Below are 132128 nucleotides of genomic sequence, written 5' to 3'. Positions count from 1 at the left end.
CTGTTTTGAGGCATGTACCAAAGAAACAAAGAAGAAACCACTCTTGGGAAACATCATACACAATGTTACAAGTTGGAAAGTTCCCTTTGAGATGGGCACTAAACCAGGACGCCTCTACACCCTCATTCAGCGCTCCCAGGAGCCCCAGCCAGCTCCACAAGAAAGGCCGCCTAACTGAGAAAAGCTGGCACACAGCAGTGTAACAACAGAGCACCTGGGAGCAGGTCCAAGACCCGAAACACCTTGGACACAACTCTGAGGGGTAAAAATACAGCCCTACATCCATAGAGCAGGCTGAGCGCCGAAGAATTGATGCTTTTGAACTGTGGTGTTGGAGAAGACTCTTGAGAGTGCCTTGGACTGCAAGGAGATCCAACCAGTCCTGAATATTCATTGGAAGGACTGATGCTGAAGCTGAAACTGCAATACTTTGGCCACCTGACGCGAAGAGCTGACTCATTTGAAAAGACCCTGATGACTTCCTGGTGGCTCAGACGGTTAAGCATCTGTCTACAATGTGGGAGACAATGTGAGTTCAATCCCTGGGTCAGGAAGGTCCCCGGAGAAGGAAATGGCAATCCACTCCAGTACTATTGCCTGGAGAATCCCATGGACAGAGGAGCCTGGTAGGCTACAGTCCATGGGGTCGCGAAGAGTCGGACATGACCGAGCGACCTCACTTTCTATCTTTGATGCTGGGAAAGACTGAATGCGGGAGGAGAAGGGGACGACCGAGGATGAGATGGCTGGATGGCATCACCGACTCGATGGGCATGAGTCTGAGTGAGCTCCGGGAGTTGGTGATGGACAGAGAGGCCTGGCGTGCTGCAGTCCATGGGGTCACAGAGTCGGACACGACTGCGCGGCTGAGCTGGGCATCCATGGGGAGCCACACCGTGACCAGGACTGGAGATACCGTGAGTACGACTCTTCCCCAAAGTCACTGTGGAACACAGTTCCAGCCACAGCATAGGAAGCCCTGCACACACAGCACAGCGCAACTGGGCAGGGAGCCAGCGGGACAGAGAGGCCGGGCCCGGGAGGGTCTGCGGGGGACCTAGGCTTTCCTCGACCCTCTCAGCGTCCCTGGCGGGGTCTGCAAAGGAAGCAGTAACCGGAGTGGGAAGCATTTACACCTTTCAGACCAGGACTCGGTCAGTTTGAGAAGAACTAACAGGGCGGGAAGGGTTTGGGCTGGGGTGGTCCAGGAGGAGGACGACCCCCAGCGGCCGCCCGCTCGGGCTCGGGCTCTCCACACCTCCTGCTGTCTCTCAGACTCCTCCAGCTCGCGGTGCCCAGGAAGCCCCGGGCTGCACCGGGCGGTGTGTCCTGGGGGCGGGGAGGCCGGCTGGTGGCAGCCAGGAAGAAAGTCCTCGCTGCCTGCAGGCTCTGAATCCGTCTGCGTGTCTTCACTTGAGTCTTCTATCTAAGAGCCTTAAATGGGGTGCCTTCGCTTTTAGCCCTGGTGGCTCAACTTCAGAGCCCTGGGCCCCTTTCGAGGCAGAGGCACTGGTGACCTGGGCAGAGACCGCCGGACAGCCTTCACCAAGGCCCGCCTTTAACAGGTGACTGCACGGCAGCCCACCCGTCTCCTTGCCTGGAGAATCCCAAGGACAGAGGGGCCTGGCGGGCGGCAGTCCATGGGATCGCAGAGAGTCGGACACGACTGAGCGATTTTCACTTTTCACTTAGAACGGGGACAGCCCTCATTTCCAACTCCGAGGGACCTCTAACGGGGCAGGGCCGTTTAAGTGGCATCCTGGGGATTTCCCTGGTGTCCCAGGGGTTAGGACTCGGCGCCTCCACTGCAGGGGCGGGGGTTCCGTCCCTGGAGGGGTAATGGAGCCGCTACACGCAGCACAGCCAGGCAGACAGGGCGAAGGCTCGCCCAGGCTTTTCTGCTTCTTTGAGTTCCTCTGGGCGTAGCTCGCCTCCCGCAAACTGCCAGCCACCTGGAGGCCCCTTCCCCTGGAGCGCCAGGCCCCGTCCATCCTCAGTGCCCACGGTCACCCTTCAAAGGCTGGCGAGCCTCCAGCCCTCGCGTTCGGCCATCTGCCCTGCCCTCCCCCCTCGCTGACCCCTGGGGGGCCCAGCAGAGCAGGGGCCCTGCCTGCATCTTGGTCACAGAGAAGCGTGTTGTGATTTAACTGGGCTTTCAGGCTGTACGTCCGCGAGGCCAACTTCTCCAGCCACCGGTACCGTGCGCTCTTCCAGGACCTGCTGACAGGCCAGGGCCCATCTTAGCACCCGAAGGGCAAGCGCACCTCACTGCTGTGGCCACCGTGTCCCTGGGTTTGGGGAGCAGCCACCATCCTCCCAAGATGCTAGTGTGGGTAAGTTTTTAGAGCAAAAACAACATTCTGGATTCCAGAAGTTTTCCTCCTAAAATAAGCATGGATATTTATTTTGAGAACATGAATCAGGCCCATGTCCACATGGTGCTTCACCATTCGGAAGACAAACCTGAGAACCAGAGCCCCAGGCAAGCAGCTGATTCCCGGGAGGGCGTGGGCTCCGGCCCCTCCTGCGGGTCTGTGAGTCCTCCCGGGTTCCTGAGTCCTCCCGGCCCTGTCCCGCCCACCTGCCTGCTGAGCACTGCTCTGGCACTGAGCCTTTCTTTTCTAAGAGCCTCTGATACACTGTTTTAGTTTCTCCCCCTAGTAGCTAAGAGTCCTTGGGTGCCTCCTAGCAGAAGCCGCCCGCCCACTTCCTGCTCAGAAGGGAAGCAGGCAGGGCTGCCTCTCTTCAGTTCCAAGAGGAAGGAAAGACGCTGGGACCCTTGGCCATTTTAGGAACCTCATGCTCATTGAAACATCAAGCACCCCTGTTGCCGAGGAAGGGATGGGAAAAACCAGAGACGCGGAGAGGAGCCAGAACGGGGCTGGTGCTCAGCAGAGGGTGTGCAGCTGAGGGCTGGGGGTGGGGGGACTCAGACGGACCAAGACGGAACAAAGCCACGTGAGGGGAGGCTGGGGGCCTCAAGCCAAATTGCTACCTGACCTGTAAAATGGGCCCAGGCGCCCCGAGAATTGCTCCGGGCGTCAGGCAGGCTGCGCGGTGGCCAAGGGCTGTGTCCAAGCCTAACAGCGCCCACGGGGAACCCTGGTCCCGAGGCCTCCTGGGTGTGGACACGGCCTGACTCCAGGGCCAGCGACAGGCCCTCAGCAGAGCCAGTGCTGCAGTCGCCGCAGGGTGTCACCCAGCGCCCAACCGGACCAAACCCTCCCCACAGTCCTCCCTGGAGCCTCAGCCTCCAGGGACCCCGAGTCCAGAGCTTGCTCCGTCCCCCCTCTCTCCACGCTCTCCCCACTCCTGCAGGTTTGGTTGATCAGCCAATCCAACCCCTCTCTAAAAAGTTAAAACCAAATGATGCTGGAGTAAAGCGTCAGAGATGAGGAGGACTTCGCTGCTTCTTCACATCTGAGTCTACCTTCCACTCATCACCTTTCCAGGGAGGAAGAGACACTCCCACTCGGCAAGCCCTTGCCGGCATCCACCTCGCCTCCCCACCCGGAGGATCCTGGCGGGCCCTGACAAAGGTGGGGAGGGATCAAAGGCTCTCCACATAAAGAGCTTTATAAAGGCACGCACTTTTACCAGTTTTTAATCTTGGCAGGCACACCGCGCCACACTGGGTGATGGTGTGGGCACACTGGGCAGAGTGCAGGTGGGACGGATGGGACTACCTTTCCAACTCTTGTGTAAACACATAGTTGTTCCAAAGGAAGCCGATTTCAACTCAAACAGACCCAAACAGATGGGTAATCAAGATCACTCAGTGCCCAGTGCTAGGTTGTTACAGCCCTGCTAAGACGGGGCTACCCTGGGCCTGGCCAAGGCTCCCCCGACGGAGAAGACACCTGGCCCCTAAGATACAAGGGGGAGGCGGCGGGAGGGGCCCAAGCTGGCCTACGTCAGACTAGAGGCCGGGGCAGGGTCGCAAAGCTCAACACCGGGAATGGGCCAGCTGCTGCCCGGGGCGCGGCTCGGCCGGCGTGACCACCTCCGGGGAGCAGAGGCCGCGGGGACCGGACAGCGGAGGGGCCGCCTGCTCGGGGCCGCACCTGAGAGCCATCCCCGGAGGGGGAAACAACATTCTCGGCGCAGAACCACAGGTTGAGGTGTGTGTACGCTTCCACAGAAAGAAGGCACGCAGCGGCTCAGTAAAAGCCGGGGCTGGGGCCGTGGTCCACCTGCCACGGACCCGGGCCCAGTCCCACCCAAAACGGGCCAGACTTGGACTCGGCGCCGCCCGGGGGTCGGGGCTCGGGCAGTGAGCCCCGAAGCCCGGCGGGCGCCGCACGGGCGCGATTCGTTTCGGCCTCGCCCTGCACAAGGGCCCTTCGCTGCAAACGCGGGGCCCTCTTTTGTCCCCACTGCCCCCCGCCCCAGCCGCGACCCTGCCTCGGGGGAAGAAGCCTGTTTACCCTCGGGCGGGCGGCTGCGCCCGCACCTTCTCCGCGGCGGGGCGGGGTCGGAGGCGGCGCGCCCGCCCCGAGTCCCGGGCCGCGCCGAGCCCGGCGGCCCCCGCCCGCGGCCGACGCCGCTGGTCCCCCGGGCCCGCCCTACTCACGGCCGCCCACCGCTCCGCGCCCCGGCCCGCAGCGCCCATCGGCCCGGCCTCGCTCAGCGCGGGCGCGGGTCTCCGGCGGCCCCGGCGCGGCCCGGGACGCGCTGCGGCCGTTGGCGCCCCGGCCGCGCGCGAGGAATCCCCGCCGCCGCCCTCGGGCCGCCTGCCCTTTGTTTTGGAGCCGCGGCCCCGCCGCGCCGCCGTTAACGGCCTCGGAGCGCGGCGCCCGCCAATCAGCGTGCGCCCCTGCCCCGGGCCCGCCCCGCGCCCCGCCCCTCGCGCCCCGCCCAGAGCACCGCCCGCTCCCCGTCGGTCGGGCAGGGCGGGGCGCACGTGCCGCGGCGCGCGCCGCACGCCTATTGGCCGGCCCAGCCAGCTCGGTCTCGGAGCCAGCCAGTGAGGACCGAGGAGCGCGGGGCGGGGGCGGGGCGGGGCGGGGGCGGGGCGGGGCGGGGCGGGGCGGGGCGGGGCGGGGCGGGGCGGGGCGGGGCGGGGCGGGGCGGGGCGGGGCGGGGCCGGCTCCAGGAGGAGCGCGGCGCGCAGGCGCAGGTTCTTCGGGGCTGGGCGCTGGCCCCGAAGGGTCTCTGCTCCGGCCGCTGGGCGTGCTGCGTCCTCCCTTTCTCCCCGGGATGCATGCGCAGGTCGGCCCAGGGCACATCGGCTCACAGGGCAGGGGGCCGGCGGACGGGGCGCGAGCCGGGCGACCTGGCCGGACCTCCTCGGAGACCTCGTCCCCCGGTGGGTCCTCAGCGTCGCCTTCCTGCCCCTCTCCAGGCATCCTGGGAACTGCTGACCTGAGCGCCTCTGATGCAGACGTGACCCGAAGGGGAGCCCCGCAGCCCGCCGCCGACCCGCAGCCGCACTCCGTCCTCCAAGCTTGCCCAGAGGTGACTGTGTGGATCGCAGGGCCCTTCTTCCGAGACTGGTGTTGAAATCCCATCAGCATCACCCGCATGGTTGAGCTCACAGCATAGAATCCCTTTCTGTACAAAGTATTATGAAATCAACTGGGCCTTAAAAATCATCACTACGAACAAAGCTAGTGGAGGTGATGGAAGTCCAGTGGCGCTGTTTCAAATCCTGAAAGATGATGCTGTGAAAGTGCTGCACTCAATATGCCAGCAAATTTGGAAAACTCAGCTGTGGCCACAGGACTGGAAAAGGTCAATTTTCATTCCAATCCCAAAGAAAGGCAAGGCCAAAGAACGCTCAAACTACCGCACAATTGCACTCATCTCACAAGTTAGTAAAGTACTGCTCAAAATGCTCCAAGCCAGGCTTCAGCAGTAGATGAACCAAGAACTTCCAGATGTTTAAGCTGGATTTAGAAGAGGCAGAGGAACCAGAGATCAAATTGCCAACATCTGCTGGATCACCGAAAAAGTAAGGGAATTCCAGAAAAACATCTATTTCTGCTTTATTGACTATGCCAAACCCTTTGACTGTGTGGATCACAATAAACTGTGGACAGTTCTTCAAGAAAAAGGAATACCAGACCACCTGACCTGTCTCCTCAGAAATCTGTATGCAGGTCAGGAAGCAACAGTTAGAACTGGACATGGAACAACAGACTGGTTCCAAATCAGGAATGGGGTAAGTCAAGGCTGTATATTGTCACCCTGCTTATTTAACTTATATGCAGAGTACATCATGTGAAATGCTAGGCTGGATAAAGCACAAGCTAGAATCAAGATTGCCGGGAGAAATATCAATAACCTCAGACATCCAGATGACACCACCCTTATGGCAGAAAGTGAAGAGGAACTCAAAAGCCTCTTGATGAAAGTGAAAGAGGAGCGTGAAAAAGCTGACTTTAAACTCAACATAAAAAAAAAAACAAGGATCCTGGCATCCGGTCCCATCACTTCATGGCAAATAGATGAGGAAACAGCAGAGACAGTGTCAGACTATTTTCTTGGGCTCCCAAATTGCTGCAGATGGTAGCTGCAGCCATGAAATCTAAAGATGCTTGCTTTTTGGAAGAAAAACTATGACAAATCTAAAAGCATATTAAAATGCACAGATGTTACTTTGCTGACAAAGGTCCATATAGTCAAAGCTCTGGTCTTTCCAGTAGTCATGTACGGATGTGAGAGCTGGACCTTAAAGAAGGCTGAGTGCCGAAGAATTGATGCTTTCCAGTTGTGCTGGAGAAGGCTCTTGAGAGGCCTTTGGACAGCAAAGAGATCAAACCAGTCCATCCTAAAGGAAATCAACCCTGAATATCCATTGGAAGGACTGATGCTGAAGCTGAAGCTCCAGTACTTTGTGAAGAGGTTGATCAAAGGAATCTTGAAAATTCACAAGAAACCCCGTTGGAAATGGAAGGAGACCTGAAAAGCTTCAGTTCAGTTCAGTTCAGTTCAGTCGCTCAGTCGTGTCCGACTCTTTGCAGGCCCCACGCCTGGCCTCCCTGTCCATCACCATCTCCCGGAGTTCACTCAGACTCACGTCCATCGAGTCCGGGATGCCATCCAGCCATCTCATCCTCGGTCGTCCTCTTCTCCTCCTGCCCCCAATCCCTCCCAGCATCAGAGTCTTTTCCAATGAGTCAGCTGTTCGTATGAGGTGGCCTAAGTACTGGAGTTTCAGCTTTAGCATCATTCCTTCCAAAGAAATCCCAGGGCTGATCTCCTTCAGAATGGACTGGTTGGATCTCCTTGCAGTCCAAGGGACTCTCAAGAGTCTTCTCCAAAACCAGAGTTCAAAAGCATCAATTCTTCGGCGGTCAGCCTTCTTCACAGTCCAACTCTCACATCCATACATGACCACTGGAAAAACCACAGCCTTGGCTAGACAGACCTAAGTCGGCAAAGTAATGTCTCTGCTTTTGAATATGCTATCTAGGTTGGTCATAGCTTTCCATCCAAGGAGTAAGCGTCTTTTAATTTCATGGCTGCAGTCACCATCTGGAGTGATTTTGGAGCCCCCAAAATAAAGTCTGACACTGTTTCCACTGTTTCCCCATCTATTTCCCACGAAGTGATGGGACTGGATGCCATGATCTTCGTTTTCTGAATGTTGAGCTTTAGGCCAACTTTTTCACTCTCCTCTTTCACTTTCATCAAGAGGCTTTTGAGTTCCTCTTCACTTTCTGCCATAAGGGTGGTGTCATCTGGATGTCTGAGGTTATTGATATTTCTCCCGGCAATCTTGATTCTAGCTTGTGCTTCCAGCCCAGCGTTTCTCATGATGTACTCTGCATAGAAGTTCAATAAGCAGGGTGACAATATACAGCCCTGACATACTCCTTTTCCTATTTGGAACCAGTCTGTTGTTCCATGTCCAGTTCTGTTTCTTCCTGACCTGCATATAGGTTTCACAAGAGGCAGGTTAGGTGGTCCGGTATTCCCATCTTTTTCAGAATTTTCTGAAAGTTTGTGATCCACACAGTCAAAGGGTTTGGCATAGTCAATAAAGCAGAAATAGATGTTTTTCTGGAACTCTCTTGCTTTTTTGATGATCCAGCAGATGTTGGCAATTTGATCTCTGGTTCCTCTGCCTTTTCTAAAACCAGCTTGACCATCTGGAAGTTCATGATTCACACATTGCTGAAGCCTGGCTTGGAGAATTTTGAGCATTACTTTACTAGCATGTGAGATGAGTGCAATCGTGCGGTAGTTTGAGCATTCTTTGGCATTGCCTTTCTTTGGGATTGGAATGACCTTTTCCAGTCCTGTGGCCACTGCTGAGTTTTCCAAATTTGCTGGCATATTGAGTGCAGCACTTTCACAGCATCATCTTTCAGGATTTGAAACAGCGCCACTGGACTTCCATCACCTCCACTAGCTTTGTTCGTAGTGATGCTTTCTAAGGCCCACTTGACTTCACATCCAGGATGTCTGGCTCTAGGTGAGTGATCACACCATTGTGATTATCTGGGTCGTGAAGCTCTTTTTTGTACAGTTCTTCTGTGTATTCTTGCCACCTCTTCTTAATATCTTCTGCTTCTGTTAGGTCCAGACCATTTCTGTCCTTTATCGAGCCCATCTTTGCATGAAATGTTCCCTTGGTATCTCTAATTTCCTTGAAGAGATCTCTAGTCTTTCCCATTCTGTTGTTTTCCTCTATTTCTTTGCTTTGATCGCTGAGGAAGCCTTTCTTATCTCTCCTTGCTCTTCTTTGGAACTCTGCATTCAGATGCTTGTATCTTTCCTTTTCTCCTTTGCTTTTTGCTTCTCTTCTTCTCACAGCTATTTGTGAGGCCTCCCCAGACAGCCATTTTGCTTTTTTGTGTTTCTTTTCCATGGGGATGGTCTTGATCCCTGTCTCCTGTACAATATCACAAACCTCCATCCATAGTTCATCAGGCACTCTATCTATCAATCAGATCTGGTCCCTTAAATCTATTTCTCACTTCCACTGTATAATCATAAGGGATTTAATGAAAAGCTTACTATCTCACAAAAAGATGCAAGAACTGTCTTCAGAACACTTCGCGCTGGGGTCTGTGAAAAGCCGGGGGCAGGGCTTCCTGATGGGAAGAGCCGACTCAGTGGAAAAGACCCTGATGCGGGAAGGATTGGGGGCGGGAGGAGGAGGGGACGACAGGCAGAGGAGGAGGTGGCTGGATGCATCACCGACTCGATAGACATGAGTGTGAGTGAACTCCGGGAGTGGTGATGGACAGGGAGGCCTGGCGTGCTGCAGTCCCTGGGGCTGCAAAGAGTCGGCCACTGAGCGACTGAAGGGCAGCATAGCGCGCCTGGCTGTACAGCTGGGGGCGGCCTGGCTCTTGTTTTCCTCGCTGAGATACAATGTGTCTACTGCCGTGCTCCGTGCTTCCACAGACCCCAGTGCAGAAGTGTCCTGAAGACAGTTCTTGCATCTTTTCGTGAGCTCTAAGATGTTTGAGGTTTCTTGTGAATTTTCAAGATTCTGTGTCTTCAGTATTAAGCTATGGGCATTTTCACCATTGCCAGTCCTCTGTTGAAACAAAAAATCCTAATTTTGATCTGAGCCAAAGTTAATATAATTTCGTATCCTTTTTATTTTAGGTCACTGCAGTTGTTTGTTTTTTCCCATTGCAGGTTTTTTTAAATAGGTATTTTCACTGGCTTCTCCATGTTAAGCTTAACAGACATGCAGCTGTGCGTGGGGGTTGGGCCCCTCGAGTTGTTCTGCTGTTTCTTCAGCCCTTTCCATCCCTTGGAAAATTTTGGCACCAGATCCGGTGTTGGTCTCTGCACTTTACTTCCTGGCTTCCTCCGTGAGACACACCTTTTCCTTAGAATGGAAGTGAGAGCTGCGTGCGCGTGAATCACGGCAGGTCCACGGCGCCCTGGCCCTTCTCCTGCAAGGTCTTGCCCTCTGTGTAACCCGAGACACGGACCCCCTTGCGCCACGGACCCAGCGGCTTTCCCGTGCTTTTACCTAGGACCACAGGACAGTTCGCACTTTATGGCGCAGAGTTCCTGCTCGGATGAAAGCCAAGGGGAGGGTGCACAGCCCAGAACCGCAACACCGACGTCGTGAACGGCAGGTGCTGCCTCACCGTCGCGGCGATAGAGACGCTGAGGAGACAGGGTCCGCCGCGGCCCAGCGCCCCCACACCGGCGGCTCTCGGGGCGCAGTCTGCACTGCTGGGCAAGGCCCTGATATTTTCCACCCGCACTTTCCGTAACCACAGCGCCCACGTGGCCACGTGGGTTCCTGAGCCTGCCGTCTGCCACAGCCTGCGGACCGCACCCCTGCCTGGACGGTGGGCAGCCGCCCCCCCGCCCCCGGCACCGCCTTTTGTCCCCACCACGCCCGCTGCCACCGCCCCTGTGGTCCCCGCACCTACCCGCCCTCAGGCCCCTCCCCACGCCGCACCGTGGGTGCACGGGCCGCGGGGCTGCGGGGCAGTGGAGCCTCCTGGTGCCCTGGCCCTGCCGCCCCCCCGCCTGTGCCCGTCCATGCCCCCTTCCCGACGGCGCTCCTCCTCGCCCCTGTCCCGCCCTGCTCTCAGCCCACTCCCCGCCCGCCCCCACCGCCTGCCCACCCACGTGTGCCTGCCTGTGCCCACGTCCTGCCTGCCGCGTCTTCGCCTCGTCGCTGGGTGGGCCCACGGTTATCCCCCCATAACTACCGGCACGTGTCCCAACCCTGCAGAGCGAGCGGCTCCTCCCATTCCGAGGTTCCCATCGCCCCGCGCCCCTTGCCAAACCTGGCTCGGGGTTCAGCCTTGTCTGAATGGACGGTCACCTTCCTGAACACGTTCTCACTTGGTCCCAGGCTCCAGCCTCCCCATCTCTGGCCCAGTGTCCCCGGCTCCCCTACCCTCCTGAGGCTGAGACGACTTCCGCCCCCCACAGCCTCGCAGTCCAGGCTCACGTCCAGCTGCTCCCCTGGCCACGTGTCCTGCCCCCGGGAAGTTCATGAGGCCTCCAGCTCCACAGCCCCTCCATCAAGCCTCTCCCCACCTCAACAGAAGGTGCCGTCTGTCCCAGCGCCGCCGCGGGCCCCTGAGCCCCACACCTCCTCGCTCCCTGCCACACGGGCCCAGGGCTCCCCTCTCTCGCCTGCATCACCGCCCCGACCCCCGTGGCCTCGGGCTCAGGCTCTGCCTCCTCACTACTGTTCTCTGCAGACCGATGCTCTGAGAACCTCCCCCAGATCAGCTGCCTCTGGAAGCCGCCAGGAGCGTTCTGCCTCGCGCCGGCCGAAAGCCAGAGTCTGCAGTGGCTGACCCCTGGCTCCCCAAACTTCCTGCTTCCGCCCCCGAGAGCTCGGAACCAGCCGGGCCTCGGGTCAGGATTCCTGACGCTGACTGCAGGCTTGGGGTCTGCAGGACGGGTGACCCTCAGGTTTGCCAGTCTCCTGGGAGTGGTCGCGGTGCAACCAGGGGCTCCATCAGGCAGGTGTTTACAGGCTGAGCTCTGTCCCAAATGTGGGTGCGTGGAGGGGGTTCTTTAGCAGAGAGTAGGTTAAAAGGGGACTTTAGTGGGTGGTTCTCACGCAGGCTGACCAGCGTCCTTCACAAGGACATGAAGACACAAGAGGTGATCACAGGGACACGGAGGACGGTGGCCACCCACAAGCCAAGGAGAGGCCTCAGGAGCAACCGAACCAGCTGACACCTTGACTTTGCACTCCCAGCCTCCAGACTGTGAGGCTGGCCTCCGGGCCTCCGCACAGGAACCTACTGCTGAAGCCGCCTGGTCTGCAGGGCTTTGTTTGGCGAGCGCGGCAAGCAAACAGCCTGGGCTTTAGGGACAGAGACCAAGAGCTGTCCTCCAAAAGGCCCCCCTGGTGCCTAAGACCCCCGGCTGGCCTGACCCAGCAGCCTGCAGGGGTCTTGGAGGCTGGCTCTCTCGGCCAGGCGAGGGATGAAGGCCCGCTGTGGTGCCTTGAGGTCTATCATCTGAGCGGCTGATGGCTTCCTGGGTGACAGTCAAGCCCGTTAGAAGTAGCTGCTGTTGGCATAGCAACCAGGAGCCATCTTGCGTGCTTTCCAGATTGAAAAAGCTCCCTGCTTCAGAACTGAGGGGAGAAAGAGGCAAAAGCAGAGATGAAATTGAGTTACCGACGGGAGCGGTTGCCATGGCGCCCCGCTGGCCTTGGAGGGGGTCCCTCCCTTCTCCGGGCAGATGAGGGTTTGAGAGGTGGTGAAGGCCAGCCCGCCACAGTGCGGGAGGGAAAGAGAAGCTGTGCTTTAACTAGAGAGGGGAGTGAATAATGGTAACTCATATTTTGAGAATAACTGTACGGCCAATAGACAGAGCTGCTCAAAATCTAAACTCTCAGGCTGAGAACTTGTTTGAAATGTTTGCTGACATGCAGTGTGTCTGCGGTCCCGCACCTGAATGTTGGACTGTGGGGAAAGATGCCACCCCGCCTGCCATCTCATCCCGGAGACGCCGCATTTGAACCGGCTCCGGGGGACGGCGGTGCGGCTGTTCCAGGGTCTGTATGCTGTGCATCAGGCCTTATCAGAGCCTTTCTTTGTGCCAGAGTCTGAGACAGGAGGCAGCTGGGCCTGAATGAGCAAGGCATGCCGCTGCCGTGCGGGAACATCCTGGCAACGGGCCGAGAGAAGAGGCGGCGTGGCCCCAGGGCACTGGACAGGGCCTCCCGGAGTCCCAAGTGCAGCTGGGCGTCACCTGTCCCGGGGGTGGGGGCCTGGGGGCGGGCAGGGTGCTCAGAGCGTGGGGGAGGTGGGGGAGGACATGCCACCACTTGCTGAGTTGCTGAGGTCATTCCCTACTGACCGTCTGTTCTTACAGATTGTGCCGACAGGGGACGTCCCTGGTGGTCCCGTGGTTAGCAGTCTGCGCTGCACTGGGGCGGGTTCGACCCCTGGTCAGGGGACTAAGATCCCATGCGCCGTGCACTACGTTCGGCCAGACATTAAAAAAGGTAAACGAACCGACAAACCGTAACGCTGGGCAGATGCCTCTGTCCACGCGGCTCTTCTCCCAGAATTACTGTCTGGAGCGAGAAACCCAGTCATGGAATTCCGGAGGTAAAGCCCAGCTTCTGACTGGCCCTGTCTCCCTGCCAGGGGTGTTCACCAACAGCCCACCAGCATGGCCTCACAGCTTTGCACATTTGGCGTTTATCACTGCTTTTGCTAAAACGAACCAAACCCAAACAACAAAAGCCCTAGGAAGGAGGGCTTGTGCACAGCAGCCCTCCAGCTTCGCTTTAATTCGCATCTCCCTAACGGCACGGGATACTTCCCCTCGTTTAGCAAAGTTCTTGGACTGCCTGTCGGTCGAGAGTGAGGCAAGGTGTTTGTGTTTGTGAGGGTCTTTTGATGCGCTGGAAGTTTTCTTCTTGGGCCCTTATGGCAGCTGTGCCCCGAGCTCCTGTGAGGTCACCTGCATGGTGGTCCTTATGAGTCGGTGTTCACATCGGATGTGGAGATGTTTCTCTCTAACCCGCTAGTCTGTCCAAAGTACTGGACTGGATGGTTTTTTGCAGTCATTTTTCGAGTAGTCATGTACAAATGTGAGAGCTGGATCATAAAAATGGCTGAGCGCCGAAGAATTTTGACACTTTTGAACTGTGGTGTTGGAGGAGACTCTTGAGAGTCCCTTGGACTGCAAGGAGATCCAACCAGTCCATCCTAAAGGAGATCAGTCCGGGGTGTTCAGTGGAGGGACTGATGCCGAAGCAGAAATGCCAATACTTTGGCCACCTGATGCGAAGAGCTGACTCATTGGAAAAAACCCTGATGCTGGGAGGGATTGGGGGCAGAAGGGGACGACAGAGGGTGAAATGGCTGGATGGCATCACCGACGCAATGGATGTGAGTTTGAGTGAACGACACAGCAGGGGGGCGTGTGTGTCCCCAAGGGCTCGAGCGCCTCTGCCCCAGGGACAGGGGCTCAGACCTCATCTCTCTCCCCCACCTCACTGCCCGCAGACCCTGCTCGCTGGCTCCGGCCAGGCGGGCTCCCACCCTCCAGGAAGCAGTTCTTAAACCAGGCCGAGCTGGGGGTGGGCAGAACCCCTCCTGCATGGCAAGCCGGGGAAGGTGGGGAACCCACGCGCCACCACCTGCAGGCCGCCCCGAGGGATGGGGCCCCTGACGTCACCCAGCAGGTGTCTCCGCCCTATGGGGGTCTGCTCGACTCCCCCCAGGCTCAGGGACGTTTCAGGACCTCACCTTCCTTTGCAGCAGCTGTGCGGCCCCCAGCAGGCGGGGAGTCCTGGAAGGGGCCCGGCCCCATCTAGAGGGGCAGACGGGGGGCCCCTCACAGCATCAGCCGCCTTGTCCTCACCTCACCCCGTGCCGTGTGCGCTGCAGTCATCGGCTGCTCGTTGCAGGGAGTGAACCGGGACCCGTCCGGAGCCCTCTGCGCCTCCTGGCCAGGGCGGGCCAGCACCGATGGGTCACTTGCTCTCCTCAGACACCTGCCTGGCCCAGTGCATAACTGCAGACACATGTCCACGGATGAGGCAGCTGCCCCCGCGGGCCCTCACCAGCCGCAGACCCTCACCAGCCGGCGCCAAGGCTGGATGCTCCGTTCTTCCTGATGAGCTCATCCCAGCCGCCTCCAGACCTCCCCGAGGTCTCGACGACATTCCTGGGACAGGAGGGCGACCGCAGTGAACCCACCCGGGGGCCCCCGGGGCGGTGGGTGTCCTGGGGGCCATTTCTTCGCTCTTTCTGCGGCATCTGCTCTTCCCCTGGCCCCGAGGACCATCTCGGTTCCTCTGGGGAAGGAGCGGCAGGCTCTGCAGGAGGGAGACGGGTGGCATCCCGGGCTGCCCACCCACTTTCCTCTGCGGGCGAGCCGAGCTCAGTGAACAGGAGGAAGGGCGCTGGTGACAGACGCCTGAAAACCCCCGCAGCGTGGGCGCGTGCGTGCGTGTGTGCAGCGCAGGCTTTCACAAGAACCCAGCCCCCAGCTCTTCAGCCAAGGTCAACACGGCCTCCCTGGCCCGCGACCAGGAGTCCCCGTGGCGGGTGCCCCCTGTGGTTGTCACCTGAGTCCTCCTGCTCCCTGGGGACCCCCTGTGGCCCGGCCCCCAGCCAGCCAGCCCCCCATGCTCACGGTCCGGGAACACTCCAGTGGGGAGGTTAAGTGTTCTCTGCTTTGAGAAAGTAACGAACCTCGCTGAGGGTGGGCGGCCAGCTTGCGTGTGCCTGAGCAGCCGGTCAGCCGGTCTACAGACTGCCCCCACCCCCAGCTCGGTCCACACAGACCCCCACCTGCCCCCAGCACCGGGGCCTGAAAGCTGTGCCCTGGGCCACGCCCCAGCCCAGCGTGTGCCCTCTGCGGTCCCCCAGCGTTCCCGCGGCTCACACATGGCTGGCCACCCTTGGGATCAGTGGAAAGGGGGTGCTGGCTCTTTCCAAGCCAGCGGTCACAGCAGGGAAGGGCGGGAAGCCATCCTCAGATGCAGCCCAGCCCCAGCTGAGTCGGGACAAAGCCCCCGCTTCTGGCCGGTTGGTGGGAAAGCACCTCAACGCTGGCCGTGAGCACAGTGCTGTGTTCAGAGCTCCTCAAGCCTGCGCGTTAAAAGAAATCAGGAAACGAGATGGAAAGGAGAGGAAACAGAAATCACTCGCCCAGAAGTCAGTGACTGAAGATGCTTTAATGTTTAAAAACTATTTGGCTACGCTGGGTTTTCGTTGCGGCACGCGGGATCCAGTTTCCTGACCTAGGCGCCTCCACTGGGAGCGCAGTCTTAGCCACTGGACCACAGGGATGTCCCCCGACACCTTCACTCCTGCAGCGAGGGGCTCCTGCCTATTTCCTGCATCCACAGCACAGGGTGGCTCTCCCCATCCATCAAGAGACAGAGACCTGCTCTCAGGGGAGACTCAATTTTCTCACCGCTCGGCTCTCACATCCACGAGTTTGTGGCCCCACGCAGACTCGGAAAGCACCACGGAGCTGCCGGACGCAGGTCCTCTTGGCTTTTTCCACCTGGAAGCCCCCTCCCTCTGCAGCCAGCAGGGTCTGGCTCCGACCACGCCCTCGGCCTCTGCGAGCAGACGTGCCCATCAGCTTCAGGGCTGGGAGCCGGAGGGCCGCTGGCCCAGACTCTTCCAGGGCGGTCTGTGCTCAGGGGACGGGCCTCCCCGGCTACCGCGGGTGAGCCAGCCAGGCCCCAGACCGCACGTGCCTCCCCGCACCCCACACCCTGCTGGCTCGGCCGCGGTTGCACCTGGCTGCCTTGGGGGCCGTCGGCCGCCGTCCCTCCCGGCCCTGACCTGCCCGGGTCAGGGGCGCCCACTGATGGCCCGGCCCTGCAGGCCGGCTCCGGCACAGGCCCCCGGGACTGCCCCTCCTCAGCAGGCGGGCGCCTCAGTGGGACAGACATTGCGGGAGCCACCACCCCGTCCAGAAGATGACAGTGTCCTCAGCCGCCCCTGGTGCTGAGCTCTGCCCCCATGGCGCCGGTCTGGACACGGCCCCCCTGACTGGCCCCGACTGCCCCTCCACCCGAGACCCTCCGTGGTCACGGTCAGCCCTGGACGCGCCAGTTCTGACTCAACAGAGGGGCCTGGGCCGGCCAAGCAGCCGCGCACACTGCTGGCCAGACGGGCCGTGACGCTGCTGACACGGGGGCTCGTTGGGACAACGGTCGGGAGGGGAGAGTGGTCAGGCTCCCGTGTCCACTCAGAGCAGGGCCACCTGACCGCCTTCTGAAGGACGAGGACGGCAGCGAAGCGCGTCCACCTCTGCAGGCACAGTGGTGCCTCACATGCCCGCCAGACACGCCCCACTGGGGCAGAGTCCGCTCACTTCCTCAGAGGCCGTGGTTTCCTCCCAGACGGACGAAAGGCAGGTCTGCTCAGCAGACACCACGGTGAGGTTCACAGCACAGAGGAAGGCCTGCCTCTTGCTCGGAGGCCCCCTCGAGCGGGCGAGGCGCCGTCCTAGGCCCCCTGGCCCACCGCTGTCCACAGGCCGCTGCGCGACACCCTGCAGGGCCCAGAGCCGCACGGCCCACAGTCCCGCCCAGGCTCTGCTCTGGTCTAGAGAGAGGCGGCCGCTGACGCTGAAGCACACGCGGGGAGAGGCGGGGCCGGGCGACGTCCCCCACGGCCAGAGGTCCGCAGGACGCTAAGCCCTGGGGCCTTCGGGGCTCCAGCCGGATGGGCAGGGGCCGGGCGGTGCCCCAGCTTCCCGTGGGGGTTCCAGGAACCAAACGTGCGAATGCTACTTCTGCTAACACGGACACGATTTAATGATTCTGATTTTTTTGTTTTGTTTTTAAAGTCAGGTGCCATAAACATTCAAATAACCCATCTTTTAGAAAGTACGTTTACAGCATCGAAAGAATTAAGATGAAATATAAACCTTTCTACTTACAATTTTTATACAGATTAACCAAATCACAAATACCACAAATAAAGGTTAAGTTGTAACAATATAATGAATAAACACTCAGATTCTTAATAAAATCTTCCTTTACCATTTGTTTTTAACTTACCATTATACTAAGTAATCTATGCAGAATTTTGGGGTACAATACCAAGAAGGCACCAACAGTACGAAGCAGATAGGAAGCAGGCTTGGACCTTTCTTGACTGCTCTACGCGGAGAATGCGCTCCAGGGGGGCCGGTGCAGGCCCGGAGCAGCCCTGGTTTCCCGTCTCTGACCTGCGATGCCACGCGGCCGCCGTGCGGGAGGCCCTGGGTTCCCGCTGCTGGACAAGCCTCTCGTCTGCGCTAAGAGGGTCACTTCAAACACCAGCACAATTTTAAAGCACAAATGCTTTAAAACGTATAAGCAGAAGGACTGCTCAGATTTTCAAAACCACCACATCTACAAAAATATTTCCCTTAAAAACTTGGGATTGTCCAAAACATTGACTTACAAATATAAAAGTATCATGGAAGGGCCTAAAGCATGTGTGCATACGTACGTGTGTTAACATACCATCACGTACTGTAGAAAAGTTACCAATTTAAAACCATATTAACACGCAAGCAACCGAAGGTCCGTCTCCGCCGCACCATCTGCACGTCACTGGCACACGCACGTCGCAGGCCATGCCCCCGCCTGGCTCGGGGACAGACCGGCCCCGGGGCCCCCACACGTGGTCGCAGTAGCAATCACGTGGACACGCCGCCCTCGCCCTCACCCACGCGGCCGTCTCGAGCCCTGGCAGGGCCCCCGGCTGCCTCCTCCGGTGTTCTCTCTCGTGCTCACTGAAGGGACTGGAATGTTTCAACAGGAAGTTCTTGCTTGCGTTTTAGACACCGAGAAAGCCATCGGCCCCAAGCTGATGTGCAGGGGGCAGTCACGGCGGCAGTCGGGGTCACCGGCGTGAATCCACGCGCCCCGACGCGCACGCTTCGAGAGACGCAGGCAGACCCACAGGGGGAGCCTCGCGCACCACAGCCAGCGCTCTTCGAAGGCGCCTTGTGTAGACAGCTGCCTGGCCCGCTGAGCCAAGCGTGCGTGAGTGAAAGGCTACAGGGACTCCGGCACAGGGTTAGTCCTGCCCACCAGACCCGCAGACGGCAAGGGGCGGGGGTGCCCCAAGCCCCCAGGGGTTAGTGACCAAAGCTGCAGCTTTCTGTCTGGTTAACGAGCTGCAGGCTCTCCTCCTAACACTACTTTGGAATGTTAGTAGTAAGCAGAGAAATAAGCGCGATAACCCGCCAGCGCTCCTTTTAAAATGTACCCGGGACAGCAACGCTCCACCTCTCACCGCCCCGTAGGCCTCCACCGGACAGCTCTGTGCACGGCGGCGAAGCCACGACCCTCAGGGACGACACCCAGATGTGGTTCTGGTCTGAGGGGGGAGTCCAGCACCCGCTCTGGCCTGAGGGGGCGAGCCCTTCCTGGCGCTTGACTGGGACACAGGCCAACCTCTAGAAAGAACCAGAGAACCCAACTCACGACTTCTGGGAGTCGTCGGGGTCTGAGAGGACACCGCAGGCCTGTGGTCTGGGGAGAGGAGCATGTCGGAACTGATGCGCTGCTCTGTGGAGGGAAAACCCCTGCACAACGCTGCCTACATGGCCTTACACAAACCCGGGTGTTCAGGCAGCGCCCAGCAGGGAGAGGGCCCGCCAGGCTTCCTGGTCTAAGCACAGCCTGAACCTGACTGTTGGTTCAGACCCCATGATCCAGACGAAATCGACACTGAATCTTAACGTGAGCGCAGAGATAGAGGACGCCCGTTTATTTTCAGGACTGTTCGTGTTAGCAGGCAGTCTTTATATAACCCACTCTCCACTGCTGTCAAAAACCAAACAAGAAGGAAAGGACCGCTGAGAAATGGGAAGCTGAGAACTGAGGGACTTCTCCTAAGTGATCTGTGGAGAGCATTTTCCGTGGAGCACAACTCAGAGGTAACAACAGAGTTTCGTTTTGACCACAGGCGCGTGGCACTTGGACTCATCTCCGCACAGAAGCTGTAACAGTCATGCGAGGGGACAGTGACGGCTGGACAGGCAGAGTGCTGCGCACAGAGCTCGGGGGCAGCCGGCGCGAGGGCCGGGGGCACGGGCGGGCTTCTGCGGGCGCCCCACGCGTGAGCGGGCCCTGGCACAGGGCAGCGCTCGGCCAAGGCGCGCCAGGCTTTAGCACACACTGTCACACCGGAGGTGGAGGGCGGACTTGAGATGCTGGCATGCTGCAGGAGGGAAGGAAATGCGCGGCAGCTGCTCCCGAGACGCGGTGTGCCCCGGCCCGGCCCTCGGGCGTCGGGCGGGCGCCCCGCGGCCTGCGCCCTTTACCCGATCCCGGGGAGCTGCCTCTGCTGGCGGGAGTCCCACAAGCAGGCAGAGCCGCGTGTGACGCGTCCCCCAAGTGCTGTGCCCCCGACGGGGCAGGTGAGCTGCCCGACGCGGGCCTCCTCCTCCCATTTAGAGAAGAGGCGGTGCCCTACACGCCAGACATGCAGTGCACACCTGGCACCCGCGAGGGACCAGCGTGACGTGAGGCGGCGGGAGTGCAAAGGGGGCTGTCGCTGCCGTGACGCGCCCAGGAGACGTGATCGGCAGGGCAGCGGCGCAGGACTCGGGAGGGGAGGGGCCACTGCTTCTCTCGGAGCAGAAGGTGGCTAGTGACTGAAGCAAGGTGGGCGGGAGGGGCCCTGAGGGACACACAGCCGCAGGTCGCCGGAGGCGGCGCACACGGGGCCAGGACAGCGCCCTGGCCGGGGGAGTTCTTTGAAAGCACAGAAGCCACAACTACCGGGAGCCGCCCCTCCGACGGCTCAGAGGAGTCAGGTGGACACGCAGACGGGCTGGGGACAGGCGGGTCAGGAGCTGCAGGAGAGCCGCGGGGTCTGCGTGCCGTCCTCGGGCCCATGTCCTGTGGGGAGACAGACAGACAGATCCTCCGTGAGCCACGGACGCGCTGCGGGGAAACGGCAGTGACGGGAGGACAGAAAAGCGGGAAAGCAGAGAAACTGCTGCAGCGAAGGCCACCTTCCCAGAACCGCCCACGGGACGGGGCTCACCTCCAGCCCCGGGGCACCCGCCCTCAGCCGCCCCAAAGACCTGCCCAGGACCCCACCCCACAGTCGGGCCAGCACCACGCTCCCGGACACCCTTCTTTGGCCACAACTGACAGTACGTGGTGGGATCTGCTTCGCAACCAGCGGTCAAAGCAGCGCCCCTACCTCTGAGGTGTGGCCCACAGGGAAGCCTCCCAGAGGCCTCTCATTTCTCCCTTTGGTCTCTGTCTATTTCTGGTCGTGCTGGTCTCTGCTGTGCACACAGGCTTCTGCAGCTGCGGTGTGCAGGCGGGGTGCCGTTTGCTAACTGGCGGTCCACCCTGGGACGCACGCGTCTTGTAAACGCCCATTCAAGTGGACGCTGTTGCCCCTCTTCTCAGCACGCCCGCCCCGACTCTGGATGGGCAGGTGGGCCAGAATCACCACCCAGAATCATCACCTCCCAACCAGCGCTGCCTTAAATGCCCCAGTTTTCTCTGCCCAAGTGTGATCAGCACAGCCATGGGCTGGCCGGAAGGTGAGGCTGGCAGGCTGGACTGGGAAGGGCAGGAAGGGACCCCTGCCACCCCGAGCCCTGAGAGGCGGCCCTGAGGGCTCACCAGGCCTCTGGGAGGCCCCAGCACCCCTCTAACGTCCTGTCTCACTTGAGGAAATCACATTCCAGGTCAAACCCGCGATCCCTGCCGACAGACCCGCAGTCTCACTGGGAGCAGAAGGACCTGCGGTTCACCACCCTCCCCCAGGACCATCCTAGGGGAGGGGCACGAAGAACTTGTGCCGAAGTCCCTGCCCGGCCCTCCGACGTCCAAGCTGGCCTGTCCCAGGCCTGTCCCAGGAGAGGCCTCAACCTAGTCCTAATCCTCCGCGACACACTCACTTCTAGAGTTCTGAGAAAAGCCGCATGCTCTCCCCTTCCATAGATTCTCTAAAATTGAGATCAGTTTCCTCTTTGGAGCGCTTTAAAAAACCCAACCATCACTGCTTACGGCTCCCCACACCTCGGGCTGCAAAGCTTCCATACGAAATCCCCCTTTAATGACATCTGATAACTCCCTGTCTTCTTCGCCAGGACTCATTTATGGTTAAAGCTCCAGGTACCTGACAAATTTAAGATCGGTATCCCGGCTGGAATCTAGCAGTCTCTTCAAAAATGAGTTCTTTGAGCTTTTCCTTGGGCAAGTCATCCAATTCCATGTCAAACTTGAAAGGTGCTTCGGCGACGGGCTTGAAGATAAAGCGGAACTTTGAGATGAGGGTGCCCATGGCGGGGCCGCTGCCCAGGCTCTGGGCTCCCGCCCGCAGCACCAGCCCCCCAGGGTGGGAGGTGTGCCCCGCACGCCCAGGACCGACAGCAGGCAGCGCCCCCGCACTGCGCTGGGTGGGGAGGGCTGCGGCTGGCTGCCCGGTGCGTCCACAGCCAAAGCCCGGAAGCTCACACACTAGCTCAGCACATCCCAGGGACGGGGGAGCCTGGTGGGCTGCCGTCTATGGGGTCGCACAGAGTCGGACATGACTGAAGTGACTTAGCTTAGCTCAGCACACGCCAGCGCCTGTCTGTGAAGAAGCCTCACAGTGAACAGAAGCCTCACGGCCAATGGAAACTGTGGCGAACGGCCATATTTACGTTAAACAGAACGAACCCTGCTTTTTCTAAATTTAGATACAAAAACCTAAGAATGAGATGGAAAATACTCCAAAATTTTAATAACAGTATCTGTGTAACCGGACTACAAAGTGATGTTTCTTGTATTTTCTGGTGTTTTTTAAGTATCCCCTCTATATAAATAACCAGAAAGTCAGCACTGTCTCTGTGCGTCAGAGATTCTCCTCACACGCTCAGTGCTGTTGTTACCAGGCACCCCAGACCTCATCCCTGCCGTCCTCACACCAGGTCTTAAGGGGTAGGAAAACACACACCCCAAACTCAGCTCTGGCCCCTGAAAAAGGGGAAAGGAGGACACTCGCGGTTGCTCTCCCTGCGGGAGGGCTCGCCCTGTGGGGCCCTAGGCACGCCGTCCTTCTGACGCCCTGGCGCCCAGGGCAGAGAGAGCCTGGGTCTCTCCTCCGCTGCCGCCCTGTCACCACAGGGAGCCGGCCGCCACTGCGCCTGGGGCAGCTGACGGATCCGTGCGCGCTCCCCCTCCAGGCAGGCAGCCCCTGCCGGACTCTCACCTCGTCGCTTGGATCGTAGTACTGCTCCAGGTATGGATGGGCCAGAGCCTGCTCCACCTCGATCCTCTTGTGAGGGTTGAACGTCAACATTTTGTCCAGTAAATCCAGAGCTACAGAGAGAAAGGTTTTGCAGAGGTGAGAAGCCAAAGGGGCAGTCACCGCACCGACCAGGCACTTCCTGTTTAAGTCACGACCCACGAGACAGGGGCGCTGAGGGGGCCGGGCGCGCAGGGGGCCTGCTCCACCTGAGCGTCTGACGGCAGAGATCACACTCAGGAAGGCGGTACGCTCTGCAGAGGCTCCACAGGGAGCCAGGATTCAGGCCCAAGGCTGCCCACAAAACCCGGCCTGGTCCGAAAGCACGGCCCCACCCTGCAGGGTCGCGAGCACAGGCTATGCGTATTACTGCGCTCAGGTCAGCTCCAAGGTCACTTTGGCTGTGGTCACTTCCTGCCCCGTGGCTTCAGCCCCCTCCTTCCAGTTCCGGCTGACAGGCCTGTGTGAAGCGCAGGCCGCTGGAAACACGTTCCCTGCTGGAGACAGCGGGTACGCAGTGTGCCCACGTGCGCTGGGCTCTGCCCCCATGAGTCGCCTCTGAGGCCTGCCACCCCTACCCACCTTCAATGAGGAGTCCATCCAAGTAGTAAACTGCGCTGGATGAGATGAGAAACTCCACACGACACAGGACGGGTTTCACGTCCATAAAGTGGAGTGTGAGAAACAGCAGGATCTTTTTAAAGTCCACATAATGCATTTCTACCTACAGCACATTTTCCAACTAGCGACAGGGAGACACGGGACGCCTGCTGGGCCCCAGTGGCCCCAGGGCCTGCCCCCCGCCCCTGCCCAGAGGGGCCGTCTGCCTCAGGACTCGCGACCCTTGTCTGCAGTGGTCAGAGCCCCCAGCACTGCCTTTAACCCCCACCTCCTGCTGTTGCTAAGAGGGACGCACCCCAGGCGACGGGCATTCCTAAATCAGACCTCGCGTTCCTTCAAGTTCAATCCTAGGCAACAACTTCAAAGGAAAAGAGCTCTTCTCTTTTCTTTGCTACTGGAGAAAGGCCTGGCCTCCAGCCTGCTCCACCTGAGCCACGCGCAGGGACAGGAGGCTGGGGGAGGCGAGCCGCAGGCAGGTGCAGGCCAGGCGCCACGCCGCAGCGAGTCACGCTGTCTGTGCACACGCGTCGCTGGGTGCAGAGGCCACCAGCCCTCAAAGGCCGGATGGCATCCCGCCGCGACCCTGCCTCTCCAGGATCCCACGCTGTCCCCTAACTCTGGGGAGCACAGCTCTGTGGCTCCACCGTCTGCCCCATGGGTCACTCCCCTGCCAGGCCCCAGGGCAGCGTGCCCGGCTGGCGCTCACTCTGAGCCTCCTTACCCACCAGGCGGGACTCTGACTCAGAACAGGGCTGCCGCCTGTCCCGTCCACCCTCCACCCTCAGCTCCAAGTCCCGAGCGGGGCCAGAGGAGGCCGCTGCCTGTGCAGGCTGCGCCACCACAGCCGCGCTTCTCAGACTCTGGGCTCAGAGCCCTGCTGCCAAGGCACCCAGGAGTCAGCTGCCACCAAGGGCTTCACCCCGCAGGCCCCGGGAAGGGTCGTGGGGCCTCAGGGCTGAGGAGCACACGGCTGAGACCCGCGGGGCCCCGGCCAGTCCTGCTCTGCCCCGAGCACGCCGCCTCCCGCTCACGAAGGCAGGTCAAGCCCTCCCCGCAGCTGGCACACATGCCTCAGCATATCCTACAGGGAAACCAGGTTCCCCAGGTGGCCTCCCTGGACATCCCTCCAGCGGGCCCACACGCATCCTTCTGGGAAAACGGGACCCTCTTCCCTTCCAAGGCTGACTCTGCCTGCTGCGTCCTGGCCCCCACTCCCCGGGGTCCTTTCTGAATCCCTCAGCCCTGAGCGGCCACCGGGACCTGAACCGGAGGCCTCCTCTTCCACAGGCTCCAAGGCCCTGCCCCCCGTGCTGCCCAGGGAGGACTCCCATCCACCCCCAGAGAGTCCCCGTCTTCACCCCCTGGCCTCCTCCAGGACCTCAGCTGCCGTCTGCTGAACTCTCCTGACCCCGGAGTCAGCTCAGCACCCACCGCACAAGAGACAGGACGCTGCTTACGGCCCCACTGAGAATGTGCGTGCACGCGTGTTTACAGGGCAGCGAGGAAGTCTGCAGGCTGTTTAAACAGCGGGCTATCCGACAAATGGAGATAAGATTTCTCACAAGAACTGCAGTTTTTTAAAGTTCAAAAAACAGGGGACTTCGCTGCTGGTGAAGACTTCGAGCTCCCACTGCAGGAGCATGTCTGACTCCCAGCTGGGGGACAAAGATCCCGTGGGCAACTCTTGCCCGGGGAAGCAGGGACAGAGGCTTGGCCGCAGCGGCCGCCAGGGACGGGCGCTCTCAGGACACAGGCCAGTGTGAGCTTGGAGCTGCTGGAGGCCACCGTGTCACGATGAGAAACGAGGTTGGCCAACAGGAGAAGCGGGAGGAGAAGGCCCTGCTCATCGCAAGGCCAGACTTGGTCACAGCAGCTGTGCCCGGAGCCCATGGCCTGCTGGTCCCCGGGCTGGTGAAGCCCTCTGGGCTGAGGCCGGTCAGGGGCTCCCGTGAAGGGCAGAGGAGGGCTCAGAGCCGGCCCTCCAGTCTGAGGACTCCCCGCACCCACAGGCCGTCCCACCGCTCGTCCCTGACACGTCTGTAGAACCGTCCTGTGCGTCTTCTTCCACGCAGCTGAGACCACGCTATGCGTGGCAAACGCTGTTACCTCCTCAGTGAGCGCCACTCATTCGTGTTTCCCCTTGCTACGAACACTTTGTAAAAATCACGCTTAGGGGCTGTATTCCCGACTCTCCCGTGAGGTGGGTGAAACGTGCCCCATTCTGAGTTAAGGAAAACGCGCAATGGTGAGGTCAGTGACTGCCCCAAGGCACAGGCCCGGGCGCCCAGCCTGCCCCCGGAGCCAGCCCCAGAGTGCAGGGCCGGGCAGGAGTGTGCAGCGGTCAGCCCAGAGCGCAGGGGCGCTGGAAACGCCACTCGGCCTGGCGCAGTCTATACACCGGCCAGGCCGGGCCCTCTACACTCTTCTGTGATCAAACCTACCGGCCTTTCCTTTACTTTTGTCTTCTTGATGTGTTTGTTTTGAAAGCTCAGGAAGATATTTCTCCCCCATGTAGACATCAGAAAAGCACTGAGTACTCTAAATCTTGTTGATTTCTAACAGCATGACTTTTAGAAACGTATTTGATCATCAGTTGTTTTACAATTCACTCTGATGTGTGGATAGTGATTTAATCTGATTTTCTTTCACACAGCTATTCAACCAGCCCCGTACCATCTGCTGAAGAATCATCTCTTCCCCTTCACCACAGCAGCTCTGGAGAGAATCCCAAGCTAGGTTCCTCTGACGGAAAATCTAACTACTACTGGTTCAAGGCACTCAGCAGCCAGAAATTGTTGACAAATGTGAAAAAAAAGTCAACCTCACCCTTAAAAGAAAAACAAATTAAGATGCCATTTTCCTATTTGGTTGGCGAACCCACAAGTTCAATATCCAGAGCTGTTGGAACAAATGTGACAAAGCTGCCGACCTGCCCCTCAGCCTCCCGGGCGTCCCCCGCGCCAGCCGTGCTGACTCCAGAGTGTCAGCTGTGTGGAGAGGATGACCCTCCCACGGCAGTGACCACACAGGCATCACCAAATTGCGATGACCTTTCAAGGTCCACACCTCATATAAAAAATCATATCAAAGTCGGTTTCCTGTATTTAAGAGGCTTTACCTTCCCTTCTCTGTGAATCACTATTAACGAGACAAACCCAGACGACGAGCTCCCTGCAAGCAGGCTCTTGCTCTGTCTTACCGCTGCTGCACGCCCAGCGCCTTAGAACAGACGCCCGTCTGCTTCCTAAGCGGACACACTCATCTCGGCATGCCGCAGTGGGAGAGCAGACGCGAGCTGCTGGCAGGTCAACCGGCCCCCGACCCCTGCAGCTTCTCCGACTGCAGGGAGCAGGGCTGACCGGGAGCTGCGCTCTGACCAGCAGGCTGTGGCAGAGGCGCCCTGCTCTCAGCCCCTGCAGCCCCTGCTCTGGTGCTTTCGGGGCTCTGCTGCAGGTACGGAGCGCCCCGTCTGGCCCACTGCAGGACGAGGGCCAGCAGACCCGCCTGACCCGTGGGCTCAGCAGCCCCCGGCTGTCAGGCCTGGGCGGGGCGGCCGGGGGAGGGGGTGGTGACTGGCCATGCACAGGCATGGTGCAGCTTTGGGGACGATGGAAACGCTCTGCACCCTGACTGGCGGTGAAGCTACAGGACTGCACACATTCGTTAAAAGTCAAAGGCTTGCACAACTGAAAAGGGGAAGTTTTATTCTATGTAAATAATTCTATGGTAAACCTGACTTTAAAAATTATCCAATGACAAGATGATTCTAAAGACATGAACTTAATCCAAGTTAAGAAGTACCAAAAAAACCAACACGTGGAAAGCTAGACATCACCTCCAGACCCCTCAGCCCACGGCCGCGCGGCTCCGTAAGAGGGGAGAGCAGTGAAGAGCAAGCACCCACCAGGGCCGTGTTAGAGCGCAGCAGCCGCAGCCCCCGGACCCAGAGCGCTCAGGACACAGGCGGAAGCACACCTACCTTTGGAGTCAGCATTCGGGAACAGCCTGTTCCACGGCACCTTATTTTTGTGTGGAAGAGAGAGCAGATAGTTTCTAGCTTTTAAATTTATTATACAATTCAGGTCTTCCTGCGACGGGGATCCAAGAATACCTATTGGATAAGATAATGTGCTGTCAGTTATCAAGAGCAAGGAAACCCAACCACGTGGCCAGCAGTCAGGGAATGGGCCCTGGTGCTCACCGTCTTCTCACCACCTCCCAGCGCTGGACTTTCTTACCGAGTTTTCAATCAAGGACGAATAGGAACAGCTCATGCCTACGGCAGGTCCCAGAGCTGCAGGAACTCGTCTCCACCCCACCTCATGAAGGCCTCTGATGTGAACATGGGCCCCAGACACTGAGGACCTTACCCAGAATGTGGTTCAGCTGGTCGAGGTAATGCTTCCCGGGGAAGATGGGCCTGTTGGAGAGCATCTCTGCTAGGATGCAGCCCACGGACCAGATGTCGATGGACTTGGTGTAGCCCTGCAGTAGAAGAAGGGCAGAGTGACCCCTGCCGCCCCAGGACAGCGAGCGCGGCCTGCTCTGTAACTCAGAGGTGAGTGGCAGCAGCGGGCAGAGACAGACACAGCCGGCTTTCTTATAAGACACCAAAACCAAGACGGCTTGATTTCATCCCCCTCTTCAAAGCAGATTCACTTATTAAGTTAGAATTCCTATAGTAGACCTCATTTCTTTCATCAAACGATTTGTGAGAAAGAATTAGAATCCCTACAAGCTGAAGCCGGGAAAATGAGAAAGCAGTGAGCAGCCACTGACTACTCTCAGTGTGGGCCAATCACTCATTTTGGAAACTTGGAAGTCACTCAAAAGGGGCATTGCTCCATTTCCAGAATATCTTTCTTCATTCTGAAAATCATTAAAACAAAACAGTAACCACCTGTGATCTCAGGAAACAACCACCAGTGTGCTGGCCCCATCCCGCTTCTCGCCTTCTTTTCCTATTCATTTTTCAGCCCCGGCCCGTTTCTCGCCTTCTTTTCCTATTCATTTTTCAGGAATAGCTTTTCTTTGAAAGGAATTTGATGAAAAGACATGGGAGAATTACCATACAACAGTGACAAAAAGATGTTACTGTACTAAGCAGAGTTCTATGGAGAAGGCTTAAGTGTCGTGATAAGTAAAAGAAGAAATGTGCAGAACAGCTACAGGGAAAGAAGATTCAGTCAAATATTAAAGGCCACGGAAATATAGCAAAGTATTTTTTGAAAATCAAAGACTTAATGATCAGAGCTATACCTCTGATAAAGTGGGCTGAATTTCAAAATAAATCTTTCCAATAAGAATTGGAGGCTTAGGAGTATCTCCCTAGAATGTCCTAGTAGTTATTAACATGCTGCCTACCGATACTGCTACTCTAACTAACAGCACTATACCCACAATTAGGTGGAGACCAACTGCCCTCAGGCAGCGCCTGAACCGCTGCTAGGGACGTGCAGACTGAAGCAGTCAGTGGCGGCTCATCCTCCAGTGACTCAGAGAAACTCGCACACCGAGAGAGAACGAGGAAGCAGAGGCCAAGGGCGCAAGCAGCGAGGGGGCGCCCACGGCGACGTGGGGGGCCCTGTGGGCTGCCCGCCTCTCACACAGCCGCGGCGTCCTGTCCCCTTGCCACTCACTCTCACACGCGCAGGAGGCTCTCCCGGCATGCCACACGTGCAATGAGACAGGAGTGAGCTCTGCTCTCCCGATGTCGGGCGTGACAGACCTCACACGGCTGTGGGTGTCAGCAAGAGCCACCAGGCCGTGGTTTCACGTTGACGGGGCAGACCCCCGTCCCCCGCCGGGTTCCCAGCTTCAGGCCAAGACTCTTCTTCACTAACTCAAACCAAAACCGCAGAGTTGAGACTGAAGGCAGCGCCAGGTGAGGAGCCAGCATGCTCAAATTGAGCCAAATGCTGGAGAGGCTGGCAAAAACGAGGCCACCACTCTCCTCACTAAGATGCCTTTGTGGTGGTAGACAGCAGTTAAAAACGAGAAATACCTAATTCATGTTAACTTTTATTTTAAAATACATTTAAAAATTCACACACTAAAAATTTCTCCGTTCTAACTTTTGTATAGTAAATACTGTCGGATAAAACCCACGTAAAACAAAACCCGCTTAGGCTGTTGGATAAACACTTAAAGACGCTGAAGGGGTCTGGGGCACAGGGCGTTTGAGAACCCTTGCCTTTCCCATCCCTGCCCTATTTCCGCGAGTTAAAAATGCTATCAGGTGAAATGTCACAAATACACAGAGCACTCGAGATGGCCAAAGCTGGGACGGTGAGTACTTAAAAAAAACGAGGAAGATAATGGACAGCAAACAAACAGAAACCCCACGGCCGTCACGAGTCCACAAAAATGTTTCAAAACGAAGATGGGGTCAGAGGAGGAGAAAGAGAAAAACCGACGATCACTCCTTCACAGACGGATGCCAGCTCATCACTGTGATTTAGGGAACCGGGCTCTGCAACCCCAGCAGGAGCGCTGACAGACACAGCGGTGTTCACGGGCACCCCGGGGAGAGGCTTCCGGGAAGAGGGGCCCCAGATCCCGCCTCTGAGGGGCCTGTGCAGCCGAGACTGACCCGGGGCCCTCGGGAGGAGCCTGCCCCGAGAAGCAGGGAGAGCTCGGGCGGGCGTGAGGCCACCTCTGCGCCCCACAACCGACCCGGGCTACGGAGGAGCGGAGGGCGGCCCTACAGGGGCACAGCACAGGAGCCGCACACACCGCTGTGAAGACACGACGAGGCCGCCGTCCAGGCGCGCGGAGGGCTCAGGATGCCTGCAGGGAGAGGGCTCAGGATGCCTGCAGGGAGAGGGCTCAGGATGCCTGCAGGGAGAGGGCTCCAGGAAGGCCGGGAGAGGCACAGCTCCTTAAGTCTGTCTGACAGGGGTCCCAGAGCTCGGTGCGGGGAAGTGAGAGCAGAGCGGGGAGCCTGCAGGCAGAAGACGCTACGCCGGTGAGGCCAGGAGTGCACAGGGCTTCCCCCGACCCAACCTCCCGTGGGTGCACTGGAGAAGAGGACGCCAGACACACTGCTGGGAGGGGCCTCTCGGGCTGGAGAAGCCACAACTAAGAGGGCCCAAACCCAGTTTCTGCGACAATCAACTCGAGAGAGCGGAGGCCGCCCTCCTGGGGGGCCCCTGGAGACGGCGAGGGGCCCCGCCGAGCCTGCGGGCGCTCCGGCACGGAGCGACTCTCACGTGGCCATCCACAGGAGCCTGCCCTGCGGCGCCGTCTGCCGCCTGGAATTATCAGAGAATCAACACAGCAGAAGAGCCTGGAATTATCAGAGAATCAACACAGCGTTTTCTTCTGCGAGACATGTGTTATGCTGAATTCTTCTTTACGACGGAATTTACTCGAATGGAATTTTACTTCTACAGCTGACTAAACACACGTATGACACCAAGAGTAACTACCTGCTTTAAACAAATTCCATTTCCTCCCCAAAGCAACCTAATTCGAGGCCCTAGTCCTTCACGTGTCAAGGCTGGAGGAAGAGAACCTGGCCCACGGGCCGTGCACTTCACTCACTGCCCCCAAGCCTCTCGGGACGACTTCTGGCTCCGACACCTGAACGCGGCGACCACTCTCCAGCTGTCCTCACACACGTCACGTCACGGCAGACGGGACGGAGCTCTGGACTCGAGGCCTTGGGACGCGAGACTCAGGATGAGTGAGGGGTTTCAGGCGCGCCGGCCGCAGGCCAGACACCGTCTGCGCGGGCCGTGCTGAGACTCGCAAGGCCCCATGGCCGCCCCCGCTGCAGCCGCCGTGCGCGCCCGGCCACTCTCGGCTCTGCCCCGCTCCACAGGCTCTCTGGTGGTTTCCTGTGAGCAAAGGCCCTGCTGGCAGTGCGCTTTCCACCCGGATGCAGGACCCCCATGTCATTTTGAAAGAGTTACAGCAGCTCCTATTTTTTCCTCACCAATGTTTTCTTCCGATTTTATTGCAATTTTGCTGAAGAGGCTTCTTCATTACCAGGTAGGTATGACTTTTACAGGAGAGCCCCGGTCCGCGTTCACAGACGACAGTGTGAGCACAGAGCCCAGCGGACAGGAGGAAGCTGCCCGGGTCGAGGAGGGCTGCCCGGGGGGCGGGACGCAGGCGGCTGATGGCAGGAGCACGCCCCGCAGCTCTGTAAGCCAGCACGAGCCCAGCCGAGGGCTGGGACGTCAGTGCTGAACGGAGACGAGACGGTACCTTGGGGCTGGCCAGACAGGCCCAGCCTCAGCCCACGCTGACTGCCACTCACGCCCTAAGTCCTCTGGTCTCCTGGATTTCTTCTGATGCAAACCTGGCCCTTACCTTGGAGTTCAGCATGATCTCTGGAGCCCGGTACCAGCGCGTGGCCACGTACTCGGTCAGGAACCCTGTGTGGTCGTGGTCCGGATCTGCAACACGGGCCAGGCCAAAGTCACAGATCTAGGGGAAAGCAGACAGGGCAGCTTCTGAGTCGGGGTCGCCAGCAGCAGAGCCGCAGACACTGGCGGGACACCAGCAGTGGCACACACCCACCCTTACCGACTCCTCACAGCAACGGGAAGGCAGCCACGTCGCGTCAGGGAGGGACAGGCTGGAGGGTCTTGCCCAGAACACATTTTCAGCAGTATGCGGCCTCTACTTCTCTGCTCACCCACAGCAACTGCTTAGGCCACTTGATAAACAGTCCTGCCCGCAGAATAAGGGCGCTCAAACCAGCCCCCAGTGAGCGCTGGAACGGTCACCGCTGGGACCAACTTCTCTGGCAGGGCCTCTCTCCACACGTGACCTCCCCCGCCTGTCCTGCCCACCTCCTTCCCCTCCTGTAGTCAAACCCACTCCCAAAGCTGTACAAGACGTTCCACATACTGAAGATGGATCCTTACCAAAAAAAAAAATCCAGCTTCTAATTTCTCCTGACTCACGCAAGCTGGCCTTGACCACGCAATGGTTGGGGCTACTCCAGATTACAACGTGCAAGGAGAGTAACCGGAACCTATTTGGTCCCCAACAACTGCAGGGCCTTTTAATTCCTAGCTCCTGGGGAACTAATCCGAGAGACAGAGAGAAAGAAAGAGGGAGAGAGATGCTAACACAGACTGGAATCCAGCAGAAGGCAGCCTGGAAGACAGAGGTCACTTTGGAGGCTGACGGCTTTAATTCGGTTGAAAAGTGACAAGGGTCTGAGCTCAGTCCATAAAAACAGAGATACGGAGGCAGGGATATTCAGAAGACTTAATGGACACCAGCCTCTGCAGAGACCCCACAGCTGGAGGTCGCGACAACTTGAAATGACTCTGAAGGCTCCGCCCCCCTCCTCAGGGCTCGTGGCTGTGGAGGCTGGCACCCGCCGCGGCACCTCTGACCCCTGGCCCTGCCGCTTCCTCGATGCAGCCCTCAGAAGTTCTGCATCCATGCTGCCCAGTTCCGTCCTCTGAGCCCGTCAGCGCGTCTTCAGGAGGAGCAAACGCCACGCCTGCTCCGCAGCTCTTCCAGGGCCGTGCTCTGGGCACTCCGGACAGGGCTGCACAGTCGCTGCGGCGTCTTGAGGCCCCCTTGGCCTCCAGCACCAGCCTCACCTCCACAGCCAGACGGCTTGCTGAGGCCACCACACCCTGGACAGCCGCAGGCTGACGGACTGTCTGAAAGTCTGCAACGCACCCGCGCCACACACCACCCCTTGGGCACCCGCGGCGTGGCCGGGTCCAGACATGAGTCACAGCTCTCTGTGGTCAGCAGAACCCCAGGTGAAAAGCCTGCATACAGGCCCCCAGATCAGCGGGCTCAGTCCTGGGGCTGACGTCTCCACCTCCTCCGGGAGCGGAACGGAAGCAGGAGCCGAACTCGGGAGGCGGACAGGACCTCCCGCCTCTACAGAGACGGCCCACGTGGTGAGAGCAAGCTAAAGACAGCCGGCAGAGGGCTCCGCAGAAGAAAGCCACACCAATGTAACCCTGACCCCCATGCTGGCCACAGCTCTGGGGCCGAGCTTGTATCAAGAGGGCAGGATTTATCTTCCCTCCTCTGGAAGCTGGGCAAGCCTTTCTAACTGCCTGAACCAAGAGAACATACTGGAAGTGATGCCGTGTGACTTCCGAGGTGAGATCATAAAAAGCAACGTGGCTTCCACCTGGGGAACTGGGAGCCTCTGGCCGTGTCGTGGGGATACCAGGTCACATGGGCGGCGTGTGGCCATGCCGTGGCACTAACCACCAGGCCTGTGGGCGATGGTCTGAGCCTCCAGGGCGTCTCTCAGCTGCGGTCCAGAGGCTGAGCCCAGAGCAGTCACCCCCCGACCCCCCCGCTGCCTGACCAAACTTCTGACCTCAGAAACTACGCATTCAAACATGACTACTGCTGTTTCAGGCCATGACATCTTGGGGGGCTTGAGAGAGGCTCCAGCCTGGGTGGAGGGGGGAGGTAAACAGGCATCCACGTGGGGAGGCGGCAAGAGCCCCCAAGGGAGCAGGAGTCTTGAGTAGAGGGCCCAGGAACGCACTGCACCAACCAGCTACGTTGCTGGGAGCTGCGAAACGGTGACTTCTCTAACTTCATTATCCCTTGTGCGTTTATCAGCTGGCATTTACTTTTACCGTCATTCATCAACCGGGGCTTTGTGCCTACCTTGAAGTCCAGACCCTACTGGGAAGACAAGGGAAGCGTTTCCTCCTTCCCTGTGAGTTACCAGTTTTCAGAAGAGTGAGCTGGCTTAAGGAGGACCATGTTTTTCTATTGGTATCCTGCACTGGTAGTTGATAAAAATTATTGGCTATAATTCAACGAATCAAGAGGTACGTGTAGGGAAACTCTGTTCACGGCCATCCACAGGAACTCATGGGACGCTCACTGCAACACTGAAAGCTAGTACAGCATTGACCCAAAACCTGCCAAGGCTACGAAAAAACTGACTACAGTTCTATACAGAGGAAGGCAGACAACCAGGATACGGTACGAAAGATAGAGAATGACGTGGTCAAATGTCCTACCCCTCCTACCTGGCGACCTTTGGGCTGAGTAAATTCAGATTCTCCTAGAACAAAAGCCCCAAAGATATTTCATTTCGTATCTTTTGAACCCTCCTTTCTAGGCCCACCCAGAAGCATACACGCTGCGACCCCAGCAGCCGGGGCTCCCCTGGGGCTGCTGGATGGAGGCTCAGCAAGCAAATACCCGGGACAAACACTGCTGGAGACGACATACCCCTGGAAGTTTCACTAAAAACATGCTGCCAGCACAGTCTCCAGATAGGGTCCACAACCCTCGCTTTTCTGCGGCCCTGAGAAATAAACAGGGTGCCCGCAGGAAGAGGGCCCGGGAGGGCCGGGAGAGGCCAGTGTGTACTGGGTCTCAAGGCTGGGTACCAAGCACGAAGCATGTTATGGAAGCCAAAACCGGAAGCTGACTGCTGTTGGCCTTGATTGTACAGAGTCAAAAGCTAAAGGTCTAAGACACTTGAAAGAGCTGACACCCTGGGGGCTCAACAGTGAGAAATACCAACACGGAGTCAATGGAAACAGGGAGAAGTGACCTAATTACCTGCCTGAAAATTCAAAAAAAACCCTGAATAACAAGACATCAGTAAGGCCACCGGTTACAAACTTTCTAGGCCTGGGGCTGTGGGACGGCATCAGGGCCATCCCAAGGTCTGAGGAGGGGACAGGCGTCCGCTGAGCTCAGAGCCCGCCCCACTCCCCAGGTCCCTGCCTTGCCTGTGGGACACGCTCCCACGGCAAGCCCGTGACTGGGTGACATGCGCGCCACACTGCTAACCGGAGTGAGACTCTGCGTACACGTGCCCATGGGGATGGTGCATACCCCATACGGACATTTTCCAACAGGGGTCGACTGCCCTGTTCTAAGCGTCTGAAACATCCTACTGTGTTTCTGAGTCTGTGTTAAACTGGGCTTCGAAAACAAAGCCTGGACGGCGCAGATGGCCGATAACACAGATCAGCATGGGCACACATCCCGGTGAGCAGGGAACGAAATTGCCTGAGGCACAGACAAGCCCACCAGCAGGGACAAGACAGCAGAGCAGTATGCTTCTGTGCTTCCTCTTCTCAAGGATGGGCATTTTCAAGCAAAAGTCAACTGCTCCCAGAAATATTACATACTCAAAATATGAAGAATAGCCCTCCAAAACCAAACAAAAGCAATCTGCCGTAACAGGACTGTGGTGGTAAGAAAGAGAAAGAAAACAAAGAAAGCTGTAGGAGACGTCAGAACAATCACTGTAATTTCCAAGAAAACCACTGAGAACTGGCCAGGTCTGCTGCTCCTGAGAGCACCCTCACCCTTCAGGCCACCCTGGCTCACGTGCCCAGACCCACGGACAGTGACCTGGTGGGAAGGGCATGAGGTTGACTGAGAAGGGCGTTAAGAGGTGACAGAGCCCACCCCAGCCGTGTCTGATGCAGGAAGCTGTCCCCGCCACGTCTCACAGGCTGTCTGCTACACAGCTGTAAACACCCGAGACGGCAGATAAGCTACCCATCTGAAGACAAGGCCACTGGCAGTGCCGGAAGATCCTCCAGGCAGGGCAGGCCTCGGAGCTGGTGCACTGGCCCCTCACTCCTTCGTCTGCTGCCCCTTCTGTCTGCAGCCCCCTGCGCCCGGCACGGCCACTCACCCACTGCAGGGCTGGCATGCTGGGAGGGACGGCACGAGGCCACCTCCTTCCTGGCGTGTCGTGGCCCCGGCCAGAGCTGGTGGCCTCCTCCTCTGGGCCTGGAAGAGCCCCTTTCAGAGCCTCCGCCACCACGGACGGCGCCACAAACACCCACTCAACCTGTGGCGCGCGAGCGACCCGCCTCTCCTGCCAGGGCCACCCCGTCCCGGCAAGCACAGCTCGTCAGAGGGTCTGGAACCCAGGAAGAGTGACGCCTCTAGAGCAGCTCCTTCTTAACACCGTTCTGGGTCTCCTGAATTTCTACACGCATTTCAGGATCAGCCTGTTTCTGCAAAAACAGGCACCTGGGGCTTTGACAGGGACTGCATGGAGTCTGCGGATCACACTGGGAACACTGCCATCTTACAGACACGGAGTCTTCCGACCCGTGAACATGAGGTGTCCTCTCAGGCTCACGCGCATTTCCACTGGACTCTGCGTTCCTGTCATCGTATCTGAGCCACCTGCGGACCTCCCTCCTTGTTTATTTCTGCCACGTATTAAAAGCCTAGCCTCTTTACATGCATTTCTTTTTGCCATAAAAATGCTTCCAAGTATTTCTGGTGTTAATGCGAATAACAATAGATACAAACATGCCCCAGGAAAGCGAGTTTTTTCAACTGCTACACCCTAAGTGAGAGCAACCACGGGCTGACCTTGAGATCGCAGGTGGTGTTGAGCAGCAGGTTGGAAGGCTTGAGGTCCCGGTGCAGCACGTTGGCTGAATGGATATACTTCAGCCCTCTGAGGATCTGGTAAAGAAAGTAGCAGATGTGGTCATTGCTGAGGTGTTGCGTCTTCAAGAGCTTGTAGAGATCTGTTTCCATGAGGTCCTGTACTATGTATCTGTTTGGAAACGTTAAGGTAACTCCCAAATAGCTGCTTACACTCAGCAAAGCACTGGAAACAAAAGGAACACGGACAGCCTACTATTCACCCCGAGGCCCAGGAGGGGCAGGAGAAGCTGATGGAGGGCCAGCGCCCTCAGTGGAGCAGGGCCTGGAGCTGTGGCCTCCTCCTCAGCTCCTGTGAGAGGGCAGGTCACACACCCGCCTGGTGCGCGCACCGATGCCCCAGCGGAGACCTGGCCTCAGGCAGGACGTGGGCGTGAGTCTGCTCCGAGCGGCCCACCACCAACAGGAGCCTCTGGCGTCGCTGAGGGGCGGGCGGCATCGGGCACCTTCTCCTCTGGCCTGGCACCAACTCCTCTTTGCATTAGTCTCTGACCTGCCGTCCGGTGCCTCTCCTTCCCCACAACAAGCAACCGTGAAACTTCCGGAAGCACAGGCTGAGAACACACTCGCTCCTAAATTCAGCCCTCAGCCTACCTGTCTGGCTCTGCAGCTCAGGCTGAGACTGAATAAGTCAGACAGGTGAAGCTGCGCCCTCCGGCTGTCCGGACCACCCGCCGCCCTCAGTTCCCACGGAAAATAAACCATAAAAGCTGCCCGCGTCTAACCTCGCCACTGCGTGCTTTCATTAGTGTTTGCGGTTTTTTTAAACTCATGTCTCTGCACATATTACACACCTTCTACAGACTCACACCCGCGGGGACAGAGTTTGGGATGTAAAGGAAACGCGACTGGAAAACGTGCCATATGAGACGTGATTTTTGAGGCAACAGGTAGAGCAGGACAGCAGGCAGCTGGGGGGCACTGCACTGAGAGGGTCACAAGAGCAGCAGGCAGCGGCAGGGGCGGGGCACCAGGAGGCGGGGCGCCCGGAGGCAGGGGCGGGGCGCCCGGAGGCGGGGCGCCCGGTGGCAGGGGCGGGCCCCTCGGCACAGCCACGCCTCCAGTCCTGGGGCCTCGTCCAGAGTTCTAAACGCCAGCCACAGTCCCCACACAGCCTGAGCTCAGCTGGCCCTGAAGATCAGAAGGGCTAGCCGCTCAGTTTTAAAGATGAGATCACTGGACCCAGATGTAAAATGCTGCTCAGATCAGGACAGTTTGGACCTGAGCAGTGCCGGGCCGGGCCCCCTCTTCCACAGTCCACGGCTCTTTCCTTTTCACCATCATAACCAACCATACCTTAAGTGGGAAAAACATGACTGGAAAAGGTGTTCACCAAAATTCTCCACAATTGCACTTACTGAAAGGAAATCTTTACTGAAAGGGACAGAGAAAAATTGGATTTGCCAAAGATGCTGAGAGTAACTACCGACCACTGGAAAACTGAAGTGGAGAAATGTCGACGATGCACGCGATAGAGTGACTGGCAAGCAGAGCACAGCTTCCCCTTCCACGAGCTGCACTCCCCTCCCTCCCCATCAGCAGGGCGCGACTCCAGCAGGGGACGGAGCAGCTGCCTAGGAAGGATACACGTCTTTCATCTGCTCGATGGTCGGCGCCCGAATGATGTCGTTGATTCCAATGATGTTCTCGTGTCTGAAGCGCAGCAAGATCTTTATCTCTCTCAGCGTCCTCTGGCAGTACGTCTGGTGCTCAAAAGGGCTGATTTTCTTGATGGCGACTCGGACTTTGTTGACATTATCATAAGCAGAGCTAAGAAAAGAAAGAGGGGGTGAGGGGAGACAGCATTAACAACAGGCCCCAGGACACTCTGGCAGAAAGAATGAGGTGGTAAAGGAGTAAAGCGCCCGTCACTCTGGGCAGAGGCCTGCTCCGCACACAGAAGACAGCGTGCTGTCCACAGAGAGGCCCTCACCGGGGCAAGTGCACACGAGGCCTCAGGACGAGCAGAGAGCCCGGCCTGCCAACCGTGCGGATGCCCGCCCATGTGACGGCCCAGGAGCACGGGCACGCCTGACCCCACCGTCCCTGACAGCAACTGCACCTGGGGAGAGCCATCACGGCTGCCTTCCCACAGTCGCACCAGACTCCACCGACTCAGCAGCAACGCTCCAGTGACCCTCAACCACGTCTTCATCCCAAGCAAAATGGACCCAAGAGGGCGACACGGATACACTGCAGGGCACGGGGACTGCAGTCACGCTCTTGCAGTAACTTGTGATGGAGCTTAATCTGAGCAAACGCCGAGTCACTCTCCTCTACACCCCAAACTACAGCTGTGCTCCAATGGGGGGCGGGGGGCAGGAGGGTGCAGTGACTGGGAGCAACAGCAGCATCTTACTTGCAAAACGACACTATTGTCTTCTCCCCACCCCCCAAGAAACTTGATCAAGACGCTTGGCTGTGCTGAGCTCAGTCGTGTCTGACTCTCTGCGACCCCATGGACTGTAGCCCACCAGGCTCCGCTGTCCATGGGATTCTCCAGGCAGGAAGACTGGAGTGGGTTGCCATGCCCTCCTCCAGGGGATCTTCCTGACCCAGGGGTCAAACCCAGGTCTCCCATGTCGCAGACAGATTCCATACCGTTTGGGTCATCTTATAACAAAACCTAAAAAGTATTGTTCAAAACATACTCTCACATACACAAAGAGGCCAAAAAAGGAAAAAAAAGAAAAAGAAAAACACCTCTCACAGTCTGAACACAGGGCCCAGTTCTTTCCAAGGTGTCCTGAATGACTCAGCAGAATTCCAAGCAGAAGCAGCAATGACCACACCTTCAAGCCCCTTGCTGCACGCCTTTCACATTGTTTTGACTGAAGAACCATGTGAAACTTTTAAAAATATATTTCAAAAATTATTCTTAAGTGGGAAAAAAATCACAGGAGAAATCCTAGAAAACTGCTGGCGTATCCTTTAAAGAAGAAAGCACAATTATTTTGGAATTCCTCACCAATACAAAAATATTTGAGAAATAAAGAGTACTTCTTAGAAAGAGGTGCAAAAATACCTTTAACCTCACGCCCACCTGAGAGAACAGCCCTAAAATTGGAACCAGGTATGCTACTTAAAACAGACACACACTCCCCCGAATAACAGAGAACGCCTTTCTCCAGCATTCGTTACACTAACAGGGCATGCAGAGACCACAACCACTCCTGTGCCCTGAGGAGCTCAAGCCCCTGTGAGCACCCAGGCGTCTTACACGAATGTGGCCTCAGGCCCCAGATGAATTCTCTCCTGAGATCCAAAGTGGTGGGGAGGCAGAGGTCACAGCCAGAGGTGAGCACATTCAATTCCTAAAGCGGTAGCTTCCTACTACTCAGCAGTAAAAAGGAAACCACTGGTAACAGAATGCAGAGGAAGCGCAAAATACTTATGATGAGTAAAGCCAGACCAAAAGAAAAGTGCCCCCCTCACATAAAATGCAAACTCACCAGAGGACAGAGAGCGGGGCTGCTGGAGGAGGAGGGATGACACGACGGACATGGAAGCCAGGTAACTCTTGGAGGTCCTCAATATTCATGATCGAAATGTTCTGATAGCTTAAGGGGAGTATAGTATGTCAAAACTTAAAGTGTACACTTTAAAAGTACACACTGACATACTGATTACCAACGACTTCTTAAAGACATTAATTAAAAAAAAAAGCCAGGGGTCCCCGAATGCAGGACCAACCCCAGGGCCAGGGTGCAATTCCAGAGCTGTGTCTGGCGGTGAATGCGGAAGCAGAAGCCCACAGGACTCGAGAGGAGACTGTTCACCAGACGGGAGAAACGGGAACCAGCGTGAGTCAAGGACGAGCAAGGCATGCTGCAGCAACCTCATCTCCGGTTGTGACGGGGCCACAACCGCAACAGGAGGCGCCCCAGAGCGCGGTGGGGCCCAGCCACACTCGCCAAGCACTTCCCACTTCTGAGGCTCCAAGTCAGCACCGGGGCAGAGCCAAACAGTGGTCCTCCTCTTGAGACGGTGGCAGATCCGGGAGGGAAGAGGCAGGGACAGACGGCACGCACGCCTTCATCAAGTCTCAAGCCCGAGAAGCCGCCGCGTAGATGACACCCAACCTGAGGGCGCCAAAGGGAGGCCAAAGACGAGGCCTGTGGACCATGCGCTGAAGGGTGAGCAGGCGTTCCAAGGGGGCAAGGCCCAGAGAAGCCGAGGGACACTACATGCAGGGGAAGCACGCAGGCTGCCCGTGGGGAGGCCGGCCCTCCCCCACCCGGCCCCTCAGCTGGCGGTGCGCACAAAGTGCGGGGAACACGCCGCCAGGAGCCCCCAGAACCCCCGGGGCCCCTGAAGCAGCGAGCGGACGCCCTCTGGGGTGTTTGCCACAAGGGTGGGCAGCGGCAGCAGCAGCTCACAGCAGGGGCTGGGCGCAGAGCTCTAGCCGGGAGAGAAGAGGGCTCCACGGGCCCGTTCTCAGGGGCTGCTGATGCCCAACTCGGAAAAGCCCGAGAGTCGGCAATTTGAATCTGGTCTAGGTCTTCATGAAGGCCTACCTGTCTCAGGAAGAAGGGACAGTGTGTTTCATGTTTCATGCGTGCCAAGGCGCTTAAGTTGTGTCCAACTCTGCGACCCTGTGGACCAGAGCCCGCCAGGTTCCTCCAGGCAAGAATACTGGAGTGGGCTGCCATGCTCTGTTTTCTTGACCCAGGCCTTGGAAAGAAAACAAGAGGATGGGGGGGGGAGACACTAGTCTCGTACTTTCTGACATAAGGTCTGAGGAGGCCTGCAGGGGATTCGGACGGAGGAAAGAGAGGGCCTGCTCCCAGCAGCAGTGAGGAGGTGGAGGCTGGGAGTAAGATACGGGCGCGTTTAACAAGCCACAGAGGGGAGCACTGCTGGAGAGAAGCGAGGTCTGAGGACAAAGCTCAAGAGCAGACAGAGCACCAGGAACTGGCCAGAGCGTGAGGGAGCACCTGTGAGCACCAGGAGAGAGCGCCATGTTGGAAGCCCGGAGTCCCAAGCAGAAGTGCGTGAGGAAGATGAGAACTGGAAGCCATCTGCCGACTCTGCGATCGGGGGACGGGTGGGCCCTGGGTGGCGGCTGGTGGGTGGGAGTGGGGACAGCATGCAAACACGCAGGTGACCATCTTTCAGAAGGCGAGGAGGAGCGGAGTGGCCGGCAAGTCAAGGCAACCACCAGAAGGCTCGGGCGGTCGGGGAGCAGTGGAGGGCCAGAGGCTGGGGGACCCGGCGAGGTGGAGAGGAGGCTCCCCAAACTGGGCAGCGCTGAGGAGGCAGCGTGCATTCAGGCAAAGCTGCAGGGCCCTCCCTGCAGGAACCTGGGGCTACAGAGCGGGGCGCGTGTGCGACTTCCACCACAGGAAGTCACAGGGATTTTAAGGGAGGCAACACTGATGTCTGCTGTGAAGCTCCCTCAGGAGGCAGACTGCTGAAAGGACAGATGCGCGGGCAGGGCAGCGGGCAGTAGCCCTCTCCGCCAACCTGAACCGTGATGAGGCCACCGCTCTGCAGAAAGCAGGGCCTATGCCACCAACCCCATGTCACCTAGCTTGGTGAAGCGTCAGCCGCACCTGACTCTGTGACCCCATGGCTGCGGCCTGCCAGGCCCCTCTGTCCACGGGATTCTCCAGGGAGAACCGGGGTGGCCACCCCCTCCTCCAGCGGATCTTCCCGACCCAGGGATCTAACCGGGGGCTCCCCCACTCAGGTGGGCCTGTACTCCGAGTCCCTGGGAAGCCCTAGCTTGGTTCTGGTTCAAATGCTCTCCATTTAAGCAGACTCAACTCCTCAAGGGCAGAAGCACACATCCTAAATTGCTTATGCCGTCTTCCGAGGAGCTAGAACCAAATTCTCGGGGAGAAACCAACAGTGGAGGAGCAGAGACGAAGCTCCGCAACACAAGAGCTTGGAGTGTATGTCCATACCCTGTCCCCGCCCCTGCACCTGCGGGCGGGCAGGCTGCACCTAGTCACTTGCTCCAAAGCACAGATGGTGGCACGGGAGGGACCGTCATTCTGCAGTGGAGCAGCCTGGCAGGTCCCACCCCCACCGAGGGGTCAGTGACTCCACCAGTGACACCCCGTGGATGCCTCCGGTAGGATGAGAAAGGCGGCTCATCTCTGTGGTGCTCTTTCCCAAGCCTGTCACCCCAGTCTAACAGTGAGAAAAACGTCCGCAAACCCAACGTGAGGGCTAGTCCACAAAATGACTCGACAAGTTCTCCCAAGTCGTTAAAAAAAAAAAAAAAGTCACAGAGACAGGAGGCAGACATACAACCAAATCCATGTCGTATCCTGGATTGCATCTTGGAACAGAACAAGGATATCAGTGGAAAAGCAAATTCCAAATAAAACCCGGAATTCCACTATACCAGCGTTGGCTTTGATAAGCACATTACAGTCACATACGACGCTGATATGAGCGGAAACTGAGCAGGGGCTTTCGGGAGCCCCCAGCACTATCTGCAACTTTTCTGTAAAGCTAAAATTATCCCCACATAAAAGTTTGTCTGCAAAAGGTCTTCCACTTAATAATACTTCCAAAATTGATGAAACAATTAGCATATAGAAAATATGGGCTTAATTTAATAAGTAGAAGGAAACAATCATTTCACAGTTAGCTACTTTAACCTCTCATAAAAATAAATGCCCAATCGAACAAAAATATTCCTAAAAAGGTAACTGAAAATTTTACCTAATTGAACTGTAAGCTATATTCTAACTTCAGTCACTGGACACACATTTACTAAATACCCCAAGTAGCCTAATTATTCATGCAGGTTGAAACAACAGAACATCATCCCTCCTGCCTTCCTCCCTTTGCGCATCCTTAAGAACAGGCATGATATCTGAAGACATTCACTGCAAAACTGCCTAAAAGAACAAACCGTACTGCCAAACATAAGCTTTAATACATTGTGGAATGTTACTAGGTCCCTGAGCAGCCACTAAACTAAGTATGAAGACTGTACTAACTATAAGTGAGATTCAAAATAAAACCACAGACTGCAGCTTAAAAATATTTATCTAGAGGAGCCGAATTGCAGAACAAGCTCGGATGGTGGCCTGTGAGTGACTTAAGACGTGACTTGAACTGTCTCTTGTCTTACTGCCTCTATTCTACGGGGAGGAGAAGAACAATCGCTGCGGTGAGGGTAACGTCAGATGAGGCAGCCTGACAGGAAAGCCGAGTTCATTCAGATGCGTCCCAACATTCCAGACACCGTCACAGGGCTTGCTTCTAGCCCCGATCAAAGAACAGAGGCTGATCTGCTCTCTTAACTGAAATGGAGAAGAGACAGGGCTCATGGAACAACGGTCTGCAGACACCCAGCAGCAGGAGGCACAGGGCAGCGAGGCGAGCGCTGCGACGGCCCCACTTTACAGCCCGGCGCGTCCAGGCTGCAGCACAGAGAAGGGCCGTCTCCTCAAGAGGAAACGGGACTCGAGACCTGGAGCGCCCGCGCTGGCCAGAATTCGTGAACCAGAGCACAGGGGAGGAGGATGTCAGAAGGCTGAGGAGGCTTCCCCCGACCGTCCAGCTCAGGACCGATCCGAGCTCATGCGCACTCCAATTCCAAGGCCAGGGAAGGAGCCACCAGAAGGGGCAGATGGGCTAAGCCACACGGAACGAGAGTGGGAACGGCTCCCGTCCTACCGCCGCGCAACAAGCCCAGTCCTCAGAAGGGTGGTGACTCAGTCCAGGGGCTAGATTAGCCTTTGACTGAGGGCTATTCTGGACCTGCCGTTAAAAACACTGAAAAGAGAGCTCTGAAAGGAACAAACTTTCCAGGAACTTAACTGCATCCCAGGGAAAAAACTCCCAAATATTCAAAGGAATTTAAAAAAAAAAGAAAAAAAATCTAGCACTCAGTATAAAACCCACAATGCCGTGCATCCAGCCAACACTACAAAGGACCAAAACGTGGGGCTTCCCTGGGTGTCCCGGGCTAGGATCCACCTTCCAAGGCAGGGCACATGTGTTCAAACCAGGAACTAAAATCCCACATGCCGTGGGGCAACTGAGTCCATCCACTTCAACAAAGACCCAGTACAACCTAAAACTCCCCCCAAACCCAAACAAACCGAAAAAGAAACCAGGAAATGTATTCAGTATCTTGTAATAACCTATAATAGAAAAGAAATTGAAAATACATATTTTGAATCTACTGAATGACTTCACTGTCCACCTGAAATATTACAAATCAATGAAAACAACAACAAAAAGGCAAGGAAATACCACAATGAAGAGAAAAGAAAAGAAAAGAGACCCAGAAAACAGAGATGATAGAACCAGTAGACAATAATGTTAGCGGCTATCGTAGACACACTCCACACACTCATGAAGGTAGGACATGACCTCAAGGAGAAACGTGCAAGATGCCAGAAATACTCGAGGTGAACTTCTAGAGATGCAAAGAGTACAGTGCCTGGAACCAGCGGCAGAGCACACTCTGAAGGAAAGCTGGTGGCCTGGAGGACGGAGTGGACACCAGCCAGAACGCCACGCGACGGGGAAAGGTCTGGGTACAGGGGCAGACCTTCAGGGAGCTGTGGGACAAGGCCAAGGGGCTGAGCATATACTTAACTGGAATCTAACAACTTCATAGGTACAGAATCCGAGGGAAAGTGAGTATTTCTAGAAATGCGCTAAATGCCAAGGAGAGACGCATACAGATGCTCTTGCTACACTGGTTTCAACTCAGCAATAGGCTCCACTTAGCTGAGACTGTCCTTAAACAGAGGGAAACCTTATTCTGATGCCCACGTACTAGCTGAGAGATGCTGCATAAGATACTTCTGGTATCAAGCTGAGATTATAGAATTATTTCTGGATTCCCACTTGGACATATAAGGATAATCTGGTATATTCCAGATTCTGAGTCATTCCAAATCTGTGTTTGCCAGCTAGGCCTGACAGCAGCAGTCTTGCTTGGGGAAAAAGTATGTAAAGGGAAAAAACGGCCTGCTTCAAATTGCTCCAAGAAAACTGCACCCTCATTCTTCAAAAAAGCATTATTTCAAAATTTCAGTGTTTCTCTCTTGTGGTGGCGAAGAAGGCAATGGCACCCCACTCCAGTACTCTTGCCTAGAAAATCCCATGGACGGAGGAGCCTGGAAGGCTGCAGTCCACGGGGTCGCAAAGAGTCGGACATGACTGAGCGACTTCACTTTCACGCACTGGAGAAGGAAATGGCAACCCACTCCAGTGTTCTTGCCTGGAGAATCCCAGGGACGGGGAGCCTGGTGGGCTGCCGCCTGTGGGGTCGCACAGGGTCGGACACGACTGAGGCGACGCAGCAGCAACGGCTCCTGGGGTGGAGCTCCTCTCACTGCCAGTGTTCCTTTGATCGCATCCCATGACATTGATCTTGAACTTTCCTGCTTTTTTCCAGGTACATCTGGGTCTGTCTGGGGCCCCGAGGGCAGAGCGCTCAGCACAGTCACTGCTCTCCAGGGCTGGAAGTGCCCACACCAGTTCCACTTTCAACGTGGATACTGCCTTCTCACACACACTCTGGGGCTGTAGACGTGAGGAGCTGCCCACAGGGCTGGCTTGCCAGCTCTCCACGCTCCAGAGCCTCCTCCTCTCAAGGTCATGTTTACTACAGGGCAAAAGGGGCTCAGCCAACACTCTTCCACCTTGAGGTAGTGGCCTTTAAAACAGACGCCCGAGGACAGGCTGGAAGCAGCCAGGGGAAGCTGAGAAGGCAAGTGTGGTGCTGAGAAGGGATGGGGTAGACCGGTGAGTCAGCAGACCCCAAAGAACGCCACAGGGGGCTGGACCATACCACACCAAGAGCTGCACTATTCCAAACGGGCAGAAGGTAAGAACAGACGCTCGGCGTGACAACACACGCGCGGAAAAATGACGGGTAAGTCATACGGGAAATGCAGATCAAAGCCCCACAGCACGCCCGCTAGAATGGCTGAAATGGAACAGCGGCCATACCCAGTGCTGATGGTGATGTGGGAAAGCCGGGACTCTCGCAGCCTGCAGGTGGAGCTACAAAACGGCACAACTGCCACGCTAAGGCTCAGTGGCTGCTGAAAAAGTCAAACGCACGTTTAGCACACAACCCAGAAGTTCCATTCCTCGTCATTTACTCAAGAGACATGAAATCAGATGCCTGTGACAATCGCCGAGATACAGACACAACCCAAGTGTCCACTGTGGGGGGGTGGGCAAGGGAGAGGCCGTCTGCAGCTCACGAGGGAGCCCCCGTCGGCCACGAGGGAAAAAGAAGCCATGTTCTCTGGCACAGAGCAGATGGGCCGCAAGGGGCTCTGCTAAGCGAGGCAGGCCAGACAGAGAAAGACAGACAGCACGAGACGCCACTTATACGTGGACTCTGAAACACAGAAACGAAACCACCCAGGCTCACAGATACAGAGAACAGGCCGGTGGCTGGCGGAGGGCAGCGGGGGGGGGGGCGGGGGGGGGGGGGAGGAGGAACCAGGGGACGGCGGCCACGAGGTGCACACGTAGAGGCTGACGTGAACCAGCCCCGGGCGCGACACACAGCACAGGGAAGACGGCCAGCGCCGCCGCATGCAACGGTGCATGCCGAATGTACTTCAGTTACAAAAGAAAGAAAACATATGCCCGTGGAGACCTGCCTGTAGGAGCTCTGTTCGTAACACTCACGACCTCGGAGGACGCCACAGTTGCCAGCAAGGAAAGGGTAAATGATGTGTCACCACGCAACGGGAGAGCGCTGAGCAGCAAAAAGGGAAAGACAAGGACAGGCCGGGAAATCCACGCCAAGGGAGAAGCCAGGTAGCGAGCACCCACCCACAGCTCTAGGCAGGCTGAGGCTGGCACGTGCGACAGACAGCTGGACCGCGGCTGCCTGAGCGCGACACTGACCGCACAGGGCACAGAGGCCTTTCACGGGGACACAGCGTGCCCTGCGTCCTCTGCAGCGGGGGTTACACAGTGCAGGCACTTGCCAGGGCTCACTCAACTGCACGAAGGAAAGGTGCATTGTGCTACGTGTAAATCATTCCCCCAAAGGTGATTTTTAAAAATTGAGCCATGCTACAAAATGGTGGGGCTAATTTTCTTTCACGGTTCATATTGAAGACAATTTCAAGACAAACGTTCAAGACAGGCTCTGAGCAACAGCAGCATCCTTAGAATAAACACCCAGGCTTCCACAGTCATTCCCAAGGCTCTGACGGAGACACAACCTTTCTGGGCCATTCAGATCCTCCCCCATCCTCCCTGGCCCCCTGCCATTTCAGTTACTTCACAGCAGAGGGTCAGTTAATATTTGTGGATAATAAAGTTTGTCTAATAAAGGAGGTAACTCATCATGCATTAGGCTCACATACTGTACACGTTGTTAAGCAACTAAAATGCTACTTATCAGCTGTGAATGGGTTATTTTTAGAGAAAGCTATTAAGCTGTTCTCTAAGCTACCCATTTTGGTGAACTTTAATTATTTGAACACAAAACTACAGTACTTTGTTTCACAGATAAAAATTAACTTGTCTTCAGATGCTAAGTCAGACTGATCCAAATTGATGTTCCAAAAATAAGGAGGTAGGTAATGCAAACGGCTGCTCTGAAAGGAAACGCATTACTTTAGCCTGACTCTCTCCTAAGTTACTAACCAAGCATGCCGGCGCAAAGGTTTCTCTAGAGGGTGTGAACCATTAAGTGAGCAAATAAAAGCTAAAGTCATTTTAGGTGTAAAACCACCATAATGTAACACATGACTCAGTGCTCCATAAACTACAGATGCGGCAGCTTAGAATCCGATGTCGTGAACACGTGTGCAGCCTCTCTAGGAAAGGTGCTCTGGACAACCCAGAGCTTGAGCACAGCTGGCTGTCTACATACACATGTTTAAACCTCTCCAGCAACAGTCAGATGAGTCCCACGTCTACCTATCCCCTTACTAGCCCAGACGCCACTGAACTACTCAACACCTCTGAACAACCATTTGCTTGACTCAAAAACGAAGACAGTCTCCCTGGAGAAGGTAATGACACCCACTGAAGTGCTCTCGCCCGGAAAACCCCATGGACGGAGCAGCTGGCAGTTCATCGGATTGCAAAGAGAAAACAAGAAAGTCTAAGGGCTACAAAGATCGCAAGAGCAGCAGATGAAAAGCCCTAAGATAGTCGACCCCTCCCCAAAGTGGAACAGGGAAGCCTGGCGTGCTGCAGTCCATGGGGTCACAGAGAGTCGAACACGACTGAGCGACTGAACTGAACTGATGCTCTGTATGTCTGCCCTGATAGTGTTGACCAAGTCACAAAAGATTTCATTAATCTGTGTTTAGGCTTCTTTCAAACATAACTACAAAATTTCTTTAAAAAAATTTTATATGTATACAAGAGAATGGAAAAAACCCCACACCCAGTTACGTGGCTGAATGGATTAGCGCACAAGTACACACAGATATAACCAGAGAGGTACAGAGCTGCAGTGACTTACACTTAGTAAAGGGTCCACGAATTTTGGTGAACTCAGCCAAGTACACCAATTACTGAAGAAAAAAGTATGAAAAACATTTCTCTCCACAGGAATAGCTAACCTGAGAAACCCCACCAGGATTTAGCACAATCATCGTCCTACAAGCCCACAGCCGTGAACTGGTACCTGGAGCACGCCTGCAGTCAGCAGTGCAGCCAGCACTCTCTGTACCGGATCCTCTGCGCACTCTGACCCGAGCAGCACTCTGGAGAAACGGCCTTTGGAGCTCACTGATGCTCTGAGCCTGTCATGAGGCCTTAAGGAAGCAGAGGGGCTCCTCACGGGGGAGCATCCCCTACACGCCCTTCCTCCTCAGCGCTCCCCTCACCTTCACTGGGCAAGGATCCCAGGACGGTCCAGGTGGGCTGGCTCGCAATGAGCTCTGAACACCTTGAAGTGGTGAACCAAGGGCATCACGTCTATCCCAGATCTCCGCACTCTGGGTAGCCACCCGGGCAGACTGAACAGAACTGGGATTCAAACCAAGGGACCTCCAAAACCCATGTTCTCAGCCACGACACCACACGAGGGCAAGTAGCCCCCACTGGCCATGCCCTCTTGCTGGTGATGAACCAAGGTTTGGTTCTTAACTGGACCAGAGTCTCACAAGGTCAACTGAAAAGAAGCTGAGGACAAACATTTAAACCATCATATTGACCATGATACAGAAAGCATTCTGCTTCCCAAAGTAGCCTATGAGTTCTGAAGGTCTTGGCTATTTACATCATCTTCCTCAGAATGCGCAAAATCCTCCGAAACAAGCGGCAAACACGGACTGTAAATGAGCAGAGCTGAAGGCCGGAGACACACCAGCAAATCAAACACAAGAGGCGGGACATGGAAACGAGGGGAGAAGTCCGCAGACAGACCCAGGCCCAGGCCGGACAGGCCCGGAGACCAGAAACTCATGCAGGTGAGGGTCTTCAGTGGGGGCATAGGGGAGACAGGGCAGGAGGACCGGGAGCTGCACTCCAAAGAGAGGACGGTCCACTTCAAACGGTCATCCCTGCTCGCCATCTAACATGTGCCCCAGGGAGTCAGCAGGGACAAACAGAGGCTTGGAGGACCATCCCCAGCACAGCCAGTTTAGAGGAAAAACCCAAGTTTCTCATGAACTGAACAATGTCAGAAATATTAACACCCACCCAGACACGAGAAGGACTAACAGAAAAATGTTGAAACTGGAAGCTCACAGCATTTTTATCTAAACTGAAAAGAGCTGCCTGCACAACGAAGCAGGTGGCGAGAGGTTACGTAACAGATGCTAAACTAGGTGAAGAAGAAAACTGTAACGTATAATTATAACTCTGAAATGCCAGTAAGGAGCTCTCCAGTCAGAGCTGCAGAACTAATTTTACTTCTTTCCATTAAAACCTTTCTGCAGCTGAAGCTGTTGTTCTTTCTTTCCCCAACCCATCACGGCAGAAGCAGCAGGCAAGGAGAGGAAGGCCCTGAACCAAGTCTGCGATCGCTCACGCTCGCGTTACACAACAGGAGCCCATCGACTCTCATACACTCCTGGAGGGGAGGTGAGTTAGAGACCCTCCGGAACAGGCTGGTAGGACAATCCCTACCAAAATCATACATCTGCACCCAAAACGGAACACCAATGGTAACAAATGGACCTAGCTGTATCTCAAATGACTGACTTGAGCACAGTGAAGGGCGTGAGGGACTAGAAACCAGCCTGAGTAGCGTCAGGAAACGGCATCTTTTCTTTTTTGGCCCATGGCATGCCCCTGCAGTGAAAGGGCGGCCGAGCCTCAACCACGGGGCCGGGGCAGGCCCAGGAGACAGGGTCGTAACTGGGTGCTGAAAAGCTAAAGCAGCAAAGGGTTGAACACGAGTCCTGTGACCTAGTCAGTGACCCTGTTTCTCACAAGGATAAGGGTGAGCAATTCTCAATCTACTTTATGTGTAAATAGAATGGGACTGGACAAATGAGCAAACGAACGGAAGATAATGAGAGCCAAGCCGGCAGAAGAATCGCAAACCAGAGGGAAGGCTAAAACCGGCCACAGGGTGCTTGCTGCAGTAGAAGCTGAGACACCAGGCAGAACTCACAGATGCGTGCGCGCGCAGTGGGCTGCTCCACACACATCCGTTTCCCAGCTCTGTTCGCGGAGAAGGCCTAGAAGCCACAACACCCCAGCAGCAAGGAGCACACTTTTAACAGCTAAGAATGTACTCAAACAAGGGTGGGGTTGTTGAAAGGGTCAATCTGAAGGAACACACACAGGTCAAAAGCGAAACAAAAGTGAAAAGAGAATGGGCTTCCCTGGTGGCTCAAGCGGTAAAGCGTCTGCCTGCAATGTGGGAGACCTGGGTTTGATCCCTGGAGGAGGAAATGGCAACCCACTCCAGTACTCTTGCCTGGAAAATTCCATGGACGGAGGAGCCTGGTGGGCTACAGTCCATGGGGTCGCAAAGAGGCAGACATGACTGGGCGACTTCTCTTTCAACTTGAATTTTGAAATGACAATATTGGGTTATAATCCACAAAATAAGACCAACACCCATGAGTTTATACCGATACAAATAAATAAGTGGATGGGGAGAAGGAACGGCTCTTTCTCACAGAGGCAAACCTGTGTGGAGCGCCCAGAAGGAGCAGGAGAGACAGGAAGACCATCTTTAGGGAAATACCACAATGATCTTCCAGACAGGACCCGCGGATGGGTCTCAGTCCAGTGAGTAGGAGCCTGAGAAGGGACAGAGCACCTGGTTAGTCTCAAGGAACATCCGCAAGGCATTGATTAGTTCCAAAGGGGTAAATAGACGGACATTATCTTAACCAGGTGATTAAAGTTAACGTCTCTAGGGATGAAATATTCCGACAACAGAAGCCCGACACTCTGTAGTGAGGAAGCACATCGTCATTCCTGTTAGAACTGCACCATCTCATTGCACCACGAAAACACAAGCAGACACACGGAGGGGCAGTCTACAAGAGCAGTCCAGTACTCGCCACAAGTGGTATCACCCTGGAAGTCAGGAGGAAACAAGAAGTGTCACAGCTGGAAGCGACTGCGGAGACACCACAGCCTGGAGGGAAAGCAACAGTGGCGGGAAAGCAGGGGGCTGCGCCACTTGTGACCTCCTGCTTGTGGAGCTATTACTACAGACATGCACAGTGTCAGCACCGAGGGTTCAGGAGAGCCCCCCGGATTCTCTGTGTAACTTTTCTCGAAAACTACCTCAAAACAAAAAGTTAAAAAGTAATATTCTTTTGTGAAACTTGTATGCATATACAAATATTTGTGTGTGCATATGTGTAACAGATCTTTTTAAAGAGCAGAGAATGAGAAGAACCTTTTCTGAAAAGAGGGAAACAGACTGAGCCTAAAAGAAACGGTTACTGGTGTGATAAAAGGTGAGGAAATATGGGGGAATAAATTAAATAAGGAACAAATTAACACTCAGAAGGGTTGCTGACATAAATGTCCCATAAATGGTTTTAATTCATACACCAGAATGCTGAAAGAATGAACAAGGCCAATGGTTAAAGCCATGATGGTGCTGGGATCCTGGCTACTCCCGCCTGGCAGCTCTCCAGCGTGGCCACACGAGGAACAACCCACAGAGCTTTAAAAGCCACCGTGTCTCACAGTCAGAAATCGGCTCAACTGGTCTAGGGTGCAGTCTGGGCAATGCTGGGGATTGTTTTTCAAAGAGCCCCAGGGAGTTCTAACGGGTAACTGAGACTGAGCCTCACTGCTGCAGCCCTCTCCTCCTCCGTCCACCTTGGCCTGGATGGGCAGCCCTCTCCTCCTCCGTCCACCTTGGCCTGGACGGGCAGCCCTCTCCTTCTCTGTCCACCTTGGCCTGGACGGGCACCCCTCTCCTCCTCTGTCCACCTTGGCCTGGACAGGGACCTCTCAGGGGCAGGTCTGCTGGGGACGAGGCCTCCCTGCAGAGTCAGACGGAAGGCAAGCGAGCCCTTCCGTTCAGGGTCCCCTGCTTTTCCTCTTTCACCTGGGGGAGCACCTGGGAGATCATACTGATGAGGAAAAACGGAAGCACATTTAAGTGAATAATACCAAACACTGGAGTTACTTTGGAGACAGAAACTCTGGTCCCCAATATCTTCAACTGTTTAAAATGAGATTTGGGGGCTTTTCGTTTTCTCTTTAGGCTACAGCATTTCTTTCAACTTTAAGTGGGTTGAAAGTTAAAAAAGAGAGAAAGATAACATCCTGCTCCCAACACTGTCTCACTCCACCCTCAACCCACAGGCATTTCATTAGTTTCTTCATTCTTCCATTATTTCCTTATGCAAACACATACTGACTTTATTTATATGTTTTGGAGTGGAATGATTTCCAAATCTAAGTAGGCATCAGAATCATCTGGGAGCCTTAAAAACTGCGGGTACGGGGCTTCCCTGGTGGCTCAGGGGCTAAGAGTCCGCCTGCCGACATAGGCCACACGGATTCCATCCCTGACCCAGGAAGATGCCACACGCCGTGGAGGAGAGAGGGCTGCGGGCCACAGCTGCTGAGCCTGTGCTCGGCCACAAGAGAAGCACCGAAATGGGGAGCCCGAGCTCCCCAACTAGAGCTGAGCCCCCGCTCACTGCACCTACAGCAAAGCCTGGGCTGCAGTGAAGACTCAGCAGCCCCAATAAAGAAAAGAGTTTTAAAAACGTGTGGGTACTGTTCACCCCTACAAACTTCCAACGAGCAGAGTCTGAAACTCTTTTTACAAGGTCCCCTCAAGTGATTTCCTGTGACAGACAGCTCTGAATGCACCTCCACAGCGCTTATCCACAGATCTGCCCCTCCACCCCGCCTGGTACCTTGGGAGCATGGCGCCTTCCTGGCCACGGCAGGCCAGGCAACACATGCATCCACAGGCTGAGCTGGGACAGCTAACTTCTCTCCTCAGAGCAGCTGGGGCTGCGACACAGAGACTTTAGGACACCCCGGGGCCAGGCTGGATCAGGAATGTCCGTCTGGAGGACCGCGCACACCCAGACTCCATCCTGCAGGCCTGCTGCTCCAGGGGCGCCACTGCCCTGACCCCTGACCCTTCCCAATTCCTCCCTTCAGGCCCTAGTTCAAGTCCCCGTGCTTCAGTACCAGAGAGTGCACACAAAGGATCCCCGAGACTCCAGAGACCCACAAGAATTCCGTAGGATACTGGTCAGCACACCGAGAATTTCTGCAGAATTACTCAAATGTTTCATTGCTCAAGTTACTGTGGAAATCTTCTTTCTGAAACCAGTTTCTTTTCTTTTCTCCCCATATTATCTCTTCACTTTCACCTTCAAACAATAAGTACATCTGCCATCAAACACCAAAACCCAGACAGAAAGAAGCACAGCCAGAGGCAGGGGCTGCCCCCAGACACCTCCCAACACTGACCCTCCACACATTCCGAGGAGCAGCTGATCTCCAGGACGACTGCTGGAACTCAGGCCTTTACGCCAGAAAATCTGCCCAAGGGACAGACTGGTATGGATCTGAAGAAACGGCCTTAAACCCACTCAAGGTTTATTTTGGGTTAAGTTACAAAGCCCTAGTCTTGGAAGTCCTGAAGCTCCTGTGCCATCACAGTTCTGTGCTTGGAACCATGGGCAATTCTAACCACGCTGAACCTCAGTTATCTCCCCCATAAAGTGGAAAGAATACTTCCCTCTCACATACAGGGTCATTTGGAAGAATAAGCATCTGTGAAATCACGCCATACACTCAATACAAATGCAGACAGGACCAGCGCCACCGAAATAACAACAATTTTATCAGTTTCAGCCCAACAATCAGCCCCCAATTTTTATATTATCTTTTTAAAAAATATTACTTAATAATTACATCAATTTCCAGCTGATCACTGTATATTATTTTAGTTTTCCTTATATTACCATCAGATATAAAAACTATGCTGATGTTTAAGAATACAATAGCTCTACAGAACTTCAAAAGCACCAAGTCCTACCATAGAGGCCAAGGGTCTCAGTCAAAGCCGCCCAGTGGGAGGGCCAGGATTCACACTCGGAATTCTGTGTTCTTTCCATTATGCAAGAACGTGCCCAGAAAGTTTACACAACAGAACTTTGGGAAGGGAAGCATTAACTGAGAAATGGTACAGAATTCCTCCTCCTCTAAAACCCAACAAAATAAACATATTATAAACAAAGAACAAAGATAAGACTCAACTGAAGCAACACAGCAAGCAAATTTTAAAGGGCAATGCAGGAGTTGGGAGTGGTCACTGAGTACAAACCACAAAGGCCCAGGAGACAAGGCGCAGGCCTGGGGGAGTCAGGCCTCTAGCGAGAGATGAATTAGGACAGAATGGGGCTTGTTAACAACATTTAAAGAGTCACACAGGAGAACGCTGAACGAAGAGAGACTAGAATATATTCTGCAGAACCTGACATATTACCAAAGAATTTTAAACAAAAAAGAAGTCTCAATTAGCAGAAACAAGATCTGAGAAGAAAAGAATGTTAAGCAGTATGTAAATTTTAAGATAATAACTTATAAGACAGCAACAACAGAAATCGGTTAAACAGGGAAACTGCAGGTGAAACCGTCACAGCTGGGAAAGACTGAAAGAGAACCAAGGGCTCTGCTGGCAGCCAGTGGCTGGGGCTCTGCACTCCACCACAGGGGCGCAGGCTCCACTCCTGGTCAGAGAACTGAGATCCTGCGAGTCTCACAGTGCAGCCAAAAAAGAACATGAAGGCGTTAAGCTAGAGTAACAGAGGCCCACGAAGACTTAAGATTAACTGTTCAAATCAAACACTGCAATAAAACTTAAAAATAGAAATTAAATCAGAAAAAATAATCACGTAATGTTTTTTGAATTGAAAATAAAAAGGGTATCAGTGGCAAGAAAAAGCGAACACAGTGTGCCTACCAATCAGGGTTAAATCCAAGGGGAAGAGATTCAAAGAAGGAGCAGCAACAAAGCAGCAGGGAGGGAAACAGATCTAAGAATGCAGAAACAGATGAGAAAGTCACGACGCCTGGCCGCCAGTGCACAAGAATGTGGACGAGGTCACTCAGAGTCCAGTGAGGAACACGAAACAGTCAAGGTAACTATTCGTCAGGTTGGTTTTACGGAATCAATGCCAAATAGTAACTAAAGCCTCCGAAAGGTAAATTCTGGCAACACAACAGTGAAATAGTGAAATGCACATGAAGAGAAGCCAGAAGGCAAAGGGCACCGCGCCCTCAGCTCCACAGAGGCAGCAGGCTTCCACACAGGGGCTGGCGACTGCCGGGCACAGGAGGGACTCGCAGGCGGCGGCTTCTTTTCAGGGTGATAAAGACGTTCTGAGACCAAGTGTCCACCCCATCTCAGAAGCACGGCCTCATTTTTCTTTTTTAGGTCTCTTCTCAGCTGCTGACACTTACAAGAGTCCAACTGGAGGGGGTCTGCTGGTGGTGCAGGGGCTAACTGCCAGGGGTGTGGGTTCATCCCTATCACGCAAGGCTCGTGGTTAAGAGTTCAACCTGAGAGGTATTCCTCACTCTGGAGAGCTACCAGAACCAAGGCCAGGCACGAGAGCCTGGAGCAGGAAGCCAGACGGCCTCCGAGTCCTGCGAGCGGGGACAAGGGGAGGGAAGCCATCCTGATGATACGCAAACTTCAGCCTGGCCAACCCACTCCACCAGAGCAGGAAAACAGACAAGGACGCGAGGCAGGGCCCTATAGGAAGTTAGAAGCAAACATCTGGGCACAGCAAGAGTAAAAGGCCTTATGACACTAAGCTACAGTTAAAGCTAGTAAAGTAGATCAATGAGACAAGTGGAGTCCAGAAAGACACAGGTGAGCACCTCTAAATTCAGTATGAAGAGCCACGTGACATTAGACAAAGTGGAAAGCGATAAGTACCGAGAAAACCTATGCTATTAACACGGGATAAAATACATAAAGCATACGAGCCTAGCGTTCTTCTCCACAATAATTTCCACGCAGTTTAAAAGACTACATTAAAGTGTCAGAGGGCTTTGTGTATTTCACCAACTCTAAAGCAATATGAGAACACACCACAGAATTAGTTGATGAGTGTGACTACATGAGTATTTTTAAAGCTTTCAGAAAAAATTGAAAGGTTTTCAGAACACTAATACTCAGCTTCTAGTGTATAAATGGTCTTATAATTTGAATACAGTTTCCCTGATAGCTCAGTTGGTAAAGAATCTGCCTGCAATGCAGGAGACTGGTTTGATTCCTGGGTTGGGAAGATCCCCTGGAGAAGGGAAAGGCTACCCACTCCAGTATTCTGGCCTGGAGAATTCCATGGACTGTACAGGACACAGGGTCGCAAAGAGTCGGACACGACTGAGTGACTTTCACTTTCAAACACCAGCTAAGTGAATAAAACTTAGAAAAAAGTTTGGCCTCACAAATATCTAAAAACAAGGCACCTATAAGGTTCACCTCACTTCTATTCAATTACATGTAAATTAAAGAATAAGACCACGTTGTCACAGCAAGAGGGTACTGGGGCTGGGCTGGGGCACACAGAGCAAAGGGCTTTTAAAGATTAACAAGGACAGGTTGGGGAGGGGTGTGGGTGGGGAAAAGACGGACAGAGACCTCGAGAATCAAAGGCCGTTTCTGACCCGGTCATCCGTTTTTGAGAAGCAGGCTCTAAGAAAGTCACTCCGAGAGGGTGGGGTCCTGTCTGCGATAAAAATGTTTACAGCGGCATCAGTTAAAAATAGTGAAAACCTGAAGGAATGAAATGTCCAAACAAATGAGGAACAGTTACATAAACTATCTGTTTTTAATAACATTAAACGCTGACAATCCACGTTAGAGTCACAGGTACATGAAAGGGCGATGGGAACAGGACCCACAAGAGTGTCGCATAAGCGTTCAGCAGGTTAGACGACGGCAACCTTGGTGAGGGCAGGCCCAGCAGAGCAGAGGGAAGTGAGGCCCAGCGTGGGGGAGAGGGCAGAACCAGGGGCAAGGGGAGAGAGCAGCCTGACAGCGCCCGGAAGGGACTGAGGGTTCCGCCCTCCTTCCTTCTGAGGAGGGAGAGTCACTGATACACAGGAATGCGGGTGAGGTCACCCAGACAGTGTGCACGCAAGAGCAGAGTCCACGGGCTAGGAACAAAGGCCAGAGGCTCGGAAACCCGGCTGTGCTTGAGCAAAGTGGGGGTAGCCTGTGAAAGAGGAGATGCTTTATAACATCAAATTTCAGAAAGGCCAAAGTCTCTGGGGCACAATCACACGGCCGGGGCAGAACCTCAGGCTACAGTCCCGAAGGGCTGAGGCAGCAAGGCTGAGCAGCCGAGTCCCGCGTGCCGCACACGAGCCCAGCGCGGGCGGGTGAGAGCAGCGGGGCGGCACAGCCCACTCAGGGAATCCCACCGGAAGGGCAGGGGCAAGCGGCTCTCCCCTTCAGACGCTGGGGACACTGCGAGAGAGCTCCAGGCTGACCAACAGCGGAGCGGCGTTGGACACATGAGCAAAAGCTGATGGTTCCAGTTAAGGGACCGAAACCCAGCTTGTTGAGCTTTAAAAAATCTTTCGCCACAAGGACTTCTGGTGCTCCAGTGGACAAATCCGCCTTTCAGGACCGAGGAGGCAGGTCAGACCCTGGGTCCGGGAACGCCCCAGGGCAACCAAGCCTGCAGGCAGCAGCTGGAGCCCGTGAATGACCCAACTGAGACCTGATGTGGCCGGAAACATTTATCTTTTCCAAAAAGTTAGGCAGTGTGTATACATAAAAAATATCTTTCACCATAGAACTGGCTAATACTCCTTCAGAAAGATAAGAATGTGACTTTTAAATAACGATTATTATTTTAAATAAAAAAGAAACATTGTACAAAATCCCTATTCACTTAGCAGGCCTCTAATATCAGGAACAAAACAAGAGTCTCTGGCTCACCCCTTCTCTTCAACACTGTATTTCAGGTTCCGGCTGGGGAAGGTAGGCAAGAAAACTAAATAAAAGGCACACAGCAGCAAAGAAGTAAAATTCTCTCTATCTGCAGATGACACAATCTTATATACAGAAAATCCTAAGGAATCCAATCTAAAAAACCACTAGAATTAATTAACAAGCTCAGAAAGTAGAAGAATACAAGCTTAATTTATAAAATATACAATAAAACCAATTGTATGTATTTCCAATGAACATTCCAAAAAAGAAACTAAGAAACCATCTCCAGGGCTTCCCTGGTGGTGCAGTGGTTAAAGACGCCACCCGCCAACGCAGGAGACAGGAGTTCGACCCCTGTTCCGGGAAGATCCCACACGCCACAGGACAAGTAAGTCGCACCTACTGAGCCTGCGCTTTAGAACCCGGGATCCGCAAATACTGAAGCCCACGGGCCAGAAAGTCCACGGTCGGCAACGAGAGGCCACCGCAGCGAGGAGCCTGCGCACCCCAGCTGGAGGGCAGCGTCCACTCGCCGCAGCTGCAGGAAAGCCCTCGCAGCAAGGGAGACCCGGCACGGCCAGAAGAAAGAAAAAACTAAAACCAACACTTCCACTCACAGTACCATCAACATAAAATACTTAGCAATAAACTTAACAAACGAGAGGCAAAACTTACACTCTAGAAAAACTTTGCTGAAAGTTTTTTTTTTTTTTTAATTCAAACAGACAGGAAAATATCACATGTTCGTGGATCAGGAGACAAGATACTGTTAAGACGGCAATACACTCAGAGTTGATGTAAAGATTCAACAACGTCTCTGTCAGAAACCCAGACTTTTCTTCGTAGGAACTGACAAGCTGGTCCTAAAATTCACATAGAAATGCAAGGGAATCAGGAACCAGGAAAATCTTGCAAAAGGAGGACAGAGTGACAGGAACCACAGTGCCCGTCTGAGACACTTAGCGCAGAGCAAGCGACCGAGTCGGCGTGGGGCGTGGCGCGGGCACAAAGAGGCGTGGACCGATGGAGCAGAGCAGAGCGGAGTCGGGAAACACCCCCCTTTCTACGCAAACTGGTACTCCACAAGAGGGGCAAGACCACTGAGTGGGGAAAGGACAGCCTTCTCGAGGAAGGCTGCTGGGACAACCGGACAGCCACACGCAGCCGGATGGAGCTGGACCCTCACCTCACACCACAGACAGAAACCAACTCTGAATGGAGCGGAGACCTAGATGCGAGAAGTAAAGCTAAAAAACCTTTAAAGAAAGCAGAGGGGCGGTCTTACACGTGGGCTGCTAGAACCAGCAAACACACTGCTTCACAGACTGGGCCGCTCACAGGCCGCAGACACCTGTTCCTCACAGCTCTGGAGGCTGCAAGTCTGAGACGAGGGCGCCAGCACGGTCGAGTAAGGACTCTGCTCTTGATCTGCAGAGGCCTCACCATACTCTCACACTGTATTAGGCTGACCAAGAAGTTCTCTGCGTTTTCAATATGATGTTAAGGAAAAACTCAAACGAGCCTTTTGGCCAACCCAACCGAAGGGGCCAGAAGCTCTGTGCACTGTCCCTTACAAAGAGCACTGATCCCGCCCGTAAGTGGACTGTGGACCTGCGCGTGTGCAACTGAGGGACGAGTTCCAACCCTGAGAACCAGTTCCAGTGGCCACGGCCCCTCCCTTCAGGCTCTGCTGAGTGAAGCGCTCAGGGCTTGTGGGCGTGAGGAGTGCAGACTGCTATCTGGAGATGAGACAGCGAAGACAGAAGGCGCAAAGGAAACCCATGCTGCAAAGGACAAAGCAGAGCCCTCCTGCCAGCGGGGGCGCGCAGGCCACCAGGCAGCCCTCTGAGCATCACCGTACTCACTCAGCCCACGAGTCCGCATTGCTGGTAGTTTACTTGAGTTGTGTCATTTTATAGCTCTGCTGAGCCTTGGAGATCTAGTCAGCAGGCATTAAAATGTGGTACACGTCACATAAAATGTACTATAGCTTTAAAGCTTAGCCATATAAATTCACACAAGGAAGAGTCAGAACCCTAAGAATCATCAGCAGATTTTAAGGCAAGTGACGACGACGGAGGACGAGATGGGTGGACGGTGTCACCGACTCGATGCACACGGGGCCGGCAAGCTGTGGGAGCTGGTGATGGACAGGGAGGTCGGCACGCCACAGTCCGTGGGGTCGCAAAGAGTCGGGCACAACTGAGTGGCTGCACTGAACTGAAGGCAAGTGACATTATGTCAAACAGACGCTGCGACGAAGTAGTTACAGGAGACAGCAGCACTGAGCCTTACAGCTCCATCAGGTTAGTCCACAATGCCCGTGTTTATAAACAGATTGCAGATATACTGAAAGTCGCTCAGTTGTGTTCAACTCTTTGTTCAACGATACAGTCCATGGAATTCTCCAGGCCAGGATACTGGAATGGGTAGCCTTTCCTTTCTCCAGGGGATCGTCCCAACCCAGGGATCGAAACCAGGTCTCCCACACTGCAGGCGGATTCTTTACCAGCTGAGCCACAAGGGAAGACCATGTGGTATCCACTCAAGGCAGCAGATATTCAGTTTCCAACATCTCACTGAAATCTCTATTCTATTTTAGAGAGTTTAAAAAGTCAAATACAGCTGTGTCAGCTACAATTCCATTAGGTGAGTCCATGTAACAGACGACTTCCCTAACCTCCAAGTGACTGGTTCTCCTCCGGGGGAATACAGTGACTTGCTGGCCAAGTGAAATAGGGTGGAAGCGGCGCTGAATGTCTTCCGAGGAGAGATCACGGAAAGGTGCTCTCTGGGGAGAGCTGACCAGCCATGATGCGGGGAGGACAGAGAGGCCTCCACAGGGGAACTGAGCCCGCGCCCCTCAGCTCTCCCCACCATACACAGCAGCACCAAGGTGTCAGCTGGCTGTGGCTGGAAGCAGATACCCCAGCCCAACTGAAATCCTGGCTGCAACCCTGGGAGGCCCTGAGCCAGAACTGCCCACCAGGCCCACTCCTCCATTCCTAACTCACAGGAAGTGTAAGATAAATATTTACTGATTTACTGACAGAAAGCGAAGAGGAACTAAAGAGCCTCTTGATGAGGTGAGAAAGCAGAGTGGAAAAACTGGCTTAAAATCCAGCATTCAAAAATGAAGACCATGGCATCCGGTCCCATCACTTCACGGCAAACAGATGGGGAAGCAGTGGAAACAGCGACAGATTGTATTTTTATGGGCTCCAAAATCATTATGGATGGTGACTGCAGCCACGAAATTAAAAAACACTTGCTCCTTGAAAGGAGCGCTATGATGAACCCAGAGAGTGTTAAAAAGCAGAGACATCAATTGTTGACAAAGGTCCGTGTAGCCAAAGCTATGGTTTTTCTAGCAGTCATGCACACGAGACAGTTGGGCCGTAAAGAAGGGTGAGGGCTGAAGAACTGATGCTTTCAAACTGTGGTGTTGGAGAAGACTCTTGAGGGTCCCTTGGACTGCAAGGAGATCAAACCAGTCCACCCTAAAGGATAAGGAGATCAATCCTGAGTGTTCACTGGAAGGACTGATGCTAAACATTTTGGCCACCTGATGTGAAGAGCCGACTCACTGGAAAAGACCCTGATGCTGGGAAAGATTGAGAGCAGGAGAAGAGGGCAGCAAAGGATGAGATGGATGGCACTGCCAACTGAATAAATATGAGTCTAAGCAAACTCTAGGAGATAGCGAAGGACAGAGAAGCCTGGTGTGCTGCAGTCCCTGGGGTCGCAGAGTCGGACATGACTTAGCGACTGGATAACAGTTAGGGTTTTAGGTCATGAAGCTGTAGGGCATTTATTACACAGCAACAGATTAATACCACAGCAACGGAATGAAGAAAAACATGGTAACAGAAAACTCTGTAGGGGTCATTTAGGAAAGGAATGAAGGGAATGTGAAGACCACCTAAGAACATCTTCCTTCCCGAACTGGAGCTTCCAGGGCACAGCCAAGCCACAGGGCAAGTCCTTCCCTGGGCTGTCAGTGGGACACTTTAACAATCAACCGTAAACCACAGACACACACAATATGATGCTCACAACCGTTAAGTAAAGCAAACCGAAGTATAAAACCAGGCAAACATGTTACAAGTCAGGGAGGTGAAGGCTTAAGCAGGGGCTGAAAGGAAGAACACAGCAGGCTTCTGGGGGGCCATCACTTCAGTTTCTTGATCTGGGTACTAATTACCCAGTTAGTGAAGACTCATTGGACTAAAAAGTTTTTATGTGCACCTGGCTAAATGTATATTTCAGTAAAACATTTTGAAAGATAAAATACTATTTGTTATTGCTATTATGAATAATAACCCATAATTAGTGCTTTTCTTCAACTACAGGCCTCTCATTAAAAAAAAAATCTGACCACCATAAAACAATTAGGCAGTTTCACTCTATGCATTACAACAATTTTTAAAAAGTCCAGGGCTTCCCAGGCGGCTCAGTGGTAAAGAACCGCCTGGCAACGCAGGAGACACAGGTCCAACCCCTGGCCCAGGGATATCCCGCATGCTGCAGAGGCGCCCAGAGCCCGTGCTCCGCAAGGAGAGACGCTGCCACAGTGAGCAGTCAGTGCACCGCCAACAGGGAAAGCCTGAGCAGCAGCGGGGACCCCGCCCGGCCAGAAACAGCTACAAAGGGAAAAAAGCCAGTTCACGCTCACTCCAGAAGCAGCTTTCCAGAGACAATCCCAAAACCCCTCGGGGGAGGAAGTGTCCGTGTCCCCACCGCCACTCCTCACAGAGGAGGGCTGGCCGCTCCCACCCTCTCGGCACACGCCTCCCTCTGGCGACTCACTCTGCCCCGCTGAGTGGCAGTGGGACCTGAGGGCAATGCCCACCTCCTCCCTTCAGGAGGCCGTGAGCCTCACCTGCAAGGCCACCCCAGGTAAGCGCAACTGAGAGACAGAGGCTGGAGGCCCCATTGTGGAGCTGAGGGGAGTGGAAAGCCTCCCAAAGCCGCCCTTGCGTTACGAGGGTCAGAGTGCACACGCACGCCTGTCGCTGCTGGTTTAGCCGCTGAGTGGTGTCCGACTCTTTGTGACCCCATGACTGTAGCCCACCAGGCTCCTCTGTCCATGGGATTTCCCAGGCAAGAATACTGGAGTGGGCTGCCATTCCCTTCTCCAGGAGATCGTTCCAACCAGGGATGGAACCCCCATCTCCTGCTCTGGCAAGTGGATGCTTTACCACTGATCCACCAGGGAAGCCCAGCTTCTATACTGACCCTTAAAAACAAAGAAAGATATATGGAAGACATTAAACCACATCTCCCAGGGTCACCCCACGTGGACCACAGCCTGGCAACGTATCAACCCCAGTCTGACTGACTGGGAAATGCATCGTGACGACTTCTAGAATCCCACTAAAAACCTACAGAATAAAAACAAAACATTTCTGTGACGCTAACGCAACGCCGCAGATGAGCTGAACTTCAGCTGCGACAGTGAGCAAAGTGCTCTCTGACTGTCAGTGTCCGATGCCACTAATTAGCAACGGCGACACCAGACAGCCACTGAGAAGGCACTGTTACTGCTGTCTCGGCACAAAGGGTAAGTACACATACGTGCATACACACTGACTTCCAACTGTGAGCTCCCTACAGTGTTTCTTACAGGTTCCTCTGAGGCAACGGTGTTGTTTCATTCATATTTCCATCCCAGCAACTGCTTAAGACACTCTTTATTGAGTCGCATCCATTTCAGCCCCCGAATATTGAGCGCTGACGGACAACACACCAGACACAAGAGCACAAAACTCACGGATACAAGCTCCCCACTTCACGCACGTTAGAAGGGCAACTGTCAAAACCCAGAAAGTCAGCACCGAGAGGACGGGGAGAGACCGGACCGCCTGGGCACTGCTGGGAGGAAGGCTCAACAGCGCAGCCGCCTTAAGAAAACCGGCAGGACGACGCCCCTGTGCCTCAGTGGGTGAGACTCCTGCTCCCAGCGCAGGGGGCCCAGGTTCAGTCTTCGGCCAGGTCACTAGATCCCGCAGGCCACAGCCAAGAGTTCACAGGCCGCGCCACTGAAGATTCTGCACAGCCAAACACACAAGCACTAAGGAAGAAGAAAAAAGGACCCACAGCTGCGCATCCGAGAAACACCTCAGCCAATGTCTATCCTACTGGCTTTCCGATGATGTGACCTCCAAGAAATGAACGAGAAGAGAGAGGCAAAAAGGGGAGAAAGGGCATCTCAGCGTCAGGCAGGCGGGCAGGCAGAGCAGGCTGGATGCCTGGGAGGCAGCTCTAGGCGCCTGCTGGGGAATCGGTTGCTCCTTACTTAGTAGGAGTGTCGATGTAAGAGGAGGAATACGTTACAGACGGTTCCTTGGAAAATGCGACCTGGACGCTCTACATGAGAATCTTTTTGTAAATACTTGAAAATTGAGAGCATACAAATTAAATTCACGGGAATGGCTTATCAGTTATAGCTAACCACCAGCAGCACATTGTCAGGGATATTCTTAATATCAAACTTTGCTGTCCTTGCACTGAAAACCGTTCAGAAACTGTGGCTTTTCTGTTGCTCATCTAAGCTGGTCTTCTCACACCTTTGAGCTTCAAAAAGCATGAAAGAGACACCTTCATGAGAAGTTAAACTGCAGCTGAGGAAAGCTAGGAGTCTGAATCCAGATGTGCTTCAGGTCTTGCTCTCTACAGCTGACATACACTCCCGCCGGCCCTGCCTCTCCAGCAGGCGGCACTGATACCAGCAAGTTCCAGGGAGCGCAGGAGGGAGCGCTCCTCCAAGAGCTCTTGGAGGCAGAGGCAACCAGTGCAGGTGTGTGGAGGAGATGCGCCTGAGAGGAAGGAGGCCTCGAACAGGGCCCAGGGCTTCTCGGGGAAGCGCGGCCGGAGTCTCACCAGGATGCTCCTCCGGGGCAGGCCGTCCAGCACTCCTGCCTCCACCACATACACACCCAAGGTCAGCAACGCCCCCAGCCAACCCAACAGCCAGAACCAAAGCAAAGCCCACATGCAATTAAAGCGCTGCTGGAGAAGGGGTGAGAACCACAGGCTGCGGATACCCTGGCCAGGCAGACAGACGAGGAGAAAGCACAGCGGGCAGAGAAAGCATGAGGGACAAGGGGACCCAAATGTGACGGGGACTGGCAGGAAAGGGCATCCTCTAGTGACTTTCACCTGCAGAACCAAGTCTGAGCTCAGGAAGCAGCATCCTGCAGAGTGTGTCTCAACTCCAAGCTTTCTCCCGATGGCGCCCAACCGACATGCCGCCTTCCGAGACAACTCCAGGCGTTCCTGACCTGAGGCACTGATCTCACACCTCCCTGTCTTTGGTGTGTGCGTCTACCTGGACTTAGAATGCACTCCTCAAAGCAGACTCCCAGCCAGCCATGAACACCCAGCCAGGCTTGTGAAGCCACACCAGGCCCCGCACCACTCGGGCCGTCCTTCCTCCCCAGAGCGCTGCACGCACTCCTGCACGGCCCCGGCACGTTCTCTGCATCATGCCCAACTCCACCCGCTACCTGAACGAAGAGCTACTACGGGGCTGGGATCACGTCAATCTTGGCATGTGACAGTGCCCAGGAGGAGTTTTCTAGTGAATGACCTTGCAAGAAAGGTTTTTAAGGCTACAACGCGACACAAGCAAAAAGCAGACAGCAGACATTCTGATACTGTCAGAATGCTGTCTGATTCTGTCAACTCGAATCTCTGGCTGAGCATCACAGGAACAGACAGATGGGGAGGCCCTGTCACTTGCAAGCTGGGTGTCCATGGTCCTGTTCACTAGCCTCTGCCTCAAATTTCCACTTATTCACAGTAACCACCTCTGCACTGTGGTTGTGAGGGTTTATTAGTGTGTGCTAAAAAAAAAGCAAAATGCAACAAAGTGTTGGCTAAACGGGAGATCTGCTAGTCTGCCTTCATCACAAAAGCCACAGCACAGGGCACCACACAATCAGGAGTGTGGTCGCAACGGGGTTTTGGTTGGAACCGCCTGGGGGTTTTTGTTTGTTAAGGTCTCACATATTACTAAGCCAGAGGACTAGCGCAGAAAGACACAAAGAAAATCATTTTCCCAATAAAACAGGTCCAGCTGTTCAGACAGCAGTGATGTTCAGAGCGACATGCTAGGAGGCAAGCGACCTTGGCACAGCATAAACTGGCGTGCCACCTGACACGCGAGGCTCCCTACAGACCCAGCTCGGCGGTTCTCCAGCGTCTTCTCTTGGAGTTGTGCCTGATTTTATCATCACTTTTCACTCGAATTTGTTGGGGAATGGGACAACTCTGCTTTTGTTTCTTGGCCTGGAATCACTTGATTCTGAAAGTCTTATGAGAAGACATAGCGGAGAGCAAACTCAACCACACACAGGATGGCAGGGAAGACGAGTGAGCCCATCTGTCAGGGCAGCTGAAAGTCAACAAATCCAACAGCTTCTCTTCCAGCTGCACAGCGTTCCCTATCGTATTCAAAGCAGTCCCTAGTGACCCCGACCTCCACGGGCCCCTCTGACAGGGCACACTACGGTCCTCTGGTCTCTGACCACGCTCCCTCTGTCCTTTTCTGAAACCTGCCCTCTAAAGACACCTAAAGTCAGGCATTTCTTCGGCTCAGCTCTCACTTTTTTCTCATCTTGTCCACTCTCCAGGCTTCAATTCGTATCTCTATGGAGATGATTGCATGATCTCTCAGTCACATTCAACAAGTGTTTCAAATTGAACTCACCCAAAACACTTATCTTACTCAGATGATTAAGCAAAGAGCTTCAATTTTCCTCTTTGATACCATTTTTTCCTGTTTCCCGATCCTAATGCCCCTCACCTCCTCAGCCTCCTCTTCTGCTCATCTGTTAAAAGGACTCGCTTGTTCCCTTGTCGGTCTTTCTATCTCACTGCTTCTTAACCTTCCTGGGACAATGGAGCTTTTGAGAATCTAGTGAATGTTCTGCGCTGTTTACTAAAAAGATAAAGATGCAGAACACAGGCGTGCCGCCTGACCCCTCACCGTGACCTCCCATGAGAATCCGTCATTCACTTGGGACTGTCACTGACACACATCTTCACCTCCAGATTCTCCTTCCCTCTTATTTTCAAGACGCCTTCTGGATACAGCTTATATGGCCCACTGCATCACAAACGTTAACAATGCCAAACCAGGAATCACTGTTTCTCCTTAAGAAGCCTCCTCTGCTGACGGCACGCCTTCTCTCGTAAGGGCGTCCCCACCCCCCCAGGCTCCCACGCCAGAAGACTTGAAATAGCAACTATGGCCATGCTGCATTACCTAGTCTGCTCTCAGAAGCCGCTCTCAACTCCAATCCCACCCCTCTCAGCCTCTCACCCTTCAAGACCTCGTAATCCTTTGCTTCATCCCACACCTGCCATGAGCAGAAGCCCACCACTCTTCTGACAAGAGTCCCATTACTGACTCTGCCTTTGTAAAGGCTCTCATCGCCATCTGCCACAGTCCTCGCCTGCTATATTACTTCACCTCCAGAAGGTCACAAGAGCCTCGCTGATTCCCCACCCATTTTTTCCCCGTAATTTCCACCAGTGTTGACCTATCCCCCTCCGCGCTCCAAAACTGACCATGCGCCTGCCTCTTTTTAAAGACGCTGAAGCATTTTCAATGTGCAGATACAACCAACTCAGGTCTGCCTCTAGCTGCTTCTACGGTCTGCCGCCTGAACGCTTCGCCAGGACTGATTCCAGGGCTCAGACTGTCAGTCTCAGCTGTTATCTTTCTTTCTTTTAAATACGGAGCACTTCACGAATCTGCGTGTCATCCTTGAGCAGGGGCCATGCTAATCTCTGCATCGTTCCAGTTTTAGCGTATGTGCTGCCAAGGCGAGCACTCAGCTATTATCTATCAAAATCACACTCTCCCCTAAAGGCCCAATTCAAACTCCACTCTTCATCTTTGTATCTTCTACATGAGGATTAGGAAAAGGACGCACAGAAAAGGCAAATTCCTAAGGAACTGATTCAGGAAATGAAAGTTAAAAAACTTTTCCCTGAAAATCCTTCAATCTTTCTGGAAGCTGGGTGGTTTTTTTAAAAATTACTATTCAAATACTAACATTTCAAGCAAGAAACCCTCCTTAAACCCAGCATTGTTAACCAACGTTAAAGGCTAATAATGTACAATGTAGCTTAAATTATTAAGTAAATATTAACCTCAAAATAAAAAGGTATAACCTAGACCCAGGATTCTAATTCCAGTGGCATCTGTACTTTGATCTTAAGAAAGGAACATCACAGTAAGAAGACTTAATGCTTCCCCTGATAAGAAACTGAGGTCAAATAAGTCTACAGCAGTGATAGAAAGCTGCCAGACCTAAATCAGCTTCAGATTAGTAAAAATTCTCATCAGATTAAAAAAAGAAACTTTCAACTGAAATGTCATAGAACTATTTTTAGTAGTTATATTAAAGGGCTGGAAGATGTCTGGACCTCTCACAGAGGGACGTGTTCACGAGCATACTTCCCAACAAGTGACACAGCAATGAGATGTATCACAGAAGCAATGCTGCGGGCAGTATATTCTGCTACAATCTAGGACCTTATTTCCTTTAAGCCTGACCTAATTCAAATTTTCTCTTCACTCCTAAGCCTTTTGAGTTCGTGTTAATTTTCAATTGGACATAGTGAAGCATTTTGCTTCCAAAAAGAATGAACATACTCAAGATTAATTAGAAGACTTTAATTGAAAATCTTTTTTGAAAACATGTTAACACTTGGCAAAAATTGCCCTCTATGGTATTTATAAAACTATGATCATTCAAATTTGAATACATTTTTGAAATAGAAATGTTTATAACAGCAGAACAAGCTAAAATCCTAAAATTAGTCATTACATTAAGGAAAGCAAGGGCTCAGACGGTCAAGAATCCACCTGCAATGCAGGAGACCCAGGTTCGATCCCTGGGCCGGGCAGATCCCTGGAAAACGGAATGGCAACCCACTCCACTGTTCTTGCCTGGAGAATCTCAGGGACAGAGGAGCCTGGCGGGCTGCAGAGCCCATGGACTCGCAGAGTCGGACACGACTAAGCAACGCGCGCGCGCGCGCGCACACACACACACACAAGCACGGTGTAACGGAAAGCGCTGCAGCAACTGCAACAGGGCCTCAGTCTAGGGTCTCAGGTCTGACTCTGGTTGCACGGCTGCAGGAATTGACTTCACCGGGAAATGCTTTCTCATTTGAAGGGTATCATCACCTTTCTCTCCCTCCAGATAGCTGTTCAAATAAAATGAGGTAATGGACCTGACACAGTACCTACCACGAAGCGCTCAACAAATACTAGCTTCCTTCGCTCAACAGAAAAGACACGCTCCCAAGAAGATTTAGGCGTGAGGGTGTCTACACTCGCACACGTCTTCACCAGCACAAAACACGGCAGCTGGTTGGTTCTAATGAAAAGCCAGACCCCCATTTCACGAACGTTTCTGAGGACACACTGGATGGGGACGAGAGCCTGCATGTAACTCTGGAGGACGCCGTTAGAGCAGGGCTGCACACACACACGAAGACCACTAAAATGCCCAGGAACTGGGGTTCAAACGTCTGCAGCCTTTAACGCTGGTAGGAGAGCTCACGCTGCGCGAAGAAAAAGCAAGTCAGATTGGGCCCAGCTCCGGATGACTACTCTAATGAACCAGGAGAGCGACGCGGGCTCATCCTCCTGAGGCGCTAGCAGCGCGGCACTAAAACCCGTTTCGAGCCTGAAAAGCATGCACCACGAACGCCCGCTCGCAAGCTTGCGCAGGAGAGGCCCCCGGCGTCACGGAGGGCACCTCACGAAGGCCGCAGGCGACGGGAGGAAAAGACCACGGGCTAAGGTCGGGGCTGTGCACACCCGCCGCGGCGAGCGTCCGAAGGAATTCGCGGCCGCGCTGCGCGCCCCCGGGCGGAGGGGGCGCCTCGGGGGCCTGGCCCCAGCCGCCCGCCCGCGCCCCGCGACGCCCAGGCCCCAGGCCTCCGCCCCCCGCCCGAGGCCCCCTCGGCGCGCAGACGGCGGCGCAGCCCGGGGGGCCGGGGCCGGCGTCCGGCCGCGGCGCGGGCGAGGCCGCGGCGGCTCCCCCGCCAGGCCCGGGCGGGCGCGGCGGGCTGCGGGTCGCGGGCACACTCACCACACCATGCCGTAGGCGCCCTCGCCGATGTACGAGAGATTGGTGTAGCGCGGCCCCACGTCGAACACCTGCCCGCGGACCATCTCCGGGCCCGCGCCCGCCGCCGCCGCCGCCGCCATGTTGGCTGCCGGGCCGCCGCCGCCGCCGCGCTGCGCTCGACGCTCCGCGGCCGCCGCTCGGCCCACGCCGCGCCTCCCGGGGGACCGGGCCGCCGCAGCTGCCGCCGCTGGCCGGAAAGGAGCGGGGAGGCCGCCGCTCGGGAGAGCCGGGGAGGCACCCGCCGCTCGGACCGACTGCCTGCCTGACTGACTGACTGACGGGCGGGCCGGCGGGCGGGCGGAGGGAGGGGCGCGCGCCGAGGACGGCGTCGGGGCGGGCCCGGGCGGCGTGCGCGCGGATTGGCTCCCCGCGTGCAGGGGGCGGGGCACGCGGCCGGCGGAAGAGGCGCGCTGGGGGCGGGGCATGGCGGCCGGCGCGGCGGGGCGCGGCCACAGGCGCTGGAGGAGTTGGGGGCGGGGCGCCGCCCACCCCGCCCCCGCCCCGCTCGCCGACAGCCAGGCGCTGGGGACCCGGGCGTCAGACCCGAAGGCCGCGCCGGCCCCGCCTCATCCAGCCGTGCGCCCGGACCGGGCCTTTGCGCGTGCGCGGTCCACACGAACTTGAGGCCTCGACGCCCGGATAGAAACCGGAAGAGGGACGGGGACCGAGAAAGATTGTCTGCATCCTGAGACAGGGTGAAAACCCAGGGGTGGAGGCCGAGGGGAGAGTCCGGGACGGGCGGGGCCCCTGCTCGGACAGAGGCTCATTCAACGGGTGTTCCTTACCGTGATCCTGCCGGGCCAGGCTCCCCGGAGTTACCTTCCAGCGGAGACAGACGGGGATGGACAGAAGAAGCGATGAGTCGCAAGGAAGACTGGGCGGGACGCGCCAGTCGTGATGGTGTTATGAAAAAATATGAAGCAGAGTAGGAGGTTCGGGCAACCTAGACAGCATATTAAAACGCAGAGACATCACTTTGTCAACAAAGGTCTGTCTAGTCAAAGCTACAGTTTTTCCAGTAGTCACGTATGGGTGTGAGAGTTGGACTACAAAGAAAGCTGAGCGCCGAAGAATTGATGCTTTTGAACTGTGGTGCTGGAGAAGACTCTTGAGAGTCCCTGGGACTCCAAGGAGATCCAACCAGTCCATCCTAAAGGAGATCAGTCCTGGGTGTTCATGGGAAGGACTGATGCTGAAACTCCAGTACTTTGGCCACCTGATGCGAAGAACTGACTCATTTGAAAAGACCCTGATGCTGGGAAGGATTGAGAGCAAGAGGAGAAGGGGACGACGGAGGATGAGATGGTTAGATGGCCTCACGGACTCAATGGACATGAGTTTGAGTAGACTCTGGGAGTTGGTGATGGACAGGGAGGCCTGGTGTGCTGCAGTCTGTGGAGTCGCAAAGAGTCGGACACGACTGAGTAACTGAACTGAACTGAAAGAGGTTCGGGAGTCGGGCGTTGAAACACTGATAAAGACATTAGATTCACAGACTTGAGACCCAGATCGGTAGATATGAAAAGAACCTCAGACATAGGACATGCTGAAATAAAAACGCAAAGATAGAATCACTGAAAACCAGAGCAGCAAGATCTAGAGAGGAGACAAACACACTGAGGCTCAGAAATAGTCACAGACACCACAAGTTCAAAAATAAGAGTTGGACTCTTGAAGCAAGTGAACGCCGAGAATAGCTAAGACGAAGAGGGAAAACCCATCTCCCCGCTGCTTCTGGCCCTCCACCCACGCCCTCTTTGGAGGGAAAGCAGAGTGGGAGACCCTGCATCCTGATTGTCCAGCACTGCGGTCTTGAAAGCCTGGACTTCCAGGCATCAACAAAGATCAACTAGACAATCCCCAAGCAGAAAAAATAAATGAACCCTCTAGGAAAAGAATGTGTGGCACATGAGAAAAGGCAGTGCTGGAGCCGAAAGCCCTCCTTTGCAAGAAATATGTTTAGCCTGTGAAGCAGAACCCAGGTTTAGAAAGCACCTAATTCTTATTCTCGATTAAAAAGAGGACATTGGTTTTAAAGAACAGGCTGAGAAAATGGAGCGTATCCTGAAATTAAAATCACGATAGCCAAAGTAAAAGCGGTGGTCAGAGCAGTAAAAAGCATATGGAATGACGCAGAAGGGCCAATCAGCAACATAGAAGACAACTGTGAGGAAAAGTAAGTGATGAGGCTCCTGGAGAAGAAAACGCACAGGAGAACACCACAGAGAGTCGAGCTATAGGCACCCCCGAAGAAGACAGCAAATCCATTAGACGTGATAAATTATACCGAAAGAAATTTTGCCTTCGGTCTAAAAAGATCTGGGGTGGAGGGGGAGAATTGAGTGAGTTCTCTGAATCCAGAAAAATAAACAGAAACCAACTTCAAGAAATAATCTGGAGGGGCCTCCCTGGTGGCTCGGTGATAAAAAAACAAAAAATGCCCAATGCAGAAGACACTCCCTCTGTCCCAGGTCCAGGAAGATCCCACGCGCTGTGGAGCAGCTGAGCCTACATGCAGCAACTGCTGAAGCCTGTAGAGCCTGCTCTGCAACAAGAGAAGCCGCTGCAATGAGAAGCCTGCACATGGCAAGGAAGAGTAACCCCCACTCTCAGCACCTAGAGAAAACCCACACAGCAGGAAGACCCAGCACAACCAAAAGTTAATGAATTAAAAAAATAATAATCTGGAAAAGTCCTGAATTTTCAGAGATAGAAAAACACAGTATTTGATCATTTAAGAGAGAGAGAAAAAAAAAGGACTATTTGAAAAGCTGAAAGCTGGGCCTTCCCTAGTGGTCCAGTGGTTAAGAATCCACCGTCTAATGCAGGGGACGCAGATTTGATCCCTGGCTGGGAAACTTAAGATCCTGTATGTTTCAAAGCACAGCCAAAAACTAAAAAGCTGAAAGCCGGTTCTCTGCAGATGTCTCCTCTGTAATAATAAAATGCCAAATAAAAATGGGAACAAGTTGGCAGGAGTCTGAGAGGGTAGGTTATCCATTTGACAACCTACAGGGGCTTCGGCTCCACGTTTTCCAAACTGCCGACGGTTACCCGCAGGAGCGCTGCACTCAGACCGCAAGGTAGAGCTTGAACCTTGGCTTTTCTGCTTACTACCTGTACGACTTTGGCCTCAGTTTCCCCACTCTTAAAACAGAGATCACAACAGCACTTACCTCCCTATTGCACAGAATAAGACAACAGATGCAAAGCTCCTGGCACCTAATCAGTTCAGTACAGTTCAGTTCAGTCGCTCAGTCGTGTCCGACTCTGCGACCCCATGAATCGCAGCACGCCAGGCCTCCCTGTCCATCACCAACTCCCGGAGCTCACTCAGACTCACATCCATCGAGTCCGTGATGCCATCCAGCCATCTCATCCTCTGTCGTCCCCTTCTCCTCCTGCCCCCAATCTCTCCCAGCATCAGAGTCTTTTCCAATGTGTCAAGTCTTCGCATGAGGTGGCCAAAGTACTGGAGTTTCAGCTTCAGCATCATTCCTTCCAAAGAAATCCCAGGGCTGATCTCCTTTAGAATGGACTGGTTGGAACTCCTTGCAGTCCAAGGGACTCTCAAGAGTCTTCTCCAACACCACAGTTCAAAAGCATCAATTCTTCGGCGCTCAGCTTTCTTCACAGTCCAACTCTCACATCCATACATGACCACTGGAAAAACCATAGCCTTGACTAGACGGACCTTAGTCAGCAAAGTAATGTCTCTGCTTTTGAATATACTATCTAGGTTGGTCATAACTTTTCTTCCAAGGAGTAAGCATCTTTTAATTTCATGGCTGCAGTCACCATCAGCAGTGATTTTGGAGCCCCCCAAAATAAAGTCTGACACTGTTTCCACTGTTTTCCCACCTATTTCCCATGAAGTGATGGGACCGGATGCCATGATCTTCGTTTTCTGAATGTTGAGCTTTAAGCCAACTTTTCCACTCTCCTCTTTCACTTTCATCAAGAGGCTTTCGAGTTCCTCTTCACTTTCTGCCATAAGGGTGGTGTCATCTGGATGTCTGAGGTTATTGATATTTCTCCCGGCAATCTTGATTCCAGCTTATGCTTCTTCCAGTCCAGCGTTTCTCATGATGTACTCTGCATATAAGTTCAATAAGCAGGGTGACAATATACAGCCTTGACGTACTCCTTTTCCTATTTGGAACCAGTCTGTTGTTCCATGTCCAGTTCTAACTGTTGCTTCCTGACCTGCATACAGATTTCTCAAGAGGCAGGTTAGGTGGTCTGATATTCCCATCTCTTTCAGAATTTTCCACAGTTGATTGTGATCCACACAGTCAAAGGGTTTGGCATAGTCAATAAAGCAGAAATAGATGTTTTTCTGGAACGCTCTTGCTTTTTCGATCATCCAGCGGATGTTGGCAATTTGATCTCTGGTTCCTCTGCCTTTTCTAAAACCAGCTTGAACATCAGTGAGTTCACGGTTCACGTATTGCTGAAGCCTGGCTAGGAGAATTTTGAGCATTACTTTACTAGCATGTGAGATGCGTGCAATTGTGCCATAGTTTGAGCATTCTTGGGCATTGCCTTTCTTTGGGATTGGAATGAAAACTGACCATTTCCAGTCCTGTGGCCACTGCTGAGTTTTCCAGATTTGCTGGCATATTGAGTGCAGCACTTTCACAGCATCATCTTTCAGGATCTGAAACAGCTGAACTGGAATTCCATCACCTCCACTAGCTTTGTTCTAGCGATGCTTTCCAAGGCCCACTCGACTACTCGGTAAATGTCATCTCTGATCACTATCGACCCCACCCAGACCTGTCTCTCTTCTCAGGCTTCTGGGTCCTATCACCACCCAGGTCCTCCAGCTGAGGTCTGGGGATGATCCTCGCAGTGCATTTCACCTTACTCCCAACCCCTCCCTGCATCTGACCCATTGCAAACTCCTACACATTCTATTTTTTCAGTATTTTGGAAATCACTGCTACTCAAAGTGTGGCCTCCAGACCAGCATCAGGTGGGGGTCTATTCGGAACACAATATCCTGGGCCCCACCCCAGATCTACTGACTCAGGATCTGCATTTTAACAAGATCCCTAGTGGTTTCATATGCATCTGACACTTTGGGAAAGCACTGTTTTATTTTCTTTTTAGTTGAGATATAAGTGATATATGACAGCGCCTGCCCTCCGCCCTGCTTTTGCCCGCTCCCCATGCTCCAGACAGACCAGACAGCTCTCAGCTCTTTTCTGCCCTCCAATCTCGCCACGTACCTGTCTCTCTGCGGGTAACGTGTCGTCTCCTCATTCTTCTAGCATCTGTGGGCGTTTTAAAGTCACTGACTTTCTCCGGAGAACTTCTCTAGCCTGGTTCTGTGGTCGCTAAGCAACCCTGGGATGAGAGTCTGGCTTCCCTTGTGGTCTTCGACAGGGAAAGTGCACTGACCAGGAGACAGCCCTGCTCAGGTCCTTTGGCAATTGCTGTTCCCTCCGAGATGGGGTTTAGATACACATCAGCCTCTGCTGAGTCAGGCTGGCGCGAGCCAGGCCCGGCGGGGAGAATCATCTAGCTAGACTGACGACAACGAATTTCCAGAAGCAGGGAGCTGAGAGCCTGAGAACACGGCTCTGGAGCGCCAGGAGACCACAGGAGCCGCTATCCAAGCCTAAGCGAAAGCTGCTCAGTCGCGTCAGACTCTTTGCGACCCCATGGACTATACATACAGTCCATGGACTTCTCCAGGCCAGAATACTTGAGTGGATAGCTGTTCCCTTCTTCCGGAGATCTTCCCAACCCAGGGATCAAACCCAGGTCTCCCACATTGCAGGCGGATTCTTTACCAGCTGAGCCAGCAGGGAAGCCCAAGACCTAAGCCCCTGCTTAGAGGGCTTGCTGGATGTCTTCCTGAGTGTCCCTCTAGAGGTGACAGTGTGCAGATCCGTGGTCTTGGAAGACATGTGGGCATCTGTTGTTTTCTGCCAACATTGACCCCTTCTCCTTCTGGTAGCAACAATCCAGTTTTCTTTCTGCAGGGGTGAACTCTCCCTTCTACACACTTAGAGCATTTGGCCCCACCCACCCCCCAAGTCAGGAATAAGCTTGTGACCCAGGGATCCCCAGTCAGAGTCACAGATGTTGGTTCAAAAGATGAGCGTGAGACCTGATCCAGGCCAATGGCACTCAGCCCAGCCTTCTGCAGAAGCAACTAGAAAGGGGCACTTCCCTTCCGCCAAGGTTGCCAGAGCAGGGGGTATGGGACTGGGGCCAAACACGCCACAGCCTGAGAACCGCCCTCTAGGGTAAAGCTGGGACGGGGAAGCAGGGTCCAGGGACGGAGCCAATTTCCCGACGACACGGTCTGACGATTCAGCCGAGGCTGGACTTCACAAGTGCGTGAGACAATATATATTCTCCTTTTTAACTGAAGTCAGTTTGAGGTAGGGTTTTGTCACTTGCAACCACAAGAGTCTGTGACTAATACACGACCCAACTAACTCCCTTTTCTGCAAAAATTGCTCAGAATCATACAATAAATCACTGGGACATGAATCAGAAGCTCATGAATGATGAAATGAGAGAAAAGAACTGGCAGTGAGCCTTGAAACCAGCTAAAGATGGAGAGATAACTGAATAAAAACACCACTCAGTAGAGACTGGGGCTGATGAGCTGAAGTAATTGTTGTTGCTATGGTAACAAACAAACGGCAAAAGGGAAAAATTGAGAAAGAGGATTTTTTTTAAACCGGGGTTTTAACCTCAGATTAATGCAATGGAAACCAGAGAGGAAGAAAGAGGGAAAAGCAAGGTACTAAGCCTTCGTTTTGCATAAAACGGAGAAAAGAGTTCTTGTAAAAGATCGCGTAATTTCTTTTTTTTTCAGTGTAAAAAGTTTTATGTCTGCCTGATCAACTATTTGCCATTTTTGTTGTGGTCCAGTCGCTGCGTCCTGACTCCTCTGTCCTCCACTATCTCCCAGAGTTTGCTCAAGTTCGTGCTTATTGAGTCAGTGATGCTATGACCATCTCATCTTCTGCCACCCCCTTCTCCTTTTGCCTTCAATCTTCCCCAGCATCAGGGTCTTTTCCAATGAGGTAGCGCTTCGTGTCAAGTTACAAGAGATAAAGGGAAGAAGGTAATTCATACAACAAAAATCGAGACCCGTAACCAGAGGTGTAACAGACACTTTCCTCACATTGTAATCAGAAAAGAAATGGCAAGGAATCATTAAAAAATAAAACAAAATCAAAATACTAGAAAATTAGATGACGGAAAGTTAAAGTAGGTCTAACAAATAAGGGAAATGTTAAAAAAAAAAAAACACATAAGTAGCTAACATCCCTGTATAAAAATATGAAAATCTCGGCTCAAAGGACAAACTCTGAGTATTTACTGTTGTTAGCAAAGATGTGTCCAAAGAGCAGACAGACATTGTCTATTAACACATGCATTTGGAATCTAGAAAGACTGATAAACGTGTTTGCAGGGCAGCGCTGGCGACCCAGGACAGACGGTGGATACGGTGGGAGAAGGGGGGGACGACAGAGACGGCAGCCTGGAAACACGTTCATCACCACGGGCAAACCAGGCAACAGGTGGGGGTTGGGCTTGCGACACCCTGGATGGGCGGGGTGCGGAGGGGGAAGGCGGGTGGCTCACGTGGCAGGGACATACGTCTACCTGTGGCTGACTCATGCTGGGCTATGGCAGAAACACAATATTGTAAAGTGCTTATCCCCCAATAAAAAAAGAAAAGACGCGCCAAAAAAGACACACAGAATAAAAACTCATTGCGAAACCAACTTCACCATATCACACAGCAGCGGAAAACAGGAGACGAATAATCTTTGGAAATACGACGAATAGAGAAGCCCAGCTAGAGGAAAGTTTATCACAGTGAAACCCATGACCCAGACGGGGGCATATACAGCCAGGATAAAGATAAGGGGAACAGCACCATAATAAGGCTTAAAAGCACAGACAGAGTCCTACACCCACATATAATGCAGAAGATATCTTGCCACAAATAGGCCTCTTGTTTGATTGCTGACTTCTTTGGCCATGAGGCATGTGGGATCTCAGTTCCCAGATCAGGGACCTCACTGGTAGCCCTGCAGCAGAAGCCCGGAGTCTCAACCACTGAACCACGAGGGAACTCCTGACTGGCAAAACGTTATGCTATGCATATCTCAGCACCAAAAGATCAACTGGCTACGTTTCTGATAGCTGATTTTTGGAGTCTCTCTAGTTCCATCGAACTGTGGGTCTACCCTTGTGGCAGTATCAGAGTATTAATTCAAAATTTGTCTTTTGGCTGTGCCATGCGGCATGTAGTTCCCCAATCAGGGGATCGAACTTGCTCCCCCTGCACCGGAAGCTCGGAGTGTCAGCCGCTGGACCACTGGGGAAGTCCCCGGACTGTCTCAATCACTGCAGCTGTAAAGAAAGTCTTAATGTCAGATGCTGGGAGTCCTCTAACTTCATTCACGTTTTTCTAAACTGTTTGAAATACTATATTTCTTTCGACTCCCAATATCAATTTCGGTCATGGCTTTCCTTCCAAGGAGCAAGGGTCTTTTAATTTCACGGCTGCAGTCACCATCTGCAGTGATTCTGGAACTATGACCAACCTAGACAGCACATTAAAAAGCAGAGACATCGATTTGCCAACAAAGGTCCATCTTGCCAAAGCTATATGGTTTTCCCAGTGGTCGTGTATGGATGTGAGAGTTGGACTGTAAAGAAAGCTGAGCGCCGAAGAATTGATGCTTTTGAACTGTGGTGTTGGAGAAGACTCTTGAGAGTCCCTTGGACTGCAAGGAGATCCAACCAGTCCATCCTAAAGGAGATCAGTCTGGGGTGTTCAGTGGAGGGACTGATGCCGAAGGTGAAACGCCAATACTTTGGCCACCGGATGCGAAGAACTGACTCATTGGAAAAGACCCTAATGCTGGGAAAGATTGAAGGCGGGAGGAGGAGGGGACGACAAAGGATGAGATGGTTGGATGGCATCACCAACTCAATGAACATGAGTTTGAGTAAACTCTGGGAATTGATGATGGACAGGGGGGCTTGGCATGTTGCAGTCCATGGGGTCGCAAAGAGTGGGACATGACTGAGTGACTGAACTGAACTGGTCAATTTTGGACTGTGGCGCTGGAGAAGACTCTTGAGGGTCCCTCGGACTGCAAGGAGATCAAACCAGTCCATCCTAAAGGAAATCAGTCCTGACTATTCATTGGAGAGACTGGTGCCGAAGCTTTCAAATGATTTCTTTCAATTTTTATTCTTTTTAGCCTTGCCATGTAGCCTGACCCCTGAGCAGAAGGGGTTATGATCAGATGGCAGAACTTCCAAATAGGAGGGGAGTGACCGCCCACATGGTCATTTAGGGCCAAGAACAGGAGTCCAACTTTGTCCCCTGTTTCTTCAGAAAAAGTCACTCAGTGGTCCATATACGTATCATCTGCCCATTCTCTCTGGTAACCAAGGAAATGCAATGAAAACTACTCGAGTTCAACCCCTGGGCTGGGAGGAGGGCATGGCAACCCACTCCAGCACTCCTGCCTGGAGGATCCCACGGACAGAGGACCCGGGCGGGCTATACGTAGTCCACGGGGGTTGCTAAGAGTCGGACACGCCTGCAGTGCCTTAGCACACACGCAACCAAGGAAACGCAGCAAAACCACAAGCAATGCTGTTGCACACGCCATGCTGGCTGCGCTCAGCCGTGTCCCACTCTCTGACCCATGGACTGTAGCCTGCCAGGGGCCCCTGTCCATGGGATTTCCCAGGCAAGGAGGCTGGGGTGGGCGGACATCGCCCACACCAGGGGTTATACTCCTTACATCGGTGGAATTAGAGTCCGATGGAGGTAAGGACGGGGAGCGTGGACTCGCCCTGTGTGCCAGGGGCCGCCGCACGGCACAGGCCCTTTGCATAGCCCTCGGCGGGGGTGAAGATGCGTCCTGCACCCAAGTGGTCGCCCAGCCCGCCCCTGGTACCGGGCTCTGCAACTGCCGTGTTGAAACTCCTGACAATTTATCCCAGGGCCCCATGTTTTGCTCTGTATCAGGCCCTGCAAATTCTGTGGCCAGTCCCAGCTGGAGGTTCCACTCCTCGGTACGTGGGCACCCGGACCCTGACCGAGGATGTTCACAGCAGCTGTTTCTGCAAGAAGCCAGAGCCCCCCCTGACCCCAACACGGATGAATCCCAGAAGGACACCATGAATAACAAGGACAGGGAGCAGAACGCAGCCAGCAGGGGCCCGGTCAGAACAAGCAGGATGAACAGGCAGTGTCAGGAGACGCACAGGCGGGCAAGTCCACACAGAAACCCTTTACAGCACGAGGCAGAGGCTGGGCAAGGTTGCTCCCAGGTTGGCTGATGGGCCCATAGTTACGATCAGTTACGTCTCATCTGTGACTTTGCTTCTCATGCGTTTGTGTCAAACGCTTGATGGAAGAACCGGCCCAGGCTGGATGAGGGGGCCGTGACAGGTGGCCGTCCTTGGCGGGGACACGCAGGCTGGACACAAGCAGCAGCTGCCTAGAACCAGAAGGCCGGTCACACAGAAGGCCAAACTACACAACGGACCTCAAGAGGACCAAACTGCAGCCTGTTTCCATTAGGTGTGTCCACGCGGTCCCGACTCCAAAATCTGTACCTCGTACATGAAATCTGTTTCATTTCGGCAACTTACTGTTGCTTGCCTTTCTGGGCAAAACGGTGAATTTCATTTTCAGAGGTGGGTTTTTTTTTTGGTTTAATTTCTAAACATCTACCTTGGTTGTTCTGTTGCACACCCAAAGTCTTGCTTTCCTTCTCCTTTCCAAGTTCTGTCCTGCCTGTCATTTCACTTTCATAATTTAGCAATGGAGGGGGAAGGGGAGGGGAAGGGGGAGGGGGAGGGGAAGGGGGAGGGGGAGGGGAGGGGAGGGGAGGGGAGGGGAGGGGAGGGGAGGGGGGAGGGGAGGGGGGAGGGGAGGAGGCAGGTGCCCCAGTCGAGCTGTGAGGAGCGGTGGGAAGTGGTCTCAGGAGCAGCCTCCTGGGCCCCGGCCTGGCACCGGGCAGGACCCCCGCCGGGCCTGGGTTGGCCCTCAGGAGTCTGCACGCACCCCTTGGCCCTGGGCACCCAGATATCCAGGCCCGAGTCCCCCAGAAGCAGAGCTGGGATGAAGTGCAGCTATATGGGTGGGGCTGGCTGAGGGTCTGTCCTGACTGGTCCAGAACCAGGGCGGGCATGGGGCTCCCGCATCCTCTGCAGGGACTCGGGGGGGCAGCGCTCACCGGCTCTCCCCGCTGGTTCCCTGCCTGTATCCCGGCCTCTGGGGGCTGCCAGCAGCTCTCCCGGGCTGGAACCCTGACCTGGTGGGTACAAGGCCCAGTGTCTGGTCCCCGCTGGCTCCCAGCTCTGTGTGTGTGTGTCTCTGCGTGCACGTGTGCACACGTCCCCCATCTGCCCGCAGCCCAGTTTCAGACACGTGAGGCCGCTCAAGAGGGAACCGTCAAGACAGCCTATGCTTAAGGAGGAGGCTGCCGGCACTTTCTTCTGGGAGCCAGGAGGCGGAGGGGGCGGGCAGGGCGAGACAGATGGCTGAGTGGGTGGGCTGCTTGGGAGCCCCAGCCTCCCTTGGTGGCGGGGGGTAGACAGATCAAGCTGCCTCCCTTGCTGGGGGGGGGGGTTTGGTTCGGAAGGTGGGAGACCACTGCCCCGGGCCATGGAGCCGGGGGCAGGCACGGGGAGCTCAGGGCTGATCCGGGAGTGCCTGGCAAGACCCATGGTGACGGCTGGCAAAGGCATGGCATGGGGGCGGCCGGGCTCCCTGCAAAGCACCAGCACCACCTCCCACCCCATCTTGAGACACTTGGGCGGCACTGGCTCTGAGTGCCCCACACGTGATCGACTTGCATGCTCCCCACGTTCGAGAGCTGAGCTCAGCCGGAGCACAGAGGACCTCCCGTCTGAGTGCGAGGGCGGAGGGCCTCCAGCCTTGGCCTCCCCAGGGAACAGGCCCCCAGTGAACGGCTCTCCTGCTGCTGCGGCCCGTGGGCTCAGGGATGGGAAGCAGGCTGGCTGGTGGCTGGGGCGCTGTGGGCCGGCAGGGCTCTCCCGAATGGCCCGCTCACTCCAGGACTGCTGGATGGCCCCTCTCGCGTGTGTGCTCTTTGTGGCCCCGTGTGGTCCGCCAGGCTCCGCCATCCACGGGATTCTCCAGGCAAGAATACTGGGGTGGGTTGCCATTTTTTCCTCCAGGGGATCTTCCCGACCCAGGGATGGAACCTGCGTCCATCAGCAGCTTCCAAAACCACATCCTGATGGCTGGGGGACAAGGAGGTAAGGAAGCTGAAGAAGGCAGGACTCCGGACTTGGTGGAGGGGTTCAGAGCTTGTGGTTTATTGACATGAGCATGGGGGCCCTGGGACTTGTCCCTCAGATGGGGAAACCGCCACCCCGTCTGGGAACCCTTCACATGGAACACCACTTCCAGGAAGCCCGCCGAGATGCCCACAAATAAACCCCTGGCAAGGCTGCAGGCACATGTGGAGCCTTGGAGAAGAGTGCAGGCCTCCGGGGATGCCCCCAGGGCTGCAGCCAGAAGCAAAGCCAACAGCTCATCCCACCCAGGCCTGCCTGATCCATTTGGCTCGGGGCCGGGAGCAGTGGAGCCGTCCACCCTCCCTGGGAATACTGCAGAAGTGGCCAGGACACCCGAGTCCACGGTGGAGCTCCAGCTGCAGGGCACGGGTGACGGGGAGGGAGGGCCTGAAAGCTGGCCTGGGGAGGGCAGGGGTCACCGGTAGCCGACTCAGGACCCCAGACTGACAATCTGCGCCTCTCCCTTGGGGCCGGGCCCCTGCCCCTCTGCCAGGCCTGGACGCTGAGGGGGGGCTGCGTCGAGGGGCCCCGCCTGCCCGCCCCTGCTGGCTGCAGAGCGGCCCCGCTGGCAGAAGCAGGGCTCGGGGCTCCGGCTGCCGTCTTCCTCACAAGGCGCCGGCACCCATAGCTCGATTGTTCCCCAGCCTACTTGACGCCAAGAGTAGACACTGACGGTACTTAGCCACGCCTCCCTGCGGGCGGGGAGGGCTGCTAGCCCTGGCACCATCGCGCCTGAGGCCCCGGGCAGCCCCATGCCCTACCGAGGGGGCCGCATAGTGACCAAGGAGCAGAGCTGGGATTGAGGGGGGCCCGTGGATCCTAGACCGGCGCCCCTGCTGGGGGCCCTCTTAAGACCGTGGCCTGAAGGGGCAGTGGGTCAGGACTTGAGGAGCCGACGGTGCCCAGTCCAGGTTGGGGGGGAGGGGGACAGCCCTGCGACCAGGCGCTGCAGGAGGCCAGCCCCTCTCAGCGGGAGAACAAGGGGCGTCCCCTCGACGACCCCCTCCCCAACCTGAGGGCCAGCTGACCCGTGCCAGGAGGGCCTGACGAGGGGCTTCTGGCTCCCGGAAGGCGAGACCTTCAGGTTAGATGGAGTGACACCTGCTCACTTGGCCACCAAAGCTCTGAGCTGCAATGACCAGCTTAAGAGGCTTCTAGAGCGAGCCCGGGACCCCGCTCAGCCGCTTCATTCCTGCTGCTGGGGCTGGGGGCTGGGGGCGGCAACACTGAGCCTGGGAACCGGCCTCACGAGGGGCTCTCAGCCCCCTCCCTGGGTGAGGAGGCCCTGGGCTCCCTTAGTGCAGCCTGTCCTGGGCCCTGCTGCTGGGGGGACTCTGACCGCTTCCTCCACGCACCCCGCAGCCTGGGGATCCCCATCCTAAGCCCCTCCCGCGGCCCAGTCCCCAGTGACCTTCTCTGAAGCCTCACCTAAGTCACCCACCACACTTCCCCACCCATCATGAAGATCCTACGTCCTCCGGCCAGAGGATCCCCCCAGCCCCACTTCCAACTCCACACCAACTCGGGGGGAGCCAACCTATCACGCACTTCCTGAAGCCTTGGAGCTGCAGGGGCCAGTGGGTGACGGGCAGAGGAGGGCAGCGAAGGCTGGGACCGGAGCCCAGACTGCCCTCTGCTCTCCCGCTGCCTCCAAACGCGGCCGGGGCCCCTCGGGGGTGCGTCCTGATGAAACCAACTCAACCGCTGACACGCCAGGCCCTCTGAACATCCCAGACAGCAGCACGGACCTGCCGTCAGGTGGAGCTCGGTCCCTTGGCCTGGGGTCCAGAGACTGGGGGACGGGACCATGAGGGTGGGGAGGCAGGTGGGGCCGTGGTCACCCCAACTCTGGAGCCCTGAGGTCTGGCCCAGGCCGTGCAAAGGCAGAAAGAACTCTGCTGGGGAGAATTCTGCTCAAAATCACGCCGCTCTGACAAAACAAATCCTGCTTTTGTTAAAAAAACAAAAAACTGAAGTGTGCTCCGGGCATCCATCCCAGCCCAGCGGCCCCAGCCTTGCCCATAGCTGTTTAAGGCACTTGAATGGCTTATTTACACCACCTGGAAAAGGATGTTTCTCAATCCTGATTGAGAGGAAAAAAAATTTCAGTAATACTGCAAAAGGAGCGTCTCACAAAAAAAGAAAATCAATACTTAAAAGTTTCCTAGGGAATAAAATAACGTGTAACTGCTTAAGTTGCATGACCCACGGAACCTCTCGGCACTGACAGGACGTGGACCCAACCTGAAACACTGCTTCTGAAGGAAACGTTTCCCGGGGAGAAGACGAGCAGAGACGGGACAGGCGTCCTTGTCTGGGCGTCCCCTCCTTGGAGCGCGAGCTGCGTGTGGGCACCAGGGGGCCATGGGTGGGCACCCCGCCTCTTTCCCACGAGGCCCACCCTTCGCACTCAGGTGCCGGGAGCCCCGGGCACCCCCCAAATCCTCGGTCACGGGCAGTCGGGGGGAACAAGAAACCTCTGTGCGGCGCCCAGGGCACTGGACAACGCCTGCGGCCCCAGCGCCCGGCCACCCCGAGCACACGCCGGGTGTCTTTGGTGTGGCTGCGGCCGCCACCCGCAGCCTGGGCCCCGCCCCCGGCCCCTCCAGGGCCGCTTTCCTCCAGGAGGGTGCTCTCTCGAGGCGGTGGGGGGCATCGCCTGCCCGCCTCCTGCCGGGTCCTAAGGCATCTGTGGGGGAGGATCACGGGGTGGGGGGCGGGGGCCCGCGCCTCCTAGCTGCTCCGCGGAGTGTCAGGCTCTGGTTCCAGCAGGTCCTGGGGGGCCCGCAGGAAGACCACCACGACTGTGATGTTGTCGCGAGAGCCCCTCTCGCGGGCAGCGGCCACCAGCTCCTCGGCCACGCGCAGCCCGCTGCCCCGAGGCCCCGCAAGGTGGCTGCGCACGAGGCCGGCCACCTCCTGGTGGGGGACCACGTCGAAGAAGCCGTCGCAGGCCAGCAGCAGGTAGTCCTCGGAGCCCGTCAGCTCCCACGAGGCCGCGTCCGCCTCCCCAGACACGTAGGGCTTCTGGAAGACGTCCCCTGGGCCAGGGGAGGGTGGTGGGGAGGGTGGTGAGGGCCGGGCGCCTTGCTGCTGCCCTGGCCAGCCTGTGGCCACCCCACCTCCAAGGCACGGCGGCTCACGGGGCACACGGCTGCCGAAAGGTAGCTTCGTGCGGCACCAAGTGCTCTGGGCAGAAGACAGAGCAGGCCGGTGAGAGGAGGGGCTGGGAGGGGCTGGGAGGGGCTGGGCCCCTGGCGGGGGGGGTAGAGAGCCAGGAGGCATTTCTTCAGCCCTGGGCAGAGACAGAAGCCCCACAGTCACTGGAGGCCGAGGGGAGGAGACGGAATGCTACTTGGTTTTTAAGCTAGAAAACGTAAGGTGGCCAGCCTCCTTTACAGACCGCCCCAGGGTCAGCGTCAGCCCTCACGGGCTCAGCCAAGGGCCTCCCCTGGGCCCTCCCGAGAGACTGTCTTAAGGTGACTGAAACTGCCGTTATGTAGCTGGGAGGCAAGCTGCTAAGGCGTCTGCATGTGTGCCCCGGGTTCACCCGAGCCCCTCCACAGGTGACCCTGCCGTGCCGGGCCCCTTCCCAGCCCCTGGCCTCCTTACCAATGGCTCTGGACACAGCCAGGGTCCCGTTGACCCTCCAGCAGTCCATGTGTGACACGAAGCCGCCCAGTGCCTCAATGCGGTCCTTCTCATCCTGTGGAGACAGCCAGGGTGTGCCCACGCCGCCCGAGGGGAGGCCAGCTGGCATCCAGGGCAGCGCTGGGAACCGTGCGGCGGGGAGGCAAGCCAAACCACCTGAAGTGCCCCGCTGACGCTGGCTGAAGGTGCCAGTGCCGAGGCGGACGCGCGCCCCGTCCCTGCGCAGCTTTTCGGGCTTGGGGAACATGCTCGCGGCAGCGGAGAGAGCCAGGGCCCAGGTCGCTGCGGGGCCCTCCGCTGCCGTCTCTCGGGGACGCTGTGCCTCCCCTGGGCAGGGCTGGGTGACGCTGAACAGGCCCTGGACGAGCCCTGGGCCCCTCTACCCGCCATACCCCCGTCTGGCTCCCTGGAGCTCCACCACGGGGCTCCAGGCCTGAGAGGACCGCACAGGCCCGGCCCAGCCTCGGGCCCTGAAACTGTCTCCAATCTCTGGAAGCTCCCCGAGCAGAGGCGTCTCCAACGCGGCTGCAGTCACCCCCATGCCTGCCCTGCAGCTCCTGTCTCTGCCCCTGCCCGGTCCAGGCGGGGTATCCTGGGGCACGGGCCCCCCACCAGCCCGGCCACCCTCTCACCCCAGCCTCCCCAAGGCCCAATCCAGAGCTGTTGGCTGGGGGTGGGTTCCCGCGGCTCCGCTCATCCAGGGCCCTGGCCACTGCGTCCTCCCATGGACCCCACCCTCCCAGCCCACTCACCTGTGCCCCCCACTTCTGAGGAGGCTCACCCATCGCCTGCCACCTCCCCCGTGCAGAGCCTGGAGCTCCACAACCCCACCCCTGCTCAACTCACAGGTGGGTGGGTGTGTCCTGCAGCCCCTCCAGGCCCCACACCCCCAGGGAACATCCCACCAACAGCTCCAGGGCCTCAGGCCAAAGGCACGGCCGCCCTCCTGGGTGCCAAACTCTCCCAGACTCTGCATCCCTGAAGCCCATACCCTTCCTTTTCGCCCCCCTCGCCTTCACGGGCAGGCCCTCCCCAGAGCTGCCCGACAGCCTCCCCGCGACCCGGCCCCCAGCTTGTCCTCTGCTGGCCCCGCTGTTCTGGGAGCTGCCAGGCTCCCTGCCAAGTGCATCCTGGAGTCTCAGCGGCAGCTCCTGCTCACGCACCCTGCCCGGCCTCCGGCAGCCTGCTGGGCCGCAGCAGCCGCGGGGTCTGCGTGTGTTCGCATCCCTAGCGCTTCCTCGAGGCCCGCTGCCCCAGGCTTGGCCCCGCCCAGCTCCAACCACACGCCACGCCCGCCTGAGGCCTCCCCACCACCCGGTGCACCCCGCCTGCGTGTCAACCCTGCCTCCTGGGCCACCTGCCAGCAGATACCAAGCTCCGTCCTGCAGCTCTGGGCTCCATGTCGCTGAGACAGGAAGGGCTCTGTGAGATTCCTGGCAGCCAGCACGCCCAGCTTTAGGGGACCCGCTGGGGCGGGGCGGGGCGCCCCCCCTCTGGAGGAGCGCCTGGAGCCCCCCGAGAGGATGGGGCCCCTTACCTGCCGCTCGGGTCTGTGCGGCTCCATCAGCTTCACTGCCTGACCCTGCTGCACCAGAAGAACCTGGGAGTCCCCGAGCCAGGCCACGTGCAGGGTGTTGCCCGCAACGAGCGCGCACACGCCCGTAGTGCCACTCTGCAGCCGCTGCAGGGAGAGGGCGCACGCGGGTGAGGGGGGCGAGGAGGCCGCGGGCATGTGCCCACCCTGGCCAGATGCCCTTCCCTGGAACGGCGCTCAGTGGCAAACACGAACGGACCCACGCACGCGGGGACCCCACAGCGTGAAAGGGGCGTCTGCATCAAGTCGGCATGCACAGACGCTGCCATCTGCGACATCAGAAAGCAGATGGCTGGGGGGTCCACGGAGCAGGGACCACAAAGGCTGGAAGGAACTTCAGGGGTGACGGGGATGTCTGTTACCGCAGTGAGGGGCACACGGGCACAGAAACACGTGCCAACATCCCCCCAGCCGGTACTCTGGACACATGGAGCCTGTCACATGTCAATTACACCTCAGCAAAGGTGAGTCGGGATCGTCACGGCCTGAGCTAAGCACCTGCTGCAGGGAACTCTTTCTCACTCCTGGGTGCCTGGGCGCCCACCCCGGGGTCTCGGACCTGGAAGCTTTTCTGTTCAGATGCAAAGTCCAGCCTTGCTGAGGGTCTGTGCTCAGACTGTGTCCCCTTCCCCACACCCCCTCCGGAGACACCTGGCTGTTTCCAGGTCTCTAAAACCATCTTAGCATCCACCCTGCGCGGCTGGAGGACCCTGAGGTGCGAGGGGAGGCGAGGTGGGCAGTCAGGTCAGGAGCCAGATGCCCCCTTTCTTCTTTCAGAAACAAACGGTGGGTCGGCGTAGCTGCCAACACCGGCAGTCCGGGCGGGCCTGCCTAGGGAGCCGGGGGCGGTGGCTACAATGCTGGGACACTAACACCTTGACTCTCTGTCTCAGCGATCTGCGGTCGGTCCCCTCACGTCTCCACGGCAGAAAGCGCACGCGCTGCGATGAAGGCTCCAACAACGGGGTTTTTAGCAACTAGCTGTTGTTTCAGGAGCCTGCTGCGTTCAGACATGACGCAGCTGCCTGCTTGCAGATGAGGGCAGAGCGCAAACCCAGCCTTTATCTGCACCAGGAACCTGACAAGTCACGAGACTTGCCTCCTCACTACGTGCACGTCGCGGAGGTGGTCCGGAACCAAACCCTTGAGGCCTCTGAGGTCTGCCTGCCCTGATCCTGTGCTTCGTTTTTTGCATTTTACGATGTGGAGACAAACCGAGGGCCTTCTGAACCCTGAAGCGGGCTCTCGCTCCCAGAGCTAACTCCAAGAGAGCGCTAGTGTCTTCCCAGACGCGCTCTGTGACCTGCTTGAGCCGGCCGCTCTGGGCCCAGGTCCTCAGCATTTCCATGGTTCCTGGCCCAGGCCATCTTCCCTGCCCTGATGGCTGGGGACCGCCCTGTGGGCCAGAGCCCCTAGGCCTAGTCAAACCATCCGATTCTCAGCTTGCCGCGGTGCCTGCCCACGGGAGCCAAGCCGTCCTTTGTCCCCTGGCCGACCCTGCAGGCTTCCCGCATGGCCCTGGCATGGGGTGGCGTCTCCTCTTGGGAACCACAAGGAAGAGCCCGGCACCTGTCATCCCGCCGCCCCTGATGACGAGACAGTCTCGCTGCCCGCCCCGTGAGGCCTGCACAGCCTCTGCTGGAGAGAGCCCCACGTGGGTTCCAGCCACAGGCCCGTCGAGGCAGGAGCGAGGGGATGCGCTGGCCAGTGGGCTCCGGCGGGGGCCCTTCCGCCGCCTTCCTCGCTGAGGCCCGTCCCGGCGCCCCCACTCCGCGCTCACCTCTCGCCGGGCCTTCCGGAGGAACATCTCGTCGGTGCAGCGGAAGGCCGCGCGGAGGGCCTCCGCGGGATCCGTGGCCAGCTCTGGCCGGCGGGCGGCAACCGCGTGCACGTGCACGGACGCGTACCTCGCGGCGTCCGCTCCTCCGTGCCCGTCGAACACTGCGAAGTAGGCGCGCTCTACCGAGTCCTGGCGGGGAGTGCGGGGCGGGATCACGGCCTGGCCGCCCCGGGCACTGGGGGACGCACAGCCTTGCCACCAGACAGGCCGAGCTGGGGGCGGGGGGGTCTTGGGGAGGACGACCCTCGGGAGCCTCAGCTTCTGCTCTGGCCTGGCTGCGGGGGCGCGTGGACAGGGGCAGAGGCCCCAGGCGGCTCTGGGTGGGTGGGTGGGGTGCAGCTCAGCAAGCAGGGGGCCGAGTGGGCAGGTCCCGGGCCTCCCCAGCCCAGCTGGGTGGGGACGATGAGCCCGGCCACCCAGTCCCCGGCAGGTGCTTATGGCAGCGGTGGGCATCCCACTTGCCTGGGGCTCCGGCCGGCGGCCCCGCTGGGCACCAGGGTCCCCTCCCACCCCGGGCCCCACTCACCTCCAGGCCGAAGAGCAGGTTGAAGGCGGGGAGGCATACGTGCCGGTCCTCCATCCTGCGGCGGGCGTTGCGGATGGCGTGTGCGGAGACCAGCCACTGCCGCTGTGGGGCCCGGGCCGCCGGCGGCACCTGTTGCTGCCACTGGCCACACGCCTGCCAGAGGTGGTCGAAGAGGCTCCGCGCCAGGCCCGCCGCGTCCAGCACTGAGGGGCAGGACAGGGCCTGTTAAGGAGGCACCCCTGCGGACCCCGGGGCTCCCTGATCCCACCCCCCTGCTTCCCAAGACCCCTGGAGTCCATCAGCCTGACTGCCCGGGCCCCTGGGCACGGCAGCCTAAAGACCCCCGCTCACAGCCTGTGTCACCAGCTACGACATGCCTCGTTTGGAAACACACACGCACACAGGAGCCCCTGCCCGACTGCACGGCTGCACCCCCAAGGAAAGAGCCAGAGACGCAAAGATAACTTAAGAACAAGTACAAGGCCGCCACTGCTGCTGCTGAGTCGCCTCAGTGGTGTCCAACTACTAACTGTGCATTAATGAAAAACAATACACATCCAAAAACAGAGTAAATTACGTCTGTTTTCCCAATGAAGAATTAAGAATTAAGCTGTTATTCTCGTACACAGCACCCCGGACAGCGGCCAGCGGTCCTAGTCTTGCTATTTCATCGGTCTCCAAGACGTTACCACTGGGGGACAAAGATGAGAGGGTCCTCACTGCCACTTCTCACAACTGAGGCCACAGCTACCCGAGTGTCAAGTTTAATTTTAAAAAGTTCAAGGATGGAACAGAAATCGACCTTGCAAGCACATGAAGTGCTTACGTCACAATCTTTTTGAAAAATCAACACTAAGGGAAAAAAACCGTGAAAATAAGAGAGAGGGGAAATTCCACATTTGATCATGAGAACGTGAACGCCTCTGACCCATGTGGGCCCAGAAGATTTCAGAGGCAGGACAGTCACAGACCCCACAGGGTCAGCAGAGGATGTCTGCAGGGCAGGGTCCCGGGCCAGGCTTTTCCTTAAGGATACTGTTTGGTGTTTTCCCCATCTCCCACTGCAACCAGAGGCTGGTTTTTGTTTTGGGGGCTGTGTGGGGTCTCAGTTACTGCACGTGGGATCCAGTTCCCCGACCAGGAAGTCTACCCAGGCCCTCTGCATGGGGACCGTGGGGGTCTCAGCCACCACCGGGAATCCCCGGAGCTGGTTTTCAAACAGGTCCATAAACGCTGACACTTTTCCTTGCGGAGTGGGGCCCAGCTGTCTGGGACGGGGCAGGCAGAGGCTCCCCCTGCCCTGCCACACTGGGTCTCAGTCACACCTTTGCCCACAGCAGGGGTTCTTAGAACTCCCGAGCGATGCCAGTTTTGCAAGAATGGCGTCGAGGGACAGACTTGCCTGCGCTCCACTCCCATGACGGGGGTGAGCTGATGAGCGTGGCGGGCCCAGGCCTGCTTGGAGGGCAGGGCGGGCTGAGCCGGTCCCCCGGCCCTGGCGCTCGGAGCCCGCAGGCCTGGCTCTGGGCTGTGAGCCGCGCCTCCTTTGCGCCAGCAGGTGGTGCTGGCTTCCCGCCGAGGGGCCAGGGGCATTTGTGGGCTGGCGGGCAGGCCTGGCAGGGGACAAAGGCGGTCTATCATCGCCTGCCTGCCAGCCTTGGGGCAGGCATGCGTGGTGGGGCTGGGCTGGAATGCGGCTGGGCGGGGAGCAGGGAAAAGGCCACGTGTGTGTCCCTCTGACCTGCATGTGGCACTGATGCTGGGGGATAGTAATCATGTCAGGCGGTAGAGGTGCCAGGTAACCCCCTGTAACATATACGGAGCAAACCGATGCACTGTGCGCTCACGTTACACGGCGAACATCAGTTGTGTCTCAATTAAAAATAAGGACAAAGCAGCTGTGGGTCAGGAAGGGGCATGAATGGAGAGACCTGAGGAGGCTCTGGCCGCCTCCTCCCCGGGGCTGGACCCTGGGACCCACCCTGTCTCCCGGCAGGCATCCCACCCGACCCCCACACCCTCGCCAGCCCGGCGAGCACGCAGGAACCCAGGCCCTGCTGACGGCGGGCCCAACGGACGCACCCCACGGCCTGGCCCGAGGCTGCAGTCCCGGTGCAGCCTGAGCTGACCTCCACCCTGGGGGAAAAGCCACCAGGAGAGCAACAGAAGGGCCTGCAGAGCAGGCCTGCCTGGCGGGAGGCTCGCTCCCGGCCGGGCGCCTCCGGGCTCGGGCTGCAGGCTCGGGAGCAGGGCACTGCTCCCAGGGACCCCCAAGTCACCACCCGGCCGGCTTCCCAAACCTTTGCAGCTGAGACACGGCCGGGACTCTGAATTTTCCACCCCTGGACCCCACGGCCCTTGGACCCCGCGGCCCCTGAAGTCGGCTCCCAGGTCACCCCCCACGTGTCGTGCAGAGGTGGGAGGGCAGGCCCATGAGGGCTGCAGGCACCCCGGGCTCCTCTGGACAAGGCTGTCCACCGCCCAGGCTGCGGGGCTCGTCCTGCACGCTGGGGAGGCCTCTACTGGGGCTCAGACTCTGCCACCATCGTGAGCCTGGCACTGCCCACCAGCGAATGGGAAGGAAAGGGTCCCCCGCAGCCGGTCTTCAGCTAAGCCCCCGGGGCCCTGAGGGGGAACTCACGTGTCACAGGGGCCTTCTCCTCCGCTCTGTCCCCGTCCTCCTCCTGCTCCGGGAGCTTCCTGAACTCAGAGAGGTCTGACCGCAGCAGCTGGGAAACTGCCTCGTGGGCCAGGCAGGCGGCGAGTGATGGCGGTGCGCTCCTGGGGGTGGGGGCCTGGAGTGAGGGGCCCGTTCCTCGCCGGAGTCGGGACCCTGGGGTCTGCCCCACACTCCAGGGACAACCCCGGCCCCCTTCCCCTCAGGGCGGTCCTCTGGGAAGGAGTGGCGGCCGCTCGCACACTGCCCGCGGCCAGGATGAGCAGGTGGACCTCGGGCCCTTGGGGAGCCAGATGGCCGTCCAGGCAACACCGCTTATGGGCTGGTGCCTCGCTGGGGCTGCTGGGAGGGGGGCCCACGGACGCGTGGGCTGAGTCTACTGGACAAACGGCCCGACGCCCAGCCTCAAGACAGCTCCTGGTCCCCAGTACCAGCCGGGGATCCCTGGGGGTCGGGGAGCCCTACGAATCGAGTCCTGTGTGTTAGGGTCTAAGCCCAGCGCCTTGGCACGTGACCAGGTGTGGAAGCTGGGCTGTTGCAGAAACTACCAGTTATGACGAGATCATGCTGGCGTCCTTACTGAAGGGGGAAACGGGGGCAGAGACCCCAGGGAGACACCCTGTGAAGACTGCTGAGCAGATCTCCAGCTGAGGACAGCCAGCAACAGCCAGAGGGACCGGCCCTGCAGACACACGGCTCTGTGACCCCGACCTCCAGAATCTTGGGACAACACGGCTGTCGTTGAGGCTGCCCAGCCCGTGGCGCTTCGTCGCCATCACCCCAGGAATCCGGGGAGTGCCACACCCATGGGCTGTGAGCCCCCTTCACTCGGGGCCCCGAGGGAAGCAGGCCGTCCAGGCAGCTGGGGAAGGGGGCTCTGGGGAGGCGGCTGCCAGGGTGACAGGGTCATATCCTTGGTGTGGCCAGAGAAGGGATGTGACGCCATCTGACCAGGCTTTTTCAGGCCGGCCTGGCCTTGCCACGGAGGGTGGGCCTGGCAATGGACCGGAGGGGTCGGGGCTGGTGTGTTGGGCAGGGGACCGGGCGGATCCGCAGTGCGTCTCAGGCTCCCCAGAGGCCAAGCGGCCTGGGGCAGGTGGGCAAGCAGTCTGGGTGGGAGAATGGGGTGGGGCAGAGCAGCTGAAGAGGGCTGGGGAAGTAGAGTGATGCCAGGGCAGCCACCTGGGGTCGAATCTGGGAAGCGAGACCTGGCTGGCTGGTTCCCAGGGCAGACAGGCTGCACAGAGCTGAGGGTCAGCGCAGGCCAGGGTAGGGAGCAGGAGGGGCCAGGAAGCCTCCCAGCAGAAGAGGGTCGTGTGGGGGTTCTGGGAGGCTTGGGGTGGAGAGAGCGAGGCCAGCAGGAAGCAATATGGGAAACTCTCACCACGGGTTCCGGGGTGTGCGGGCACAGCCCCCAGACTCGAGGACCGGATCCCACCATGGAAGGCCCCAGCTCTCTGGGCCCCAGAGCTGGCATCCTGGCCTGTCCCCAAGGCCGGGCACGCCCAAGGGCAGCTAGGCACTGTGCCGGGCAGAACCAGGCCCTCCCGACGGCTGGGCGGGGTGTGTCTGCCTGGGCAATCCTTGGTGAGTCTGCAGAGGGCCTGAGGGAGCTGCTGGGATGAGTCTGTCGTCTTTTTATAAAAATGAGAAGCTGACTCAGGGGCGCAGCCTCTGGAACCCGCTTTTGAAAAACAGCCAGCCGAGACCCAAGGAGTGTGCCCCTCAGCCCTGTGGGGATCTCCTGCCTGGAGCTGGGCCCCCCTGCACGGTGGGGAGAACTGCTTCTGTTCCCCGGTCCCAGTGCGGGGCGAGGCTGCACGGCTTCCTGTGGCCGGAGCCCTGGTTGGGGGTGGGGGGTCAGGGAGATGGCTTCCGGCCTTGGGGACAGGACAATGCCTGGCCGTGGGCCCCACCCGGTGCCCTGAGGCCACCAAATACTCCAGCGAGCATGCCTCACGACAGGGACCAGGTACCCAAGAAACGAGAACCACTCTGGGCCACTGCCTGCTGGGTTCCCGGGGAGCCTGCAGGCCCGCGGCAGAGATGGAACTTCCTCTCAGTGACTACGGGGTCCAGGGGGCCTGGGACTGACCCCTGACGATGAGCAGGAGGAGGAGGCTCTCACGCAGGATCCGTTCACAACCGGCACGCTCGGGCCTGGACGGCCAAGCGCCTGCACACGGGCTGCTGGGTGTGCGGGTGGGCGCTGACCACCAGACGGCAGACACACAGGAAAGAAAGGCTGGGAAGGACGAGAGCAACGGAAAGCAAGTCCATTCAAACGGCTGGAGGACCTTCCCTGCTGGGGGCCTGGGTGCCATCCCTGGTCGGGGACCTGAGATTCCACAGGCCGCGTGATGCAACCAAAAAGAAAAAAAAAAAAGCTGGAAAATAGGACTTTTAAAATGACGTATTTGAAGACCCTTCGAAGGGCGTCCCTGGCTGCTCAGTGGTAAGGATCCACCTGCCCACGCAGGAGACGCGGTTCGGGCCCTGGCGTGAGACACTCTCGCGTGCCAGGGTAGGGGGTGGGTAGCTGGGCCCCCGTCAGCACGACTGCTGGGCCTGTGCTCCGGAGCAGCTACTGAAGCCTGCGCCCCCGGGAGCCCCTGAGCCACAGCAAGAGCAGCCCAAGGCCTGAGCCAAGAGCAGCCCCCGCTCGCCGCTCCCGGAGACAAGCCTGTGCAGCTCGAAGGCCCAGCACAGCCGGAAACAACAGAAACACCGTTTAAACAATCGGTCAAGGTTGAGAATTCCCTGGCAGTCTGGCGGTTAGGACTCTGCGTGTCACTGCCGAGGGCGAAGGTTCGATCCCTGGTCCGGAACTGAGATATCGCTGGCTCTGGGGCTGTGACCCCCGACCTGTCACCCGTCACCAGCTGCAGGCCTGCACCGTCTGCCCGCGTGGACCCCTTGGGCCAACCCCCGTCTCCGGCTCAGGCCCCTTCCTGGGCAGGAGGGTCCTCTCACCCTGTTCAGGCTCGGCAGGGACAGTGGCCCAAGGGGCTGCTGCGGGCTTGGGGCCCTTGAACATCCCTTCCACCCCCCGAGTGCCACTGTGGTGCCCGGCCCCTCGTCTCACTCCCCCGTCCAGCTCCCCAAGCCCCACTGTGGCCTCAGCTGGCCCCAGGCCCACTCAACTCCCCTGGTATGCCTCTGAACTAGTTCCCCAAAGTAAGAGCAGCCAGCCTCACCCTCTGCACATGCCACGTGGACGGACAGGCCACCCGCGCTTTCGGATCCACGGCCGTCACGCCCCCGCGGCCGACTGGACAGGCCTCGGGCCCCTCCCAGCAGGCGCCGGGGGTGCAGGGCAGGAGCTGGCCTGCCTCCAAGGATGCTGAAGCACTGGGGGTGCGCAGTGACGGGCGAGGCCCCCGGGAGGGATGAGGCTCGGAGGCCGCCTTGCCCCCCAGCCCCACCCACGACCCTCTCCCTTGGGCGGCCCGTGGCTCTCCGTCTCCCCAACTTCTGCTAAGCTGCTCACATCCCTCTGACCTCATCTTCGTGGCCTGGGCAGTGGGGACACGTCTACCACCACTGGCGGCTGGGTGGCTGGGGGACAGCATGGCCTCAGGCCAGCCTCTGAGCCTCTGCCGCCCCGTCTGTGAGAGGACAGAAAGGGGACGTCGTACCAGTACCCACGAGGGGCTGGACTGAGTCTCCCGGGAAGGCTCGCTGAGGCCCCTGGTCAGAGGGGAGCCTGTCGGGGAGCAGGGCCCCGGCAGGTGGGGGACGGGCGCCCTCACAGGGAGGCAGACACAGATGGGCAGGGTCCCAGCGCGCTCACAGCCGGGCCAGGCCCGTGCCAACAGGCCAGGTCGCACGCAGGGCCCGCCGCACCGCAGCCGAGACCAAGGTCGGGGCGGCCCTGACTGCTGGCCGCCTGGGTGCGCAGATGGGGCCCTCGCGTTGATCGAAGACCCCCACCCTGCAGGCTGCAGCCCCGGGAAACCGAGGTGGCTGGTGGTGGGGGGATTCCCATGTGGAATGTGACTGGCAGGAGTGGAAGGTGCGGGTTCAGCCGACAGGATGGGGGTCACCGTCCTGGGCTCCCCGCCCCGCCCCTGGGTCCCTGTCGGGGTCACGGTCCTGTGGCCCCCCCGCCCCTGGGTCCCTGTCGGGGTAACGGTCCCGTGCCTGCCCCCGCGTCCCTGTTGGGGTCACGGTCCCGGCTCCCCCAGCCCCTGGGCCCCGCTCCCTGCACGCTGGGTCCCTGTTGGGGTCACAGTCCCAGGCCCCCGTCCCTGCACGCTGGGTCTCTGTTGGGGTCACGGTCCCATGCCCCGCCCCGCCCCTAGGTCCCCGTCGGGGTCATGGTCCCGGGTCCCGCTCCCTGCACGCTGGATCTCTGTTGGGGTCACGGTCCCGGGCCCCGCTCCCTGCACGCTGGGTCTGTTGGGCTCCTGGTCCCGGGCCCCCCCTCCCTGCACACTGGGTCTCTGTTGGGGTCACGGTCCCAGGCCCCCCTCCCTGCACGCTGGGTCTCTGTTGGGGTCATGGTCCCGGGCCCCCCTCCCCGCCCCTGGGTCTCTGTTGGGCTCCTGGTCCCGGGCCCCCCTCCCCGCCCCTGGGTCCCTGTTGGGCTCCTGGTCCCGGGCCCCGCCTCACCCCTGAGTCCCCGTCCCGCACCCACACCGCTCACCGGCTGCTCAGGAAGCCCAGTGCCAGCTCGGCCAGCTCGCCCTCCGCCTCCTCGAGGGTCAGCACCGGCCCCGGCACCTTCCATGGCAAGGGGCTCTCCGGGCTCAGCGGAGCTGGGAAGTCGTGGAGGAGCGCGTCCAGGAAGCCGGGGGTCTCCTCTGCTGTCTGGCCGCTCTGCTGCGGGGCCCCCGCAGCCATGCCCAGGGCATTGGAGGGGCAGGGGAGCTGTTGCCGGGGTCCTTGGTCTTTTCTCTGCGGGGAGACGCGAGGGTCAGCACCTGGGGCTGGGGGTGCCTGTGCCCACGCCCTGCAGTGCTGAGTGCCCACTTTTCCCTGCTTCCTCTTGAAAGCCAGGGCCACACCAAGACCAGGGCTCCAGGCGGAAGGGCAGGGCCACCCTCCCTCGCACGCAGTTGGTTCTGAGGTCCATGTGGGAGGGACAAATTCTGATGGGGGACCAGGGGGCCCAGAGGGGTGGCTTCTGGAGACAGAGCCGGGGGGGTGGTGCAGAGGGATTCCGGCTAGAAGCAGAAGGCGTGCTCCTGGCAGAGAACAGCCCGAGCAGGCAGAGGCAGGCAGGAGGGGGGCCGGGGCCAGGCCCCGGAGGCAGGCAGATGCAGCCTGTGGCCGGTGCAGGGGGTCCATGTGCCCCGGGCGGCCGCCAGAGGCAGCCCCATGGTGCAGCAGAAGGCTCCCCTGGGACACTCGGGGCCTGGGGAAGGTGGTCAGGCCTTATGTCCTCCCAGGAGGAGTCCCAGGCCTCCTGAGGCTTAAAGGGCTTGACCAGGGGGTACGTGTCCTTAAACATCCTGACTGTCCTGGGCTTTGAATGGCTGGAGGATGGGGGTCCAGGGACCCCCGACCCTCTGAGGATCAGAACTAGCTCGGCATGAGTCTCTGGGAAGGACAGGTGGGTGCGGGCTTGGGGGAAGGGAAGCAAGATGGGTGATGAGCGGAGGGTCTGGGGGGCAAAGGGCAAAGAGAGGTAAGTTAAGAAACACGTGGAGCAGGAAATGGCAACCCACTCCAGAGGCCTTGCCTGGAGAATTCTATGGACAGAGGCTATAGTCCATGGGGTCACAAAGCGCTGGACACGACGGAGCGACTGGCACACACACGCCCCTTCCGTGGCGGTGGCGCTGCCCTCGGGTAGAGACGTGTGACTTTAGGAGAAACACGAAAGCGTGACTTACAACGCACTTTCGTATTTAAGGAGAGAAGGTTCTGGGGACAGGCTTCCACTCACGGTCAGCCCTCCCATCTGTTCACAAGTGAGGGAACACCGCGCAGCCCCCGGCCGCAGCGTGAGAACGATGCAGGGGACACCGGCCCGGCCCCCTGCAATTCCAAGCCCCGAAATTGCTCGTGAGATGTGTCATCAGGGTCAAACGGGCAGACCGCCGCTCGCAAACCTCCCAGGACTGGAGGGAGGCACACAGCGGAGATCCAGAACCTTCACCTTCCACCTCGCTGCCAGCGCGGGGTTGGGGGTGTTTGGGGGCCAGGCCTGGGGACGCTGTTCCCCAGGCCTGGAGCCCGCTCCCCTCTGCAGCAGCTGAGCCTGGGCTCCGCTCTGTGCCCAGCGCCCCTTGCCCGAGCGTGACTGCCCCTGCGGGGTGCTGGCTGGCGACTCTCCTCAGAGGGGCAGGTGGGCATTACCAGCACCCCAGGCTTGCTTTCACACTACCCGGCAGGACAAAGGGCCAGAAACGGGCAGGACGCGGCGCGGCCTTCCCCAGGACACCCGGGGAAAGGGATGGGGCGGTCTCCCTCCTGCACATGCTCTTCTCGACCGGCTCCGGGACCCAGGGCGCATCCCACGCCGATGGGAGCCCAGGCCAAGACGGCAGGGGGGAGGCAGCCCTGGAGGGCGGGCCGGGGCCCTGGGCTCTCCCGGGACCACCCGAGGAGCCGGTCGGTGAGGATGGAGCCTGGTCACCGGTCAGCAGGCTGGCAGGATGCAGCAGGGCTGGGCCGGGTGTGAGCACCGGTGGGAGGGGCTGGTGAGAGGCTGGGGCGGGACCCAGGCCTGAGGACCTGTGGGGGGGGCGAGGGAGGGACCCTGGGCCGCCAGCCCCCGTTGCCATCTGCTCGACCAGTCTGGCCCAACATGGCCCGTGGCCAGGCCCTCCCACTCTTGGCATGAGGCCCCCCAGGCGCTGCTTGCAGTGGAAATAACAGTGCTGCCACCAAATACCCACAGGGGCCAGCGCGGTGCAGGCCACTAAGGGGGCTCTGGCCCCTCCTCTCACCCCCAGAAAGGGCCAAGCCAGCCACCCAGGGTCCCCGTCACAAGCCTGGCTCCCAGCCCATTCCTCAGGGGCTGCTGACCTCGGGGGGCTGGCCGCTCCCAGACCCCTCCCTCATTTCTGTGCCCAAGACCCCGAGACCCGCACGCTCTGCCCCACCTCAGCCGAGAGCCCCACGAAGTCCTCAGGGCTCTGCAGCCCTTCCGCTCGCACCTGACCTGTCAAAGTCCCTTTTCTTTTTTCCATTTGAAACATCTGCTTTCCTCTAGTTTACCCGTCTTGACTTAGAAGCTCAGCTCGCATGTCTGTAAGCCTGGGTTTTTCTCCACCACATAGACAAGGCGGCTCCTTGTGGAGTCCTGCCTGACTTCGCAACAGGAGGGAAAAGAGAGAGAGAGCCTTAGGGAAGGAAAACCACACCACTGTCACAAAGGACTGTCTTCACTGTTCCTGCAAGTGGAGGAGAGTCTTATTTCTTCATTTCTAAACAGCCAGTGGGAAGAGTACGGTGGAAACCTTTCCAGATCTTTCCTATGTATGTGTTTTCTTCTGTTCAATACATTTAAGGTAAAGGAACGTGTATGCTCCGTCAAGTCTGACTCTGGCCCCATGGACTGTAGCCCGCCAGGCTCTTCTGTCCATGGGACTTTCCAGGCAAGGATCCTGGAGTGGGCTGCCACTTCCTACTCCAGGGGATCCCCCTGATGCAGGAGTCAAAGCCGCGTCTCTTGCGTCTCCTGCATTGACAAGTGGATTCTTTGCCATTAGTGCTACCTGGGAAGCCCGATGTAAAGCATACATAACACACAGTTTATCACCTCATTCACTTTCAGTGTGAGTTTCCCTGATGGCTCAGTGGTAAAGAACCCACCTGTCAATGCCAGGGATGAGGGTTCGATCCCTGTGTTGGGAAGATCCCTTGGAAAAGGAAATAGCAACCCACTGCAGTATTCTTGCCTGGGGAATCCCCGTGGACAGAGGAGCCTGGCGGGCTACAGTCCGTGGGGTCAGCAAGAGCCAGACACGACTCAGCGACTAAAGGGCGACACGTGATGTACAGCGCGTCCTTCTACTCGTCTCAAGCGTACGGTTCTGCCGCGTTGGGCACACTCACGTTGTGCAAACACCGCTCTCACAGGGTTGACTTCTCATGAGATTGTAACCTGCCCCCCGCCCCGACCCGGTCTCCGGATGTAACAGCACCCTCTATGCGGGGCCCCTTTGAACACAGCTGCTGGCAACATGAGGGCAGAGAGGCGGGTATCAGCTTCCTCCCAACACCCTCTGCAGGTGCAGCCTGAGGCCTGGCCCTGGCCCCTTAAAAGAGGAAGCCAAGACACTCGGTGGAACGCGGTGGGCAGCAGACAGGTCCTACAGACAGTACTGGCTCCGGGCCACATTAGAAAGGAATTCTAGGAATGAACCTGCGGAGGTTGGCCTAGCGGTCTGCGTCCTGTTTACCGCTCACGACTGTGCTGACTACAAGCCTGGACTCAGCCGCTCTGCAGTGAAGACACAGGCTCCAGGAGGGCCAGCAAACCCCCACAGAGGCTGCACAGGCAGGAAACGGCCAGGCCGGAATCAGGTGGGGTCATCCCGGCCTTTGTCATTTCCAGCTCAGCGGCAGGGGAAAAAGACTTGATTGTGACCGTCAGCCGGATGTGGCAGGAAAGGCTGAAATGAGCCTCCAGTTCTACGGCCGGCGCCCCGGGGGGCACAACTCGCCCTCGGAGCCTGCCCCAGGGTCTGTCAAGAGGACCTGTGTCACTCAGCACGTGTCCCCGCTGGGTGCCAGGCTGCGGGGCAGGGCCCAGCGCTGTCGGGAGGTGCTGTTAGGCCTGGTACGAAGACCCCTACTACGGCCAGCTGCCACGCCCCTGCTGCACAGAGAGGCTGAGGGGCCCGCCTGAAGCCGCGCAGCTGCAGCGCGGGGCCTGCGCCTGAGGTTCCATCGCACACGCGTCTGGCTAACGCCGCTGCACGCAGCCCGAGGGCTGGCTGGAAACAGAAACACTGGGATACACTCGGGGCCGGGCCGGGATCGGGGGCCGCCGGGGCGCAGCTGCGGCCCGGCAGAGGTGCGGGGGGCTTGCTGGCGTAGGGGTTTGGGCCAGGGTGCGGAGGGGAGCGCGGGACCCCGGGCAAGCGGGCGCGTTGCGCCTCGGCCCCTCACCGCGCGCCCCGGCTCGGCCCGGAGCTCCCCGCCGCACCCCCGGGCGCGCAGCCCCCTGGCCCGCCCCGGGGCCCCGATCTGCAGCCCCCAGCCCCTCGCGGCCCCCAGCCCCTGGCGACCCCCCAGCCTGCCCTTCCGCCCCCGCCGGCGCACCCCTGCCGTTAGCACCCTGCCCCGCGCCCCGCGCCCCACGATCCCTGCCGGCCTCACCCTCCGCCGCTCGGCCGCTCGGCGTCCGCCTGCCCGCCTGCCCGCCGCTCCGGCCGGCCCCGCCCACTTCCCGTCCGGCCGGCCCCGCCCACTCCGTCTCCGGACGGCTCCGCCCACTTCCCGTGCGGCCGCGGCGCAGGCGCAGTCGGGCACCGGCCGGCGGGGCCAGCCTCTGCTGCCCCCTGGCGGCCATCCTGGCGGCCGCCGCTGCAGGGCGCGCGTCTCCGTCGGCGGCGGCCCGGTAGGTGGATAAAGCAACCCCTTCCTTGGGGGCGCCCAGACAATCGGCAGCTTGCACAGTCGAGAGCGGGTCAGCGGCTGGTGGAGCGGGGGTGCCACCCGACACTGCCCGGGGCTCACGACCCTTCCAGGGACCCTTAATTTCGTATTGCCACAAACTGAGACACAGTATCTGCAGGCCTGGAGGTCGGAAGCCTGCAGGGTCTCAATGGCCTACGTTCAAGGGTCATCAGGGTGCCCTTCCTTTCTGGGGGCTCTAAAGGAGAGTCTGTTTTCCCTCCTTTTTCAGCTTCTAACTGCCCCGCCTCTTTTAGCTCATGGTCCCCTACCTTCAGAGCCAAGAAGACCCTTGTGATGACTTTGGGCCACCCAGATGAACCAGGGTTATCTGTTCTAAAGTCAGATGACCAGCCCTAATTCAGCCTGCAGCCCCGGCTCCTCTTCACCAGGTCACCTAAGGGCAGCACAGTTCCAGGGCCCAGGACCCGGACATCTTCGGGGGGCCGCTTCTCTGCCACCCTAGAGGCCAAGGGAGAAAACGGGGCCATTCTACACAGCTTGTGGGATACTACTTCCCCAACCGGGGATCCACCACGTCCCCAGCCATGGAAGTGGGGAGTCCTAAGCACCGGACCGCCATGGAATTCCCTGGAAGTATTTTAACACCGAAAGATAAAGAACGTTTAGGTCGAAGAAAATGTTTTAATATATAACATGAATATGTTCATCTTTATATCAATGCAGTTGTGAAGCATAATATAAGCTTTTTTGGAAGAGCCCTCAGAAGCCCCACTGGAGCCCTGCCCACCTGACCTCCAGGTGGCACACGGCCTGTGCCTGGCCCAGGAACTAAGATTCACTACCGGGAGTCTGGAGAACTAAGAGTGGGCCGGTTTGGAAGGACAGAGACTGGGTAGGGGTGGATCTAGAAGGCAGTGGGCATCTGGGCAGAGAAGGCAGGGTGGGGCCCCTTCTTCTCAGGCCTTCCTAGACCCTGTAACCCGACCCCAGCTGCAAGTCAGCATGGTGACCCCAGCAAGGCTGTGGTTAAGTGCTTATGACGTGTGACCTTTAACATGTTCCTTAGCTGTCCCATATTGTTTCCGTATCAGGAAAAAGGGGCTCAACAGGTGCCAACCTACTCTCCTGGGCTGTTGTGAGACTCTGCCTCAGTGTTTCTCAAAGTGTACCCACTGTGTGGGTGAGGGGCTCCTGGGCAGCTGACATCCAACAGGGCCTCCCGGGCAGGCCCACACAAGACCCCTCAGAGCACTGGTGCCAAGGCCAGCACCGGGAGGTGGTGGGGAAGCAAGGCATGCTGCCTGGCCAGCAGTGTGCCTCCTCTAGCAGGCACCGGGCCAACCCCACACCCAGGAGCTGACCGGCCCTGTGGCTGGTGTCAGCTCCTCCCACCCCGTTCCTGCCCGCCTCGGCTCCAGCCCTGGCTCCACCACTGGGAAAGGAGCCTCCCATGTGGCCTGGCCCACCAGGCCTGAGTCCCGACCTCCCAGGCGAACCTACAACTCAGGCAGCAGTCCATGTACGGGCACCACAACTCCAACCTGCCCCGTGTGCAGGCTTGCGGGGGCGTTTCACAGGGGCCCCTCAGGCGGAGGCCTGGCAGGGGGCAAAGTCCCAAGGTGGGCGTGTGGTGGGCTGAGGCGGGCGCCCTCAGGTGGAGTGGGCACGGGAAGTGGGCAGGTGACCTGAGTCCTGCAGGTGGTGTGGCCCCCGACCCTGCCACCTGCTGCCACCCACCTCTGCCTGAGAGGACACGTATTTGAGAACTGGAAGGCGAACAGGTCTGGGGTGCCAGGGTCACATGCAGGCCCCCCACACGCACACCCACGCAGTGGGCAGTGGGTGGAGTGAGGGCCAACACGCAGGGAGGTGCCCCCCCCCCCCCCAGCCAAGGACAGCTGGGCGTGGGCGGCAGGAGCTTCTTGCCTCCCTGGCGGCCAGGCACCCTGACATGGGGACACTGCGCCCCATCTCACACACGCCGGAGCGTGGCAGGCGCCCTGGACTGGGTTTGCTCCTGGTTGTGTGTGCAGTTGCCCCCCTGCAGGACTCGGGCAGGGTGGGCACTCGGGGGGCACGTGCGGGAACGGGGAGAGACGAGGAGATGGGCACAGCCCTCCGACAGCAGGTGAGGCAGGGGAGCCGCTGGCTCTGCAGAAGACACCGCGTTTAATGACCCCCGTGGCCCGGAGGCCGCGGCACGGAGCCTGCCGGCCGTCACACAAAGTAGGCTGCCAGGGCTGACATCTTGTCCTTGGGCCGCCGGGGACCCGGCTTCCCCGCTGGCCTCCGGCCCCGGCCCCGGCCCCGGCCCTGCCTCCGCCCGGGCCCGCGGTGCATAGGGTGGCAGGAGGCCGCGTGCTTCAGCTCCACCAGCTCCTGGAAGATGGGGTCGCAGAAGACGCAGCCCGTGTGCTGCGTGCCGTTGCCCGGCAGCGGGGACTTGGCCTTGTTGAAGTCCACGTCCAGCAGGGCGGCCTCGCAGGCGGCGCACGTCTCGGCGGACACGCGCACGCGATGGGCGTTCTCGAAGCAGTGGGCCACCACGCTGCACCTGTTGCAGGCCACGCGCCACTTGGGGCCGGACGTGGGGTCGAGCACCAGCACGCCGCTCTCGCACTCCACGCACTGGCCGATGCCCAGCATGCTGAGCGAGTGCTGGCAGCCGGGGTGCGTGCACTCGTTGCAGCCCGTGCCTGCGGGGGAGCCCGCGTGAGGCGCACGCGCCAGCCCCACCGCGCAGGGCCCCGCCTCTCGCCCCGCGCACGCGCCCTGGGCTCTGCTTCTCCAGGGCTTCCTCGACCCCCACGTCTCCCCACCCCCGCTACCCCCCCCACCCCACCCCCACCGCCGAGCTTTCCGGAAGGCCGTCCGGGCGGCCCTCAGTCGGGTCCACCCTCCTTTATCTCGCTGCCTGAGGCCCAGGTGGGGCCCCTGGCCGCCCTGGAAGCTGCTGGAGGCAGGGACGGGGCGCCCGCCAGAGCCCAGGGCGGCGCGGGCGGGCGGCGCTCACCCTTCTTCATGTCCCGGAAGGGCGGGTGGTTGGAGCAGTAGGGGCACAGCGGGTAGCTCTTGCCCCGGGAGCCCGACGACCACAGCACCAGCTCGAAGTCGTCCAGCGGGCACCGCAGCTCCTTGTAGAGCTTGATGGTGCCGTTCTGGGGCAGCGTGTAGGTCTCGTCGCAGTGTGAGCAGTGCAGGCGGCTCGGCTTGGCCTGGGCGGGGTCGGGGGGCAGGGGTCACGGGGTTGCCGGGGCCTCCTGCCGCGCTGGCCGCCTGCCGCCCTCCACCTCCCCGGGACACTCGCGGGGGGTGGGCGGTGTGGAGTATCGCCAGGACCTCTCAGGGCCTCTGGTCACCGAGTCTCAGGGTGTTCACTGCTTCACACACACACAAAGGCGCTGCTAAGATCCCAGTGTGAGTCAGTTCCCCCGACAGCGAAGAACGCGGGGTCAGGAGAGCGTGGATGGCACGTGGTTCAGGGGCCCCACGGCTCACGCGCTGCTAGGCCTGAGGGCAGCGCTGGGTGTCTGCTGGAGAAGCTGCCCGGGCCTCTCAGTCACTCCACGTGGAGGCCGCGGGAGCGAGGCCGCGGGGAGGCGAGGCTGCCCGTCGTGCACACGTGCCCTCCTACCTGGATGTACTTCATGAACCGGTGGCACTTCCCGCAGCGGGAGAGGGGCTTGCCCGTGGCCGCCAGGGGCGAGAAGGACACCTCCATCAGTTCATCCATGCCTGCAAGCCAGCGGGGCGGGAGTCACAGCTCAGCCCCGGCCGCCGCCTCCCCAAAGCATGTGGCCAAGGGTGCCCCTGACGGTGGGTGACGGCACGGCGAGGGCAGCCCCGTCTGTGAGACGAGCCGCGTGCACCGAGGGCTGTTACCACGCTCGCCTTGGGGTCCCGACAGCCCCCTGGAGCCAGGGCCTGGGAGCGGGTCTCCCTGAGGGGGATGACAGCCCGGAGCCGGGTGCCCCTGCTGAGGGGCAGGGAAGGGGCACACTCACCCGCGATGGAGTCCACGAAGTAGTGGAACTTCCTCTTGAAGACGTCCAGGGTGTGGCCCAACACCTGGCGGAAGTCGGCTCTGCCTTGCGCAATCAGGTTCAGCTGCTTCTCCACGGCGCTGCGGATGGTGGGCAGCACCAGCTCGGCGTCTGCGGGCGGGCGGGGGTGCTGTGAGCCCTCGCGCCGTGCGCAGGGGTAGGGCTCCCACCTGCGATCTCCCCAGGAGTCCTGCGCGGGCGACCAGAGCGCCCCGTCACAGGATGCTGTCAGCGGACAAGCTGCCCGGCTGAGCTCCCTGCTGTCTCCCACGCCCCCTGGGGACCTCTCAGGGCAGATACACCGTCCAGCAGCAAGGACCCCAGGGCTGGCCAGGAGCCAGTCTGCAGGAATCCAGGCCCCTGCTCTCAGACCCCAACACTTCCAGGAGACCATCAGCCCGGCTGGGGCGGGCACTGGGATGGAAGCTGTGGCCGGGGCGGGCCCCGCGGTGAGAGGCGTGGCCAGGGCGGGCCTTGCAGTGGGGCGTGGGCTGCAGTGGGAGGCATGATTGGGGGCGCACTGGGGGTGGGAGGCGTGGCCGGGGCTCACCGATCTTGTAGTAGCCATGCACCAGGACGATGCCGAGGTTGGTGGGCTTGAGCCGGCGCCCGCTCTCCACGACCACGTAGTTGCGCTGGCAGATGTTGTTGATGTGCACGGGGATGCTGGCGTCCGTCCCTGCGCACAGCACGGACTCGGCTCTCCCTCCGCCCGCGCTGTGAAGCCAGCTTCTCAGCCCCGACCCCCAGGGCTGCTCGCAGGCCTGCCCCGGACTGTCCCGCGGACTTGACGCGGAGGCTCCGGGTGGCTCAGAGGTGAAGAAGCTCGGCCGCCTGCTCCTAGCGTCTGGTGAATGTGACCTCCCAAGCCCCTCTCCGCCTCGCCCCACGGCACACGCACCGTTCCAGAACCGGGGCCCAGACCCACGCACACAGAGCTCCACTGCCAAGTGGCCCCCAGCACCTGGCACACCCGCCGGCTACGTGGCCTCGGGGCCCCTCCTGATCGGCCCCAAGGACACGTGCAGCTGCGGAGCAGCCTCCGTGTCAAGTCCGCAGGACAGTCCGGGGCAGGCCTGCGAGCTGTCCCACGACCGTCCAGAGCCCATCAGCCTCTAGGGGCCTGGTTCACCAGAGCCAAACCTCAGGAAAAGGCAGGGCCCCTCCTGGGGTACGGGGCTGGCTCCAGGGGTGTGAGGAGTCGAGTCACAGCCCCGGGCCTGGGGTCTCGGCAAGACCCCTCACCTGCGCAGCGGTGGCCACACAAGCTCCTGAAGACGCCGCCCCCACGTGGGGCTGCCGGCCCCAGGGAAAGTGCTGTGGGGCTTTGGCCTTCCCGTTGTCCGTGGACTTGACCTGAGCTTCGCGTCCTCCCCGGGGGTGAGTCCGCGGCCCCCTCGGCCAACGCTCAGCCCTGGAGGTGGAGGTAGCGCCAAGGACGCCTCTCTAGCCCCGAGGCCGGGTCCGGAAATGGAGGCCTCGGCCAGGGTCCCCAGCTGCCCTGCCACGCTCGGCGGGCCACAGCGGGCCCTGGGCGGGGGCGGCCCCGGGCAGGACCCACCGATGCCGTGCTTCTCCATGAGGGTGATGAGCTCGGCCTCGGTCAGGTAGTCCGGCGGGCTCGTCTGCTTCTCCAGCAGCTTGACCTCGGCCACGGCCAGGGTGTCGCCCTTCTGGCAGGTGGGCAGGCTCTCCTCCAGGGGCACACTCTGCCAGGGCATGATCTCCGTGAAGCCTGCAGAGACACCGGCCCTCAGGACACTCGCCGTGTATCCACGGAGGGGGAGCCGCCCGCCGCCGCCCCTACCTGGGGAGATGACGGTCTTGCCCGTGCAGGTGAAGCGCTCGGGCCCAATCCGGAAGGAGACACTGCTCTGCAGGTACCTGCAGTCGTGGCTCACGGTGGCGATGAAGTGCCGGGTGATGTACTCGTAGAGGCGCCAGGCCTCGCCCCCTGCCACGAGCGCGGCCACTCAGCACCAGGCTCCAGCTCCAGGCAGCCCCACGCTCCTGCTACGGCACTGGGGCCCCTGCGCCCAGCCCCTGGGACTCCCCACCGCTGAGCCTGTCACCCTGCCCCGCCTGGCCTTCTGTCCCAGGGCCTCCCGAGGCAGCACCTGCCCCCCGTCACCACCTCACTCCTGTCCTGGCCCAGCAATGGAGCACAGCTTTCAGACGGCCCCACGCTGCCGTGGGGCCTGACCCTCCAGAGATCGGGTTACCAGCGCGCCTCACCCTGCTCTCTTGTGAAGCTTGATGCACGCGTGCGTGCGTGCTTGTGTGTGCGCCAGGGGGTGTGCCAGTCTGGGGGAGCCCCCATACCTAACTCAGCCTCCGTGGCAGACTTCATGGGGGTGATGGGGGGATGGTCGCCAGCATCGTGACCTTTCCGTGGGCGGTTGAGACCTTCTGCTAAGAGCCGCTTCACCTGCGGGGGCAGCCGGGACAGAGCGGGGCATGAGCCAGGCACGGCCCCCGGCCCTCGCAGGGAGCGCGGCTGCCACCCTGGCCTGGCGCAACTCACCGTGTCAGCCCAGTAGGGGTGGTTGGCCTGCTGCCGCAGGGGCCCCTTCAGGTCGAAGCTCTCGGGGTAGTGGGTGGTCTCGGTGCGCGGGTAGCTGATGTAGCCCTGCGTGTACAGCCGCTCGGCGGTCTGCATGGCATGCTGCGGGCCCATCCCTGCCAGAGACGCGGGCTCAGCGCCGACACCGGGTGCCCCAGGCGAGATGCTCAGGCTCCTGGGAGGCCAGTGCCCTTGTCCGCTGGCCCAAGGCCAAACTCCCCCAGCAGGGCAGGCGCAGATGACCGGCGTGGCTCTCGAGACACAGCCGGCCCCTTGTCTGGCGGCAACCATCCCTTCCTACAGCCAGGCAGCCTGTGCTTCCAAGTCACGGGGCCCTGAGAGAGGAACAGCGCCCGCACTTACCCAAGGCAGAGCTGGCCACACGCAGCATCTCCACGGTGTTCAGGGCCAGGGGCCGCTGCTTGGCCTTCTCCTTCCTGCTTGTGGCCTCCACCTGGGGGCGGGAGGGGTCAGGGCAGGGCGGACAGGGCGGGCAGGCACGAGAGGAGCCCGGAGGGTCTGACTCTCACTCGTCCTCCGGGCTGCTCTAGCTCCCGTTACAGCGGCCTCACGACGCGAACGAACGTTTGTTCAGGCCCAAGAAAGGAAAACGAAAGGGAATTCTAGAGACTTTTCTTCGGGAGAGAAAACCTGGAGGAAGGGAGGAGTCAGGAGAAGGGGCTGCACGTTGGGAGCCCGCCGGGAGCCCGCATCTCCATCTGCAGAGAAGGCGGGGGTCCTGGGGTGAGGGCCCATCGCAGGGGCAGCTGCTTGCTCCTCATGGTGCCTGCAAGTGTAGCTACACCTTCTGATTCGTCAGGAAAAGCGGGAAGTCGGAACTTTTTCTGTAAAATCTCCTAACTTCTAACTGTGGGTCACCAGGAGGAACTTCAGTGAAAAGCTCCCACTCGCGGAAAAGCGAGGTGAGCAACCAGCTCAGCCTCTGGGCTGAACGGCTGTTGAAGAGGTGACCATCCTGCCTACGGCAGAAGCAATCCAGGCTTCTCAACTGCCACGCTCACCCCTGCCAACCCCACGTGAACCTGGCCAGGGCCACACCCCGAGCTCTGGACAGACAGATGCAGCAGTGGAGCCTGGGATCACGATGGGGAGGCCCAGATGCGGTGGCCGTCACAGGCAGAAGCGTGGGGCAGCTTTAGAAGCAGCTCCAGTGCCTGAATCAACTGCACTGGGCAAGAGGGACCCCTGAAGGCGCGACTGCAGGGCACAAGCCGCCACGGCCGTGGACCTGCCAGTCCCATGTGGCCAGCCCCCTGGCACGTGGCATCAACCTCTTCCTACCAGCCACGCAGCCACGCCTCCAATTCCTGAGACCCGAGTGGGAAGCGTGGCAGGTGAGCCAGGAGAGCCAACGGCCCGGAGTGGCCGAGCCGGCTGTGGGCCCTGGGCAGGCTCTCGATGGGCACAGGGGCCTCCGGCTGGACGTGCCACCAAGGGCGGACAGTGGGGCGGGAGCCCCCGAGCAAGGGGGTGCCCGCAGGGCACGTTCACCGGTCAGGGCAGGCAGCTGTGTGGCGGTCCCAGCCTGGGGGCGGGGCAGGACCGTGGCGGGGACGTGTGTGGGAGCAGCTAGTCTTCTCTCTAAAAGGTGTCTGTGTTCCAGAGAGACAGAGGGAGCCCTGCAGCCCGGTCAGCAGAGGCCTCCGCGGCCCCGAGCAGCCCACCTGGGCCTCCTCCTCGAGCCTGGTCATGTTCAGGAACATCTGCGCGACCTCCCGGTCGAACACGCGGACACGGTCCCAGTCCAGGAGGAGGGAGCGGTCCTTGTCGACGTCCACCTGCGGGAGGGCGCAGGAGCAGAGGCGGGGTGAGCCACCGCCGCGAGGAGAGGCCAGGCAGCTGGAGCCTGGCCTGGCTGGAAGGGGTCACGGCCGAGGCTGTTCAGGGGCGCAGCCCAGCCCCTCCCCGAGCACAGGCTGCTCTGGCAGAGGCCTTCTGCTGAGATGAGGGAGGCAGTCTCAGGACAGGAGCCCAGCGCCAAGGCTGAGCTGTCCACAGGGGCGTTGCAGCGCCCCCACAGGGGACCCCAGCCCCATGTGGAGTGCAGCGGCCCCATGTCATACTCGGAGCCTTAGGAGAACCTTCCTTTGATCTCACTTGGAAAACGTGTTCCGAGGCTTTTTAGGAGCTGGAAGGCCAGTGGCCCACGGCCCTCAGTGCAGTCCCTGGACCCGACTGCCCCGGCCGTGGACCTTGGCCTGCGCTGGACGGCCCTCTCCCGCACCCACGGTGGGACGGCGGCCCACACCCGTGCCCTGGGCCTGGGGACGCTACACCCAAGCCCAGCAAGCCCCAGTGCGGATGGGAAAAGGCCACGGACCTTGGCCTGCAGCACCCAGTAGGTCTCCGGTTTGAAGGACTGGATCTTGTCATGCCTTTCCACACAGAACCCCAGCGTGGGGGTCTGGCACGGCCCGAAGGAGATGAGCGAGCTGTCCAGGTTGCCGTATTTCCCTTGGAAGTATTTAGTCTGGAACCTGTGAAGGGGGTCAGGGAGACGAGGACGCTTTGGTCAGGCACCCTTGCGCTTCGGCGAGACAGCTGTCTCAGGGACCGAGAAGGAGGACAGTCTCCCATCTCTGGTTGGGCCTGGGGGGGCAGGGGCACCTCGTGAAGGCGCATCCGATGCGGAGGTCCAGCTCCTGCCGCGCGTCCACCGAGAGCGCCTCGTTGTGGTCGGGCTCGCCTAGGCGGGCCATGGCAGCGCAGATGTCCGTGTCCGTGATGGAGCTGAAGCGGGCCCGGAACACCGTCTGCTCGCCGCTGTGGGTCTGCTTCATGACGGGCAGCACCGCGTCCAGCACCTGGGGGGCGCCCAGCAGTGACGCCCAGGGCTCGCCCGGGCGCCCACCCCACCCGCTTCCACCGGCTAGCCACCGCCCTGCCCTCCGCAGCCTTGGTGTCTGCGGGCCTCCGGCCACCAGGCTCCCTTCCCTGCCCTGCTCACACCCCTCTTCTTACAGCGGCTTCCACCCTCAACCAGGAGGTGCTACCACCAAGAACGCAAGCGACCCCGGCTGCTGAGCCCACCTTCTCGAGGAGAGCATGGGGAGGGGGCGGCATCTGGGAGACCCTCCAGCGACGGGAGGAAATACAGAGACGGGAGAGAAGGTGAGGCAGCAGGCGGGTAGCAGCAGCGGCTCCAGGCCACAGCCTGGCGGGCCTGGGGTCCTGGAGCCCAGACTCGCCCGGAGTCTGCAGGCCACGTGGCTTCCTCACAGGGGACGACAGTGTCCACCCCACACGGAGGGCCCAGGGGAGGTGTAGGGGCAGGGGCGGGGCCGGGAGAGGTCCCCGAGTGACAGCGGGGTGTCACAGCCCAAGGGGCTCCTGCGGAGGCAGGCCTGGGAACGGCACCTGCCCTGGGGTGGCAAAGGCGGGGTGGAGCACAGAGCTGGCAGGGGTGGGGAGAGGGGTGAAGGGGTGCGACAAGGCACCCGGCCGCAAGGCAGAGGTCCCGGCGCGGGCCCACGCCCGACGCTCAGAACCCACACTCCCCTCCGGGCAGCCCTCCGCCGGGGAAATCCTGCCTCAGCACTTCCTCACAAGCTGCCCGCCCGGCGACGGGACGCTCCTGCCCCGGGCGGAGCCCCTGCACCATCAGCGTCCACGGGATCTCCAGAGCCGCGGCCCTGGCCCCCAGCGGGGCAGCCCGCGGGATTCAGGCCGGCTGGCCACGCGGGCCCCAGCCTCTCACCTCGAAGCAGATGTTCTCGCCCTCCTTGTCGCAGTCCAGCCACAGCACAATGCAGTCGCAGCCCCTGCCCTCTACCTGCGCAGAGACACGGGGTGTGCACTGCCCAGCCCGGCCACCGCTGCCTGGCGCAGAGAGCGCGGCCCCAAGCCCCCCAGACAGCCCTCGGAAGGCCTGGAGCCCGGGGCAGGAGTCACCAAGTGGAGTCACCGGCGGGCTTGGCCTCTCAGCAAAGAATGTAGTTCAGAACTGCTAGTTTTTAGACCAAAAAACATAATAAATGCCACGAGATCTTAATCCCCAAAACTGAATTAAAAAAAAGAATACTGAACTGAAACGCCTAAAGATTAGCGGCAGTTGTCTTAGACGGTGAGACCACAGATAAATTCCTTTCTTCCTCCTTACTTCTTTTCTAACCTACACCATGGGTTTGCGTTCTTTGCATTGTTCTTTATTTCTTAAGGTTTTCTCTTTTTATTTTTGCTCCTGGCTGCACCGGGGCCTCGCTGCCGTGCGTGGCTTTCTCTCGTCACGCGAGGGGGCCACTCTCTCGTCATGGCGCAGTATGAAGCCCCAGCTCTGGACCGCTGGCGCAGCACTCAGGGCACTCAGGCTTAGTTATACCGCAGCACGTGGGGTCCTCCCGGACCAGGGATCGAACCCGCGTCCCCTGCACTGGCAGGGAGATTCTTAACCCCTGGACTCCCAGGGAAGTCCCCGTGTTTACGTTTGTTTTAGAATCCGCCACCACCAAACCATTTTAAAAGCAGGAGGCTGGTCTGGGGGCTGAGTGGCTGGGGTGCCCAGGCCGTGAGGGGAGGCGTGGGCCCCAGGGAGCCCCGGACGCACCTGCAGGAACTTCACCATATTCAGCTTGGGGTTGGCCTCCTTCTTCTCCGTCGGGGCCTGGCTGAACAGCTCGGCGGGGTCCACTTTGTCCCACTTGTTGTACTTTCCTGTGACACACACAGGGACGTCAGGATCACACATCACATCTACAGGGCCCGCGACCCCAGGATAGGGAGGCTCGGAGCAGGGCCTCCCTTGCTCAGGAGTGGGCCAGCTCTGGGCAGGCCTGCGGCGGGGGCACCGCTCCTGGCGGGCTGACTGCGCAGCAAGAGTCACACCGCTCACCCCGTCTCCTCTCCAGCCACTGTCTGCACGCTCTCCGCGCCCAGCGCTTGGCCAGCCCGGACAAGCGCGCAGCGGATCCCAGGGGACCTCAGTGTCCTCAGGCCCCGTCCTGTGCTCCCCGCTCCTCCACTTGAGGCTCGGGGTGCAGGGGCCTGGACGGTCCTGGCAGGGGACGGCGCTGTCCTCAGACCCTCCACACGAGGAGCAGACAAGCAGCGAGGCCCAGAGCCCCAGTCGGACCCACAGCGACCGCGGGCCTGGAGCCAGCCCACGGGGTCACTGGCGCTGGACTTCCGGTGCCAGCTGCCAAGAGCCCGCAGACAATGGGCACCCCGGCAGGCGGCAGCTCGCACCGCAACAGCTGCACGGGCCAGGCCCCCGCTCAGGTGCAGGCCACCGCCTCCACGCTGCCCTCCACGAGGGCCACTGCTGGAGCGGGGACTGCAGGGCAGCCCCCTACAGCCTGCTGGCCTCGGACTCACCGGTCCTGGACAAACCTGTCTGCCCCGAGCCCGCCCCGGGCTTCCTGCGGGCCGTGGGCAGCACGGGGCGGGGTTCCTCGGTGGAATGGGGGTGGGCGGGGCTCACCCAGGAAGTCCAGCGTCATCACGTGGCCGCAGACCGACGTCATCTTGAAGCGGGCCGGCTGGCCCTCGAAGGCCCCACTGTACTCATGCACCGAGCAGGCCCCGTTCAGCCCTTTGCGTGAGGACATGCTGCCTGCGGGGGGCACAGGTGGGCCGGGCCTGACGCAGCCTCCCAAGGCCGGGCCGCCCTGCAGTGCTCGCAGACCGCTCGAGGGCTGTTCTCCACACTTCTGCGTTCACTCCTGAATTTGATTCCTGCCTCTTTCAGACCCTCCCCAGAAATGCCCCGGACACTCCCTCACTGTCGACCCCAGGGTGACCTCCTGACACCCACGGAGGGTCCCTCTGCTGGTCTCTCTCGGCCTCTGGGTACCAGGCACGTCTGAGTCTCCCCTCCCCTCCCGACCACAACTTCTCAGCCTGCTGCTCTGGGGCCGCCTCTTCCCTCCGCCACTGGACCAAGGGGAGGTCAAGGCAGACGCCTGCCATCTCTGCGTCCCCAGCACCCAAGTACCCAGGGCCAAGCTAGGGCGAGGGCAGGTGCCCTGAGGCTACGGCTCAGCCTCGTGGTGTTCTCGAGTGGCATGAGGGGCGTGGGTGTGGCTGGGTGTCCGTGGGGCAGTGGCGCTGACGCCCGGGCATGGCCTTGGCAGACCAGGCTGGGGCCGGGGCCTTCCAGTGGACTTCCTGCACAAGTTAGCAGGGCTGGCTTCTGCCGTTCGAGAGCAGCCACGCTGCCTGCACATCGCTCCCGCAGCAGCCTGCCTGCCACGGGCTCCTGGTCGTGCCTGGGGAGGCCCGGCTCACGCTGAGTGTGGAGGAAACCGCACCCCACAGGGACTAAATGACTCAGGGGCCAAGGGCTCCGTCCATGCCTGCTGTTCCCGAACAGACTCGCCTCCAGGGGCCTGGGGCCGCTTCAGAACAAGGCAGGCCTGACCGGCGGGGCAGGAAGGCCCACGCTCCCAGACCAAAGCCGCCGGACGTCGGAGCTGCCCTCCTACCTCGAGAGAGGATCCTGGCGATGGACTGGGCCAAGGACGGCTTCTCAGCCACCATCAGCACGGTCTTCATCTCGCCTCGGGCTGCCAGCGCCCCGCCTCACTCCGCTCTCGGGAAACGGCTCAGACACCGCGCTGGAGCAGCGTCACGCCAACTCCTGAGACAAAGACACACAAACAACAGCGAGGCTTCTGGCACAACCTGCCACTCTGAGTGATCAAACACCCCCGAAGTGAGAAAGAGGAGCTTGGGGAGACCTGAAGGCATCTCAGACAGCCGCCCAGAGCAACTGAACCGGCCGAGGGCGAGGGTTTCCTGTCAGAGAGGTGAGGTCGCCCCACGACCCCAGGCTGATTTTGGCCCCAGATTTGCACTAGGAAGCCTAAGGGGGAGAGAAGGGGGCTTTGGGCCTGACCCCCTCCAGTGGAGCTGTCTTTTACCCCTGGGGCCAAGAGCGGCATCCCCACCTTGGCTGAACTTCACGGTGTCCTGAGCCAGGGATCCAGCCCCCAGCAGAGCTCACCTGGCCCTTCCCAACAGGCTCTGACCGACCTCCCCTCCTGCCCTGCCCCACCTCTGCGGGCCGGGCGCGAGCCAGTTAACTAGAACGCTGTGGTCTAAAGCGGGAACTACATGCCCCTAGGATTTCCCACCTTGGTGACTGAATCATACATCCAGGCAGTCAGGGAAAGGAGCCTTTCTCACCTCCTGCTTTGTAGGCGGTGCTACGGCTGCAAACACCACTTTGTTGAATCTTTAATGAGCAATTCTACAAGGCCTGCTTCCCTGGTGGCTCAGCTGGTAAAGAATCCACCCGCAATGCGGGAGACCTGGGTTCGATCCCTGGGTTGGGAAGATCTCCTGGAGAAGGAAAAGGCTACCCACTGCAGTATTCTGGCCGGGAGAATCCCACAGACTGTCTAGTCCAGGGGGTCTCAAAGAGTCGGAATGACAGAGAGACTTTCACTTTTCACTTTCACTATGAGGCCTTTGTTGGAACTCTTTAAACTATGAGTAGCCTGAGGTTGCACTCATCACACACGCTAGTAAAGTAATGCTGAGAATTCTCCTAGCCAGGCTTCAGCAATACGTGAACCGTGAACTTCCAGATGTTCAAGCTGGTTTTAGAAAAGGCAGAGGAACCAGAGATCAAATTGCCAACATCCGCTGGATCATGGAAAAAGCAAGAGAGTTCCAGAAAAACATCTACTTCTGCTTTATTGACTATGCCAAAGCCTCTGACTGTATGGATCACAATAAACTGTGGAAAATTCTGAAAGAGATGGGAATACCAGACCACCTGACCTGCCTCTTGAGAAACCTGTATGCAGGTCAGGAAGCAACAGTTAGAACTAGACATGGAACAACAGACTGGTTCCAAATAGGAAAAAGAGTACGTCAAGGCTGTATATTGTCTCCCTGCTTATTTAACTTCTATGCAGAGTACTTGAGGAGAAACGCTGGGCTGGAAGAAGCACAAGCTGAAATCAAGATTGCCTGAGGAAATATCAATAACCTCAGATATGCAGATAACATCACCTTTATGGAAGAAAGTGAAGAAGAACTAAAAAGCCTCTTGAAGAAAGTTAAAGAGGAGAGTGAAAAAGTTGGCTTAAAGCTCAACATTCAGAAAACGAAGATCATGGCATCCAGTCCCATCACTTCATGGCAAATAGATGGGGAAACAGTGGAAACACTGGCTGACTTTATTTTGGGGGGCTCTAAAATCACTGCAGATGGTGACTGCAGCCATGAAATTAACAGACGCTTACTCCTTGGAAGGAAAGTTATGACTAACCTAGACAGCATAATAAGCAGAAAGGTTACTTTGCCAACAAAGGTCCAACTCGTCAAGGCTACGGTTTTTCCAGTAGTTATGTATGGATGTGAGAGTTGGACTGTGAAGAAAGCTAACCACCAAAGAACTGATGCTTTTGAACTGTGGTGTTGAAGAAGACTCTTGAGAGTCCCTTAGACTGCAAGGAGATCCAACCAGTACATCCTAGAGGGGATCAGTCCTGAGTGTTCATTGGGAGGACTGATGTTGAAGCTGAAACTCCAACACTTTGGCCACCTGATGCAAAGAGCTGACTCATTGGAAAAGACCCTGATGCTGGGAAAGATTGAAGGCAGGAGGAGAAGGGGACGACAGAGGAGGAGATGGTTGGATGGCATCACTGACTCAACGGAGATGAGCTTGAGTGAACTCCGGCAGTTGGTGAAGGACAGGGAGGCCTGGCGTGCTGCGGTTCATGGGGTCGCAAAGAGTCGGGCACGACTAAGCGACTGAACTGAACTGATCCGAAGTGAGACAGGTTCAGAACAGCTGAGACTAGTGTCAGACCTCTGCCAAGGCTCTCAGGACGCCCGGCTCGCTGACCACCAAGCCCACGCTGGGCTGACTCCTCACGTCCCCTTCTCGAGCGACAGCGAAGCCACACGAGGCCGCCGGGAGAAAGCAGCGCTCAAGACCCCAGCGGATCTGCTCAGACAGGTGCCTTTCGCCGCCGCCGCCCTCTCGTACACCCCGGGCGCCCTCCGGACCGGACCGGGCCGGGGGCGGAGCCTGGGCCCCAACCCCGCCCGACGCCGCCTCGGTCCCCGCCCGCGACGCAGACCCCGCTCGGTGCAGAGGGGCCCCGGCCGCAGCGCCCGCGCCCTCCGGACGCCCCCCGAACCCGCCCGCCCGGGAGGAGGCGCCGAGACTGCCGAGCCGGCCTGGGACCGGCGCCCAGCCGCGGGGCTGGACCCGCGCCCCAAACCGCCCAGCCCCTCGCCGCTCACCTGCCTCCCGCCTCCCGCTCCTGGAGGCTCGCCGCCATCTGCTTCCGGGTCCGTCCGCGGACAGCGTTCCCCACCCCCCTGCCCTCCGGCGCCTCGCGCCCGCACTTGTGGGTTCCGAGGCTCGAGAGTTCCGGGGAGCATCCTCCAGTCGGCCCGAGCACGTGGGGTCACAGGGGTTCCCGCGAAACCTTCCATCTCATTCTTCCCCCGCTGCGGGGAGGCAATAATGGCAATTATTAATAAACTAAAAACTACCAATGCGGGTATAGCAGGCTTCTTTGAATGCTATAAACATTGTGGAACGCGTGTTTGAGCTAATGTAAAACCTATCTGGAAAATGGATTGGGAAATAAAAATAACCTTTTGTGTTAGAGTAATGGGTTTATAGGAGACTTAAAATAATTTCCGTGGCTTTATTTTAATATCTTTCTTTAAGGAGAATGCTTAAAGTTTCTTTATTTCTGGTTGTGCTGTCTTCGCTGTGCAGGGGCCTTCTCTAGTTGCTGGGGTGGGGTGGGGGGGTCGTGCCCCTCTTCACTGCCCTGCGCAGGCTGCTCGTTGCAGTGGCCTCCTGGGCAGAGCACGGGCTCCGGTTGCAGCGCAGCAGCTGTGGTGCACCGGCTTTAGTTGCCCTGGAGGAGGAAACAGAACAGGCTCTGTCTTGAAAGCAGGACTCCATCTTGGGCTGAACTGTGGACCTCCCGTATGCCCAGTATCTATGGAAACGACATACCGGCTGGAAAACCAGGCCCCTGAAGGAAGGGCTCTCCATGCGTAAAAGAATACCCTAATTATCTGTGTAACCGAACAGAATCATACATTCCATTATGCTTATGGGGCATGGCCCCAGGCCTGTCGATAACTGTCCACTGTTAACTACCTAGGTTTAAGGCACAGGATCACCGGGTAACTTTGATTGTATCTTTCTTTTTCCTTTGTTCAGACTAGTTTCAGGGAACCTTTTACACTTAGGGTATATAAAGTTTTCACAAAGACTGGTGGGGGTCCTTGGCTAAGAGGAGACTCTGCCTTGGGCCCGGCGGCGTAATAAACTGCACTCCACTCTCTGCCTCGTCCTCCTGAGTGAGTTTGTTTCCCGTGGCTACAACAGCCCCAGGGCGTGTGGAACCTTCACACACCAGGGACGGAACCCGTGTCCCTTGACCGGCAGGCGAGTTCTTGACCACTGGACCACCAAAGTCCCGCAATGTGATTCTGACCCCGGCCACATGGAGTTCGGGACATTCGCACAAATTAAGGACATGACCCTGCTATGCCCAGTGTCCAAGGCCCGAAACAGAGAATAAGACATCCACAGCAATGCAAAAGCATAAAGGGGTTTATTGCTAGCTCGACCTAGGGCTCAAGTCTCACCCAGCGCAGTGGAGTCTTGACGAGAGCCTGGAGCTCTGAATCACATCTACTTTTATACAGACGGTTCTTTGTTCCTGTAACAGCATAGCTGACTGGTTAAACCGTAGGCGCGTGCGGGACTTTTAAACCTCGCATCCCTATCCGGATTGGCTCAGGTCTGGCGCGGGCAGGAGGCTACGGGGATTTTTTTTCTGATTGGTCGAGCTACACTGCCTGCGGGAGTTCCCAGTGCCTCAGCTTTCCTAGAGACTAAACCTCAGGCCTAGCCTGCCGCTTAGAGCCTGTCCTGGTTTCAGTTTGGTCCTGACATTCCCCCCTTTCTTCAGCTACATAGAGGAATCTTCCTCTTTATTTGGGAGCAGGGCCTGATACTGTTGCCTCAGTACCATCAGTTGGACGGTATTGACCCGGTCTTTTACAAAGGCGACAAGCTTAGTTATTATGCATGGACCAAAAGTAAGTATTAATAGTAGCACTATTAGAGGGCCCACCAGGGTGGAAATTAGCATTGTTAGCCACAGGGACTGTTGGAACCAGGACTCAAATCAATTTTGAGACATTTTTCTTTTTTTTTTTTTTTCTCTTCTGATTTAGCCCTTCTCTTATCTTGGCCAGGGACTCCCTGATTACCCTGAGTGATTCACATAAAAACAACGTTCTTTCCCTAACACAGCACATAGGCCCCCTGAGAGACTTCATACTCAAGATATTTTTTGGGAATTGGGGTGGAGGTCTCTTTTTTCTGTAACTTCTTCCTGCTGCGCCTGGGCGTAGGCCTGCCTAGCAGAGCAGAAGTCTCTCTACCTGATCTAAGCTGGGGTTTTCCACATCTGAAACCAGCTGCTACCCTTGTAGTTGCAGCGATTTAGTTGGCCCCTCTCAGAGATGAAACAGACAAGGGCCAAACAGGAGACCTAACAGGATGGTCATCTCTGGTCCCCGGAAACAGAAGGCAGCATTTGGGGTGAGGGTTGCAGGGTTTGTGACCCCTTCTGATGGGTTGGTGGTGAGGCAACAGAGCAGTGCTCCAGGAATCTTGTGTTCAGTCTGAAGTTACCATCCTCCACCTGGGTGGGGGCTCAAAGACATTGTTATGCATATTACTTTGAGTAGGAACCAGGACTCTGTCTGGAGGCTGTACCAACCTTTGATTGTTTCTGTTTTTGTATCCCCTCCCTTCCCTGATTACCAATTGTTTGAATCCATGCTTTGGGATTCAGGGAAGGCCAAGGAGGCTGAACAAAGTCTATATCCTACAGATAAGAAATGGAGAACACAGAGCAGATCCGTACTCCAGAGCCCCACAGAGTCCCGCTCAGTTTTAATTTTAGGGAACCAGGCAACAATGACTATGATAACTTCCTGTCAAAATGGGGCATAGGACTGCCCCAGCTTGGAGCAATACAAGCTCTAATCTGAAAGTACACCCATAGCATCACCTAGTTATTTTCCAGGATATCTGAACCGTAGCTACTCTATTTTGACTCTTAATTGTAAACTATTTCTTAACAGCCAAAGCAGATTTCAAAGTTAATGACATCAGTGTTTCTCTAGATATGAGAAGATGCAAGAATTGGGACTCATAAAATCTTCTCCTGAAAAGATCTAACTATGTGATGGCCTGTTCTGCCAGTTTTTCCCAGAGCACAGAGTGCCCCATTCCTGATTTTCACCCTGAACTCTTTTCAGGGGCGTTGAAAGTCAGCAGTTGCAGCGGCCATGATTTAATCTTTGTAGATGCAGATAGTGAGTGTCAGTCTTCAGTTGGCAGAGCCCCTTTTAGCTCATAAACTTGACCATGATTATGAGGGGGGCAGTTCATGACCATTTTATCCCAGGGTGCTGAGAATGTCCATTCTCAGGTTTGGCAAAGATTCTGTTGACAGGCCACTCAATGTGATGTTACTGGATTAGGCCATAAAACAGTATCTAAAATTCCCTGGACCACCTGTCTTATTAGCTTTTTGGTCCAGGAAAATATTCCCTCTTTTTGCTTCTTGCCATATCTAGAGTTACACTGTTACTGTTATGCTCCGAGCCCGTATCTCTGAACCGACCGAGAGAGAGAGCAAGTCCACCACGGTAATGCAAAGGCAAGAAGGGAGTTTATCTCTAGCGCGCTAGGGCCCAAGTCTCATCCCACACAAGGGAATCCAACAAGAGCCCCGAACAAAGGAGTATGGTGGCTTATATACAGGCAGTTCTTTGTCTCAGTTACAGGAGTAGCTGGCGTTACATGATTGGCCAGGCAGGATGAGCGCATATCCTGTCTCTTTCTGGTAAACATGACTCAGGTCCTAGAGACCGTCGTTTGGTCCCTAACATTCCCCCCTGTCCTTAGATCATATAGAGGAATCTTCCTCTTGGTCCTGAGACACAGTTTGATATTGTTGTCGAAGCACAAACAGCTGTATGGTATTTATGCGTTCCTTCACAAAGGCTACAAGTCTATTGATAATGCATGGGCCAAAGGTAAGCATTAGTAAAAGTACTAGCAGGGGTCCTAGCAAGGTGGAGATTAAGGTAGTCAGCCAAGGGGATTGTTGAAACCAAGATTCAAACCATCCCTGCTGAGCCTCACGTTCTCGTTTACGTTGGGCTAGTCCTTCTCTCACTTTGGCCATAGATTTTCTAACTATTCCTGTATGATCCGCATAGAAACAGCACTCTTCTCCTAGGGCAGCACAGAGTCCCCCCTGTTGCAGAAAGAGCAGATCTAATCTCCTGTTTTGCAGAACTACTTCAGATAGAGAAGTTAGAGATGATTTTAAATGACTAATAGATTGCTCTATGTGGATAATGTCTTCATCTATGGCCGCTCTCAGGGAGTTAAATCCTTGGCCTTGCAGGGACAGAGCTGTTATTCCGGTTCCAGCCCCGGCTATTCCAAGACCGAACATAGTTGCTATGGTTATGGTGGTAAGAGGTTCCCTCTTAACTTTATAAGTTCTTTTTGGAGGATTTAATTTCTGGACCCAATAATCATATATTGCTTTCTCTGGTCGGTACAGAATCTTTGGCATGACAGCCACCATAACACAGAATTCTTCTCTGGGGTCAAAGATTGAGCTATGCAGGCATGGAGTTAGCCCCGTGTGTGAACAGACCCACCATCCCCCCATTTGAGGTATTAACCATTTAGCTACAGGCAAATCATCAGGCTCGACAACATGCACACAAAGTGGAGACTTTGCTGGTAACACCGTGCCCATGCATAAGCCCTTTCCCCATACCTCTTTCATCGTCAGACCCACCTTTCGGTCCCCCCAATGACATTGAGGAGGATCGGTGCTGTTGGCCAAGTCATAAGAGGCATTGAGGCCTACTGCTTCGTAATAAGGGGGAATTAAGTTGTAACATAACCAACAAGATTTAGTTGCCTCAGGATGGGTCTGATTCAGGGTGGCATAAGCTGCCCTAATCAGCTTCCATAGGGGATCTATTTCAGCGAGCGCTTCTGCTTCGGGACTCACTGCCAAAGATGTTGGCATGGAAGTCATTAGGCGGGGGGTTACAGCCAGCTCTTCTACTTTGTTGGGCCCGATACTGTGTACAAGAATTGGCTCTAAGACCTGGCTCACTACTATAATCCCTTTCCCATCAACCCCAAACCCTCCTGATTCCCTCGTCTGTAGCCCCCAAGATAGGCCAGAGATCCAGGTCCCCTCTTTTAGGGTACATTTACCACCGGCTTAAGGTCAAAGTACAAGTCTGGCCACCAAGTATTTGGTGGATGTATTGCGATAGTGGAGTTTAGCACCTCTCGTGTTAGTCCATTTTGCAGCTTCCAGGTGATTTTGACGGGTTGATGCGGGTTCACGCTGGCAGCTCCGGAGCAGAGTAACCGGGTCATCCACAAGATGGCCCAGCCGAGCTGTCCTGGTCCTGTTGGCGCCTTCGAAGCTTTAGCCTCAGGGGGTTGGATGGGTGCAGAGATGCTTTCCATTTTTTCTTAGCTTCTTCCTGCTCTGCTGAAGCAGCTGGGCGTACGTGGTTGCAATGCACCCAAGGCCCGATACCTTCGACCTTGAGGGCAGTTGGGGTGGTAACAAGAACAACATAAGGACCCTTCCATTTGGGTTCTAGTGCCTTGGTTTGGTGCCTTTTGACCCATATCCAGTCTCCTGGGCCAATGTCATGTGAGGGAATAGTTCCCTTATTTTGACCCACATGTATTTCCCGGAGCAGTTTCCAGACACGAGAGTGCACCTTGCTTAAGGCCATCAAGGCCTCTTGGAGTTGCCCCAACGTGGGAGGCAGTAGTTTTTTCCCTTCAAATATTGGACATACAGGGGGAGGTCTCCCATACAGAATCTCAAATGGGGTCAGATTAAGTTGATAAGGAGTATTACGCGCACGGAAGAGGGAGAAGGGAAGGAGGGTCACCCAGTCCCCGCCAGTCTCTATAGCCAATTTAGTTAAAGTTTCTTTTAGAGTCCGATTCATTCTTTCTACTTGCCCTGAGCTCTGTGGACTGTATTCACAATGTAACTTCCATTTAGTCCCCAGGGCTAGGGCAAGGCTCTGAACTATTTGACTCATGAAAGCAGGTCCATTATCAGAGCCGATGGTCACTGGCAGGCCAAACCTGGGAACTATTTTTTCTAAAATTTTTTTTGCTACTATCATCGTGGTTTTTCCCTTTGTAGGAAAAGCCTCCACCCACCCTGAGAAGGTATCCACCAACACTAACAAGTACCGGTAACCATACTTGCCTGGTCTTACCTCGGTGAAATCTATTTCCCAGTGTTGCCCTGGTCCTTCTCCCCGATACCTCAGTCCTGCATGTTGTCCTTTTCCTGGCCTCATCTGTTGACACGCCTTACAAGCATGCACTATGTTCTTTACAGTTGTCTGGTGCTGGGGAAATTGCAGGCGCGCAGTTTGAAAGAGCATCAGAGTCTTCTTTTCTCCCAGATGAGTAGACAAGTGCAAATGCTCACATAGTTGCCGTCCCAACTGAGCAGGGAGTATCAAGTAGCCGTCTGAGTCTCGGTACCATCCATCTTTATCTTTTTGAAGGTTGGTGTGTTTTTGGATCCAAGCAAGGTCTGTGGATGAATACTCAGGGGTTGGGGGCAGAGTTCCCATACCTGGAGGTGGAAGTCCGATCGCCAACACAGGGGTGATGAAATCTTCATCAGCTACTTTTCGAGCTGCCAGGTCTGCGGCACGATTCCCTCGTGCCGTGGGGCTGTCACCCTTCTGATGTCCAGGTATGTGTACTATTGACACAGCCCGAGGCATCTGTACAGCCTCTAAAAGTCTACGGATTTCAGGCAAGTTTTTAATTTCTTTTCCTTCAGCTGTCAAAAATCCCCGTTCCCGATATATCGGGCCCTGGATGTGTACCGTGCCAAAAGCATAGCGACTCTCAGTGAAAATAGTTATTCTTTTTCCTTTGGCTCTCTCTAATGCTTGAATCAGGGCAATTAACTCTGCCTTTTGTGCTGAGGTATCCGGGGGAAGGGCCTCTGCCCATATCGTCTGTCCAGAGTCATCTACTACTGCGGCTCCCGCCCGTCTCTGTCTATCTTTTACATAACTGCTGCCATCTGTGAACCATTTTAGCTCACTGTTATCCAGTGGAGTATCGGTTAAGTCTTTTCACATTGTTGTTACCCTGGCCAGTATCTCATCACAATCATGGAGGGGGCTATTTTCCTCCGGATTGGGCAAAAGAGTGGCCGGATTTAGAGTGCAGGGCATTTGGAAATGAATCTGTGGGGTGTCAAGTAGCAAGGCCTGGTAGTGTGTCAAGCAGGCATTAGAAATCCATTTACCTGGGGGTTGCTTTAAAACTCTCTCTATGGCATGAGTAGTGTAGACCAAGAGTCTCTGTCCATAAGTCAGTTTATCAGCATCGTGGACTAAGAGCGCGGAGGCCGCGATGATTCGGAGGCAAGGTGGCCATCCGGCTGCCACTGGGTCCAGTCTCTTGGAAAGGTAAGCTACAGGTCGCTTCCATGGTCCCCATCTCTGTGTTAGTACCCCTTTTCCTATCCCCCGCTTTTCATCTACAAATAATTGGAAAGGCTTAGATGGATCAGGGAGGGCAAGGGCAGGAGCTTCTAGCAAGGCTCGCCTGAGTTCTTGGAAGGCCTCTTTCATTGGCTCAGTTCATTTCCAGTCCTTGTTTTCTTTGGTCCCTTCATATAGGGGCCTGGCCTTTTCTGCAAACCCCAAGATCCATAACCGGCAATATCCCACAGTTCCCAAAAATTCTCTCACTTGTCTAGGGTTAGCCGGCTCAGGGATCTGGAGGATGGTTTCTTTCTTAGCCTGTGTTAGCCACCTCTGGCCCTGTTTTATCTTATAACCGAGGTATGTAACCTCTTGCTTGGCAATCTGGGCCTTTTTGGCACTAGCCCTGTAACCTAAAGTCCCCAAGGTTTGGAGAAGGTCACCTGTTGCCTCTTGGCACTCTTTCTCTGTAGCCGCTGCCAGCATAAGGTCATCAACATATTGTAATAAAACAATGGTAGGGTGTTCAACCCGATACTCACGGAGGTCTTCGTCCAGGGCCTCATTAAATAACGTGGGTGAGTTTTTGAAACCCTGTGGTAAGCGAGTCCATGTCAGCTGCACAGGGGTCTGACCACTGTCTTCCTGCCATTCGAAGGCAAAGATCTCTTGGCTTGCGGGGGCAAGTGGCAAACTGAAAAAGGCATCTTTTAAATCTAAAACAGTGTACCAAATGTAGTTTGAGGCAAGTTGCTTAGCAATGTATAAGGGTTAGGAACCATAGGATGAATATCACTCACCCGTTTGTTGACTTCTCGTAGATCTTGAACCAGTCTAAAATCAGTTCCCCCAGGCTTTTTCACAGGCAACAGGGGAGTGTTCCATGGGGACCGGCACCTTTTTAGGACCCCAGCATCTATGAGGCATTGTATATGAGGAGTAATTCCTTGTCGAGCCTCTTGACTCATGGGATACTGTCATACCCTCACCAGGGAAGCACTGGCTTTCAGTTCCACAGTGATAGGGGGCCTCTGTTTGGCTAGTCCCATTCCTGCAGTTTCAGCCCAGGCCTGAGGGTATCTTTGAACCCATGGTTGTACTTCGGGGCTTATTGTTGCTGGGGCCTCTGGCAAGTAGAGTCTGTATTCATCTTTTAATGCTAGAGACAGGACCTGAAGAGGATGCCCGGTCCCATCTAAAACCGACACTTGTCCGTGGTCGAAATGAACTTGGGCATTCACTTTAGACAGTAAATCCCTTCCCAACAAGGGTGCTGGACATTCAGGTATCACCAGAAAAGAATGGGTTACCTGGTGGGCCCCCAAGTTCACATGCCATTTTGTAGTCCATCCATACCGTTTAGTCCCGGTTGCTCCCTGCACCCAGCTACTTTTCTTAGACATGGGTCCATCTTTTTGGTTTAAGACTGAGTATTGGGCTCCCGTGTCCACCATGAAGCCAACCGGTTTTTCCTCCACATTTATAGTTACCCAGGACTCGGGGAGGGGCTTCGAGCCCTGACCCCCCTAGTCGCTATCCTCACCCGCGTAGAGGATATGACTGTCTGGAGAGGGAGTCTCGTTCTTGGGGTTCTTGGGCCCCTCTTTTAGATTTTTCTTGGGGCATTTATCTTTCCAATGTCCAAACTCTACAAAACGCACATTGGTTTTTCTCAAGCTTACACCTTGTCGTTTTTTTTTTCAGTTTTTGAGTCCAACTTTTTCCCTTTCTGGAACCTGTTTTTGTTTTCAACCCCAGCAAAAAATATCTGGGCCAGCTCTTTTTGGTTTTTACAGTTTTCTTCAGCTCTAAATTCTCTTTCTTCTCTTCTAATGCGGTCCTCTCTCTCTTCTGGGGTCTCTCTATGATTAAAAACTCTCTCAGCTGCCCTCACTAGGTCTTGCAAGGATTGTTCATTTAACCTCTCTATCTTTTGTAACTTTTTTCTAATATCGGGGGCTGCTTGATTTACAAATGCTAACATAACTGCCGCTCGTGACTCATCTGCCTGTGGGTCCATAGGGGTATACTGTCTAAAAGCTTCCATTATCCTTTCAAGGAAGGCTGCTGGGCTCTCATTTGGTTCCTGCCTCACTGAATTTATTTTGGCCAAATTAGCTGGCTTCCTGGCGGCTGCTCTAAGGCCGGCCATAAGAGTCTGGCGGTACACTCGGAGACGGTCCCTACCTTCAGCGCATTCGAAGTCCCAGTTGGGTCGCACCAAGGGGAACCCCTCCTCAATGAGGTTAGGCTGTATTGTGGGTCTCCCATCCACCCCCGGCACATTCTTCCGAGCTTCTGACAGGATCCGCTCGCGTTCATCTGTAGTAAAGAGCACCTGTAACAGTTGCTGACAATCATCCCAAGTGGGATTGTGAGTAAACAGGATAGACTCTAAAAGATCAATAAGACCCTGAGGTTTTTCAGAGAAGGAGGGAGTCTGGGTTTTCCAATTGTACAAATCACTAGTGGAGAAGGGCCAATACTGATATGTCCGCTCTCCACCGTCTCTGGCTGGTCCCGCCCGGACTGGAAACGCGTGAACGGTGGAGGAGGGGACTTCTGGGTCTTCTTCTGCTACACTGGCCATTTCTCTTGTTCTTCCTCGAGTTCCCTGGGTGGGGCCCCCTTCTCTGGGATGAGCTGAAGGCTCGGTTCTTCTCCTGGCTTCTCCCAATGAAACCTGTGGAACCTGTGGAAGCAAGGGCAGATGTGGATCCGCATACGGGGGTGGGAACAATTCGGTCTCCAGATCTATCAGATTAGGATACAGAGAAGATTCCTGGAATAGCGGCTTTGGTCGATTTTCGTCCTTTTTTTCTTCTTTTTCTTCGGAAGCCTTCATGACTAGCACCTGTGGGCTTGGTGAGGTTGGAGTTGGGGAGGAGGGACGAGGAGGTTTAGGAGGAGCGAGAACAAAGGGTTTAAGCCATTCCGGCGGGTTCCTCACTAGATCCTGCCAGACCAGAATGTAGGGAGTCTGATCTGGATCCCCGGCAGGACTAGGAGTAAGCACCCTCTCTTTAACTGCCTGGATAATTTGGGGATTGAAGGTTCCCTCTTGTGGCCATCCGACTCAAAGGTGGGCCACTCGGTGGAACAGAAAGTCACCAGTTTGCTCTTCTTCACCAGTAACGAAAGATTCTGAGCTCTAGACTTGAAATCAGAGAAGTGGTTAATCATAAGAGATAAAGGAGTAGAAGCTGTTTGTCCCATGATCACAGAAAAGTACACTGGGAGCCAACAGGGCACACAAAGAGCAGTGCAGACACCACAAATAGACAAACAGATAACAAACACAAGGTGGCCACCGACAATGCACTCAGTCTTACCTGCAGGATGTTCACAGAGCCAGCTGCCTCCCCAGCAGGAAACCGGGCCCCGGCCTTACGCTGGACTTAATCCAGTAACCAGAGCCAGCTGCCTCCCCAGCACGAAACCAGGCCCCGGCCTTACGCTGACTTAATCCAGTATCAGAGCCAGCTGCCTCCCCAGCATGAAACCAGGCCCCGGCCTTACGCTGACTTAATCCAGTATCAGAGCCAGCTGCCTCCCCAGCACGAAACCAGGCCCCGGCCTTATGCTGGGCTTAATCCAGTAAGCAGAGCCAGCTGCCTCCCCAGCACGAAACTAGGCCCCGGCCTTATGCTGACTTAATCCAGTATCAGAGCCAGCCACCTCCCCAGCACGAAACCAGGCCCCGGCCTTATGCTGGGCTTAATCCAGTAAGCAGAGCCAGCTGCCTCCCCAGCACGAAACTAGGCCCTGGCCTTATGCTGACTTAATCCAGTATCAGAGCCAGCTGCCTCCCCAGCACGAAGCTAGGCCCCGGCCTTACGCTGACTTAATCCAGTATCAGAGCCAGCCGCCTCCCCAGCACGAAACCGGGCCCCGGCCTTACGCTGGACTTAATCCAGTAACCAGAGCCAGCCGCCTCCCCAGCACGAAACCGGGCCCCAGCCTTACGCTGGACTTAATCCAGTAACCAGAGCCAGCCGCCTCCCCAGCAGGATACCGGGCCTCGGCCTTACGCTGGACTTAATCCATTAACCAGAGCCAGCCGCCTCCCCAGCAGGATACCGGGCCTCGGCCTTACGCTGGACTTAATCCATTAACCAGAGCCAGCCGCCTCCCCGGCACGAAACCGGGCCCCAGCCTTACGCTGGACTTGCCTCTGCACTTTACAGCCAGATGCCTCCCCGGTACGATACTGGGGCCCGGATTCAATCTGGGCTTCTGCAACGTTAGCACCGGTGCTCAGAGCTCTTATCTCCTAACGAGGTTACTCCCTTCTACCAGGAGAGTTGTCCTCCCCGGCGGGACGGAGATCCCGGACGAGCCCCCAAATGTTATGCTCCGAGCCCGTATCTCTGAACCGACCGAGAGAGAGAGCAAGTCCACCACGGTAATGCAAAGGCAACAAGGGAGTTTATCTCTAGCGCGCTAGGGCCCAAGTCTCATCCCACACAAGGGAATCCGACAAGAGCCCTGAACAAAGGAGTATGGCGGCTTATATACAGGCAGTTCTTTGTCTCAGTTACAGGAGTAGCTGGCGTTACATGATTGGCCAGGCAGGATGAGCGCATATCCTGTCTCTTTCTGGTAAACATGACTCAGGTCCTAGAGACCGTCATTTGGTCCCTAACAGTTACCATCATCGATCTCATATGCGACTATATATTATTCTATTAGAGGCCTCATACACACATTTGACAGTGTAAGAAACAGCAATTTTGTAAGACAGGGGAAGTACAAATAACATAGCCAGCAGTATTAGTAAAGTCACAAGTAAGACTTGAGTTAAGAACTTCCATTAGATGTAGCCCAGTATATCTTCAGGTCATCTGACTTAGTCTGTCCTGTAGAATCTTTATCTTCCAGGGAAATTATATATTGGCACCATCTATAAGGCACATAGCCCAGTTTTCTAGTGTTACTAGACTGATTATCTTTAGTATGATTTACTTATTTATTTGTTTTTTCTAACAGAGGAGACTTTCAACCTAGATTATTGTAGCTTGGTATTATCTATATAAATCCATCCCATAATTGTGGGACATTTTTCCCTTCTTTGTGGAAACTTTTCTTGTTCTGATTGAGCTTGGGTAGTAGAAAAAAGCTCAAATTTATAGCCAGAGTCAGAGCAGGCATTATTAATTGGCCCGGTGAGGGGATTCTATCTAGTAATACCATAGTGACCTGAATATGACTATAATTTTTAAGTAAATTTTCTCAGGGCCAACCAGTTAGAGTCTGGTAGTAGAGAAATTTACCAAGGTAACCAGAACTAGACACAGGTAATTGGCCACAAACCCAACAGTTGGGTTGATTTTTAAAACTAGCATAGGATCAGGCCTATGATAGAAAAGCATTTGACTTATATGCAAAGGTCTAAGAAGTCAAGGAAACATAAATGATGATAAGAATCAGGTCCCGCATCTTGGGGAAGCTGTCTCCCTCTGATGTCATCGTCTTTTCATCCTGGTGTAGTGTAGTTTCTCCTGATAAAAAAGTCCTTCCATCCAGGTTGGAGACAGTCCCTTAAATTATGTCTTTTTCCGGTCTTGGTTGCAGGTCATGAGGCATCTGATCTTCATCCAAAGACAGATTACTGAGATAAGCTTCAGAAACAAACTTAGGGTGTTCTT

The 132128-nt window shown here is 57.1% G+C and overlaps 3 protein-coding genes and 1 non-coding gene across 6 annotated transcripts; all 4 read right to left on the bottom strand.

Moving 5' to 3' along the window:
• Window positions 1-17180: 17180 nt before the first annotated feature.
• On the bottom strand, window positions 17181-71241 carry MAPK1 (mitogen-activated protein kinase 1). The gene is made up of 9 exons (XM_052654508.1): window positions 71109-71241; window positions 38247-38429; window positions 36582-36771; window positions 31584-31700; window positions 27635-27749; window positions 27244-27375; window positions 22608-22717; window positions 21534-21659; window positions 17181-20290 (listed from the first exon to the last, which is right to left on the bottom strand). Exons 1-8 carry the CDS (start codon window positions 71225-71227, stop codon window positions 21543-21545), a joined length of 1083 nt encoding a protein of 360 aa, XP_052510468.1. The 5' UTR covers window positions 71228-71241; the 3' UTR covers window positions 17181-20290; window positions 21534-21542.
• Window positions 68725-68828, bottom strand: LOC128062680 (U6 spliceosomal RNA). The gene has a single exon (XR_008200834.1). It is a non-coding gene; the product is annotated as a U6 spliceosomal RNA (small nuclear RNA).
• A 12249-nt stretch (window positions 71242-83490) lies between the features above and the next one.
• PPM1F (protein phosphatase, Mg2+/Mn2+ dependent 1F) lies at window positions 83491-103101 on the bottom strand. Its single transcript, XM_052654639.1, has 8 exons — window positions 103054-103101; window positions 98423-98673; window positions 93739-93878; window positions 91098-91300; window positions 90512-90700; window positions 88675-88818; window positions 87099-87192; window positions 83491-86527 (listed from the first exon to the last, which is right to left on the bottom strand). The coding sequence occupies exons 2-8, from the start codon at window positions 98617-98619 to the stop codon at window positions 86220-86222; spliced, it is 1275 nt and encodes a 424-aa protein (XP_052510599.1). The 5' UTR covers window positions 98620-98673; window positions 103054-103101; the 3' UTR covers window positions 83491-86219.
• Window positions 103102-105463: 2362 nt separating this feature from the next.
• TOP3B (DNA topoisomerase III beta) lies at window positions 105464-119197 on the bottom strand. 3 transcript variants are annotated; one of them, XM_052654532.1, is made up of 19 exons: window positions 119143-119192; window positions 117064-117219; window positions 116361-116515; window positions 115358-115489; window positions 114485-114591; window positions 113639-113713; window positions 112549-112745; window positions 112262-112418; window positions 111606-111719; window positions 110284-110374; window positions 109882-110036; window positions 109680-109785; window positions 109165-109311; window positions 108919-109092; window positions 107908-108036; window positions 107319-107468; window positions 106949-107049; window positions 106328-106529; window positions 105464-106010 (listed from the first exon to the last, which is right to left on the bottom strand). In XM_052654532.1, exons 3-19 carry the CDS (start codon window positions 116428-116430, stop codon window positions 105532-105534), a joined length of 2586 nt encoding a protein of 861 aa, XP_052510492.1. In that variant the 5' UTR covers window positions 116431-116515; window positions 117064-117219; window positions 119143-119192; the 3' UTR covers window positions 105464-105531. The 3 variants fall into 3 exon arrangements, with proteins under 3 accessions (XP_052510492.1, XP_052510493.1, XP_052510494.1); XM_052654533.1 differs by lacking the exon at window positions 117064-117219 and having other exon boundaries at window positions 119143-119197; XM_052654534.1 differs by lacking the exons at window positions 115358-115489; window positions 116361-116515; window positions 117064-117219; window positions 119143-119192 and adding an exon at window positions 114770-114855.
• Between the last annotated feature and the right edge of the window lie 12931 nt (window positions 119198-132128).

The sequence above is a fragment of the Budorcas taxicolor genome, chromosome 17 (assembly GCF_023091745.1).
Source record: "Budorcas taxicolor isolate Tak-1 chromosome 17, Takin1.1, whole genome shotgun sequence".
NCBI classification, from domain to species: domain Eukaryota; kingdom Metazoa; phylum Chordata; class Mammalia; order Artiodactyla; family Bovidae; genus Budorcas; species Budorcas taxicolor.
This window is presented reverse-complemented; position numbering and strand designations above follow the sequence as displayed.

What these genes read in the sequence shown, in the direction of transcription:
- MAPK1 (XM_052654508.1), bottom strand. Translation starts at nt 71,227, where the DNA reads ATGGCGGCGGCGGCGGCGGCGGGCGCGGGCCCGGAGATGGTCCGCGGG. An exon ending in ATCGAGCAGATGAAAGACGT is followed by an intron (nt 36,772 to 38,246) that starts GTATCCTTCCTA and finishes GTTTCCAAACAG; the next exon opens with ATACATAGTACAGGACCTCA. An exon ending in CCAGCTGAACCACATTCTGG is followed by an intron (nt 27,376 to 27,634) that starts GTAAGGTCCTCA and finishes CTTATCCAATAG; the next exon opens with GTATTCTTGGATCCCCGTCG.
- PPM1F (XM_052654639.1), bottom strand. Translation starts at nt 98,619, where the DNA reads ATGGCTGCGGGGGCCCCGCAGCAGAGCGGCCAGACAGCAGAGGAGACC. An exon ending in CTGGGCTTCCTGAGCAGCCG is followed by an intron (nt 93,879 to 98,422) that starts GTGAGCGGTGTG and finishes CCCCACCCCCAG; the next exon opens with GAGCGCACCGCCATCACTCG. An exon ending in GGAGAAGGCCCCTGTGACAC is followed by an intron (nt 91,301 to 93,738) that starts GTGAGTTCCCCC and finishes CCTGCCCCTCAG; the next exon opens with TGCTGGACGCGGCGGGCCTG.
- TOP3B (XM_052654533.1), bottom strand. Translation starts at nt 116,430, where the DNA reads ATGAAGACCGTGCTGATGGTGGCTGAGAAGCCGTCCTTGGCCCAGTCC. An exon ending in ATATGGTGAAGTTCCTGCAG is followed by an intron (nt 113,714 to 114,484) that starts GTGCGTCCGGGG and finishes GTCTCTGCGCAG; the next exon opens with GTAGAGGGCAGGGGCTGCGA. An exon ending in CAAGACCGTCATCTCCCCAG is followed by an intron (nt 109,093 to 109,164) that starts GTAGGGGCGGCG and finishes GTGTCTCTGCAG; the next exon opens with GCTTCACGGAGATCATGCCC.